This window comes from Amborella trichopoda, chromosome 4 (assembly GCF_054954075.1).
Source record: "Amborella trichopoda isolate Santa Cruz 75 chromosome 4, AtrichopodaSantaCruz75HAP2 v2.0, whole genome shotgun sequence".
Taxonomy (NCBI): Eukaryota; Viridiplantae; Streptophyta; class Magnoliopsida; order Amborellales; family Amborellaceae; genus Amborella; species Amborella trichopoda.
The window spans coordinates 57,982,820-58,126,998 of record NC_142339.1 but is presented as its reverse complement, the minus strand read 5'-3'; the positions used below and the strand labels follow the sequence as shown (position 1 = coordinate 58,126,998).

General features: G+C 35.3%; 9 protein-coding genes and 1 non-coding gene across 83 annotated transcripts in view; 6 read left to right on the top strand and 4 right to left on the bottom strand.

Moving 5' to 3' along the window:
- Positions 1–1,140, bottom strand: part of LOC18421931 (ARM repeat superfamily protein) — a 5,778-nt gene extending 4,638 nt beyond the window's left edge. For 8 of the 12 annotated variants that reach the window (XM_088866099.1, XM_006827141.4, XM_088866098.1 and 5 more), the window contains exons 1-2: positions 993–1,140; positions 287–409 (exon numbers count right to left, since the gene is read on the bottom strand). Coding sequence is in view for 8 of the 12 variants with exons in the window: in XM_006827141.4 (XP_006827204.1) it covers positions 287–409; positions 993–1,046 (177 nt within the window). In the remaining 4 variants the exon portion in view is untranslated. Of the gene's footprint in view, positions 1–286; positions 418–992 lie in introns of all 12 variants that reach the window. The other 4 variants (XM_020667065.2, XM_088866095.1, XM_088866093.1 and 1 more) reach the window with 1 other exon arrangement.
- Positions 1,141–1,234: 94 nt separating this feature from the next.
- TRNAE-UUC (transfer RNA glutamic acid (anticodon UUC)) lies at positions 1,235–1,308 on the top strand. The gene has a single exon. It is a non-coding gene; the product is annotated as a tRNA-Glu (tRNA).
- Positions 1,309–8,070: 6,762 nt separating this feature from the next.
- On the top strand, positions 8,071–13,941 carry LOC18421929 (transcription elongation factor B polypeptide). 4 transcript variants are annotated; one of them, XM_020663254.2, is made up of 9 exons: positions 8,071–8,099; positions 8,621–8,705; positions 10,003–10,265; positions 10,744–10,881; positions 11,038–11,116; positions 11,237–11,308; positions 11,990–12,065; positions 12,251–12,313; positions 13,640–13,941. In XM_020663254.2, the coding sequence occupies exons 3-9, from the start codon at positions 10,107–10,109 to the stop codon at positions 13,728–13,730; spliced, it is 678 nt and encodes a 225-aa protein (XP_020518913.1). In that variant the 5' UTR covers positions 8,071–8,099; positions 8,621–8,705; positions 10,003–10,106; the 3' UTR covers positions 13,731–13,941. The 4 variants fall into 4 exon arrangements, with proteins under 4 accessions (XP_020518913.1, XP_088722215.1, XP_006827203.1 ...); XM_088866089.1 differs by having other exon boundaries at positions 8,071–8,273; XM_006827140.4 differs by lacking the exon at positions 8,621–8,705.
- A 5,759-nt stretch (positions 13,942–19,700) lies between these two features.
- LOC18421928 (antimicrobial ginkbilobin-2-like protein) lies at positions 19,701–20,987 on the bottom strand. Its single transcript, XM_006827139.4, has one exon. It carries the CDS (start codon positions 20,863–20,865, stop codon positions 19,822–19,824), a length of 1,044 nt encoding a protein of 347 aa, XP_006827202.2. The 5' UTR covers positions 20,866–20,987; the 3' UTR covers positions 19,701–19,821.
- A 7,445-nt stretch (positions 20,988–28,432) lies between these two features.
- Positions 28,433–42,384, bottom strand: LOC18421927 (thyroid adenoma-associated-like protein). 3 transcript variants are annotated; one of them, XR_016055067.1, is made up of 4 exons: positions 38,495–42,384; positions 32,415–32,705; positions 31,677–32,291; positions 28,433–31,267 (listed from the first exon to the last, which is right to left on the bottom strand). XR_016055067.1 is itself a non-coding variant. In XM_020664930.2 (4 exons), exons 1-4 carry the CDS (start codon positions 41,978–41,980, stop codon positions 28,801–28,803), a joined length of 6,864 nt encoding a protein of 2,287 aa, XP_020520589.1. In that variant the 5' UTR covers positions 41,981–42,384; the 3' UTR covers positions 28,433–28,800. The 3 variants fall into 3 exon arrangements, 2 of the variants coding, with proteins under 2 accessions (XP_020520589.1, XP_088722214.1); XM_020664930.2 differs by having other exon boundaries at positions 32,415–32,710; XM_088866088.1 differs by lacking the exons at positions 28,433–31,267; positions 31,677–32,291; positions 32,415–32,705 and adding an exon at positions 37,144–37,225.
- A 14,308-nt stretch (positions 42,385–56,692) lies between these two features.
- LOC18422300 (putative hexosyltransferase MUCI70) lies at positions 56,693–82,576 on the top strand. 31 transcript variants are annotated; one of them, XM_088866065.1, is made up of 16 exons: positions 56,781–56,956; positions 58,040–58,256; positions 61,618–61,665; positions 63,187–63,230; positions 63,374–63,437; positions 63,746–64,030; positions 65,534–65,818; positions 67,710–68,039; positions 69,002–69,045; positions 69,190–69,256; positions 77,995–78,356; positions 78,577–78,788; positions 79,979–80,235; positions 80,568–80,746; positions 81,663–81,828; positions 82,291–82,576. In XM_088866065.1, the coding sequence occupies exons 6-15, from the start codon at positions 63,931–63,933 to the stop codon at positions 81,735–81,737; spliced, it is 1,911 nt and encodes a 636-aa protein (XP_088722191.1). In that variant the 5' UTR covers positions 56,781–56,956; positions 58,040–58,256; positions 61,618–61,665; positions 63,187–63,230; positions 63,374–63,437; positions 63,746–63,930; the 3' UTR covers positions 81,738–81,828; positions 82,291–82,576. The 31 variants fall into 31 exon arrangements, with proteins under 31 accessions (XP_020520961.1, XP_020520953.1, XP_088722213.1 ...); XM_088866067.1 differs by having other exon boundaries at positions 56,903–56,956; positions 63,757–64,030; XM_088866066.1 differs by lacking the exon at positions 61,618–61,665 and adding an exon at positions 62,896–63,017 and having other exon boundaries at positions 56,904–56,956.
- Positions 82,577–84,752: 2,176 nt separating this feature from the next.
- On the top strand, positions 84,753–94,443 carry LOC18422299 (Haloacid dehalogenase-like hydrolase (HAD) superfamily protein). Of its 26 annotated transcripts, XM_088866048.1 has the most exons (11): positions 85,085–85,241; positions 86,093–86,215; positions 86,436–86,640; positions 86,717–86,840; positions 88,306–88,388; positions 88,876–88,959; positions 91,617–91,692; positions 91,839–91,911; positions 92,375–92,448; positions 93,527–93,620; positions 93,965–94,443. In XM_088866048.1, exons 4-11 carry the CDS (start codon positions 86,741–86,743, stop codon positions 94,029–94,031), a joined length of 651 nt encoding a protein of 216 aa, XP_088722174.1. In that variant the 5' UTR covers positions 85,085–85,241; positions 86,093–86,215; positions 86,436–86,640; positions 86,717–86,740; the 3' UTR covers positions 94,032–94,443. The 26 variants fall into 26 exon arrangements, 20 of the variants coding, with proteins under 20 accessions (XP_006827196.1, XP_020522179.1, XP_020522181.1 ...); XR_016055057.1 differs by lacking the exon at positions 86,093–86,215 and having other exon boundaries at positions 84,817–85,241; positions 86,571–86,640; positions 86,731–86,840; positions 91,844–91,911; XR_016055058.1 differs by lacking the exon at positions 86,093–86,215 and having other exon boundaries at positions 84,817–85,241; positions 86,571–86,640; positions 86,731–86,840; positions 91,844–91,911; positions 93,942–94,443.
- Positions 94,444–101,791: 7,348 nt separating this feature from the next.
- Positions 101,792–107,915, top strand: LOC18422297 (ran guanine nucleotide release factor, putative (Mog1/PsbP/DUF1795-like photosystem II reaction center PsbP family protein)). The gene is made up of 8 exons (XM_006827132.4): positions 101,792–101,959; positions 103,104–103,333; positions 103,423–103,458; positions 103,700–103,837; positions 104,906–104,992; positions 105,415–105,462; positions 105,571–105,647; positions 107,472–107,915. The coding sequence occupies exons 2-8, from the start codon at positions 103,259–103,261 to the stop codon at positions 107,611–107,613; spliced, it is 603 nt and encodes a 200-aa protein (XP_006827195.1). The 5' UTR covers positions 101,792–101,959; positions 103,104–103,258; the 3' UTR covers positions 107,614–107,915.
- Positions 107,916–118,818: 10,903 nt separating this feature from the next.
- LOC18422295 (transcription factor TCP15) lies at positions 118,819–119,880 on the top strand. Its single transcript, XM_006827131.4, has one exon. It carries the CDS (start codon positions 118,819–118,821, stop codon positions 119,878–119,880), a length of 1,062 nt encoding a protein of 353 aa, XP_006827194.1.
- A 12,777-nt stretch (positions 119,881–132,657) lies between these two features.
- Positions 132,658–137,854, bottom strand: LOC18421942 (uncharacterized). Of its 3 annotated transcripts, none has more exons than XR_016055056.1 (10): positions 137,654–137,854; positions 136,926–137,092; positions 136,552–136,616; positions 136,154–136,194; positions 135,886–135,974; positions 135,640–135,753; positions 134,534–134,616; positions 134,274–134,339; positions 133,549–133,629; positions 132,658–133,069 (listed from the first exon to the last, which is right to left on the bottom strand). XR_016055056.1 is itself a non-coding variant. In XM_088866043.1 (10 exons), exons 1-10 carry the CDS (start codon positions 137,799–137,801, stop codon positions 132,962–132,964), a joined length of 957 nt encoding a protein of 318 aa, XP_088722169.1. In that variant the 5' UTR covers positions 137,802–137,854; the 3' UTR covers positions 132,658–132,961. The 3 variants fall into 3 exon arrangements, 2 of the variants coding, with proteins under 2 accessions (XP_088722169.1, XP_088722170.1); XM_088866043.1 differs by having other exon boundaries at positions 134,534–134,611; XM_088866044.1 differs by lacking the exons at positions 134,274–134,339; positions 134,534–134,616.
- Positions 137,855–144,179: the final 6,325 nt, after the last annotated feature.

Here is a 144,179-nt window from a genome sequence, read left to right as displayed (position 1 = left end):
ACTCATCAATATAATGCTACAAAAATAAATCATTGATGAACATCAAATCATAATTATTCTTCAAAAAGTAATCAAGAGGGAGACAGAAGTGATGAAGGGGTTGAAAAGAGAAAACCTACAACCTTTTAAGCTTCACCCAGATTTGGATGTCAAAATACGAATAAGAACTTGGTAACTGAATTTCACTACCACATTATCCAATCCGGTAACATGATAACAAAACACCAATAAAAAAACAAGTAAACACCATGATTTCTTTTTGCACAGGTTAAAGCAAATACCGTACCTTTTTCTCTCCTAATAGCTTTGAAAGCGAGCCCAAGAGTGTATCAGAGTGGTGAGATAGAGTGGATAATCCATCTTCAGAACCAGTCAGTCCTCGAACAATGTCTATAGCTGCTTTCTTCACCTGCATGGCTTTGAATTTGATTGTTGTTTCTTTTAAGAATTAAGCATTACTTTCAATATATGTGAAAGGAGTAGGTGATGATATACAAACAAATGGCATTCGATTAAGGAAATTTACACATAATGGTTGCCAATTTATCGAACTTTTTGCCACTTTCTGCATATATTTTTCCTCGTCAATTTAAAACAATGGAAATTGTTCGAATTATTTGGAAATAAGAAAATTCGCTCTATAAAATCTACTCAATTTTCCATAGAGTACAAGAATGAAATTGATATAAAAAATTGTTCCTTTTGTACTTCAAACGAGAAAACGTCAGAGTTCAGGCATGTTGGTATCTATAACTATCCAAAATTACAAAAATAAGATCTAATGATCATAAACACTTACAGTCTCCCATTACACTCCGAAAAATTACCCCAAAAAAAAAGAAGAGAAAATTCATCCCTCCAAACTCAAACTGAATTTCAAATTCTGCCAATTCTTCAAAACACTTTTCACAGAGTGAAAATCCAATAGAAAGCAATGAATTTTAAAAAACTGAGATACAAACTGATCAATTAATAGATACTCATAATCTTACTTGCGGAGAAGGCGAGGTCAGAAACCCTATAAGTTCATCCAGTTCGCTTGCCATGTTTAAAATGAGCTAAAATACAAGAGAATTGTGAACTAGGTCTTCTTGTCAAACACACTAATGCATGAAACTGCACACTTCTTCTCTGTTCAATAAAACCCTAACTCACTGCAAGGGAAAAACAGAAACGGTTTTAACTTTTTATTTTTCAGTATAAATAAAATTTTGGTTTAAACGTGTTCATCAGTTCCATTGTCGTCTAGTCCGGTTAGGATACCTGGCTTTCACCCAGGCGACCCGGGTTCAAATCCCGGCAATGGAATTTTTTATCAATAATCCTTTAAAAGATAAATCCTATCCTTTTATCAATAATCCTTTAAAAGATAAATCCTACCCTTTTATCAATAATCCTTTTAAAGATAAATCCTATCCTTTTTCAATAATCATTTTTATCAATAATAAATCCTATTTTCTTACATTGTTCAGATCCCGGCAATGGAATTTTTTTATCATTAATCCTTTTAAAGATAAATCCTATCCTTTTACATTAATCATTTTAAAGATAGGGAGGATTAAAGATAAATCCTATCCTTTTAATTAATCTTTTTAAAGATAGAAAAAATATCTCCATAGATCCATTTTCAACTTTCATTTCTCCATTGACCCAAAGTTGTGAAACCTATCTTACTACATAAAAATTCACTTTATTATATCTCGTAATCCCCTAAACATATTTTATTCATGTTTTATTAATTTTTTTGGCCCAAACAAATTTAGAAAATACATTGTTTATCCTTTTAAAGATAAATCCTATCATTTCATCAATAATCCTTTTAAAGATAAATCTAATCCTTTTAAAGATAAATCCTATCATTTTTCAATAATCCTTTTTATCAATAATAAATCCTATCTTTTTTCATTAATTTTTTTAAAGATAGGGAGGATTAAAGATAAATCCTATCTTTTTTCAATTTCTTTTATCATTAATCCTTTTAAAGATAAATCCTATCCTTTTACATTAATCCTTTTAAAGACAGGGAGAATTTATTCAGATCCCGACAAAGGAATTTTTTTATCATTAATCCTTTTAAAGATAAATCCTATCATTTTTCATTAATTTTTTCAAAGATAGGGAGGATTAAAGATAAATCCTATCCTTTTTCAAATTTTTTTATCATTAATCCTTTTAAAGATAAATCCTATACTTTTACATTAATCTTTTTAAAATAGGGAGGATTAAAGATAAATCCGATCCTTTTTCATTAATCTTTTTAAAGATAGAAAACATATCTCCGTAGATCCCATTTCAAGTTTCATTTCTCCATTGACCTAAGGCTGCAAAACATTTCTTACTACATATATCTCCTAAATCCCTAAGCATATTTTATTCAATTTTTACTAATTTTTGTAGCCCAAACAAATGTAAAAAATACATTGTTTTCCTCCATCGATCTAAGGCTGCAAAGGCTATCTTACTATATAGAAATTCACTTTATTGTATCTCCTAACCCCCTAAACATATATTAAGGCTATCTTACTATATAGAAATTCACTTTATTGTATCTCCTAACCCCCTAAACATATATTGTTCATTTTTTATTAATTTTTTTGGCCTAAACAAATTTATAAAAGATATTGTTTTCTAAACCCCTCCTCTCTTGATACGATTCCCTTTCTCTCTCCCCCCCTATCAACCTCCCAAACCCCTCTCTCTCTCAACCCTTGCCCCCTCCCCCCCCCCCCCCCCACCCAAAATTTACTGCGTTTTCCGGCAAACCTCTGGCTACTTCCAGCCACCGTCGGCTCATTTCCCGGTGACCATAGGAACCCCACCCCACTTTCTTCAACTTAGAATGGGAGGAAGGCTTTGGCTGGAATGCTCATTTTTTCGGCAATTCCCAGCCAAAATTCTGGCCATTCAGGCTTTTAAGGGGAAAAATCTAGGGAAGTAGGGGGAAATTCCAGGGAATTTGGGGTAAATTGCGGCGATATTTATGACGTGACGAGGAGGCTGGTTTTTTTGTTTCTTCTCATTGATGTAAAGCCAAAAGATGACTTTGTGAACTATGAAGAGCTTGAGGAGAACGTGTTGAACCTCCTCCCCTTAATGTTCCTGAGCCTGCATTGTTTGTGCACCATAACCACCATACCCAACTCGAGAAATGGGAGGCCCATTGGCTTGAGGGACCCCAGAGCCTTGAGCACCACCTTGAGAAGAAGCATCGGACTTCCAAAACCCCGCATTCCCATTCAAACACCATATCCACTTACCATATAACCTCCACCACCTTGCTCACCACTAGCTACACCACCTGCACTTCCTCCCGAAACACCAGTCCCACTCGATACACCACCCCGACTACCACCAACAACACCATAGTTTGCTGGCCCACCATACACCCCACCACCCCCACCATAACCACCATACCCACCATAACCCGGCTTCCACTATTGTTGGAAAGCCATTGTTGAGTTGGAAAGAAATGGGTTGCAGAAAGAAAGAGGAAGAACAGTCTAGAGAGAGAAACACGTGAGAAGAGAGATTGAAACACACGACGAGAAAGAGAGTTAGAAAAAAGATGTATTTTTTAATTTTTTTGGGTTAAAAGTTGGAACAAAAATAGATAAAGTTATCTGGGGGTTAAGAGATATGTTTTGAAATTTTGAGTTTAGAATGAAATAAAAGTTGAAAATAAGGTCTATGAAGATATTTTTCCTTAAAGATAAATCTTGTCCTTTTTTATTAATCATTTTAAAGACAAATCCTATCGTTTTTCATTAATCCTTTTAAAGATGGGAGATTTTTTATTATTAATTGTTTTAAACATAAATCATTTTAAAGATTGGAGCTAGGTTTAAATGTAATATCTATTTATTATTATTTTTTATCATTAATCCTTTTAAAGATAAATCCTATCCTTTTTCATTAATCCTTTTAAAGATGGGAAATTTTTTATTATTAATCCTTTTAAAGATGGGAGACGGGTGTCATTAATGCTTTTAAATATGGGTGTAAATGTAATATCTATCTATTACATATTAAGCAAGAGGGATATTTCTTTTAAAGATGTGAAAAGAAATATCTATCTATTATATATTAAGCGAGATGGATACCCCGTCTATGCGAGATGGATACCCCCTCTATTTTTGTGTCATGTCTCATTTTTTCTCTTCCTTAATAAATCATTCCCCCTACCCAATTGATGTAAAAAAATAAAACCAAAAAAAAATGAAAATAAAAAGTTGAGAGAATATACCCTATCGCAAAGTCTGCGAGGGAATTGTGCCATGTCTCATTTTTTCTCTTCTTTAATAAATCATTCCCCTACCCAATTGATGTAAAAAAATAAAACCAAAAAAAATAAAAATAAATAAAACCAGAAAAAAAAAGGTTTGAAAGAGAATTCATCCTAAAGTTGAGATAATATACCATCTCTCAAAGGCGAAGGAATCCACCCCAAAAATTTCTTTACGAAACAAAATTTTATTAACTCATCTACCTTCTTTTTTTTTTCACACTAAAGGGAAATCTCCCTTTAAATAGACTAAAAAATAAGATAAACATTAACAAGAAAAACTTTCTCTACACTTTTCCTATTTTATCTCTTCTTCTCTATTTTCTCTCTTTTCCCTTAACCTCACGTACCATCCCCTTTAATCCAAAGCCTAAAAACTACTTTTTATTTAACCTTATCCTTTTACATTCTTAAACTAGCTCCCTTAATTTAACCTTATCTATTTATATTTCAAACTAAGTAACCCAAATCAATCAATAACTAATTAACCCAAATCCATAAATATCAACTCACACACAAATTCAATGCCCACAAATATACGTGCGCACCTCCTCTCCTATTCCTTAAGAGATAAACTAAATAATAATAAAAAATTAAAATAACCTTAATATTATTTGCATCACTCTCTTGCCAAAGTAGGTTCCTCCCTTCCTTTTGTTTCTATTTCGGACTCTATAATTACATTTTAGTTTAATAAAGTTGTGGAATTTCTATCCAAAAAAACTTTCCTTTTAAAGATGGGTGTAAATACAATATGCTTTGAAAGATGGGTGTAAATATAGTATTCTTTTAAAGATGGGTGTAAATGTAATATCCCGGCAGCGGACCTATTTTTAGAATTAACCCTTTTAACGATGGGTGTCAATGTAGTTTTATTTCATTAGAGCATTAATCCTTTTAAAGATGGGCGTAAATGTATTTTATTTTATTATAGCATTAATCATTTTAAAGATAGATGTAAATGTAATTTTATTTTAGTATAAATGTAATTTTGATATAAAAAATTCCCCTTATAGTATAAAGCATTATCCTTTTAAAGTTGCAACCTTCTAAAGGGTGTGGTTTCCATAACGTTGCAACTTTAAACGAAATTATCCGGGAAACAGGGTTGCAGCCCTATCAATATAAGTAAAACCTCACTTTATAACTCATCAAAAATTACAATTTAAGTGTTGAAAAACCTTTAAATAGGTCATCTCAGCTTAAACATTATAGTCGTAAAAAAAAAATTACGATTTTAAATTTTAAAATAGTGTATATTGCAACAAATCATCTAGACTATTCATTTTTCCCTAAAACTAAGTGGTCACAAATCCGTAAGATTTATACCATTTTTTGAGTTTCAAAATTTGTTGTCAGTGTTGGAAATTAATTTTAGAGCCATCGTAAAGATTTCCAATGTGGAAAGTGCTTTCCAGATGTGGATTTGAGGTGAGGCTTTATTTATTTTGAAAACGCCTATCTAAGCCCCGTAGATACTTCATCCTTTAAAGATGTTGCAACCTTAATCAATCCAATTAAAGTCGCACCTCTAAATTTTAGTATAAATGTAATTTTTTTAAACAATTCAATTAAGGCGCACCTCTAAATTTAGTATAAATGTAATTTTGATATAAAAAAATATCTTTTTAGTATAAATGTAATTTTTTTAAACAATCCAATTAAGGTGCACCTCTAAATTTTAGTATAAATGTAATTTTGATATAAAAAACTCTCTTTTCAAAGATGGGTGTGGTTTCCATAAGGTTGCAACCTTAAACAATCCAATGAAGCACCTCTAAATTTTAGTATAAATATAAATTTGATATAAAGATTCTTAGGATGGCTTCAGAATCTATTTTCATCTTTAATTATAAAATTTCAAACTCTAAAAATGGTTGAAATCAAGTAGATCTACACACACATGAAAATATTGAAAATAGACAGTCTAGATAATATGTTGCAAGATACACTATTTCGCGGCCTCGAAATCTTTTTTTCTTTTTCCAAGATTATCTTTTTATATTTGGGTGCGGTTTCTATAAGGTTGCAACCTTAAACAATCCAATTAAGGTGCACCTCCCGATTTTATTATAATATGTAATTTAGTATAAATAATTCCTAAGATTATCTCAAAATCTATTTTCATATCTAATTATAAAATTTTAAACTCCAAAAATAGTTAAAATCAAATAAATCTATAAACATATGAAAATCTTAAAAATGGATGGCCTAGATAATTGGTTGCAAGATGTACTATTTATGGGGTTCAAAATCATTTTTTTTCCATGTTCATACATCTCAATATCAAGATGATCAATTACAGGATTTTTCAACATTAAAACAACCTTTTTTTATAGAATTTTGATGTGCATGTTTATTTCTACATTTAAGGTTGTAACCTTATATAAACTTTTTCCTTTATCTTTTTAGCATTATCCTTTTAAAGACGACCCGCATATGTAGAAATGTGGGCCTCTTAATAAATATATTTTTGAGATGGATTTTTGGATTTAATTTTTAATGATATGTAATCTCTAACATAGAGATCATGAATATGAAAGAATAAATAAATTTTAAAAACTAGAAATAATAATTATAGATAGTTAGTTTCCATTGTTTTTAGATGGAACACCTACTTGCATCCATCTTGGATACTATACACTTTTTGGACTGCATATGTAGTCATGCAATCGAGCTCGCAACAATTTTCCTTTAAAGATTATCCTTTTATCATATTATTATCCTTTTATCTTTTTAGCATTATCCTTTTATCTTATTGTTTTAATGAAGAGTAAATTATCTCTACTACTTTTATCTTATCGTCTTTATTACTTTTATCTTATTGTGATAAAAAAGTAATTTGTCTTTATTATATGCATTATCTTTTATTTATAGGAAGATAATTCAAAATTTTGAAAGAATTTAAATAGTTTCATGTATTTTATGTTTTAAATTTAAGTTCGAAATCTTAATAAATATTGTATTTTAATTCAATTTACTTTTGTATATATAAGATTAAGATCAAATTTAGGGGAGTGTACATTACAATTGTAAAACAAACACCAAAAAATTACTTATAAAATAAAGAAAATAAACAAAATACCCTTTAGATTTTAGTTATTTTATTTAAATTTTCATAGTGTTAATTATTTTTATATGTGTGTATTGTGAGAAGTACTGACTTCCCAATGTTGGTTTACTTCAGTGTGTAGAAAGTAAAATAACTATAGAAAAGTGGGATTTAATTGTAAAATATAAAATATAAAGGATTATTTTTAAATCCTAAAAAATAAAAAAATATTTTCCTATTGATTTATAACAAAAAAAAACTAATTGCATCAATTTTCTATATAAGTTTCACCTGATGTATTTTGATACTTTTTTTGAAACGTTTATTTAAGTTTTCTGTTTTCTAAAGTTTTTCTATTTAAGTTTCACATTTTATGCATTTTTTATTTTTTTGGACTTTTTCTTGAACGGTATATTATTTCCTTGTGGAATAGCTAGCATAAAATTTCTGTGAAAATTATCTATCTATTCTATAAAACAATACCTATTATCTTAAATTTTTTCTAATTACGTTTCATATTTGATCTACTTTTCAAGTCTTTTGGAAATTTTTTCTAATTAAGTTGCATTGTATATTTTGACGGCCTCCTATTTTATTTGACGCTATATTATTGATTGCACCATACTGTACATTGTTTCATGACATTGGACCACAGTTTACAGATTCCCTTTCCCATTCTTTTGGTCATTTACCATTAAGAAATACTTTAATTACGGGGCATAATGAGACAAACCGTGCTCATGGTTTCCTGCTGTGCTCCTTGAGGTAAGCTTCGTCTTCTCCATCAATCTTAGCGTTTTCAATTTTGTGCTTCCTTGGCTTCAAGTCTAGGTTGATTTGGATTCCTGTCTAGATTAGGGTTTCCGGGTCATTATTCCTTTTTTTTTTTTTACTGAAATTGATTATTTCTCAATTCTCTGCTGGTTCTGAAATTCTCTGGTAAGCTTCCATGGTTATTAAAATTATAATTTTTCTTTTCTATTTGAGTTTTTCTTTTTCTTGTAATATTTAATTTATTTCTATGTGAAATTGAGGATAAAATATCTGATCGTTGATCAATGTTTTTGTCTGTAATTTTTATTTCTAAATTAGGAAATTTTACCCAACCTTTGGATTGTGTCTGGTTTTTTATTCGTTTACCCTTTGTTGATGTAAATCTGAATTATATTGTATAATTCTGATGAATATTGGGAATTCTTGAGAACCTGGACTAAGTTTTTTGATCTGGGCAATCGCCATTTTTTTGTGTTTATTTGCTGATGTTATTTTTTCCAATGCATTCCTAGAATACTGAAGTCCCCTGCAAATATTATGACAAATACTGGAAGTTTGGAGGTTTTATGGTGTGATAGACTTTTTTAATGATTCATGGTAATCTTTGTGTCCTTTAGAAGTTAATCAATGAGTTGATTCGTTGCTTATAAATCAGTAATCTATTTGTTGCACTCTAACTATTTTGGCACGACTGCTTTGCTAGTGTTCTCTACGTTTGATTGTCTCAAGTAGTCATTAATTTTTATGATAGCAAGTTATTCATGAAATCTTAGAAAACAATTCTGTTGTTCTGCATGCGAATCGGTTTCATGGATTTTCAATACCTTTCAGCTAAATAGGAGGAGTGGAGTTTCAGGGTTGCAAATAGGAACTAGTTTATGCTTACACTTAATGCGGATTTCGGAAATTGTTATTGTTGAGTCACTGAACTAGTCTATCAAACAATTGATTAATGGTGGCTTAATTGGAACAATATAATGAATCACACTCACTACTTGACATAAAATCACCTAATCATTTGGGTATTGATTATAAGAATTCTGAACAGAAAACCTTTTTGCTAGTTTCCCTTTTTCCTTGAGTGATAAAGCAGTCAAAAATATATATTCACGAAGTAACAACAAGGAGGGGGAGAACCACACTCTTATTCTTTCTTTTGAGAACCCTATGCCAGCTAAAGAATCCTCATCTACAACATTACCTTCATAGGGAATGTGAATCTCCAAAGAAATGACTAACTCCTTAGTTTTATTATTGGGCACTTCAATTCCCAACGAATGGAGAATGTCCTATGTACCCATGTCAAAGCAATGGAGAACGTCCTACGAATCCCCTTCCACAACCGAAGTACCTGAAGCACAAAATGTCCAATTGCTCTATGACAAGTTCTGGTCTCCATCTTGATAGGATCTGCTAGATTAATAGATCTCATAAATGTCATCACATAAGGCCATCTAGTAATTCTATATGCTAAGATGTGGGAGTTAAGTACGTCACTAACTTTACATCACTCAGTATATTTCTCATGCATATATGTATGCATGTAGTAGTTCTAAGGTTATATATGTGAGATTTTATATGTATTAACACACTGAATCCATCGCAAATAATCTTTTATTTTCCTTTTTTTACACTGTCCTATAACTTTTACCACCTAGGAACTCCCAACACTTGCTTTGAGCACCTGGGAAGGGAGTAAGCTAGTAGATGATACTGGAATTAGTATAGCATTTATAGGATGGCTTAGCTTATCAATAGAATATTTTTGTCGTTAGTTAAGTCAGCCTGGAATATCTTTGGACTTCTGAATTTCACTTGTATTAGTTTGATGCTCTTAGTTTGTATGGTTGTCTAAAAGGACTCATTACTTATAAAGCTGCTCTCTTTGATGTAGCATTATGCAGAGGGCCCATCTCTAATAGAGAAATAGGTTTTGTGCCCTCCTTGTACTAGTCCCTTGCATGCTGGGCTAGTTCAGACCCCTTCCCCTGAAGAAATATGGTGAAGGTTCCCTCTTTGCTTGACCTATGTATCCAGAATGCTATAGACAACATCAAGTATTTGGGGGATGTTGGGGAAACAGATTTGAACATCTTGAAGCTTATTTTGACCCATTGTACAGCTGACCAACTGATGCACATTGAGAAATGCTCAGAAGTAAGCCAGTAGATCTCTTTTGTAATCATATCGCTCAGTTCATTTATACTACATTTTCATTATTGTCCCTATGGAATTCAAGATTGTTCGTTTCTTATTCTTTTTGCTTGGTAAGCAAGTCTACAAGAATTGAAGAGGGGAAAGTATTTGAAGTTGATGGCTTTTCCTGTTCCCAACATTATATTTTTGCTGTGCCCACTACTATGCCTGCTTTTCTGTTAAGAGCTAGTTTGGTTCATTGACTGTCTTGTTTGTAAGTGTTGTTCAGAGGGTAAAACTAGATAACATTTGTTTTGTTTGCTTGGAATGTGTTTTAATACATGTTCCGAGTAGGCATACAATGTTGTCAACTTTCTAAACTATTGGAGAGATGAAAAATTATGCTTGATACATGTCACCAGAACCATCTATACATGAAGTTTTACTTACAGGATAAGTGGCAACAATAGCTTCAATCATTCAAACAAAATTGTTTCAGGGGAGAGATTTGAGCCCAGTAACCGACAGTTTGTGGAAAACGTTTTACGAGCAGCACTTTGGCACAGAGAGTGCCAATATAGTCATCAAAAGGATGAAGCAAAAAGGAAGATATTTTAAGTGGAAATTGCTCTATCAGGCAAGTTTATTGGCACCTACAAATAATTTTTTTGTCCGTTTGAACTTTGCTTATTCTTTCATTTTTGATGCTTTTTTTAATGGCAGGTTAGATGAGTCATTTCTCATGCTTTGGTACATAAAGAGATTTGAATATATGTTAATGATAAATTCTCAGGCAAAACTGAAGGAGAGAGATGAAGCTCAGAAGAAATCAGTGGATAGAATGAAACAACTTTATGCGGAAGAGAGTAATAGTAGGTTCTCATATTTCTTATTTCCTTGATGTCAAAATATGATGCTTAAATCTGGAACCAGATTTTCCCATCTTGCTATTGCTCATTAAATAATTTATAATATAATGGTCTATACTTCAGGAAAACAAAGCCGTCAGATTCAACTATGTTCCAAGGTTCCTCCTGCAAGCAAAAAACGGAGCTTTTGTGGAGGTTCAACTATCTCCCTCTCCCTTTCCCTCATTCATTTCGTCATTGCAAGCACAAGAAACTATGCATATTAAAAGATTTCTTAATCTTCTTTTTACTAGATCAAGAACCTGTATGTTTGACTGGGAGAAAGGCTTAAAAATTTGATGTAAACCATTGACCAGAAGAACTAAAAGTAGAAATGAACATTGAAATAAAAGTACAAATGAACATTATTTAGTATTAAAGAGGAAATATAAAATGAAATTGAAACTACAGTCGAAGAGATCCTTATATGCAAGAAAGAGAACCAGTGCTTCCGTCTTTCTTAGGTATGCTTATTGAGACCTCTGGGGTATTCTAGACATTTTGGTAAAAGTAGGTGGGATTTTTCTTAAGATATTTCGTGAAATGGGAAGTTATGAAATGATTGTAGCTTGTCCAAACAAGAAATAAACAAAAGGAAAACAGGCTATGAGATGATCTTACTGTTGTAACCTTGGAGTAAGCGATGTTGGAACATTAGATCGGTGCATGGAAATTATGTGTTCTATTGATGCCAGAAATTTATTTTTATGAATTCAAACATTTGGAGTATAAACATTTATGAACACATACATACATATTAATAAATAAGTTTATTCGTACGCCTCTCAAATTTTTTATAACAAGGATCTCTAGTTAACTGTTTAATACCTTTTTCAGGAAGTGGTTCATGCAATAGCTTATCCAATGTAAAGGGCAACCTGATGAAGAAAGCAAGGATGGAGTATCTTAATAGGTAATTAGTAGGCTTGAATGCTTGTTGAATTCCCATCTTTGTCGCGGCCATGTGATTGTGAGCTATTCACCCTACAGCAGGATGTACTTCCGGGGTCGAACTTCATTGATTTTATGGACGTTGCTTGCCTGGGAGGATTATTAAACTGTCACTCGACTAATACTTTGTGTTATCTTTGTTGTTAGCCATGAAGTTAAAATGCATACAGTTATGAGGAGACAAGCAACGCAGAGGAGTTCTACATCAAGGTAATCTTTCTTCTCATGTGTTAACATTCATCACTAAATGTATGAACACACGCAAGAGTCCACATAATGGTATTCCTTGCTTCTCTTTATCTTATCTCTCTATTATAAAAACTGGCTCTGTAGAATGAATTTCAATAACATTTTTGCCAAAAACAGAAAATTGACCCCATTAATTGAAAAGTCATTCTATTTCCTATTTGAATGACTAACTGATTTCGTTTTATATGTATTGTGAAGAAAGATTTTGGAGCATTGCAAACCACCTCATCTATTGTGATGAAAGGTCCTCTTTGGTTTTAGAGCGGTTGTGAGAGACATGTTTATGTGAGAGTTTATAGTTTTCAATGTTGAACTTGGTTCTATAAATAAACCACAGTAGCTTCCCTTTTTTTAGTGGAAGTCATGCAGTTGTCTTGTACAACGCTATAAAAGTCGTGTTTATTCTTGCAAACTTGGCCAAAAGATATTGGTGATGAAAAATACTGGTTCGAGCCAACTTCCAATGTAATGGCCAAAGTTAATAGTGAATGATTTTGGAATACTCAAACAAGAGTTCCTTTTGTGAGGAGAAGAAGATGGATCTAGATTTATTCAGTGCATTAAGAGGCGGTGTGATATGAAAGGAAGTTAGTGGTATGGAACTCTTGATATGCAAATATTTCATGAGGCTTACTTCTCTCTATTGGAAGTGTTAAGAGGTAAGAGGAAGAAGTGAGGGCTCAGATAGTATAAAATTGAAGGGTGGAATGGATCTTGTTGAGAGGGCAGGAATTGATGTAGGTAGGAAGTGAGATAGGTCTTTAGGATCACGAGTTGTCATTTGCAAGGTGGTGTGCTTGGAACATAGTAAGTGTATTCTTTTAGGATTAGAGGATGGGCTTCAAATACATTTTCAATGATTTGATGCCGAGAAGATCATCTTTATGGGAGGTATTGTGGTCAATTAGGGTTTCCTAGAGTATATATAGAGCATTTTTGAGAAGCGAGGGCAGTGTGCCCTCCTCGGTTTACAAAGGATGTAGGATCATAGAGGTGAATGGTATGATGACTTTTGAAGAAGTTGAATCCTTTATTCCTCATCTGCTCTTGTATTTGCTTGCTTTCTATGGAAACAATTCCTTGAAAAGAACATGTTGTGGGTTTCTCATGAGAATATTTTCGAAGAAATAACTTTCTACTTTCTTTCCTTCTGATATTCAAATTATCATTTTCTTGTTTGTTATTTTCCTTGTGTCCTTAAAAGATGGTCAATGAAGTTCTAACAATTCATTGAAATTTATGGACATTACCAATACTCATGTGAACCTTTCCTTGTCCTATCTATAGTTTTTTGCGGTCCACGAAAACAAGTGGTTTTATGGGAAGTGGCTCCTCAACATCCAATTCCAAGGTTCCTAAGCTACCCAGAAGAGCATAGTGAGCATGCCCTGCTTTCCGGTTTTACATGGCAGGCGATGTGGAAGTAAGAAATTCTTAGCAACGGCATCAATGATCAGAGATGCCTGCATGTACACCTCTTCATGATTTTTTATCTTCTTCCCATGATGTAGAATGGAGAACGATTGGGCAGATAACACATGTAATATTTCTACTTGATGCTGCAACAATGATTTTCTACGTACCGCAAATCTTTTTTCTTCTCTCTCTTTGATTCATTAGTTCTTTGTTCTTCTTCAGTGTTCCATAGTTTATATTGTCTTTTATCTTCTTTTTTGTTATTTTATTGGGTGGATCGAAGCCGATGCCATATTGGTGTGTAGCCATTAAACCCTGCCAAGAAGCCAAACCCCCTGGATCTACTCTAATGCATCTGCTATGGGAAAGATGAACTGTGTGACTTCCTCATGGAAGTAGCATGTTTGTCGATTTACAGCAGTTGTTTCCAGATTATCTATGTTTTGGCTGAAGCTTCTGATTCAGCTCCGGATTTCCGAATGAAGCAAACAAACCTCGACTGTATTTGGAAGTACGATCAGTGTTTTGATGATATCAGTGTTATTGATTCCAAAAATATATTGGTGTTTTTGAAAATATTGATATTTTCAAATTGTAAGAGAGGTTTTTTATAGGGTGAACCCGTGCTGTAAAAGGAAAATGTTTAATAAGGTTCCTGTCTTATGAAAAACAAAGAAAGAAATGATACCCTTCAAAGCCCACTAGAAAATATTGTTCCAGCATCGGGAGGATCCTCAAATTGATCATCTTGATCTTGACAATTATTGACCAAAAAAGAGATTTGAAGCTAAAAAAGTAGTGCATCTTTTAATATATTTGGACTACAGTTTTTCAAGATCTACACCATTTTTTAATATTTAAATTTTATAATTAGGGATAGAAACAGATTTTCAAGCTATTATTGGGGTTTCTGACACTTAACTAAGCATTGTTGGATGGTGTTTGGAGATGCAGCTCTACTTCTACTCTTTAAGGTGTTAGACAAACTGCACCTTTGTAAAATACACCTAATGATCTATGTGCATTTAATTAAAAATTTTATCAGGTTTGCTCTTAAAAGATTTAAAGCAAGAAGGTAAGTGGCATCTATAATTCATTTGACTAAAATCTTAAGAAATCAGACTGTTTCCTGGTAAAAATTCAATTTAATATAGGGAAAAGTTTATACAAGGTGTTGTGGAAGTGAAATACACCTCAAAACCCCATTGGAAAGCGATTATGATGTTTGAAAACTCTACAATCGATCATGATGATGTGTATAGGAAAAAAAAGTCTTTTAGGTCCTAAAAATAATGCATCTTGGAACAAATTAGCTGCACTGTCAAACTCTCCAATTGATCATCTCGATATGGAGATGTTGGATATGAAAAAAAAAAAACAGCAGGTCTTAACATGTTATTTAGATTGTCCATTATGATAGTGTTCAGCTTACCCCAATTTTGGAGTTTTAAATTTCATAACGGGTGGAAATGAATTTTTAAGCTATCGTAAAAGTTTCTGACAACAAAATTGCATCTTTCAACAGAGTATGAAAGTGCGCGTTTGTTTAAGTTGGATGCCTTGTATAAACAGCACCCATTTTTAGAAGCAAATAATTGAGGATGTCCAAATTTAATTGAAGTTGGCGCATATTTTCTTAGAATTGGTGAAGAAATTCATGATAATAATTTTGATAAATAAAATCTGGAAACATCATAATACATGTCATCCAGTGTTTAGATTTTTTTAAAAGGAAATAGTGTCCGATTGAGGTTATAGGGATTTGTTTGACCCAAAGTTTTGCAAATTACCTCATTATTTCCATACAGAATATTTTTTTGACGAAGGGCTAGATCTATTCCCTGAAATAAATGGTCTATGCTCACGAGCTCATAAAAAATAATTTCAAGAATTTTTATTTTAAAATTTATTTTCGTGAGCTTTTTTGTCTCGGGTTTAGTAGGGATGGGCTCAAGGTTAGGTGCTTAGAGTGATGGGGCACTACAACATGATGTCTGGTACTCCATTCCTGCTGCAAGTGAAAAAGACCTTGTTGACTTAACCTAAAAAAAATTCTTAGCTGGGCAAAAAGCTTGTGGGTGTGAAATTTGAGGCGATAAACATGGGCAAAGGCAAACTGTTGTAGCACTACACCCTTAAGCCGCCTTAGATATTTTACATCTTTCTTTTGGGGGTCAGGTTTGTATAATGCGTCGATTTTATATTATTTTACATCTTTCTTTTGGGGGTCAGGTTTGTATAATGTGTCAACTTTATATTAATGAGATAAGATGCACCTCTAAACTATGCTGAAAATGCAGTTTTGGTATTGCAAAGCATATGAAAATCTATTGTTAACCCCAATTAATGCTGAAAATGCAGTTTCGGTACTGTAAAGCTTTGTGATGATATGAAAATCTATTGTTATCCTCAATTATGAAATTTAAAGTTTTAGAAATGCTGATGATCAAGCAGATCTATATACACTTAAAAATGATCGGTCCGTATAATGTATCAAAAGATGGACTATTTTTAGGACTAAATTTTTATTTTTTTTATATCTATGAATCTCGAGGTCGAGAAGATCGATTTGAAGGTTTTTCAGTATAAAAATCACTAGTGGTTTTTTTCAATGTAACTTACTCGTGCAGTATAAAGTTGACACCTTATAAAAGGTTAGCTATTCCAAACCCACGTACCATTAACTTTTTAACTTTTTGCAGCGGTTCATGAACAGTGAACACCCAATATTTCCTTTTTAAAAAAAAAATTGAACACCCAATATTTCCATGCACATTTGAGGTCTATATGACCTGCAACGATAACTACACCCTACAACGTCAGAAACAAACAAAATAAACTAGGGTGTATTTTATATAAGGCGTCCACGTTAAAAAATTACACTAGAAAATTGTCAGAAAATATAATTTTGCTATCAATAAATTGTTAGAAAATATAATTTTGCTATCAATAAATTTTACGATGACCAGAAAATCCATATCCGCCCGTAATCATGAAACCTAAAGCTCTAAAACTATTGTAGATCAAATAGATACACACACACTTAGAAATTCTGAAAATGGATAGACCCTAATGTATTTACAAAAAGATGCATTATTTTTAGGGTGCAGTTTGTATAGAACCGACGCTCTACACAATCAAAGTAAAGCACGTCTTCAAATAGTGTCGAGAAATGTTGTTTTAATACTGAAAATCTTTGTGATAGCCTTAAAATATATTTTCATCTTTAATGATAAAATTCAAAAATAGTGTCAATTGAGCGGATCTGTGAAACTTAAAAATCTTAAAAATTGACGGTCCAAAAATGTGTTACAAAATGCATTATTTTCAAAACTTGAAATCTATTTTTTTCATGTCCGTGCATCTTGATGCCAAATCAATTTGAGGATATTTGGGCATCAAAACAACCTTTTCGAGTAAAATTTTTGAGGCAGGCTCTAATTTGATTGTTTAGAACCTCGGGCTCTATATAAACTTTTTCCTTATTTTGATGACATGATTTTTTTTTTTTTTTTTCTTGTGCATATCAGTTTTCTAATATCCGAACAACCTTTTCACATGAGCTTTTGAGGTGCACCTCAATCCTTTATTATATGGTTGATGCCATATATAATCTTTTTCTAATAAATTAACTTATTATTTAAAAAAAAAATTATATAAGGTGACAACTTTACTTAAACTGACACTAATTACTTTAAATGGATGGTGTAGATTTAGTAGTGTCTTAGGAGTGTCATCGCCTAAGGTTGATCTTATTGAAGTTCTCTTAGAAATAAAGTTTGAGAAACTTTCCAACAACACCACTCTTTTTTTGATGATATAAGAAGGTTACAATCATCCTTTATCGTCAAATATGAAATTACATGACTAAGGATCATGCTCAGTGTTCAAGAAATTTTTTTTGAAACTTTGTGATATACTCTTGGCTGCCATATTTTACGGGTGATTGTGACCTTATATCAAAAATAAGTAATCTTATATATACAACCCCATGAAATTTTATTGTTTAGAATTGAAGGTTAAAAAAATTATTGTTCAGGAGTTAGAACTCAGAGCTTCATGTCGGGGTACTTTCCATTTTGAGAGAGTGGAGTCTATAATGGCTAATCAACAAATAATATTCAAACAAAAATATAAAGTTCAAAAAAAATAAATAAATAAACAATAGAAATAAAACTAAGAATATGTTCCCTGTACCTCTAAAAACATAAAGTTTCTATGCTGATAGCTCATTCTTTTTTCTAAGTTCATAACCTGCACTTCTTGTTTTAAACTTACTTCAATGATGTATCCATAGAAAAGTTATTGTGAATATGCATCTGCCCTCTTTTTCAACCTAAGACTCAAAACATATCCCAAAACTGCAAATCAAATTGAGTCTCAAACCTATGAATGTCGAGCTCGAAAAAAAGTGCAGATCTAATTATTTTTTAACCGTTAAAATTAAGGAAAAATTATAAACAACCCTCTAATTTATACTTTCTAAGCATCCTTCCCAACATTTTAGATACGATGCTATTAATCTCAATATTATTTTCTTTGCAACCGTCCCCAAATAATTAGTTTTTTAAACAAAAATACCCCTCATTTTAACCCATATTTCGAAAACATGATGATCAAAAAGTGTTTGTCCAGAACAAAAATTTGCAAGTCCAATACAAAAATGTTTTGATCGGCGTAACATCTCCTACCATATAATTTTACATTCAACGGTCTAAATTAATCGTGATTTCTTTAGCATGATTTCTATTGTATACTTCCAAATTAGTTTCACTATTTTCAATTACTATCATCATTTGTAAATGAAAGTCTCCATTTTCTAGCAACTACCAAGAAATGGAGATAGCAGTCCAAGTAGCAAGTCACACTCAGTTGTTAAGGTCCATACAAATGTAAGAGGACATGTCCTCCACTCGTCAAGAGATTAACACAACCCATGTGGCTTGTCATCAAAATGTAGCTTTGGATTCGTCCTATTTTTTTCGATTTGGGTTGCCATCAAAGATATGATTCGATGTTCTTATTGGCCATTTTCGAATTTTCAAACCTCGTGGCTTAAGTAAACAATAATATTTTATTCTCTATCCCAATCACTATCCTGATCACATGATAGACTTCTCAACGGTGGGCACACAGGCAAATGACCAAAGACTTGCTTCCATGGATTAGAGTGCGTTGATTTAGGTGGGCCGGTTATGTGTGGTGCAGACCCAATACAACATCAATTAAAAGGTACGAGTTAATTCAAGTGGAAGACTAAAAAAAGACAAGAATAGATCCAAAAAGACAATGGTTGGAAGTAGTGAAAAAATATATAGGGACTTCTGTGCTCACTGAAGGTATGGCTCTTAATAGAATAAAATGGCGGACTCATATAATCGATCCTAATTAGTTGGAAAACGGCTTTGATTATGATGATACTTTCATAGACAAAGGACCAAGACCTACTTCCATGAAGCACACTAAAAACTTCTAAGCAAAAGACCGGACCTAGATCTGGAATCACCATATGAGCATTTATTTGAAAAAAAACGGATTTATGATGATCATTTGAGCCCTATTTCAACTATTTGGGGTGGTCAAATAAATCATGTTATACCATTTTGCTCTATCAAGGACGATGCCCTCACTTAGAAAATATATTTATGGTCTCAAACTCTTAGATGTGCCTATCAAAAAATAGGTTAGTTTAGCTTTAGGAAATTATTTTTTGCGAGTTAATATAAGTGCTTCACTCTCTCTCTGCGCCCAAAAATTCGTTTCAATAGAAGGCCCAACTCTAAGTAAATAGTCCAATGCCTTGGAACAAAACCAAAATTCCTTTATAGAAGAAAGCACATGGAATTTTGGTTGTTTTCTTCTTTTTTTGCTTGGAAAATATTATATTAACAAGAAAGACCATGAATTTAGTTGATCCTTTCAACTGCTAAGGTTTTAGACTAAAATGACTTGATCTTGCTTAGTAACATATTCGATTGAAAATTGGATTTATAATACAATCACAAGGCTAACTTGGGCCAGCGTGAACCGTCGATCCAGCTTCTGAAACGAATCTAGGCCGTCGAAGGGGGACCATGCATCATATGTGCTTTATCTTCAAGTTGAGAACTTGCCACCTTAGAAACCCTCCTCTTCATCAAACAAAAACAGAATGCAATCCCAATTAAGGAAGCAATGGCAACAATCCAAAGCACCTTCATCAAATTATCCTTACAACCAAACAGTCCCTTGCACGAGCCCCCACCCTTGCTATATACAACAACCACTCCGCTCTCCTCACCTTTTCTCTCTCTAAAAACTGAATCATCATAGAAAAGATAGCTCTCAAACCGAACCCTGCAACTTCCATTGATAATTTCTCCTCCAACCTCATCCCCATGATACTCATGGAGATGGTCAACCACCCATATCACACATCTCTCACATTCAAGGCTTGGGATGTTTCTCAGGCACTCAGCCATGGCGTAAACCTTGTTTGTCTCTCTAAAACTAGTCATTCCCACCGCAAATCCATGGTGCAACTCAATTGCAACTTGTGAAGAAAGTTTGTAGAGCAACCCATACAAAGCTTCTGAGAAGGCAGCCCTGTTTTCGGAGTGGGATCCATTGGATTTCACTCCAAAAAGCTTCAATTCACGGTCTAACCTGTTTGAGTAGGTGTAGAGTACGACACAGTCATCAAACCAGGCTGCAGCTTCAGTGGAATTCGGGCATCGATGGGCGATCGAAAGTCCTGCATTTTTGACGCAGGCGAAGCATCGCTGCATCGACAGATCGAGCCTACACTGGATCAAGCCATGAAGAATATTGGGCCCTTGGCCTAGTGAAAGAGCTGTAAACTTTGAGTTGTTTTGGCCCATTTTCTCTCTCATGGTGTCTATTAGTGAGGAGAGGTTGTTACTCCTATTGATAGGAGTGGTAGTATTGATTGGGCCACACCTAAAGGCTATAGGAGCATCAGTGCCTGTGAGAATATCTGCCATGGCTTTGGAGAAAAGTAGAACAGAAGCTAGAGAGAGAAAACAATGCATGGTTGGGTTTGGCTTTGAGGGGGGAATAGATGGGAGAAAGAAAGCTAGAAAGAGAAGCAAGGCCATTTTTGGGATGGGTATTGAGAATAAATTAGGGTTTGTTAGAGCTAGAGAGAGAAGAAGGCACACAATGGTTAGGTTTGGTTTTTTTGTTTTATTATGACTAAAATGGCCCCCGCCTGCAACTTTTCCATGGCTAACTACTTGTACACTCCTCCAGACAAATTGTTTGCACCTCCTGATAGGATTAAAGACCAAACTACCCCTTCAGCTTCTTCAATCAAAAGCTTGGACGCTTTAACTTCTTCACTTAAAACCTGTACTATGATGGGAAATGGTTTACTGGTGGAGGACCTAATTTTTATCAGAAGAATCATGGGCATTTTTGTCATTTCATAAGCACCTAACCCTGTTAAGGATTGAGATGGACAGACACCTTTTTCCTTTGTTGCATGGAAAAGACAAAAGGAAAGAGGAGAGACAAAGATGGACCCCGACATGTGAAATCTCTGAATAAATCAGGTCACGAGGTTGCCATATAATATCTCTCTATTAGGGGTTGCAAGGGATCCTGACCCGACCTGAACCTGACGGGTACTCCCGAATGGGTCTGGCTATGTGTCCAACATTTGGACCCGTAGGTCGGGTCTGGGTCCAAAAAGTGGCCATGAACCCTATTTAGGTCTACGTCCGGATCCGATTGGCCCAGACCCGTACCCGTAAACTTTTGGAGATAAAATACTTCAAGTTCTATTTGTTTGGGTGTATTAAAGATATACCTTGTTGCCAATAATACAGGTATATGATAGTGAAAAATAAAAATAAAAAGGAAAAATAAAAGAAGAAGCTCATATCTTGTTGCCAATAATATAGGTATACAATAGTGACAAAAAAAAAACAAAAATGAAAAATAAAAAAAGAAGCTCATAGTCATTGTTGCAATAGACCCAACCAAAACCAGAACCTGACGGGATAGACCCAGGACCCAACGAGATAGACCCGACACCCGACGGGTATGAGTATGGGTCCAAAACCTGGACCCAAATATATTCAGGTCTGGATCCGAATCCAGTTGGACCTGACCTATACCCGACCTGTTGCCACCCCTACTCTGCCTCTTTCAGGGTTAAAAGACACGACCACATAACGGGACGCAACCATGGTAACATGGAACTGGTCTAGATACCCCGCCCTAATTCCTTGTGTTAATGTTACAAAAAAAAAAAAAAAAAGTTCCCGACTCTAATCGGGATAGTCTTGATGGGTCTAAACAATTATTTTAAAAAATTTAAAAAAAACTCAAAAAAATGAAAAATATGTTTAGAATATAATTAAACAAAATATATCCACATGAGATTAAAAAAAAAAGCAAAAAATTAGATTTTTGAACAATGAATTTGGGCCCAAGGTATTGTAGAAATAAATATTTATAGTTAAAATACTTCCCAATCTTTCCAAAACAATAGACAACATTAAAAAAAAAAAAAAAAACTAGAACAACGAATTTCTTATGTTTTTTAGTTTTTTATAATTTTTTGAATTTTTTTCTCTTAAGTTCCTGAGTTGGCAACCCAACCGCCCAGGGCAATGGCCGTTTCAAGAAAACCCAGCTGGTTCCAGTCTCTCTGTCTCGGTTCAACAGTACAGAACTATATAGGACTCTCTCTCCATTGCTATTCAATATAAAAATGAATAGATCTCTCTCCATCTGTGTTTCTGTTGCCATTCCACAATTCTAATGTATTCTTGGAACAATAAAAAACACTTTCCAAACAATAAAAAACAATATTAGAGTCTCTCTCCCTCTCAATCTCATGATTCAATAAAAGGCATCTGTCTTTTCTGGGATGACAATGATCTACTATTGAAAACCGACGTGTTATAGGCTGTTCTCAGTGAGGACAAATAAATAAAGGAACAAACAGATGGCATATGATCCCACAGAGATTCACCACTCACTCAGATACCATACACACACAGCACCACACCTCCTGTGTTTTTACCGGGTGCGGTTTGTATGAAGCATAGGCTCTAACCAATCAAATTAGAGCCAACCTTCCAATAGTGTTTAACCAATCAAATTAGAGCCAATCTTCCAATAGTGTTTAGAAATGTGGTTTTAATAGCCTCGGCTCAAGTAAAACATAAGCTAGGGACATTTTTTAGATTTCAAATTTTCAGGATGCAATTTCTACAACCTATACGATAATCTCAACTCAAAAAAATTTCTAAATGAACTCCGTATATACTAGGAAAACTAGCGCCTCAAGATTGAATTAAGGCGGTCCAATTTTTTAAGAGCTAGATTTAAGTGTCACAAAATTCAAAATTTAATTTTTTCTTTGAAAATAATATCTAGTAATTCTTAGATGATTCCCAAAATTTTAAACCAAAAAAATCTTCCTAATAGGTGTTTTGGGCGAGGGAGTAGATGTATAGACGGTAGGGTAAAAATTTTTAACCAAAAAAATCTTTCTAATAGGTGTTTTGGGCGACGGAGTAGATGTATACACCACAGGGTTATAATATATGTGCTCGGGACTCAGTCTCATTGAAGGCATAGCCCTTGATAGAGCAGAACGGTAGATCGTGATTCATGTAGCCGACCCCAAATAATCGGAAAAAAACTATAATGATGATGATGACGATCCTGTGAGAACCCAAATCCTAACTGTTTGATCCCGTGGGCCCTCTGATCATATGAGATGCCACCTGCTGACCCGAGAGGGAAAGCCCAAGCACACTCTCCAAAAAAAGGTAATCCCTTAATTATCCCAATTTCCCACTTTCACAATTTCAGTCTCTCTCCATGGACAGATCTGTCCCGATCTGGGGTTGCTATTGTTAATCCAATTCCAAAAGCTTTATATTTGGTAATCCACATGAAAGAAAGGTTTGTGCAAATAAAGTTGTGGAGTCAATAATGGTGGAGAGAGAGTCTATGACAGGTACATAGCTAAGGTTGTCTATGGAGATTGAAGAGAAAGGACGGGTAGGGGATAGGTGATAGGGAGATATGGACTTAAAAGGGCTTCAAAATAGGGATACAGGGTCTTTCCATTTAGTGAGAAACACAGCAAAACATTTGCAGCAATAGAGAAGAGGGCGGTCAAGAAAGAGTGTCATTTTAGAGTGAGAAACAATGTAAACCGATTTATTTTAGAGTGAGAAACAGGGAAGACCAATTTGCTGGCAATAGAGATGGGTTATTTTTTATTTGACGGGGTACTAGGTTTTTTGTTTTTTTTGACAAATATTAAGTATTTTTATTGAATGGGTGCTTGGAAAGCATCCATTACATATTTGGAATCAAAGAATCAAAAGTCAACAAAGAAGATAAAGAAAGTCCATATTCAACAAGTCGATCCACTAAATCATTAGCTTCGCGAAAGATTCGAGAGAAAGAAACTCGAAGCCCAGCAAAGAAACAAAGATGGACGTTTTTCAACCAAAAAGATGAAGAGTCCAAAGCATTTGCTGACAATTCACAGGGCACGTTATTGCCACCGCTTGGTCTTTTTTTGAGTTATGGGGTTTTGGTGGTACTGACGACTCCGAAAATCTCTAGCATAGAAAGAAGGGCAAGCAAGTGGTCATGAATTATTGAAATCATTCTCTCTCTTAATGTTTCTTCCCATGCCTGCTATATGCTCCCTCCTTAATCTAGAATCATGTCTCTTGATCATATCAAGAATGGAAGAAGATTTCCTTTTTCATTCTTAAATGCCCTTGATTCCCTTTCAACCAGAAACAAAATACCTTGCAGCTTTTTCCTGAGAAACTTTCATAATTTTATAAAGAGAAAGATGCGGTTGGAGACAGAAGAAAATGGGAGTTGTTTGAGAAACTTCCATAAGAGTGGCTAGAAAAGATGATGGTAACCAGGAAAAGGAAGTTCCAACAAGAAAGCAACCCCACGCTCTCTCTAACTCATTAGGGCCTCTTTTGAAGCATCAAAGTCACTAGTTTCCTTGGGAGCAGCGCCCAGAGTTAAGAAAAGGGCTCGCTCATGGTCATGGCCAGTAGAAATTAGAGACCTAAAATGGGATTGGAAAATGAAAGAGAAACAGAATAGAAAAAAAAAAAAAGCAAAAAAATCAGGAGCTGAAGAGGGTTTTGATTTTATTGTATTCTACGACTTACCTAGTGAGCGGGTCACTCGGTAATATTGTTATTAACTCGAAATCCCATTGAGATATAACGGCTACTGATTGAGGTCTCATGCTATTGGTAAGGGGGATGGTCCTGTTGGTATGGGGGATGGTCCTACAGGACCATTAGAATGCCCCACTAACCGCTGCTAAGCAAAAGATCCAAAAAGTCATCATGATGTAATCTAGAGAGAGAAAGAGAGAAATATAAAGCTCCCAAAAGTCATCATAATGTAATCAAGAGAGAGAGTGTGTAATCTAGAAAGAGAGAAAGATCTCCAAAACGTCGTCATAACATAATCTACATAACATAATCTACAGAGAGAGTGTAATCTAGAGAGAGAGAGAGAGAGAGATTGAGCTGATAATAGAAGGCTTTCGAGGTTATCGCCATGTTTTCAAGCATCAAAAAGTCATCATCATATACTCTTTTAAATAGAGTTGCAAAGGCCGGTTGTGAATAGTATTCCACGAATGGATAAACATCATATATAGATAGTAACTAAGGCATGGTATTAGATTCACCATTATTTTAAGTTAAAGATAGGGAGTGTCTATAAAGTAATCGTTAAAGTTCCAAGGTAAGAAGAGACATGGGGTCCCTTCTGATTCTTTTTCAGGAGAAGACGGTAGTAGTTGTTCTTTTTTTGTCTTTTTTTTCACTTTTAAAATGGTGGAATCTACGGTGTTCACCAGATTGGTTTGGCTTTATTGCCAGCCATTCAGGTTTACATGGGGGAGATATATAGACAATCGTGCATTTGTTTTCCAAAAGAAAAGGAAACTATAGTAAATCACAACCTGCTGACAGTAAAGGCTAATAATTATCTCTCTAGGGATTAATAATAAAACCCAATGAAAAATTGATAAAAACCTCTAAAAATATTTTTTTTCGACACTCTACCCCCACCTTAAACTTTCCTCTCACTTATTTTTCTCAAAAACCATATTTTATAACTAATACCCCCAACTCAAAAAGTTACATCTTTTTAACGAAAATACCCTCCCTTTACATGACAAATCATTTTGAGACCATATTTTATAACTAATACCCCATCTCAAGAAGTTGCATCTTTTTTAACGAAAATACCCTCCTTCACATGACAAATCATTTCGGGATCCCAATAAAAGGAAACGCCGGAACGCATTTGTACAACGCCGGACTACTCAGTCTAGTGTACTTTAAAAAACATCGGACTGCTCCTACAAAATTCTGGACTGTCATATCAAAACACCGGACTACCCCTTCGAAATGCCAGACCGCAACTTCAAAATCTCGTACCATAACTTCCAAATACCGGACCGCCCATTCCAGCAAAAAAATAATAACCGAACCGCCACCATGAAACACCGGACTGCCACCATGAAACGCCGAACCACCCATTCTAGCAAAAAATTGCCAAACGGCTTGTTCAAAATGCCGGACCGGCCTCTCTAACAAAAATAATTTGTTATATGAGCGAAGGGTATTTTCATCCAAAATAAGTGAACTTTTTTTGTGTCGGGGGTATTAGCTAGAAAACATCATTTTTTTGGGGGGGGGGTAGTTGCTGGGAAAAGCTTTTGTGTAAGGGGTATCAGCTAGAAACATCATTTTCTGAGGGGAGTTGCTGGGAAAAGTTAGGTGGGGTATAAAGTGGGTAAAAAATCCATCTTCGGGGGTTTTAACAATTTTCCCTAAAATCAATCTCTCTCTCTAAAAAAAGGGCTAAATGAGAACTAATATTAAAATCTCTCTCCCTCTCTCTCTCTCACACACACAATACATTCCTATACACCCAAAATACAATGAAACAAATTCATTGGATTGGGAAGAAAGGCCAACCTAAGCAGTGAACCTTTAAAGAACAATGTGGCCTCTCTCCATCCCTCAAGGTATAACTAGTTTTCAAGGGAAAAGGGTGGATATATACAAGATGTAGAGAGAAGACCAAGAGCTCTCCTTCAAAGCTGAGAGACAGGGCAGAAGTGCGCCTCACTTATTCTATTAAAAGAACCAAAGTAACATATGCGATACCAGTGGTCAATGGTATATATGCTACACGACTGGGACATCCACCTATGCTGCCAATGTTGGATGATGGGAATCAGTCATATCTGATTGAATGCCCATAACCGATTGACATTGACCTTGTCTAACTCGCAAAACTTGTCTCAATAGTACCACAAAAGCTTTCCGATGTCGAAATCAATAGGGTACGAATGGTTAGAATGCCAAAATTGCATGTTAATTAGTCTTCCTCTTATACGAAAAATTTTACCTTGCAGATTTCTCAGAAGCCCTTTAGTAGAAGGCCAAACAAATTTTCTCAATATTCTACATCTGTTGAATCCCATTGCAAGGTTTTATCATGGTACTCGTTCATATCCTTCATTTCAATGGACTCACATATTCAAGTCGTCCAACATCTCAACCGTGACTGCACCATACATGCCTCAGTTACTGGATCTTATACATAGGCGATGATTGAAAAATGGGACATCGGCTCGAACTCTCCTGAGTCACTTGGACCCAGCCAGGTGCCAGGTCTGGATATCTTATTCTAAAAATCAGACGAGCTAGTCAGACCCAAGTCCTAAAAGTTCTTTGAATTTTAAAATTGAGACCCGGCACGGTTGGCAGTCGAACTTAGCCGAGTCAGTCTCTAACTTGAGCTCAGGACCTTGGCAGGAAAGAACACACTTCCAGGTTTTTTATCTCTGGTCACAGCTGACGCAGCTCATTACTTTGTTGTCGTTAAACATTTTTCCCAAGACAAACAAAGTATTACTGAAATAATTCTGTATGATTCCTTACAGGGTGCGGTTTATATAGAGCTGAGGCTCTAAACAATCAAAGTAAAGCGCACCTTCAAATAATGTCGAGAAATGTAGTTTCAATATTGGAGATCTTTGTGATAGCCTTAAAATATATTTTCATCCTTAATTATAAAATTTAAAGCTTCAAAAATAGTGTAGATCGAGCAAATCTATGAAAACTTGAAAATGTTGAAAATTGACGGTCCAAAAATATGTTACAAGATGCACTATTTCCAAAACTTGAAATCCATTTTTTTCTCACGTCCATGCATATTGATGTCGAGATGATCAATTTGAGGATATTTGGGCATCAAAACAACCCCTTCTAGCGAAATTTTTGAGGTGGGCTCTAATTTGATTGTTTAGAGCCTAGGCTCTATATAAACTTTTTCCTTACATAAATGCTTATTCAACCAAATAATGAAAATCAAAAGACTAGCATAGTGACACCATGCAAACCGCATACTTTATGGATCTGAAAGAGCAGTGAGTCTCAATAAATTCTTTCATGAGCAATAGAAGAAAAATTTACACAATCATGGTTAATTTATGATTAACTGCTCTGCCAAACAATTTGACAGGTTGCAGTTCAGCAAGGATGTTAAAGCTAGCCTAAAAACGTTTATGACAGCTGATAGTCCATTTCAATCTCGGGAAATAGGAATAGAACGAAACACAAAATCTGTCAACGGCCAATATTTAAAATCAATATTTCTACTTTCAAGAACACAATGAATAGATACATGGATGGCCTAAATGCTCCAAGTATTCTTACTAAACCATAAAACTTCATGTTATACATCAAAACACTATCCAGTTTAATATTAACTAATGCATCAGATTTTGCTCAGGCATCCAAAATTACTAAAGGTACATCTGACTGAAATTTTAAACAAAGAAAAGGTATCTGGAACTGACCTTTCTGCACTGGTTCAAATCACCGGCTTCCAGAATCAATAGAGAATCCAAGAATTGCCTCATCTGGACTATGTACAATTCCGCAGTTACAAAACCAACATGAAACTAATAATGTGGGCATTAGAGCCTATCCTCATCTCAGCAAGAAATATGGGTCGAAACCTTGACAACAAGAAAGGTCCCTGTTTTTATTTTGTTCTGAAGAGCACAACTTAACACCAGACAATTTCTCATACACCTTAAGAACTAAGAAATACAGGTTTGAAATCAGTGGGTTCCTCAGTAGTGGTGTCATGATTCCTCCAAGTCCAACAAGACCAGGATACAGAGGCACACCAGAAACAATTTCAAATGGTGGGTGGTTCTCATCACCAGGACAATGGGAGAAGGCATAAAGGCCTAATAAATTAGCATACAATGATATGAATGCATCTTGATGGTTTGCTATACCAGCAATCCAAACAATGCTATCATCTGAATTAATATAGTTCTCAGAAAATGATAATATCTGTCCCAGATATTTCATTCTCCACTTCTCCACCATGCTCTTGATATCCTTCCCCCATATCTCATGAATATTTTTCCTAGATAGAAGCTTCTGTATATGGAAACAACTAATCTGACAAACTAAAAGTCTTTCCTCATGGTGGTTATCAATCTCCTTATCAAAGACTCTACGGATCAAATCCCATTTATTTGTCACATAATTACCTGCATTGAATACTTGCCCAGAAAGATAATTGAGATAACCCAACCAGTTGCCAAAGACTGAAGACTGGCACTCAAATGTAGACTCCAGAACTCTTTCTACTTGAACTGGAACATCACCGTTTTCATAGATTTTAGTGAATCCCATGGTATTTATACACCTTTGCATGGCTATAGAAAGTTTGCACCTTAGGCCAACATCCTCATCCTCTAATAACTTGATGCAAGTGAACCACAGATCTAATATGTCGATGGCATACCTATTTATGGTTTCCAACCAGTTACAAGAAATTGAACCTCTCCTTTCCTCTTCATCGAAACAGAAGACTCGCTCATTAGACACCAATGTACCAACAAATGTTGCCTCTTCCAATAAACCAGATGCGACCATGGCTTCTGCAGCTGCCTTCCGCATAGTAACTGGTTCAGATGATGAAGCGCAATGCCTGATTTCGAGCACAAAAGAGTATATGCAGCTATAAATGTCATGCAATCTTTCTAGAGAGTATTCCTTGGTAAAAGCTGCCATTTGCTCATTTCTCCTGAAAAATTTTGTGAGCTGCTTTACACATATTCCCATGCAGCATAGAAGTGTTTCCTTGGTCTTACTATGCCTTACATCCTTCCTCAAGGAAATAAGTTTTTCCCAAAAACGCAATACAGAATCACGATCCATTTTGCTAACATCCATTCTTTCTTTGAAGAGCAGATCCTCACGGTTTTGGGATTGAATTGAGTTCCAAGAGAAGAGAATTCTCAGAACATAATAAATGCATTTTGGGTTGTCCTCCATGTCTAAGAGCCTCATCAGGATGGGTTGCAAATTGAATCTAGCCCACCCATACATGCAATCAAAGTAATGACCTCCCATTGTGAAGCCAGGCCCATCAGACTCAATCAAATTTACAAATTTATGAATAACCTTTAATGTTGCAAGTCGAACTTCATAGCAAGCATCTCTTATGCAACTTATTATTTTATCATCGAGCTTAACAGAACTCTCTATTTCAGGAAGCCTTGATGAATTAGAAGATGCCACCTCACTATTGGCTTGGGAGTGAGAGCCATCTTTGTACATATCAAGATCCCCTCCAATCATACAGCTGAAATAAATTAGAGTTGAAATACGGCGAAGCTCCACTTTCGTGGGATCAAATAAATCAGATGCAACAGGAGCACCAAGCTCTAAGCACTCAGAAGTCAACTCCAAAAGCAAGCTTTGGATCACCAGGACATATTTGCTCGTCGAGGAATCTTTTGCAACACTAAGCAAGTGGTCCAATACCTGTAAATATGATCCATTCAAAGTGGGGCAAGGGCAAAGCTTGGTGCTCCCAATCCACGAGCAGGTCATAAGCACCGGCATCATTTGGCTAATAATTTGTTCTTTCTTAGAGATATCGGCCAAATTACGGCAGTTTATGTTAACAAGAGAACTCAACTGCAATAGCATCCCATGAATAGAATTGAAAGAACAAAACCTGGGTTTTCCTTCCAATGCCCCATTATTTATGTTGCCATCTGAACCAGTAGAAGTCGAACCGAGAACATCCATGCATGGTAATTCATATGCTATACTCTGTAAGGTAGCGTGCAGTTTCTCATTAGATACCAAGCCTGTTAGGGCTTTTGATGCAAGAAGGCGGACTTTTAGACTACTTTGTGTTGCACATAGTCTGACAAATGGCAAAAATAAGAACGGGTCCAAGGAATGTGCAGACTCAGAACTGATTGTAGAAGGCTTGAGCCTTGACAAGAGAATTAGAATGGGGCACAAGCTTGGGTGCACTATTTTTGCAATACTGGATTCTGACTTTTGCGAGTTGCCATCACCAAGCATCTCAGTCGCAACCTTCAGCTCCTCATACAGGAAAGGATGCAATGATGGATACCTTCGATACAGACACATTAGTCATATAAGCAAACTAATATCTAAGGCGATAATCGACAAATCCAAGACATATATATATAGGCATTCTCAAATACAGAGAAGAAAAGACATTTGCATACAGGAACAAGCATTTAGATAATAGATATTAGAAAAGAATGTACACCCTATACATTATTTTAAATATGGCAGAAATGCTATCAAAAGATGCATTCAATAACATAGCAGAAAATTCTAAATTGCTTCATCAAGAACTGAAATCATGAAATGTTTCCAACCTTTAATAAGATCCAAAATGTATCCAAATAAGATCCACATTTCAAATAGAAGTGTTCAAAATTTAGAATTTATAAAACAGAAATCGATGGATCAGAGAGATTGAGTCCAAAAGACTCCAGAATACTATGTCATACCTATGAAAGAACTCGAGCCCTGTCAATGCACGCCTTGCTGATTCACGCTTGTGTACATTAAGAAACCCTATCATGCGGCGAACTAAGGCAGTGTATGCAAGACATGCACTATTCCGTATTTCCCAATAAGGTGAAGAGAATGAGCGTATTGAAATTATCAGAGCCTCAGCACAAAAACCAGATGTGTCGGTAGCTAAATTTGTGTCATTGAAAGCAGCCCTCAGGGCATTGAACGCGTGCACAGTAGGAATCACGCCTTCATCTCTGACCTTTGAGACCCCACTCGATATGGGGGTATCTGATGTTAAGAGAGATGAGGATAGTGGCTTGTTTTTCATCGTAGTGTCCTCACTAGATGATATGTCACCACACTTATAATTATGAGTGCCAGAAGGGGCACTTAAGATGAGCAGTGATGATTTAGCAACATCAATTAGCCACCTTAGGGCACGTGGTAGAAGCTTTTTTGGTGTTCCTTCTGGCTCAGAAAGGAAAAGGGCAATAAATGCAGAAGGAATTCCTGCGCTCCTCCTTAACAGATCATCCACAGTTTGTCCCTTAGCTACAATTCTTTCCATAAGTTTTTCCATCCAAGACTCTGTCATTCTACAAAGTCTGCCAAAAAAAAAATAGCCACTCTATTTCAAGTCATAAAAGCTGCCATTCTGATATCGCAAATATCAAGAACAATGAGCAGGATGGGTACATCAATGCAAAATACTAAGAAAGAGGTGGTACCTTGAATCATTTGAACAAAGTAGGCGATTGCAGAGAGCTGTAAAGCCAGCCCTGGTCTTATCAATGGCACCATTGTGCTTCATTTTCAAGAGAACTTGCAAGAAGTGGTCCCCTATGGCTTCCAGTTGTTTTAACTCGAGCATTCCATCGAACACAATTGCTTGCTGTTGCATGCAAAGATCCTCTTCTGATCCATTGGCAGAACCAGCATTACATAAATCAGAAGAGGAAGAGGAAGATGAAACATCAGTTGGCAAGGGAATTTTTCGAGTAATGGTTCCCAGCAGAAGGCTAACCTGCAAAGAAAAAGAATTATGCAAAAAGAGGAGAAGAGGGGAAAGGGGGAGAGAGAGAGAGAGAGAGAGAGAGAGAGAGAGAAAGAGAGAGATTGTATGCTGAAGTCAAAATTCGCCAGACGAAAAAGAAGAAAGTGCAAAAGCAAATGATCTTAAAATCTTTCCAACGGCTGATACACCAGGGAGAAATACTAGAGAGAAATCCAATAGGTAACTTGTTTTGCAATATATTAATAGCATAATACATATAAACCAATTGAAAATAACTGGTACTGGTTATCTTTGTCATGCAATGAAGTAAAATATGAACCACCTGAGTTATGTTCCTCCAGGGGTAAATTATTCTCTTATACATAGAGCCTCCTATTGAAATATGGGAAATTTGTTTACACATAAAACTCGACACTACAGATATTTCCATGTCAATAATATACGAGGAGACAATTTAGCATTTCAGTTTACAATATTTTTGGGTTCCTGAAATGAAATTACCAAGGAAATAGTCTTTATACATTTAAAATTAGAGGTAAAGCATATCACTGTGCACCACCAGTATTACCTACAAATAATCAGTCAAGATCTTTACTAATATACTGAAAATGAATTATTAATAGGTTACAGCATCAATTGAGTTCCAAAACTATAGACTATATCCGTAAGCATACTTTCTGTATTTAACCCATTAGTAACTAAATTTAGAAGTCTCATTGACCTCGAAAATTTAGATGACTATAAAATTGTTCTACATAAATTCAGTAACTCAGATCAAAGAGTGTACAATAACCTTGTGCATCAGATATAGTTGCAATCCAGTTACTGAAAATAATAATATTGAAAGTAGAGAACCAGTATATGAATTCAATCATGATTAGATCATTTAATAATACTACTGGATTTTTTGATGCTATGATCCATTGATTAAAATATCCTCTATTATTTCCTTTTGGAAAGTTTTTGGTAGGATATATACTGAGAACTAAATCAGGTAGAGATGGAAATAGACAGCACGCTCTCTAAAAACATTGGACACTCGGGCCCCAAACCCTAGAGTAGGACACCTGGTTTCCTGGATCTCACACCTCTGCCCTCCCAAAACCACCTCTAACCGCTCCCCTATCTTTTTGGATACCTAACCGGCTATTAGGGGACCTAAACTGTTCCGGTTTGAATTGTCTTCATTAGAGGAACCTCACCTCAACTCTCTTATCCCCTCCAAGTGGGACCTCTTTCTCTCCCTCGGTAACGGAAACGGCAGGATTCAGGTTGCAACGTAAACTCCACTTACTCAAGCTAATTCTAAAGGAGTGGAGCTGTCAACTCCTACGGTCCTTCCACTCTCAAAAAGCACCCATACTCCAATCCATTCAGAGCGTCGACCTCGCCGAGGAAGCGAGGCCTCTTTCCACTTCTGAGCAGCAGTAGAGGTTTCAACTAAAGCTCAATTATCAACTTACTTAGAAAATAAGATATTTTTTGGGTCCAAAGGTCAAGGGTGAAGTGGCTTCACTTTGGGAACCTCAATACTTCATTCTTCCACAAAATTGCAAATTGTAGGCGTTGGATAGTACCATTACCCACATCAAAGTTGGAGATCATTTGTTCGACAAACCAGCTGAGGTTGAAGATGCCTTTATCTCTTATTTCAAATAACTTTTTCTGCCCCTTTTGGCCCTAGACCGAGGATGACATATTTTTCTTTCCTCACCCTCTCCCTTAACCAGGCCTCCTACCTGGAACGACCATATTTGGAAGAGGAAATTCTCTCAGCCATCAATAATCTACCTCCTGATCGTGCCCCCGACCCTGAAGGATTTGGCTCCCTTTAAAGCTTTTTGGGACTCCTTCAAAAACGACTTCCTCTCCCTTTTCGAGGAATTCCACACTAGAGGCATCATCCATAGGCCAATGAACGCCACCTTCATTACACTGGTGCCCAAAGTCGAAGGAGCCGACGAGCTCAAGGATTTTTGCCCCATCAGCCCTATCAATACATAATACAAAATTATTTCAGAAGTCCTCGCCACCCATCTTAGGGAGCTTCTCTCTCAGGCCATCTCTCCTTCCCAACGAGCCTTCATTAAAGACTGCCAAATCCTCGACGGTGTTTTGGTGGCTCATGAATGCGTCCATTTCAAGCACCTCTCAAAAGTACTTAATTTGGTCATCAAACTCGATTGAGAGAAAGCCTACAACCATGTGGACTGAGTTATTCTAGACGAGACTCTCTCTTGGATGGGGTTTGGCGATTGCTGGAGGTCCTGGATGAAAGGTTGTTACTCCAACCCCTATTTCTCCATCCTAATCACTGGATCCTCATAAAGGATTCTTCCCCTCTTCTAGGGGTCTCAGACAGGGAGACCAACCGTTTGGAGCAACTTACGAGAAAAATTCTTTGGTCGGGCGAGGCCAATGCACATAAGATCCATCTCATGTCATGGGAGAAAGTTTGCCAGCCTAAGCATCTCGACAACCTTGGCATCCGTTGAGGAAGCACAGTAGAGCTCTACTTGGGAAATGGTGGTGGCGTCTTGCTACCCAAAGAGATCAACTTTGGATGCAGGTCCTCTAGCATAATTACCGCCTTGATCCCTTCGTTTGGGTGCCATAATGTAGGGCCAACAGTAGATCTTTTGGGGCTTGTAAACCATTCTCACTTCTTTTAGCCTCTTCAAAAACCCCATCGCATAGATTCTGGTCTGACCTATGGATTAGGCACACCACCCTTAAAGACCTCTACCCATCCCTCTTCAACCTGGCGCATAACCAATTTCCCCAGTGGTCAACGAAATGCTCACCACGGTACCCTCAAGAACCTGGAAACTGACCTTTAGAAGAACCCTTACTAATTTAGAGAAAGCCAACTTCATTAGTTTTCTTCCACCCTTCACCCTACCTTCCTTGTCCCTTAGGTTCAGCACCTTATTATTTGGTGCTCATCCCCCTTAGGGGTCTTCCCGGTTTCATCCTTTTATCACAAGCTTCTACAACTGCCGACCTTCCCTCTATCCTCCACATCCATTGTAGCCCAAACATGGTCCTCCATCGCCCCATCAAAAATACAATTTTTAATTTGATATCCTTGTCTGAAAGGGCCGTCACAGTAGACCAGCATCAAAAGAGGAGCCTAACCATTCCCAATAGGTGTGTGATGTGCTATGCTAACGAAGACAGTAACGCTCACCTTTTCCTACCATGTCCCCTCACCCCAAAACTCTAGGATGCTTTCCTTCAACTCTTCAAGTAATGGGTCACACCTAAGTCCATCCCACTCCTTTTCAACTCCCTCCACCCAAGTGAAGAAAAATTCGACCACCCGGCTGCCTAGGCGAACTGGCCGACAAACCACCTAGGCTGGTTTGAGCGCCCACCTAGTGCCATCCCTAAAATAAACAAATAAAAAAAAAATTCAAATCCACCCAAACAAAAATAAGGCATGGTATTGCACTTCTCTCTCTCTTTATCCCTCTCTCGCGGGTCCATGTGCTCCCTACATAAGAGAAGAAGAAGAAGAAGATGGACTCCAAGTGTTCGATGTGCGGCCTCTCTCTCTCACACACGCATACACAAATATGCACAAAAGATACATATGGACCCATATGCTCCCTCTTTACATGCAAGAAGAAGAAAAATAAGAAGATGACCTCCCTCCAAGTATTTGTTGCGACGTCTCTCTCTCTCTCTCTCTCCATATCCTCCAAGTGTTTGAGACCTCTCTCGCATAAATACAGATGCAAAAGAAAGAAAAAAAGAGGATGATATTTCAGAATTTCATAAGAGACCTCACGCACACACTTACCTGCGCATGCACACACACATTCACAAAACACACACACAAAACAACAAATGGCCCCCACCCCAACCCCTTCCCTTACGGCCGACTTTGTGTCTAGGCGCCTACCTAGGCAGCCCAGACCCTTGGCTGCCTAGGCAACCGCCTTCGCCTTTTTGAACATTGCTCCACCCTTTCCCTGGCACAAAGTTGGCATCCTTTGGACTAAGAGAAATAGTAGGATTTTCCGTGGAGAAAGGTCCTCGCCGGCATCCAAGTGTGACCAGATTATGTTCCTGATTATTTTCTTGGCAACAACCACAAACACCTCAAAGTACTCCCCATTGGGCTTTCTTTCAGGATTGCCAAGCCTTACTCTTTTCAAGATAGGTTAGCATTCCCTTGTCCTCCCTTTGAAGGCCACCAAATCCAGGGCAGACCAAACTAAATTTTGACAGTTGCTCCCTGAGCAACCCTGGCCCCTCAAGGATTGATGACTTTTTGGGATCATGGGGGTCATATACTCGCCGCCTCCTTCAAAAACATTGGACACTCGGACTCCCACACGGCAGAGGCCCTCGCTCTCCTTGAGGGCATCAGATTGTTTAATCCCCCAGTGGAGCCTTTCGTTAGTGGTAGAGGGGGGTTGCAAGAATGACTCGCCTCCTTCTTCAAAAACATTGGACACTCGAACTCTCACATGGCAGAGGCCCTCACTCTCCTTGAGGGCATCAGATTGTTTAATCCTGCAGTGGAGCCTTTCGTTAGTGGTAGAAGGGGGTTGCAAGAATGGTATCAGCTAGACCTCTGGCTTCTCTCTACGCCTTTGGTCACTCGCTCACATATTTTATGAAATTGCGTACATTCGCAAGGATATGGACATCTCATGGAAGCAAATCTGGCATAAGGCCAACCAAGAAGCTGACACTCTCGCTAAGGAGGTTGCTACATCAGCACAGTCTGACCTCCCCTCTCAAATTAGTTCTTATACTGAGGGAGGACTCTTTTTGTACCTAGATCATCTCCTCTCACCTTTTCTTTAGAGCTCCAAACCTGTGGGAAGCTTATTTTTTGTATAGAGCTCCCGGCATGTGGGAAGCCTATTTTTCACCTACTGTACTTCTCTTTGCTTAATAGAACAGAATAGTTAAAACTGTCAAAAAAAAGAAAGATAGTATTGCTATAAAAATACAAAATCGCACTCATGAAATAAATTTGTTATCGAACGGAGAAGACTTCTTCCAACAATATATAATATATATAAGTAAAAATCCAAATAGGAAGATTAAGATATTTAGTGAATAATCAAGAAAAACTCAAGTTGAAGTATATCAAGAAATACATGATCCAGTATTACATGGTGAAATTCACACATGTAATATTGGTCGAAGAAGTACACTACCATACCAAGAGATACGCAAGCACGATACCAGTATGCAATGAATACTGTAAGGGAAACCTAACTTATTTATAACAATCACATGTAATCCCAATAGCAAGAAATCAAAATCCTGATGATAGTAACTATGCTACTTTTAATAGAACAGACCGTGAAAGCATTTAAGATTTAAATTCCAAGACTTAAAACGAACAATTTTAGGTAATAAGTGTTTTTGTACAAGTATTATCCGTATCTGTGATATTGAATTCTAGAAAAGATATTTGCCAATGCACGTATCTTGTTAATTATGGAAAATGAAAACAGTATATATGTGTATGTGTGTGTGTACTTGCAGCAGTAATGGGGATAAATACAAATTTTTCAAACTATGAGAAGAGTTACATTTTTTTTTTTTTTTCAGACTGGTAATCACCAAAGTTTTAGTAATTGGCACGGAAAATCATCTGCTACCAGTGTTTCTTGTATTTAGAGAGACAAAATAAAGACTTTAAGAATTTCATGTAGAAATATAGTAATATTTGTAGCAAACAGTGAATAGAAAACACTGAATAGAGTTTACCTACAGAAAATCGCAGATAATGAACAAGCATTTGGAGAGTAGTTCAATACTGACCTCTTTCATAGCAAGCCAGCAACCAACCATGACAACTTGTTCCACAGGCTGTTCTTCCGGTATTACATTGTCCAGGGCCTTCAAGTCATTCTCAGAAATGTCAATCTCAACCGTTACATCAGGAAGAAAACCACCATCTTCAACTATATCACCTGACTCCTCAGGCATAAACCAGGCATCTGCAGAAACCACCCACAATGCCAAAGAAGTAATGCGCATGACCACTTCAAGGAGTTTCTCTAAGGCACCTTTCAATTGAAGCCTGCTTTCCATGACCACTTCAGAGTTCCAGTCCAGTTCCTCAAATGTGTACCTCAAAGTTAGCAATATTCCATGAACAAAGCTCTTCTCACAAGCCTCTTTTAGGTCTTTCTCTCCCTTCTCAGCTGCAGCTCGCAACCATTCAACCAGTGATAGCACATAGTCAGACACTGGGCTTCTAAATCTATGAGTTTGGAGATTTTCACTCATCTGAACTTGAACCCCTCCCAGCTGAGGATGTTCATAGACAACATTTGAAGAAAGTCTGATGATCCAACCATGCTCCAAAACATATTTTCGAAAAAGAAGTCGAAGAATTAGAGCTCCAGCATCGCTTTCTCTAACCCTTGGGCTGCATACTAGACCCTTTGCCCACACAATTATTTCCTTTACTGCATCTCCATTTGATAATCCAGGAAGCGGGGTGGGGTAATTCAGAAGTATACGGAAAGAACTCTCTCTCAATTTATCCCAACTATCTACTATACACCCCAATAGCAATAAAGTAACATATGGTGAAGTTATTACTTCATCATATGGAGGGACGGAGCTACCACTTTGTCCTTCATCTAAGAACATGGTTGGATTTATTGGCCAAACACTGATCATGGTCAAGATGAGTTCCATGGATATCGTCTTCCTTTCATAGGGAGCAGAAGGATAACAAGAGAAGAAAAGGAAACAGCTCAACCACTTCATAAAATGGAAGAGTTCTAAACCCCTCTTAGTATCATCATCAAAAGAACTGAAGCAAGAATTCAAAGGCCCCTGAAACATTGATTCTTGTGAACCTTGTTTTACTTGTCTATCCAATGCAGTTCGGACCCGAGAAAAGAACTTCCTAAACAGACTTCTCCACTTCATCTGGAAAGCAGTCGAGCAACAACGCATGTTCAAGGGGATCGCTTTTCTCAACAAACTGAGTTCCAAACTGGAAGGTAAGCTAGAAGTTTTAGGGTTTAGGAACAAGAGCTCAGCAGCATCTATTCTTAGACTATCGTCAACATGGGTAAGCGCCAGTTTTAGCCATTCCACGGGTATTTTTACAACAACACCCTTTAAATAAACAATGGCTAAACAATTTGAGTTTAGACAGTACTGTTCAGTCTTCTCTAGCCAATCAATGTCACCTTCTACCAAAGCAAGTGAACGCGATACCTTGAGCAAGGACACCAATGAAGCCACACGTTGATCCACAGTTAATGACATTTGAATATCACCAAATGCTGAATCAGGTACGCTCTCTTCGTCACATTGATTACCCGTAATAACAGTAAGCATATCAAATATACCATCAACATCTACTGCAAGAACCACTGAAAGCGCGTAAGTGTTCAAATTAGAGCGAAGCTTGGAGTGCCCAGAAATGAGACCTGACATAATAGGAGGCAAACAGAGCCGCCTAAAAGAAGAATATCCTTTCTCGACACCATCACTGTTCCAGCACTCATCTCTCAAGCACTCAAGAAAACATTTTAGGAATGAAGTGGCAGAGCAACACACGTCATCATCAGAGTATGCCTGAACAGTCTCGAAGAGAAGTCTCTCTCTCATTCCCAAAAGAGTCTTTGCACCCAAACGCTTAGCAAGAGAAGCCAAAGGGATATACCTGCCCTTGCACCGACCCCCCAGACGCAAAAGCTCAGAAGCAATGCTTAACAAATAAGACTTCTTCTTCCCATTCTCTTGTTGTGCCAACTGAGATCCCCCATCACCTTTATTCTTATGCTCTGGAACCAATGATTGAATATCCAACAAAATATCAAATATAAGATGAACTTGTTTGACAGTTTGGTTGAGAGGATCTTCCAAGTTATTCCATATGATCTTCATTATTCGGTTAGCCAATGCCTCAGAAAAGGGAATGTAATTTTCTTTTCTGAGGCAAACAATGTTTGCCAGGAGAGATGCTTTTATCTGTTGTAGTGCTATCTGGGTGACTGTCAGTGAGTGAAAATTAAAATGGCTATCTAAAGGATTTTCACAACAGTCACAAAGCTCTGGTAAAATCCCATCAAAAAGTATTGTCCAAATTGAACTGGAAATATGACTCACATTATATCCATTACATGCCTCAATAGATACTAAATTACTGGACTCTGCACTCTCACTCGATACAGTAAAAGGCATATTGAGTACCTCTCTGGGAATAGCTGTAAGAATCCCTCTTAATAAGCATATTCTACTCAAAGTAGAAAAGCTTTTGACCTCTGAATTCAAATCCCCGTTATAAAACTTTCTGCAATAATCAGAATCATCTAGTACTAAATGATTGAACTTGTGCATATATTGTTCCTTGATATCATTACCCATGGTGAATTTTAAACCTTTCTGAAGAAAAACTCCATACAGTATACACATGGCAAGTTCATGATGCTCAAAAGACACTTGGAGAGCAGCACAAAAGCTTACCCCGGCAGCCACTAAGCAATCCCTCGAAAAAGCAGATGACTTGAGAACATCTACAATGGATTTAACAACAATTCCAAGCACACCCATGTCTTTAAAAACACCCCAATTTGCACCTATGTATTTCTTGTAATCATTTTGACCCCCGAATTCAATATCAGAGGCCGAAAATTTTGTGGGGTATCTCTGAAGCAAGTAATACAAGCAAGACATGGCTTCTTGGCATCGTTCCATTGTGATTGGAGAGGGTCGGGCTCCATCATGAATCTCCATTAGTGTAGAGTGTAACCCAAAGCATATATCCATGGCTATAAGAACTGAAGAATTCTCAACAGTCTCCTTCAAAAACCCCAATTTTGGAGCACTGATGATTGATAGGGCAACACGAGCTGACGCAAATCTCCTCGCTTTCGCACCATTGAAAGCATAGTCCTCACATAACAAACGAAAACAACTTCCAATTAACTCGCTATGAGCTTCTACAGAGTGGCCCTTTGTTAACACAGATATAAGAGCTCGGTGCAAAGGCAGAGAGTTTTCGAGGAAAAGGATTTCAAGATAGAAAGGAATAGCAGAGGAAACAGCGTCACGACCATTAGAAACTAACTCTCCAAAAGATAAAGCTAGCTTCGTGATGCTATTTACCTGTGAGTAAACCGAATTCATGGTGGAGAACTCCTTTAATTTCACAAAGAAACTCAAGCCTGACAGCTCTGGAGCTAGGCTTTGCAAGTTCTCCATGTAAGCTTGGAAAAAAACAACTGAACCATAAGTCCACTTGTGCCGATGTTGCAGAGCTCTCCATTTAGCGGACATTTTTGGGCTTTCTCCAAGGCTGACTCACACTGATGTTGTTTGCATTCTGAAAATTAGGGTTTACAAAGTTTTGGGCATTGAAATTAGATTCAAAACCAGTCTTCCCTTACCGCGTAAAAGTTCTGATAGGGAGCTTGAATAAACACTAAGAAAGGGGGACGTAGGGTTTCATTGTTATGGACAGGATCTCCGCGAAAAGTATACACAGACACCAGTGAACCAGATGAATAAAGGTGATCAGTTGAAATGCATACCCATGCTATCGCAGGAGCAGATTGCGGTCTACTCCCTCAGTCAGAGGCCCTTTGGGAGGAACTTTTCCATGTGAAATTTTGAGAATCGCCTGGGAAACATTAAATAATTATTGTTAAAGAAAAATTATATTTTGAGGTTGTTAACATTTGGATCCTAAAATTAGATTGGTCTGTGCTCAATTTTGAGGAATTATTTTTTCAAGTGTACAGAGAGAACAATTTATAAAAATAAATATAAAATTTTATATTTTATATTTATTTATTTTTTAAATTTTTTTTTGTTATTATGAAAATTTTTAAAACTTTTTATTATTACACCTATGACCGTTTCTTGAACTTCATAATAAATTTTTTATAAAAGATTAAACTGCCCAATTTTAGTTTTTCAAAAACCAAAATTTTTAAAATTTTTTATTTTTAAAAAAGCAAAATTTCAATAGATTGCTGGCCATAAATAGCTGATAAGCTTCCATCTCCAAGTGGTATGCAACACTTTAGAGTGAGCATGGTGCAGAGAAACTGTAATTATCACATGGATGTTTTTAGGTTTGATTTTAAGGTTCATAAATGATGCTTTAGGCAAAGAAGGTGATCACAAAATGATGTTTTAGGCAAAGAAGGTAATCACAAGAGTGCTGATGGTGGTTACGATAATGCCATAAGAGAATTTGGTAGTCCCTAAATTTTGATCCAACATCTGACAACGGAGTTAGTAGCGAAGTTGTTTAAGGAAAGTATAGAATGAGACCATTTACTTTTGATACAAAGTAGTTACAATTAATCTTGACTATTAGATTTGAAATTGGGTGGCTGTATTTGTTTCATTGACCAAGCTCAGACTTCCAAAAAAAAATTTTCAAATTTTGTGTCACATCCAAGCTATTAAATTTAGCATCGAATGGTTGTAAGTAATTGTGACCACTTTATTTCAAAAATAAATTATCTTATTGTGTACAATCCCTAAAATTAATTAGGTTGTAGTTTATTTTTAAGAATAAAATGGCTAGTGATCTTACAATCAACGATCCCAATAAAGAATTGGGTAATCCCCAAATTGTTAAAGATCAACCAGTTGGTAGTGTAGTAATTGGAGTTGCAGATGAAATTGGTAATAATCATTTAGAAATTGATAATTCTCGGTCATTTTTTGGGCATAGTATGATCAATTTCTTGTGGGTGTTTTTTTGGGCGTTAAGGGTGGGGCCATTTTCGATTTTTCAAAAACCGAAAATGGGTAGTTTCATATTTAAAAAAAAAAAAAAATTGTTATGAAGTTCAAAAAACAGACATATATGTAATAACAAAAAGTTTTAAGTATGTTCGTACTAACGAAAAATAAAACGAATATTTATGTAATTTTTCCAACAAATTTTTTAATGAAAATGGTTTATATGAGGTTGCAACTTTGTATTATTGAAGTATGCTGCATATCAAAAATTCTCTAGAAGAGAGTGCTTCAGCGTTAGGGAACCCTCTAATTGGTCATCTCGATCTTGAGATGTATAGATAAAAAAGAAAGAAAAAGAATTTTCAATCTTAAAAATAATGCATTTTGTAACAAATTATCTAGATCATCTACTTTCAAGATTTTCAAATATTCATATATCAACTCAATAAACCATCATAAAGCTTATAATATTAAAACAACATAACTAAATCCCAGACAAATTTTAAAGGTGTATCTTCCTTCTATCATATAAAGATGTACAAACCTCGCTCCTTTTTTTTTCTTTTATTGAGGGCGGAGTCCAAAAAGTATTCTTCCATTGGGTTTTGTGCGAGGGAGTTGATGAACAATATTACCTTATAAAATCTTTTGCCATTTATAATCTAAACTTTTTGTCATGGCTCGAGTTTGTTTATCTTCCTCCTTTAATCCCTAAGGGGAAGCATGAATGGAGGGCTAAGAAATCCTTGCAATATCATCGAGGGTTGCCAATACTTCTTCAAAAGAGATCTTCTAAGGGATTGTATATTACGGGATCATTTATTTTTTTGGTACAAAGAGGGTGCAATTTTTTTAGCCATTGGATGTGGAATTTAATAGATAAAAATATGCAACATTGGAGATGAATAATCTACTTGCGTAGTCAGGTTCGACAGCTACTAAAGCTGTCGAAATTAGTTCTGCATCACAACTCTTGAGTAAGATGGAAGCTCACTAATACTCTCACAAATGTAATATGAGTAGCAATACGAGCTCGACTCTCACGCACAACTCTTTGTCACTCAGGGTCGGGTCTCTCCTTGTAACTCAGATAGGAGATTGATTGTACTCTATCTCAAGAGGTGCTCTCAAGTAAAGACCTCCATCCCACCCCTTTTATAGTGAAAAATGACGCTCTCATTCCTGTGGGAGTAACCTCCTCATGAATGGGTATCATTAGAATGCATGATGCATGCCATTCATAAAGAGTAACTCCCTCGTGAAGAGGTGCAACATCTTCCCACTTTCCGTCATGAAGTAATGTAAGTTATGAAAAAAGTGTAGTCTACATAGGTGTGCCCTCACACTAGGGACGCATTCTTCTGTCTACAATTTCAATAAATGAAACCCCATTTAATGGAAGAAAAAAGGTTTAAATAGGCATAGGACTTATAGTAAAAGGTAAAGCCTCACCACAAAAGTTTAAAAAACTTGCAGTTTTGATGTTTAAAAACCTTCAAATCGATCATCTAGACCTTGACCATTATGGTCGCATACAAAATTAGGATTTTAAGCTCTAAAAATAATGTATATTTTAACATATTATCCAGACTGTCTATTTTCAAGTGTTCACAATCCACAAGATTTGTACCATTTTGTGAGCTTCAAATTTGACAGCCAGTATTAAAAATTGATTATAGAGCCATTCTAGATATTTCTAATGCCCAAAGTGCTTTCCGAATATGGATTTGAAGTGAGACTTAACTTTATTTTTATAAAGCCTAAGCTTTATAGAAACTGTAAAATGAGTTAACTCTAAATTATTTGAGATAATCTCTAATATTTCATTTCCTTAGCAGGAGGTAGGAGGGGATTGTAAATCACGGAAAAATATCACTATGCGTTTTATGGAATTCCACATAGTTTATTTGTTTTTTCAGTGATTTACTGTAGATCTCAAAAATAAGAGATTTATTATGGATTTTTTGGAATGGGTTCATTTAATGTTATTATAATATCATTTTTTTAGGGGAATGAAAATCACAAAAATAAAAAAAATAAAAAAATCACTATGGAATATACTGAAATTCCACATAATTTCATTGTTTTTTCAGTGATTTATTGAGGATAACAAAAATAAGAGATTTCTTACAGATTTTCTGAAATGGGTTCATTGAAGACAATGTTCTTGTAATCGCATTGAGCGAGGAACTGAGCATTGGCCCGTGGTGAGTTATTCGTGTCAAAAAATAAAAAGGGTAAAAATTAGTTAAGAATAGTTAGAACAAAAGAAGGAAAAAGTAAATATAAGGTTGTAGAATTAAATATGTACTTCAAAAATCCATCGGAAGAGGTTGTTTTAATGTTGAAAAACCCTCTAATTGATCATCTCGATATCAAGATGTATGAATATTAAAAAAAGGGGACTTTGAGTCTCAGAAATAGTGCATCTTGCAACACATTATCTAGACCGTCTATTTTCAAGATTTTCATATATTTACAAATCTACTTGATTTTAACCATTTTTGGAGTTTTAAATTTTATAATTTGATATAAAAATAGATTTTCAAATAATTTCAATAATGTTTTATACCAAAATTACATATTATGATAAAATTTGGAGGTGCGCCTTAATTGGATTGTTTAACGTTGCAACCTTATAGAAACCACACCCGTGAAAGAAAAGGTGTGGTTTGTATAGAGCCTAGGCTCTAAACAATTAAATTAGAGCCTACCTTCAAATAGTGTCGAGAAATGTGGCTTAAATACTCAAAATATTTGTGATAGCCTTAAAATACATTTTAATCTTTATTTATAAAGTTTAAAGCTTAAAAAATAGTGTAAATCGACATATCTATGAAAACTTGAAAATTGATGATAAAAAAATGTGTTACAAAATAGACTATTTTCAAAACTTGAAATCTATTTTTTTTTCTCATGTCCATGTATCTTGACTTCGAGATAATCAATTTGAGGATATTTGGGGATTAAAATAACTTTGAGGATATTTGGGCATTAAAACAACCTCTTCTAGTGAAATTTTTTAGGTAGGCTCCAATTTGATGGTTTAGAGCCTCGGCTCTATATAAACTTTTCCCTACTCATAGACATTAAAAGATTTCTATACAAATATATATATATATATATATATATATATATATATATATATATATATATATATATATATATATATATATATATATATATATATATATATATATATATATAGATAATATGGAGTGGACAATTGAAATTTTTGATATATATCATTAAAATATTTAAAAATAAAAGAAAATAAAAAATATTCTATCTTTTTATTTTTTTGTATATCCATCTAGCTAGACTGAGAGTCTCAGTGGGCTCGAACGGGACATAAGTCATGAAAACCTAGGAAAAGAAAAGGTGGCGTGCCTTTTAACATGAAAAGTTGGAATATTTTTTAGGTATTGGAAGGCTTGATGCTTGGTTTGCCACAAAACAATCAATTGCTTTTGATTATTGATTATGAGCCATGCTATAATTTGTAGTTCGAGGCAAAGATCTCTTGGTTTCAGAGGTTTATGAGTGATTATTTAATGGGTGTGGTTTGTATAAAGCCGGGGCTTTAAAAATCGATCCTTTAAATAGAGTTGAGAAATGTGGATTTAATATTGAAAATTTTTGTGATAGCCTTAAAATATATTTTAATCTCAAATTATAAAATTTAAAGCTTAAAAAATAATGTAGATTGAGTAGATAAAATTTAAAGCTTAAAAAAAATTACCCTCGACCCAACTTATTCTCTCATATTTTTCCCAAAATGATACTTTCTATGCAAATAGCCCCCCAACCAAAAAAGTTCATTTTTTTTTTATAATGCCCTTCTTGTACAAAAATAATCAATTTCACCACTTACAATCCTTTACGTGCGGTACTGCTGGAGCGTGCATTGAAATTGTTGGAGCTGCAGTACTTCGAGAACATGTACTGCCGGAGCGCTGTCACTAACAAAACCTTATCTGCCGAAGCGCTCTTTGCAACTGCCGGAGCGACCACTGTTGGATCGTGCTTTCAAATTGCCAGAGCGATGTAGTACTGCTGGAGCATGCATTGAAACTGTCGGAGCGGCAATACTTCCAGAACATGTTCTGCTGGACCACGCTTTGAAACTGCCGGAGCTGCATAACTGACATAACCTTTTCTGCCGGAGCACTCTTTCTAACTGCCGGAGCGACTACTGTCGGACCGCACTTTTAAACCGCCGAAGCTATGTGGTACTGTTGGAGCGTGCATTGAAACTGTCGGAGCAACAGTACTTCCACAACGTGTACTGCAGGATCGAGTTTTGAAACTGTCCAATTGCGCTTCGAAGTACTGTTGCTTCGGCAGTTTCAATGCACGCTGCGGGAGTACCACACAAGGCCCTTGTAAGTAGCAAAATTGATTATTTTTGTATAGGAAGGGCATTTCCGTAAAAAAAATGAACTTTTTTGGTTGGGGTTATTTGCATAGAAATTATACTTTTGGGGAAAAAAGTAAGAGAATAAGTTGGGTTGGGGGTTAAGTTGCATGGTAAGTGTAGTCTTGGGTTTTTCTTGTAATTTTTCCAATAATAAATGCATTCATCCAATTTTACATCCAATAGTCAATATTAACTGAGACCACCTTATAGGCTTATACTAAAGGTAAATGGTCTCATTGTATATTTTTCCTTGATGTAATGGTTTTTTATTAAATTCTCGGGTATTCAATCAAGAGAGAGAGTATGTTTGAGAGAGAAAATGTTAAAAAAAAGGAGTTTCATGAGAAGAGAGAGTAATGCTAAAATAAATAAATAAAAATAAAAAACATAGGAGTTATTTATAGCATACATAAAATAATTTTTCCACAAAAAATTGAGAAAAAAAAGGTGTAATAACGTGGAAGGGGTTGATGAAGATAAACTACGCGAAGGAATAAAGGCAAAGTTTCTTTTTGAAATATATTGATTTTTGATAAATATGAATTTAAGATAAAGGAAAAGTTACACATATATCCGTTGTATTTTGCATTATTGCAGATGTATCGAATAGTTTCCGTTATTATATGTCTGTTTGTTTTTTACCTTTCATAACGTATTTTTTTTAAAAAAAATACTACTTTACCCTTTTTCAGGTATTCAACAACCGAAATTTATCGATTTATGATTTTTGATTAACTGAAAATTTTTGCTCTAAAATTTTCCGCTTCTTAGCTAAATGTCTTTTTTATAAAGTTGGGAGAAAACGAACAAAATACAGTATCATATGCCCATCCTACCCTTTTTATTATACCCCCAATACAGCATCCCACAAAGTTGAAAAGATTGACTCACTATTTGGTCGTGATTGGTACCGTTATTACTATTGCCTTATATTGTTGATTAAGTTATGTTTATTTTGTTACAATTAATATAATATTATATTTTTTATTAGTATTTGTTGTGTATTGTTGATTAATAAATAAAACTTGTTTAATATTGTTGAACTTGTTTGTTTGTATAATTATTTGTTATTTGTATTAATATTTGTTGTTTGTATTATGTTGATACATTGTATTTCTTGTTTTGGCTAAATATTATTCAACTTGTTTGTTTGTATTAATATTTATTATTTATTTTGTGTTTATTTGAGTATTTGTTGTTTTTATTTATTTATTGTTTACTTGACTTTTTTTAGCAGTACACTCTTTCAATCTATTATGTAATACTCACATTTTATGAACCCTAAAGTAGTTAGAAATATCCAAATTTTTTGTATTCCTTATTATATTGATTTTTTGTGACACAAAATTTGCTATTCATTTAATACAGTATCATTGACGATGATTACTGAGGAAGTGTAACTGGTACTTCGATATGGGGGGTCATTTGAGACGAATGCAGATGACGGACGTGTTATTTATAAAAGGGAAAATTAAAGGTAATGAAGTATAATGGAAATAGCTCATTGGAAGAACTAAATAGTCATTTTGGTAATTTAACCATGTGTGATCCAAACAAATAAGCTATTATGTACCACAACGTAAGTCTATCTAATGGGCTCGATTTGATTGATGCAAGTGATGATATAGATGTATCTTTTATGTTGGGAGGGAAATCTTCGAGAATTGTTGTATATATTGCCGTCACAATGGAGCTAGGACGGGAATCTGTTGCTGATGACCCATCTTTAACAAATAGATATATCTACAATTTACTTTTTCGTATGTAAATTTTTTTATTTTAATCTTTTATGTGCATAAATTGTTGATTCATCTTACACTATATCTTTTGTCAACAGTCGACGTAACACTTTACCTAATCAAGATCAAAACATTCAAGTGGCGCGCCCGACCCTGAGCTTCTACCAGAACGTGATATGAATGATATTTAACTACTAGAGAGACCATGTAGAGGAGTTGGTAACGAGGTTCAATTGAATACTGGGCAATTTTTTGAAAATGTCAATGAATGTCGACATCATCTAGTTGATTTTGCAATCTACAATAATTTTGTTTTGAAGTTTGACAAAAGTGAATTAGGACGGGTGTAGGCAAGTTGTAAGGCAGGGGGATCCACATGACAAGTGTGGTGCTTACGAGTTAGCAGTACCGCATACTTCAAAATGAAATCTATGGTTAAGGAGCACACATGTAGTGGTCTAATGGATACGGTCCATCAGCTACCAGCTCATAGTGATTGGGTGGCAAAAAAGATTAATGACCGCTTTATTGACCAATCAAAAATTAGAGTGAAAGACATCGTAAAGGACCCCCAACGCGATCACGGTGTCAGGTTTTCCTACATGCAAGCTTGGCGGGGAAAAGATGTTGCTAAAGAGATGATAGATGGATCACATGAACGACAATATCATGACCTCCCCCTGTATATGGACAGGATCCAAAGAACCAACTCAGGAATCGAAATTCGCATCCACATAGATGAAGGCAAATTCAAATGACTATTTATTGCTTATTGTTCAGGCATTATGGGTTTTGTTAATGGATACATGCCACTAATTGGTATCGATGGGATATTCTTAAAAAGAAAGTATTAAGGCATATTATTGTGTGTTATCGACCTAGATGCAAATTATGAGCTCTTCCCATTGGCATTTGCAGTGGTCGAGAAGGAGAACTACCAGAGTTGGTATTGGTTCTTAAGTATATTGAGTGAGCTATTGAATGAGTATACTAATTTGTTTGCTTTAACAATTATACCAGATCGACAGAAAAGCTTGCCAGAAGCAATAGAGAAATGTTTTCCCACATATTTTCCATCATTTTGTATGCGACATATAAGAGAGAACTTCAAGGGCTTTATGAAGAAGCAAACAAATACTAAAGTATTACTGATGCTGTTTTGAAAGGCTGCCCGTAAAGTGACCATTAGTGGGTTTGAAAAAATAATGATTAATATACAGTGTATCGACCCAGAAGCATATAAGATTAAGAATATCCCTCCCAAATTTTGGGCAGATGCCTATTTTCCAAGGGATACAATCATCTTACCTCTAACATGGCCGAGTCTTTCAATGCTTGGATTTTATCTACTCGAGAGAAGCCAAACATTACAATTTGTGAAGAAATAAGGGTACAGTTGATGACCAGATTTGAAGAGAAGAGGGAGTTAAGTAATACTTGGAGTGGTATGCTAGTACCAAAAGCTGAAGAATTACTCGACTTGCGAAAGATGAAGGCTATATTTTTGCACACAGTTATATATGTCATGGACACGCAGTTTGAGATCCACTAAATTGAGAAGAAGTACGATGTCTATTTAATGCATTGGACGTGTAGTTGTAGAAAATGGCAACTCAGTGGCATTCCGTGTGGTCATGCCATTGCAGTTATTAACCATATGCATTTCAATCCTACTGCGTACTGCCTTCAGTATTTCACAATGGAATACTTTAAAAAGGCCTTTCAAACTCCCTTTGGAATTGTCCCGGATGATATCAAGTTGACATGTATATTCAATCGGACAGTGTTGCCACCAAGGACCACACGCCTTCCTGTAGGCTGAAAAAGCAATATCCGAGACCGAACAGCCCATCACCAGGCCTTTGAAGTGCAAACAATGCGGCGCAATGGGTCATAATTGGAGGACATGCAGAGAACTGATAGAGTGAATTACGTGTTGTCAATCTTGTGCTTTTTTATCGAATTATCAATTTCATGAATTAATAAATAGAGTGAATTCGGTGTTGTCAATATTGTGTTGTTGTACTTGGTGTTAGTGTGATTGGAATTCGGTGTTGTCAAAAATCTTCAAATTGATCATCTTGACAATATTCTAGAACACATATTGCGAGATGTTTTTAGATGATATGTTGTTATGGAGTGTAATTTAATACCATAAAGATATGCCAGTCTGCTTTACCATGGCATAGAATAGCTTACAGAAGTAAGAACAAAGTTTTATTTAAAGTAATAATAGTTTACGTAAGTAAGAACAGAATTACAGAAGCATAATTTAATACCATAAAGATCTATCAGCATGATTCACAATATCAGTCACATTTCAAAAAGCTTGCATTGCCAAGGATGTTGAACATCCGAAACCATTAATGTGACATTTTCGGATGTCCAATATCCGAAAAACCTTATGGAATTTCGCACTCACATTTTCGGATGTTGGATGTTGAACATCTGAAAATATGACTCTAAAATTTTAGAAATCTATTGGAAAATGTGACATTTTCGAATGTCTAACATTTGAAAATGTGACAAAATTATGAAAATGTTACGGTAGTTATAAAACATTTTGAAATCATTTGGATAGTTTGGTTCGAATTTTACCACACACACTTATATACATCTATGTGTCACTTCAAATGCAAATGCATATATATATATATATTCAACATCCGAAAATGTTAGGATAGTTATAAAACATTTTGAAATCATTTGGATAGTTTGGTTCGAATTTTACCACACACACTTATATACATCTATGTGTCACTTCAAATGCAAATGCATATATATATATATATATATATATATATATATATATATATATATATATATATATATATATATATATATATATATATATGATTTATGCATTTGTATGTATTCTATTCAATTATGTGGGAAAAAATATGCACACGAATGTTGAAAAGTACAATGAAATCATTGAGTATTGTGTTTGGCGTTTGACATTTCACAATTGTGATGGATCAATTGGTTAATAGTTTAAAATGGGTCACCTAAAACCTCCTTCCATTGATTGCTTTAAATGAAACTACGGGGGCGGGGGGGGGGGGGGGGGGGGGTGAACATATAAACGGAGAGCTAGGGTGTGGTGTTATATGATTTGTCAAGACATCTATTTTTTTTCAACACAAAAATTTGAAAAATCCTCTGTTCTTAGAATTTCTTTGCTGTAGAACAATTTTGGGGGTAAACATATCCATATCCCCTTTTCCCTTTTAGTTAGGGCAATAAAGATCCGAAATACCTTTTGTTGGTGATGTATCATTGACAAGTAACCACTGAAAGTGAATGTGACCAACTATTCAAATCCATTAACCCATTAAAGTGAATGTGAGCAACTATTCAAACCCATTAGAGTGAATGTGAGCAACTATTCAAACCCATTAAAGTGAAGAAAGTAGAAAGACTTGACAAAATTCATTGAACGAATTCGGTGGGTCAAAATGACTAATACATTACAAGAGTCAAAATGACCACTACATTGGGTGGGTCAAAATGATCAATATATTACAAGGGCCAAAAGACCATTACACTGGCCGCCTTCTCTTGGGCTGATACTATTTCTTTCGTGTGTTATATCTTCTAGGCTCCTCAACTGCAAGTTGTGTTGATGGAGCTAGGTCTTCTGCAGCCCGATTACTTTCACCCACTACATCATATCCGGCCTTGTCAGGTACACCTTCGTCATTATATTCACGTTGTAAATTTTCCATCCTGGCTTCTATATCATCCATATCAACAGGCACAAACTTCTACCGCATTTCAAACGCGTTGTTAACGTGATTATAAACTTCAGGATACTACTTATGTCTAAGTGTAAGTACCTCTGCTAGCATGATTGTAGATGTCTAAACTGCACTGACCTACAAAAACAATATAGGTAATTAATATATTTAAACAATTTCATTGAACTAATAGCTAAGTACAAGACTAAAATAATTTGTAGGTCAATATAAACATACCGATTGGTTCTCACAACCTCGAGGTCTCATTATATACTGTGGTTCATGAGCAGGAACCGCATATTTTTCTTCCCGGTTATGAGGTTACAATATGTATTTGGGTGGGTTAGCAACATTATGTATTGTAGGATGGGACACTAAGTTGTACTAGGCCTTGTACTCCTCTGAGGGCAACCCATCGACAATATCTTCTTCAATATCAGGCATCATGCGGTCATGGCAAGTCAACTAGTGTTGGATTTTGTCTGCATTTATAATTTGCCAATCTCACTGTCCACCTTGTTCGCTAGATCTCTTACCAACAGACAAGGGATTTCTTGGACTGGCAGGTTTAGCTCCAAATTGTCGACGAACACGATCTGACATGTATGGCTCGACAATATCGTCAAATATGAGTGTCGTTATGCACATGGCAGTTTCAAATGTCTGCTGCCTATCATCTAAAATGATCTCATCAGGCTTGAAATAGGGATTCCATATTACCTATTATAGGATATACACTCAGTTAATAAGAAAAATTACAAATACTTAAACACACTAACCTCATTAGGTTAGAGGTTATCCAATTCTTGTCTAATGGGAGGCATTAGGTAATGTGGATTGCCATAATAATTTTTCGGTGGCTCCCATTTTTTTGCCTTAGGCATATTTGGACAGATACTATGCGGTATGAGTCTCATATGCATAATATACTCATACGATTAACACTGCATTATATCAAAATATGATAAGCAATAAATATTTTTAGAAAGCAGTCTAAACTATTACTCTTATGTCATATACAAAATAATTTACCTGCATAAGAGTGGCTAAACCACTAAAATGTCTTCTCTTGAAAGTACAAGCTTTTTCAAGGGAGCGATAAAGACATGCAAGGGCTGTAGCACCACAAGCAGATTTGCCGGCTTTCTCAATATCTCCAAAGAATTGCAAGTACCTTGTTGGCACTGTTGAAACTGACGCATAAGCGAAAATGGTGACGCTGACGAGGAAGAGCAGATATGCTCTAGTATATCTAACAACTTCGACATGTGTTGTATCACGTGGCAATTCCCTAAAATTGGCCTTCAACCATGTATGCCTTAGGACTGTCAGGTTGCCATCAAGGACTATACCTAAATTGTCTTCTATATACTTTCGCAGGTCACTGATAGGACGACATGTAATTGGGTCGCCATCCATAGCCAGTCCTAATATCTCATACACATCAAATAGAGTTGGTGTCATCTCACCAATTTGAATGTTGTAATGGAATGCATTGGTTTCAGATGCCACCTCTCTACATTGGCTGAGACAAAAGGATGATCAATTCAGCCTGACTAAATAATATATAACGCACCCAACCCAAATGCGTTCACTGATTGAACTTGCTCATCTGTTAGATGCTAATCGTTTAATTGAAAAGTCTTCTCATCAATTTTAATATCTTGTTTCTCTTGAAATACAACAAATAGACAACATATTAGTCCAAATGTATATACATATACTTCTCATATGATATTTAAATGTGACTACAATTTATTGAAAAATAACAAACTAATAAAAAAGGCAGATGAATATATGTATATACTTGTCCTTCCCATATGAAATATGATGCATGTTCTCGATGAAGTTGCATCAAACTAAGGTCCTGAGGACCTCCAGGGTATCCTCCATCAGGATGTACACGATTCATATTCATTGAAACCCCACATGGTCACCATGTTCGTCACAAGGTTACATATGTAAAACTTAACTGAATAACAAAAAAACAATAATGACATGCTATTATTAAACAGAAAAATTGATCAATTTTAGACCATAACTGGTGTTATGGACCTAAACAAACCTATACTACTATATCAAAAGAACCTAAAGTTATTAAACCTAGTGTTATTGACCTAGTGTTATAGACCATAACCTAATACTACTCTATCAAAAGAACATGATAATACAATGGAATAAATATTGAGACAACAATAACTCATAATGCATTTGCATAAATAATCAATGAAACAATGTTAAGTCACAAATCGAATGAGCTCTCAAATAAATCTAGTCATAAATTATTCTATCCAAAATATAATTAACATAGATCATATACGATGTTCAAATGTTCAAAGTAAATATGTACTTGAATCATAAATCTAGTCACAAATTACTTTGCAAAATCTAGTCATTGTTACTTGAATCATAAATCAAATAAATCTACTCACGAATTACTTTGCAAAATGTTCAAAGTAAATATGTACTTGAATCATAAATCACATACAATGTTCAAAGTAATTATGTACTTGAATCATAAATCTAGTCACGAATTACTTTGCAAAATGTAGTCATTGTTACTTGAATCATAAATCATAATTCAAATAAATCTACTCACGAATTACTTTGCAAAATGCTCAAAGTAAATATGTACTTGAATCATAAATCGTAAACAAATTTTCATTGTTAAGCTACTCAATCTGTCAACAACAAAAATCCACCATTTACTGAGACATCATTAAATCTAACACAAATTTGTACTTAAAACTATCTAAGAGTATAAACCCCCAAATTTTTAAAATTTAGAGTTCTACAAAGACCACAAAATTTCAAGTTCTCAAAACCCCCAAATTTTATAAATCTTATACAATCAAAATGGAGCCACAAATTAATTAAAACTAAATCAATTTCACAAGAAAGAACTAGTATGCTTGAGTATAAACCCTAAACAAATATCAGGCAGTAATCTAAATCTCTAAAATCTACCCACATGCCTTCACTCTGTGAAATGCCTTCAAAATCCGAGAAATGCTGTCAAAGATGCGTACTATTGAAAATCTGGGAAATTTGTGAACTTGCTACTTTTTTTTAACACCGAGAGCGCAATTACGCGCACTCACATAGCAGCACATAACAAAACACAGATAACAAAGAAGATGGAATGATAAAAAGCTATCGGGCTCATTTTCGGTTGTTGAACAATCGAATTAAATCTATTTTCGGTTGTTCAACAATCGAAAATGAAAATGTGAATGTTAAACTTTCGAGCTATTTTTGGATGTTGAGCATTCGAAAAACCATTCAATTCGGTTGTTCACATCCAAAATAAAGGTAAAGCCCTTTTTTTTTTTTTAAAAAAAGGCCATTACAAAAGTTTATATATATATATATATATAAAATAACAGAAATCGTAAATCCGCGATAATGCAAAGTGTAACGGATGTGTATGTCATTTTCCCAAAGATAAAATTTAGTTGGAGAGATTAGAGGAGGAGATTGAGCTAAAAAGAAGTTAGAGATCAGTACATGCAATAATAATGAAATAATTATCTTAAACCAGTTAAAAAAATCAATCACCGTCATTAACAGGCACTTATACGTGCTCGCTGCTCTCTCTCTCTACACTCTCTGTGAAAGGAAGGCCTGCTCTCCCTCTCCTCTCTCTCAAAGGAAGGTATTTTCTATTTTTTTTGTATATTAAACTAGTGGGTTTTTCTTGAAAATAGCTCCCTCTCTATATGTTATCATTTGTTTGTAAATTAAATTAGAGTTTTTTTTTTTTGGAAAATAGTTACTCAACCTGTTGCTCAAAGTGTTCACTATTTTTTTGTTTCATCTTTCAAGCATTTCAACCTAGTTTTTTGCTTTATCTTAGAGGCATTTCAAATGGTTCAGTATGTAATTTGGAAAAATATTAGAGAAATTCCAAGTGATGGTATGTAACTTGGAAAAATATTAGAGAAATTTCAAATGGTGGTATGTGACATGGAAATATGTTTAAGAGAAATTTCTAGCTTCAAGCCTTTCTGCTATCATTTTTTTTTTCCCTTTTTGATTATTTGTTTGTAGCTTCAATTTTTTCAACAAGTTTCAAAATCGAATTTTAGGTAATAAATGCATTATTAGGATTTTTTAGTCAATGTTCCTTTTTCTGTTATATATATTTTTATTTTTTATTTACAAAATCTCTTTTTACTCGTTTCTATTTTCTTCTTCTTCTTCTTCTTTCTTTTTTTTTTTTTTTTTTTAATTTCTTATTGCCGTATGGGTTTTTTCTCGGATAATTTTTTTGCTCAATGCTATTTATTGGCTTATTTTTTATTTGTTATTTATGGCTTTCTTGCATCTCTAAAAAATCTTACAGGGATGTAGTCCAGAAGTCTATGATTTATACTATTTATAACCTTTTTTTGGTGATTCATAGTTTTATTGCAGCAATAGTTCTTAGAAAACTGTACATGGATATGGTCTAGAGTTGATGATTTATGTTATTTATTAGTTTTTTTTTTTTGTTTTATGAGTTTATTGCAGCACTGGTTCATAGAAAATTTTAGAGGGATATAGTCCAGAAGATGATGATTTATGCCATTTATTAGTCTTTTTGTGTTATTTATTATTTTATTGCAGCACTGGTTCGTAGAAAATTTTAGAGGGATATAGTCTAGAAGTTGATGATTTATTATTTATTAGCCCTTTTTTGTTATTTATTGATTTTATTGCAACATTGATTCATAGAAAATTTGTGATAATTTTATAGGGGTATTGTCAAGAAGCCGATGATTCTACCATGGCTATTCATACCTCCAGTTATGAATCCTTCTCTGCACATGGTTCTCACAAGCAAGATTATTTTGATCCAAGGTTTCGCAGAGGCCGCATAGTAAAGAGCATGATGTTTCCCATTGTGGCATTCATGATTGTGGTGCTCCTTTTGACTTATATGTCTTTTATAAGCAAACGATTTCACATTCATGGTAAGATACTAGCAATTGATAATGATTTTGTTAATTTTACCATTATTAGTGGCTAGTAATCATTTAGTTTAGGGATATTTGAGTTTGTCATGTATCAATTTTGTTGTTATCATTTTCAATTGATTGGTAATTTAAGTTCACTATACAAATTTTCATGCATACAATTGTGACAGTCATACCTTCAATTACCTCATCGAAGATGGCTTCAGTGAGATAAATTTCCCTTAAAAAATGAATCTTATTTATTGGATTTTTTGAAATATCTGATAATCTTCTTATCACTAGATGATCATAGTTTTTGGATGCTAGATATCCCTAGAAAACCATTTTCTTATGCATGTTATGGAGGATCTTTGTTTGCAAATGAAGAAGTTGAGTTGTAGATGTATCCTTCGTTTGTATAAGCATCATATTATGGCACATAGAGTACTGAAACTTGATTGCCTGTAAAAAAATATTTTATTTGTGGGATTTATTATTAGTTTGCAATTGCAGTGCTTTGTTTATCAATAATTAGGGGTTTTTGAATGTATACATTTCATGATATTTAGGTGTACGATCTGTATGTTTTACGTGCTTCATTTTTTTGTTTAATAATATTCTAATTTTCATTATTTAGTGGCTGGGTTTTGAAGAATGTTATAGATTAAATTTTGTTATTTTGACTTAGATGTATATTGTATGAGTTTTGAGGATCATACTTATTTTATTGTTTTTGGATTCATTGTTTTTGGCTGGATTGTTGACTGATTGTTTTGCTGCTTTTATTATTATTGATGTGATCTTAGTGTTGTGAATCTCAATGATGAGGTGTTGGTTTCTGATGTCTCACAATTATTTGGAGGTTTCTGATTTTTGAATGACAAGATATCATCACAAAAATTTACCCATTTAACTTCTTCTAGGTTGTTCAGTTTGACAATGAAATGAAAATCACCTCCTAGGTGGTCTAGAAGCTCATCACATACAATTAATCCTTGTAGTTTCTCTTTGTTAACATTTTGCCATTTTTATTATTGATTTTATAATTATTCTTTGTATCCAATTCTTATTATCCTTTTCATGTGTCACATTGCTCAGTTTGTGATGTGGATTCTGAACTGGATTTTGAAAGGTTACGATATTTCAAAGTGGCTTTGAGATATCGTTTTCATGTGTCACATTGCTCAGTTTGTGATGTGGATTCTTATTATCCTTTTCATGTGTCACATTGCTCAGTTTAGAAGCATGGTTGATGTTTTGTCGTTGGGACTTGATTCCTTTAATGATCATTTGTTCGAAGCAGGAATTGTAGAAGCCATCGTGCAAGAATGTAATAGTCAAGACTAAAAAGAAAAAAACAATGTACATGGTTACTATTGCTACTTATTGGGTATTTGTTTGCTTTGTGGACATGAATGCTTGCAATTTTAGGGCATCCACGGATTCTCTTCCCTCCATCTCTGCAAAAAAAAAAAAAAAGATCGTAGAAATGAACTAACATGGATATTTGCATACAAACCCCTTTTGATATGATAACATAAAAACTTCTATTTTATGTTAAAAACTGAAAAGGAAATTACAAGGAAGTCTGTAATACCAGTTTGTCACAGAGGCACAAACACATGCTTCAAATATCCAATTTGGTTTTGCAAATGTCAAAAGGTAATTTGAAGGAGCAATTGGATTGGACTGATATATCCCAATAACATGTTTACTATGTGTCGCAAAGTTCTCTCTCTCTCCGGCCCCAATCTCTCACTCTTTTTTTTAATGCTTATAAGGTTGAATTTATCTGCAACTGCAAGACATTCTTTTGGGGTATAATAAGATGTGGTTTTCCTTTTAATTTTGACCATGGTAACTAGTTCCCTTGGAAATTTAAGTATTCACTCGCAGTCATGCAATTAATTTTTTTCAATGATGTGCTACACCTTCCCACTCTCTTGCATCATGGAGTTGTAAGGCTTTCCAGTTATCTCACGGATTTTTTTTAGTAATTAATCCATTTTCAGGATCACATGCATCTTTTTATTTGCTGATGCATGTTTAGTTCACCTAGTGTAGATGAGTTTGAGGGGTTTTTCGGCTATTTATTAGAAAAAGTGGCTATGATTGTTATTGCATGGGCACCCAATAATGGTTTCTCAGTAGGAGACATTTTGTCATTTTATATTTTCTAAACGATAGAAATTTTGATGAATTGTTGATGATGATACTCGAGAGTTACTCAGTTCAGGCTCATCGTTAATGGTTGCCCAATGAAGAAAATAAGCCACAATAGATATTTAGAGAATAATTGCAATACGTGAAATTCAGTAAATGTCCAAGATGTGTGAGTCCCTTCATTGCAGCTCTAACTAGATATGGTTCTTTATGTGGAGAATGGTTTGAGTTCATGCCATTGGGTATCCTCCGACCCCTATCCATTACCAGCTGTTAAGAGTTAACATATGACGAATTGGTCTAAGGTGCTTGTCTATCTTAGTGACAACTTATTTTAAATTGCCAATTGACGCATGCAATTGTTTGAGACCATGTATTGTCTTACTGGGACTTCCTTTCTTTCGTAACCTTCTTGGAATATATTTTTGACCTGTTCATTGGATTTTGTCCTGAACTGACAATTGAGTTGCAACCAGCTGTATATCCTGAGAGGACGCATGGTCGGGACATTCGATCCTAAGGCAGACTAGAACTCTTATTTTGTTGCCTTTTGCCAGTAATTTTGAAGAGCAGCTTCTGTAAGTCGGGTGCTTGAATTGGTGAAAACACTAAAATTAAACTTTTTGGAGTGGTTAGGTGTGGGATGAAACAAAAAAATGGAACAAGGTGGATGATTACCTTTCAGTTAGTTACTTGGTTGAGATGAGGTGTGGCTCTTGACAACTTTATTTGTCTCTTAAGTTGGCACTGCTACTTTGGAGAAGTGAATGGAAAAATTTATGTGTAATGTTTTGTTCTCCCTGTTTTCCTCGCTAGATGAAGTGTGATAAGTCGCCATTCTGATATAACTTGGATGTGTAATTGGTAATGTTAAATATTTTAACTTTTCAGAAGATTGACTTTGTCCTAGTATCATATTATTGTGTATAAGCCCTCATGTGCACTTATGATAAATTTTAATTTGAGGATTCATGAATGAGATTGAAATTGTCTGTTTATAGACAGTTATACGGTATATTGATTTGACTATCTAAGATTACAAATGTTACTAGATTTAAAGTTTTTTGATGTCTTTTTTATGTGTTATGGGAATTAGGGATTCACAGAATGTAATATTCTATGTGTTTTACATTAAATTCTAGACTCAGCCATGTGAGTGCCGATCAGATTGCAAGCCCTTTTCTTACATTTACCATTTTTCTTTGCTCTTCAACAGGGGGTAAATAAAGGCATGGGGCATGGTCGAGCGGCCTCCTTAGTTAGAGTTAAGCAATCAATTGATTTGATTAGTAGCGATTAGGAAATGCCGAAATTTGCTGAATATCTGGCACAGGTCGGAGTCATTTAAATGTGGTCATACGAATTACAGCAATGTGATTGAAATGGATTTGTAGTCATCTGTGCACCTTAAGATTTTTTTAGCCTCCATATCTAGGCAAAGAGCTATATGGGATGCTACCCCAATGATGATCTATATAAGATGCAACCCCAGTGATGATGTTGCCTATTTGTCGAGGCTGGGGTTCAATTTATCCTCCAATCCTCTATTTATGCCTACTTGCTTCCAATTGGAGTTTTAATTGTGTATTGGTGCTTCTAGATTCTAGAAGCAGAAATGTATTCTTTTCATGTTTGAAGCATGTGTATACGACATGGATAATACTTGTCCAGCAAGCTGAGATGGTCTTCGGCTCCTGCAGTTCAGGGTTTCTGTAAACTGTTTGTGACATCCATTAAGTGACTTTTCTAAGTTCTCAATTTTACATATGTACAAATGAGACGTATAATGACCTTATTGAGTTGCATTTGTTGCATGCTTTTGTTTGATAGCATGGTATTTGTAACAGTTTGTCAGTTAAGCATGTATATTTTTTTTCCTGTCCTCTGAAAGAGAGAGTCATTATTTATGTGTGATTTTGTCTTGCATTTGGGAGTCCGAAATATATCGAGGTAAATTCTTAGAAGCTAATAGTTTGATGAAAATCACAAGATGTGAAGTAATTCTCTCTGTTTTTTTATTTAGTTGTATGTCACTAAAGTAGTTACTTATATATTAAAAGAAAGAATAACTGGAGTAATTCACGCATTTGAGATAATGTAGCTGGTGACAATGTTTCATTTATTTTTCCCTAAATATGTTGGTTTTTCAGCCATTGCCAGTCCCAAACCCGAATGAGAAAAAGAGGAGGGCTGTGTTAGGTTGGTAGCCAACATAAAACTTTTGCCACATCCCTATCGTGAGCTGATCCCAAATAGTTGGGATATGGCTTGAATGATGATGATACAAAATTTCATGCATGTATTTTTTCATTAGGTTAACACAATCAATTTTAAGATGTAATTTCTGTAGAAGATTTGAAAGAGAGAAGATCATGTGTTCTCAATCCGTATCCTTTCCATAACTATTGTTTGATAATCATTTTTTTATACTTTAATGCTTATTATATCATTATAACCAGTGATTCGAAATTGGAATTGACTACTGACTTTGTAGGGGTTTGATTTTGAGTACTGCCTTTCGTCGTCATCATCATTATCATCATCATCATCATCAAAGTCTTTTCCCAACTATTGGGGATCGCTAAGAAAATTTAAAACATAAAACTAGAAAACCAGGTGACGTGGGCGCGATTCCAGCCTCCATATCTTGTTTTACTTGGAAATTATTGCTTGTAACTGTTTTATTTTCATTTAAATATTCAGTAATATTTTTATTTATTTCTTTATGAAATGGACTTTTATGTGTGTTTTTAAGCATTCATATTTTATGACATTTAACTTACAGGTAATCAAAATTTCGATAATAGTAACAAGATTTCGAACTCTTTGGTATGTTCTCATCTATAATGGTGTTTTTATCTCGAGCCTGTTGTTCTATATATTGTTAATAAATTTATTGAAAGTTAATTTCCTTTTTGATTCCATATCACATTTTTATTCAAATAATTGTACCTGACTTATGGACCAAGCAGGGACGCTCTTTGCCCATTGATTCAAACATCCGTGACTTTTCGTTGCTAAGGAGGTTTGGAAGAGGTTGTTTTATCTTATTCTTGCAATTGATTTAAGTTTGCAGTTTTAACGTTGTAGTTTTAGTTTTCTAATAACTTTCTACTTTTATAACATTTGTATTGCTTTCTCTCTAGAGAAACTTTGGTCGGAACAATGATGCATTTGTTTTTTAATAAAAAAGGAATGAAAGACAATGATTGTGTAGGTTTTTAATGTTTTTGCTATTTTTACTGCTAGTTTATTGGAGTCTTTGGATTTGACTTTTTTGCTCTTCATAGTAGAAGAAAATAATTAAGAGTGTGATTTATTATTTTTGATCTTGTTCAAATAAGATCATAATCAGGTCTCTCAATTGAAGGAGCATAAAAGAGATTCAGAAGTGCATTTTGGTTCGGACACTATAAGCTCTAGTCAACAATCAAGAGACTGGGATAAGGATAATAGGAATGACAATGAGGATGACTGGGAAGATAATGTTGAATTCGAGGACGATAATCTACTTGCTTCTAGGGAACCTATGGGAAAGGTGACAGATGACTTTTTAAGGCCAAATGTTAGTGTAAACCAAGGTGGTTTTGACGAAGGAAATGCAAAGCACAAGCTTGAGAAGCAAACACGTAAGAACTGCTTTTATTATTGTTGCTCTTTCTATTTTTTTTGTTGGTTATTTTGTGTCTTTCAAAAGTAATAAAAGTTCTCTAGTTTATTCTTTTATAGGTCCCCTTGTTATTTATACTTGATTTGGATTCTTTTCATGTCTCTTCATGTAATCTCCATTCTAGCTATTTCGAAAAGAATTTGAAATTTTTTTATGGGATTTTATAGGCGGTGATTCTTAGTATGTTGTTTAATTGTCTTTGGCATACTTGAGAATGCATTGAGTATAATAGCTTTTGTTATGATACATGTGAGTTCTGATAGATTTCATATATACCAGTTAATGACTTAGGATAAGATGGTGAAATTTGTTAACACCATAATTTTAGTTTTATAATAACTTTTTATTTTTGGTAACATTTGTGTTGCTTTTTCTCTGGAGAAACTTAGGTGGGAACAATGATTTATTTGTTTTTTACTACATAAAAAGAATAAAAGATAATTGTTGTGTAGATTTGTAATGCTTTTCTGGTAGTTTATTAGAGTCATTGGATTGACTATTTTGCTCTTTATAATAGAAGAAAATGTATCGAGTGTGACTATGTTATTTGTGATCTTGTTCAAATAAGTTCATAATCAGGTCTCTCCATTGAAGGAGTATAAAAGAGATTTAGAAGTGCATTATGGTTTGGATACTACAAGCTCTAATCAGCAATCAAGAGATTGGGATAAGGATAATACGAATGGCAATGAGCATGATAGGGAAAATAATGTTGAATTCGAGGAAGGTGGTCTACCTTCTTCTAAGGAACCCATGGAAAAGGTGAAAGTGACTTTTTAGGGCTCAATGTTAGTGTGAACCAAGATGGTTTTGGTGTAGGAAGCCCAAAGCAGAAGCCTGGGAGGCAAACATGTAAGAATTACTTTTATGATTGTTGTTTGTCTGTATTTGTGTATTGGTTGCTTTTATGTCTTTCAAAAGTAATAGAAGTTGTCTAGTTTATTCTATTTGTGGCTGCGTTTGTTATTTATACTTGATTTAAATGCTTTTCATGTCTCTCCGTGTAATCTCTACTCTAGCTGTTTCAAAATGATTTTGAAATATTTTAATGGGATTATATATGGTGCTTCTTGGTATGTTGTTGTTTAATTGTCTTTGGCGTACTTGAGAGAACTCTTTGAGTATAATAGCTTTTGTCATGCTACATGAGTTTCAATATATTTCTTGTATATTATAATGATTTAGGATAAGATAATAGCATTTTCTAACACCATAGTTTTAGTTTTATAATGGCTGTATTTTTTTGTAACATTTGTGTTTCTTTATCTCTAGGGAAACTTAGGTGGGAACAATGATGCACTTGTTTTTTATTATAAAAAAAGATTGAAAGATAATGGTTATGTAGATTTGTAATGTTTTTGCTACTAGCTTATTTTGGTCATTGGATTGACTTTTTTGCTCTTCATAATAGAAGAAAATACATAGTGTTTGACTCAGCTATTTGTGATGTTGTTCACCTAAGATCATAATAAGGTCTCTCAATTGAAAGAGCGTAAAAGAAATTTAGAAGTGCATTTTGGTTTGGACACTATAAGCTCTAGTCAATTATCAAGAGATTGGGATGAGGATGATAAGAATGGCAATGAGGATGATGGGGAAAATAATGTTGAATTCGAGGAAGGTAGTCTACTTTCTTCTGAAGAAGCCATGGGAAAGGTGACAAATGACTTTTTAAGGACAAATATTAGTGTGAATCAAGATGATTCTAGCGAAGGAACCCCAAAGCACAAGTCTGGGCGACAAACACGTAAGAATTGCTTTTATGGTTGCTATTCTTTCTGTTTTTATTTGTTGGTTATTTTGTGTCTTTCAAAAGTAATAAAATTTGCGTGGTTTATTCTTTTCTGGTCCCTCTGTTATTTATACTTGATTTGGATGCTTTTCATGTCTCTTTGTGATCTCCACTGTAGTTGTTTCAAAAGATCTTGAAATATTTTTATGGGAGGATTTTGTAGGTGTGCTTCTTAGTATAATTTTCTTTGGCATACTTTGGGACAATTCCAATATGTTTCATGTATAACAGTTAATGACTTAGGATAAGACAATTGCTTTGTTAAAATTGCCAAACTGGTTAACAAGCTGAAATTGAAATGAAATCTAACAGATTTCCATAATTCATTAGGTTAACTAACCTAATGAATTCTCATTAGGTTAACTAACCTAATGAATTCTCATTAGGTTAACACACTCAATTTTAGGATGTAATTCATTTTTGTGGAAAACTACAAAGTGAGGTTCTATGTTCTCAATCTCTATCCATTCCATAACAGTTGTCCCATAGTGCTTGCTTTAAACTTCCATGCTTCTTGTTCTATTGTATCCGGTATATGAAAAATAGGAATTGGGTACCGACTTTGTAGGGATTTGATTATGATTTCTTGGTCCAAGTAAAGAAATACCGAGTTAGGCAATGCTACATTAATGGAAAATAAAAAACCAGGAGACTCGGATGATTAATGGTTGTTGCCGCCTGGAATTGCCAGCCCCCTAATTTAGTTAATGACTTAGGATAAGATAATGGACTTCGTTAAAATTGCACAACTGGGTACCAAGCTGAAATTGAAACTAAATCTAACATGTCTCCATAACTCATTAGGTCAACTAATCAAATGAATCGCAATAGGTTAACACTCAATTTTAGGATGTAATTCATTTTTGTGGAAAGCTAGAAAGTGAGGTTCTATGTTCTCAATCTCTATCCATTCCATAACTATTGTCCAATGTGCTTTCTTTAAACTTCTATGCTTCTTCTTGTGCTTTGGTATCTAGTGTTTGAAAAATAAGAATTGTGTACCAACTCTGTGGGGATCTGATTCTGATTCTTGGTCCAAGTCAAGCAATCCCGACATAGACAATGCTATTATTATTCATAGAAAAATAATTCGGTAGACTCGGGCGATTCACGGTGGTTGCGGCTCGAAATTGCCAGTCCCTTACTCCAGTCCTACTTAGTAATCATTGGTTGTATCTTTCCCTATTCATTTAGTTTATCTAGTTATAAATTGATTCTTCTATGTAGGATTTTGAGTATTCATGATTTATGAATTTTAACTTGTAGGTAATCAGAATTTTGATAATAACAACAAGGTTTTGGATTCTTTGGTATATGTTCTCATCTACAATGATGCTTTTGACTCTAGCCTTTTGTTCTATAATGTGGCCATGAAGTTTAATGTGAGCTAATTTTCTCTTTGTTGTGTATTATTAATTTTTTATTTGAATAAATGCGCATGACTTATGGATCAAGTAGAGAAGCTCTTTGCCCATTGCTTTAGAGGATTGCAACTTTTTGTTGCCATGTAGATCTCGAAGAGGTTGTCCACTTGTTCTCTTGTATTCTTGTAATATTTTTCTTTGGCACTAATTTGAGTTTTCATTCTTTAAAACCATAATTTTGATTTTATAATATTTTTGAATTTTCTGCAACATTTGTATTGGTTTGTCTCTTGAGAAAATTTTGGTGCTATCATTGATGCAGTTCCTTATTCTTTAAAAAATAATAAAAGATAATGGGAATGTGCATTTGTAATGTTTTTGTTGCTACTTCCTTTGAGTAATTGTATCGACATTTTTTTTCTTCAAAATGCAAGAAGTTAGAGTGTGACTCTATTTATTATTGGCGACCTTGTTCAAATAAGATCATATTCAGGCCACTCAACCTAAGGAGCATGAAAGAGATTCAGAAGTGCATTCTGGTTTAGACTCCACAGGCTCTAGTCAACAGTCAAGAGACTCAGATAAGCATAACATGAAGAGGGACAAGGATAATAGGGAAATCAATAAAATGGTCAAGGAAGGCAGTCCACTTGTTTCTGGGAAACCAATGAAAAAGGTTACAAAGGACTTTGCATGCAGCTGTTTATGTAATGAAAAGGCGCCTAAGGTAAAACATTCAAGGCCAATTGTTAGGGTGCACCGAGATAGCTTTGGTAAACGACTCCCAAAGCACAAACCCAGGAGGCAAACACGTAAGAATTGCTTTTATGATTCTTGCTCTTCCTGTTTTTACCTGTTGGTTATCTTTTGTGTTTCAAAAGTAATAATAGTTGTACAACCTATTCTTTTAGCTCCCTTTCGTATTTATTCTTGATTTTGGAGGGTTAAATTTTTTATTTTCATTTCTCTTTGTGCAATCTCCAGTCTAGTTCTTGTAGAAAAAAATAGAAGTATTTTAATGGGAATTGTATAGTTGGTGCTTCTTTGTATGTTTGTTGTTTAATTTTATCTTTAGCATACTTGAGAGCATTCTTTGAGTACAAGAGCTTTTGTTATGCTGCATGTGAGTTCAATATATTTCATATATACTAGTTAATGATTTAGGATAAAATTATGGCCTCTGCTAAAATTGCAGAATTGGTTAACTAGCTGAAATTGAAACTAAATGCATTTCCTTGTTCTTTAGGTTAACTAAAATCTGATGAATTCTCATTGGTTTAACACAGTAAAATCTTAGGATGTAATTCATTATGTAGAAAACTAGAAAGAGAAAGGTCCTATATTCTCTATCTCCATCCATTCCATAACTATTGTCCCATAGTGCTTTCTTTAAACTTCAATGCTTCTTGTGTTGTATCAAGTATTTGAAAATTTGGGACCACGTACTGAATCTGCAAAGGTTTGATTCTGATTTCTCTGTCCAACTCAGATGATCCAACGTAAGACAAGGCTATATTACTAAAAAAAATTTAAAAATAAAAAACTTGGAGGTTTAGGCGATTCAGGATTTTTCCATTCTAGAATCATAAGCCTCCTAATCCAGTCCAACTTGGGAATGACATGTTGTATCTGTCCATATTCATTTTGTTTATTTATTTCTTTATCAATATATTCTTTTATTTAGCCGACCCCAAATAGTTGGGATAAGGCTTGGATGATGATGATGAATTGATTCTTTTATTTGGGATTTTAAGCCATGAATCTTAACTTACAGGTAATCAGAATTTTGAGTATAACAACAAGGTTTCGAACTCTTTGGTATGTTCTCATCTAGAATAGTGCTTTTGACTCTAGCCTTTTGTTCTGTATATGGTCACCAAGTTTAATGAGAGCTAATTTTCTCTTTGATTCTATATCGTTAATTTTTTTGTTTGATCAAATGCGCTTGACTTATGGATCAAGCAAGGAAGCTCTATGCCCATTGATTCAGAGGACCATGAATTTTTGTTCCCAAGGAGGTCTCAAAGAGGTTATCCTCCTATATTTTTTCAATTCTTTTCTTTGGTTTGAGTTTTCATTCGTTAAAACCATAATTTAGTTTTATACTATTTTTATATTTTCTATAACATTGTATTGGTTTATCCTTCGAGAAAATCTTGGGCTTAACAATGATGCACTTGTTTATTCTTTAGAAAGGAATAAGAGATAGTGGGTATGTAGATTTGTAATAATTGTTGCTGTTAAAATACAACACTCTAGTTGGTTGAGAATTAAGACAGTGTAGAGAAGATCAAGAATTATGTGTGTGTGTGTGTGTGTGTGTGAGAGAGAGAGAGAGAGAGAGAGAGAGAGAGAGAGAGAGAGAGAGAGAGAGAGAGAGATATGTGATGAACAGAGAAAGAAAAGAGGGGGTGATGTGACATCCCTTTGACCCCCACACCCTTCTTTGATGTATTCTTATTACTATTAAAAAGTAAAATTACAAAAATAAAAATAAGAAAACTGTCTACAAGGACTTAAAATAAAAACTATAGAGAAAAAACTTAATTATTCACAACACTCCCTCTCAAGCTGGTGCATAGATAGTTGTCATGCCCAGCTTGCTTAACATAAGTTTTAGTCAAGGCTTCCCTACAATTTTGGTAAGTATGTCTACTCGCTGGTCTTCAGTTTTAACATATAGAAGACAAATTTCCTTAGTAACCCTTCTCGAATGAAATGGCGATCCACTTCTAGATGCTTCATTCTATCATGCTGGACCAGATATGGGCTATACTAATGGCTGCTTTGTTGTCACAGTACAAAGACAATAACCCTTCCATGGGAAAACCAAGTTTTCGTAAGAGAATTTTTAGCCAGATTGATTCACATGCACCACGAGCCATGGATCGATACTCAGCTGCTGCACTTCATCTTGTTACTACTGATTGCTTGTTGCTCCTTCAAGTCACAAGATTCCCTCCAACAAAAGTATAGTACCCTGAAGTCGACCTTCGATCTATAATAGAACCAGGGTTGTCTGTATCTATGTAGGCCTCAACGCATAAATGCCCATGATTAGCAAACAATAGTACTCTCCTGAGTGATGATTTTAGGTACCTGAGTATTGAAATGGCAGCCTCAAGGTGCATAGTTTGTGGGGAATGTATAAACTGACTAATCACACTAACAACATATGCAATGTCTGGATGTGTAAGCGAAAGGTATATTGGTCGACCCACTAATCTTTGAAACATACCCCCATCCTTGAGAGCTTCTCCCCTTTTGTCATCAAGCTTGTGATTTTGTTCTATGCATCTGTCTGCAGGTTTCGCCCCAAGTTTTTCAGTTTCCTTAAGTAGATCCAATATATACTTCCTTTGAGAGCTGAAAATTCCTCTTTGACCTGGCTACTTCTATTCAAAGAAAAACTTCTGTGGGCAGGTCTTTGATTTCAAATTCTCTCGCCAAAAAACCTTAAGCTGCTGAATTTCCTTAGGACGAATACCAGTTACAACAATATCATCAACATATATATTAGGATTGTGGTGCTGGTCTTAGTATACTTAATAAATAAGATATGGTCAGCATGACTTCGAGTGTACCCGATTCTTTGGACATGCCCTCTGAACCTCTCAAACCAAGCTCGAGGAGATTGCTTTAGTCCATAAATGGCCTTTCTCAGTCTACACATTTTCCCTTAGCATCCAGGTGCACAAAACCTGAGTCGAGGTACTATATACACCTCTTCTTGTAATTCCCCATAAAGGAATGCCCTCTTGACATCCAACTGATGCAAGGGCCACGCCAAGTTTGCCGCTAAAGTTAGAAGTACTCAAATGGAATTCATTTTAGCTACAGGCACAAATGTTTCTTGGTAGTCTATTCCATAAGTCCGAGTAAACCCCTTGGCAATGGTACCATCAGCTTTGTGCTTTACAATGTAAACCCATTGGCAACCAACGAACGTCTTTCCTTTGGGAAGGTTCACCATCTCCCAAGTACTATTCTTAAGTAATGCCCTCATCTCCTCACACATAGCCTCCTTCCACTTAGGATGAGCTAAAGCTTTTGTAGCATAGGAAGGGATAGAAATAGAAAATAGAGGACACAAAAGCACGGTAGGAAGGAGACAAGGACTCATAAGACACAAAATTGCTAATAAGTGAGCAGTACAACTACATTTATGTTTCCATTCAGCAATGGGTAGATCCAGTTGTTCACTGAGAATCGATGAAAGTAGAATCAGGATTACCCGGATTAGACGTATGAGACTGACTCCGAAGATGTCTGCAACAGTGGTCTCCACTTCTTTTTGTTCTGCCGAGTATAAGCCTTTAATTCCCTTTTTTCTGTTCTGATGTCACAAGCCTGCCCTTCACTGGTCTCCTGTGTCCTTGAGTTAGAAAAAGTTTACATCCATTGAAACAAATTTCTTCCCAGATACTGGATCATAGCATTTATAACCTTTTTGAGATGAAGGATAACTGAGAAAAATACATTTTATGGATTTAGGGTTCAACTTTGTATGATTTGAACCAAGGACGTGAGAAGCGAACGCAACCAAAGATCTTAGGAGGAATATTAGAATGTGGACAATCAGGATGGAGAGGTTTATAAAGCGATCCATACTCTAGAACACGAGAGGGCATTTGATTGATGAGATAGGATGCAGTAAGCACAACTTCAAACCAATACTTCTTGGGTGCATTCATATTCGAGAGAAGAGCACGACTCGCTTCTCAGATGTGTCTATTCTTTCTTTCTGCCACCCCATGTTGTTCTGGGGTATATGAGCAAGAATTCTGATGTTCTATGCCCTGTTCTTCTATATTTGACAATAGCTCTCCATTGCAATACTCTCTACCTTGATCTGACTTGAGTGCCTTAATTTTAGTGTCAAACTGAGTATGAGCCATCTTATGAAAGACCTTTAAGATTTTAGAAACTGTCTTTGGTCTTCATAAGATAGATCCATGTACACCAAGAGTAGTCATCCACAATAAGCAAAAATCGATAACCAAAAATAGAAGTCACAAGAGATGTACCCCATACCTCAGAATGTACAATGGCAAAAGGAACAATACTTTTATTATTACTGGGTAAAAAGAGTTTCTACAATGTTTTGAAAGTTTACGAACTTCACATTGAAGCTCTGACACACGTGCAGAAGTAAACAACTTAGGAAATAGAACTTTTAATGACTGAAGAGACAAATAACTAAGTCAGAGATGCCATTGCCAAATCCGATCTTTATTAACAATACTACGAGACTGAAGAGCTTGAGTAGTAGTAGTAGGCGGGTCAAGAATGTAGAGACCACCAGCTTCATAACCACTGCCAATTGTTTTCCTCGTATCCAAGTCCTGAAAAATACAATGAGAAGGAAAATAGGTCACACTACAATTTAGACTCTTGATAATACTATTAACAGACATTAGTTTTTGTATGAAAGCTAGGAACATGAAGAATGTTGAATCTTTGATAAAGACAATTGAGGTGAAATATTTATAGTTCCTTTACTAGCCATGGACGAGAAAGAACCATCAGCAATTCCTGTCTCTTCCAAAACAAAGAGAATAAGAAGAAAACAAAAGAGACATTGTTGTACGTCATTTATGACATACTTATATCCCTGGTACAAATAAGGAGAGCCAGTGACGACCTTGAAAAACCCCCAGGGACCAAATTTGTGCTTAATCGGACCTTTCAGGAACATTGTGGGCCCAAATTACCAAAAAACAATTAGGTTGTACACTATTCCAGCATGGCCTCACCAAACCAGTCCTTAATCATGGTGGGTGCGATTCTTCACATCTCGGGATGACCTTCAAATGCCCACACAACACTCGTTTGGAGTCGGAACAAGCTCAAATTTGGACACAAGTTAGGTCTCGACGACCCGGTCATTTTGACATATGGCACACGTCGTGACATGACCCAGAATCAAAGCTTTTCTTGAGAGAAGATGAGCCCGAAACCATGAAAATCAGAGTTTTTGAAGAAAAGGCATATCGGACTTCGTGAAGCAATAACTCGAGAGATCTGTACATCGGATCTTCACATAGTCAGGTTCGATGCGACCGTATCACAAAGGGTTACAAGCTGGTATAACTGTTGCGCTCAATCTAAGGTCGGATAAATCACGAATTCCAAGGTTGAAGAAAGCAAGATCGCTCGGTTGCCGGAATCCCTTTTTCCGGCGATCTCCCAAATTTAGAAAGTACTTCAAACAAGAACCAAAATGGACAAAAATTGGTGCAAAACGACTGTGGAAGTCTCCTCTTTAATTTGCAGCCAAAATAAAAACTTGGAACACCGTGCATCGCATTGCATTGACGACCAAAGTTCACGATCTAGCAGGATTTCTACCCCTCAAAAAAAGTCCGTTTCAAGACGATCTAAAGACATCAAAGTCTTCAGAATCAAGTAAGCATCAAGACTACGATGATGGATCGTTTGAACTACCACCATAAGCATCTGAAAAAGCTTCCAAGATCTGGCAATGGCAAAGGCCCCCTCAGATTGGGATGGTTTCGTCATTAGAACAAAAGGTTTAAAGGGCATTTTGGTCACTATTCTTAAATTCAAGAATTTATTTTAATTGTTTTTAAGCTTAGTTTTGAGCATCCACCCCTATTCGATGGGTCCTCTATATAAGCAAGCTTAGGTTAATTGTAAAGGGTCGGATCATTCATTAACGAATAGAGGCATTAAGCTCGTTTCTACTTTTCTTTTGCTCCTAACCCTTGGATCTAACGCCAAAGAGAGAGAAAACTTTTCAGAGAGAGAAACTACCCCTAGTCAACCCTAATCGTGCGACTTTGTTCTCTCTCTCTCTCTCTTCTTTCTTTTCTCTCTTCACTCATTGCTTGCCCTGCGCAGTAACCCGTGCTCGTGGTAAACACGTGGTCCCATCTCTTTCTCCTTGCATCTTTAGCGTAAACGCCACAAACCTACGGCACCGTATAGCATCCTACTATCCGACATACGCTCGACTCAATACCTTTCAGAGTCAGCCCAAGACTTCCAACCCTCAGACCATCGCTCTAACTTCCTCTCCGTATAATCGAATTGAGTTGTGAGAGACGCATACGCTCTCTCCCTCAGTCACTCGGGAGGAGTCTTCCTGAGCCAATAGTCAGGAGAGTTTTAACCCCTCGGCCCTTGATCGCCCGAGCGCGTAGTATTTGCTCGTATAGGGGAATCTTGTCACCATTTCTCTCCCCATTCTATTTCTTGCTAGCCAGCCTCTCGTTTGAGTGAACTTTTATAGAGGAGTATCGACGAATCCGCATTGCAGTTTCCAGCGAAAGAGAGCGAAGTGACGTTTTAAAGCCCGAGGAGAATTCGTATCCAAACCGTGCCGGCAGACAGTCGGAGGGCTTCGTGATTGTTCTAAGGGGGCAAACTGCTCGGGTATGTCCCGAACCCCAAAACAACGAGGTAAGCGCCTAAACCGCACCCCCGTCGTAAATCTCTCTCTTTGTTGGTTCTTATCCGTGCATAGGAGAGCACGCGTGGGCATACTCACAAACATACAGTGTGCGCGGACCCTCTGCGGTTGTTTGAGAGAGGAATTTCTCCCGCCGTCCGCATGAGGAAAAATCAGGCCCCGACTAGACATACCAATCATACGATCTGAAGTGCCAGAATCAATGATCTAAGACTATCCAGAAGGATAAATAGAGACATGGTTAGCAAAAGCATGATACCTGAGTGGGCAAAGGATAATGTAGAGGTAGTGGATGTGCCATTTAACTGTGCAAACAACCGATGAAGGCTCTCAATTTCCTCCTTAAGAAATGATATCATTTCCCTTTGGACAAAAGGTAAGGGAGTAACTGCATTGGATTGTACCTTATCTGTATTAATAGTTGTTGAACTATCAGTGGATGAAGCATTATGTGTATGGAATTGCCTAGGGCGATTGAATTTTGCAGGTCGACCAACTAAATCCCAACAGTTCTCCTTAATGTGACTAATCCTACCACAATGATCACACTTTAAGTTACTTTTATCCCCTTGATTTGGACCCCTTTTTCCAAATTTTCGTGATCCACTCCCCTGATTGTTTTTAGGAGGCAATGGGGAAGAGACGAACAAAACGATCTGGTGGTTGTGTAGGTAGCATGAGACTCTTTCTACTTTCTTCACTCTAGATAAGGGATTATACTTGATTGAGAGATGGAACAGTATCTTGACTAAGGATTTGAACCCTAGCTAACTCAAACTCAGGGTTCAATCCATCCAAAAACACAAAAATACAATTTTGTTCCACAAACTGTGTATTTATCCCATAGACAGCGAAGTAAAGCAAAATATGAAGCTAGAGATATCTCCCCCTATTGAAGATGTGATATCTCCTGTCTCAATTGGTACTTTCGGGATGCATTCTTGCTTTGGGATTATGTTTGGTGTACCGAGTCCTAGATTTCTTTTGCAGTCCGAAGAAACAGAAAATCCCTACTAATTGAGGGTTGTATTGAGTGCAATAACCATGGCATTACAATTAAGTTTTCAGTCTCCCACATTTCATTTTAAGGACTTGTTTCTTCAGGTTCCACAATTTTATGAGTTATGTATCCCAACTTCCCTCTACCAACAATAACCATTTTAGCAGATTGTGACCATTCTAAATAATTGGTTCCATCAAGTGTAAGAGTAGTTATTTTCAGTCCAGGATTTTCTCCATGGATACCCAAGTGGGAGTGTACACCCTGACTATTGGTGGTGGTAGAAGAGTGCTCTGGATCACTTGTCTTTGACATCCAGCCACTACATAGCCAAAAAACACCCAAAAAACCCTCACTGGTTATCACGAAGAGAAAAAAAAAATTGATTATCACAAACAACCGCTTGATTTCACTCCAGTCAAAGATCTGAGACAATCCATTCTAGAGATCTCGATAAAATATCTTATAACTCAAAATAGAGGTGCAATATATTAAAAAGGTCAAACAACCAATTTTGACACATCAAAAAATCCCAATCAGTAGTAGAGTTTTTTGTTTGACATCACAAACTTGACCCAAATAAGGAATATCGATAAAATTAGGGTTTGATTCCCTATCTCATTTTTTCAGATCTTTGTTTTATTGATTCACACAAATCAAAGGAAATTCACAGGAAAAATATCCTTTAGCGTTTAGGGTTTTTTTTGTCCATACCGGAATTTTACATATTTAGGGTTTCAAAAGCATCACCTAAAGCTCCCCGCTCTAATACCATGTTAAAATACAACGCTTTAGTTGGTTGAGAATCAAGAAATTGTAGAGAAGATCAAGAATTAGGAGAAGGTGGGGGGGGGGAGAGAGAGAGAGAGAGAGATGTGGTGAAGAGAGAAAGAAAAGAAAGGGTGACATGATGTCCCCTTGACCCCCATACCCCCCTTTTATGTATTCTTATTACTATTAAAAAATGAAACTACAAAACTATCTCTCAAGGAAAATGATAAAGTTGTCCACAAGGACGTAAAATAAAAAAGCATAAAGGAAAAACTTAATTATTCACAACAGTTCCTACTTTATTTGAGTCCTTGTTTGACTTTTTTGCTCTTCAAAATACGAGAAATTTCATTAGAGTATGACTCGATTTGTTATTTGTGATCTTGTTCAAATAAGATCATAATCAGATCTCTCAACCTAAGGTGCATGAAAGAGATTCAAAAGTCAATTCTGGTTTAGGCTCTATAAGGTCTGGTCAACAGTCAAAAGACTGGCATAAAGATAATAGGAAAAGCAATAAGGATAATAGGGAAAGCAACAATGAATTCAAGGAAGGTCGTCTACTTATTTTTGGGAAATTCATGAAAAATGTGACAAAGGACATTGGAAGCAGCAGTTTATATAATGAAAAGGGGCTTGAGGTAAAACATTCAAGGCTGAATGTTACTGTGCACCAAGACAGTTCTGGCAAAGGACAACCAAAGCACAAGGCCAGGAGGCAAATGCATAAGAATTGCTTTCAGAATTGTTGCTATTCATGTTTTTATTTGTTGGTTGTTTTGTGTTTTCAAAAGTAATAAAAGTTGTATATTTTTTTATGGGACCCCTTCTTATTTGTGCTTGATATTCAGGTGGTAGAATGTTTTGCATCTCATATTGCTTCATATAATCTCCACTCTAGCTATTTCATAAAAATTTTGAAGAATTTTGATGGTTTACAGTTGCTGTTTCCTCATGTTTATTGCTTAATTGTCGTTGGCAAACCTGAGAGCATGCTTTGAGTGTAAGAGCTTTTGTTATGCTCCATGTGGGTTGAATATGTTTCATGTATACCAGTTAATGACTTAAATAATGGCCTCTGCTAAGATTGCAGAACTGGTTAACTAGCTGAAATTCAAAGTAAACACATTTCCATGAATTTGGGAAGCAGACTAGCAATAGTTTCTGACTTCACTATAATTTTTGGGAAAACATTGTTGTAACAATTGTCTTGTGGAGCAACTTTACGAGTTTATTCCTTGGGTTACTCAAAGAAAATAGACGATATTGAAGTGAACTAATATATTACCTTTTTGGTATTGCTTCACTGCTTTTGAGAATGAGGCTTCCTTCTACACAAGGGAGTTATAATATAAATGCTGGAATTATAAAATTTTGGAATGGATTTTTTGTTTTCATATTTCAAAATAGTTTTGTTTTATACAATTGTGAGTGAATTTAATCATAGTCCATACCTGTGAATATCATTTATCAGAATTTACTAATTATATTATGCAAGTTTTCTTTTTCTTTTTCTTTCATGGAACTAATCGTTATATGCGCATGTTGTCAAACCTTTCAGGTGGTCCTTGTGAGATTGATTTCCTAAACATGAATGACTCTACTGCCATGCCAAATAATTTACTTAATTTCTCAAAGTTTCCCCTCGAATATACTGGCAAAGAGGAAAAGCCCTATGGACTTGAATTTGATACATGGGCACCAAGATTTGCTGGACATCAGAGTGTTGAAGAAAGAGAGAACTCATTTTTTGCTGGAGAGCAAGAAGTTCATTGTGGTTTTGTCAAGGGCCCAATAGGTTCACCAAGTACCGGATTTGATTTGTCTGAGAAAGACAAACAGTACATGTCTAGCTGCTCAATTGTGGTAACATCTTGTATTTTTGGAAACTTGGATGTCGTAAGAAATCCAATAGAAGATAAGGTAGACCATCTTTGATTATTTCATGTTCTTTTATTCACTAAAGAGATAAACTTCAATACCTTGTGGTTACTCAATTTGTTATTTGATCATTAATAATAATTTTGGAACCCGAAGAAGCATTGCGTTCCTTATACATACACAAGAAGACTAGTGATACTATAGATATTATTCTGTATTGATCAATTATTCTGATTGTGTTGTCATTTTCTCCTTATTGCAGATCAGTAAGGCATCTAAGAAGAATGTTTGCTTTGTTATGTTTGTGGATGAGGAAACATTTGAGGAACTTTATTTGGAGGGAGACGTTGTCAATGATGAAGGCTATCTTGGCTTATGGAAGGTAGTAGTTGTCAAGAATTTACCATACACTGACAAGCGGAAAGCAGGAAAGGTGGCAAAACTTTTACAGCATCGAATTTTTCCAAATTCTAGGTAATATAATCAGATGATTACATTTAGTTTTGCTCATCAGTTGTCTTGAATTATGATCATCATTGAAGCATTTTCCCAACTAAGTTGTCTTGAATTATGATATCAGTTCTAAGCATGAAGGACTGCATCAATCCATTAATTAACTTCTTCCATTAAAATGGTATTATTTCTTATTGACTTTGTATTTATGCTTTAAAACATTTTTTTCTACAAAAAAGGAAAATTCGTTTGCCTACAATTCCCTTGAATTTTTCTTGAAAATGTCAAACATGTCTTTATTTTTGTAATGGATTGAGTTTTGAATTTGTTGATGAAAGTTAATGATTCTGGTTTGCATGAAATTTTCAAACGAATATATATTTCACCCTTTCGGTTCTTATTTTCGTTGTCATTTGTATTTTTGTTTATGATTTGTATTTCACCTATCCAGTCTTATATTCTCTCTTTGAAGCTCCAGTCCCCTCTCAGTAACTTACTGTAATTGATTATTAACATTAGAGCAATGTTTGAAAACATGGTCTTGAGCTTGGACTTGCCAGGGTCCTGTGCTTCAGAGAGTCTGACTCGGGCAAGTCTCATCGAGACTTGGCGGAGTCTCTGTGAACATAACAATTAAGGTCTACACCCTGTGAGACCAAGGCAAGTCCTGAGGTTTTTGAACCTCTACAGGCACCCTACCAGATCTTTATTTTTGTAATGGATTGAGTTTTGAATTTGTTGATGAAAGTTAATGATTCTGGTTTGCATGAAATTTTCAAACGAATATATATTTTAGCCTTTCGGCTCTTATTTTCGTTGTCATTTGTATTTTTTTTTATGATTTGTATTTCACCTATCCAGTCTTATATTCCCTCTTTGAAGCGCCAATCCCCTCTCAGTAACTGACTGTAATTGATTATTAACATTAGAGCAATGTTTGAAAACATGGTCTTGGGCTTGGACTCGCCAGGGTCCTGTGCTTGAGAGAGCCAGTCTGACTCTGTGAATATAACAGTTAAGGTCTACACCCTATGAGACCAAGGCAAGTCCTGAGGTTTTTGAACCTGTACAGGCACTCTACCAGATCTGAGTGGCTTGGGCGAGTCTGAGCCTGAATCACTGAGTTTTAAGACTGTATTTAAAGTATCAGATTTGGACCACACAGTAGTTTTAGCTAGTGCTAGAGTTGTTGACATGTGCCTTCTTTTCAGGTATTCTATATGGATCGATGGCAAACTGCAGCTTCAAGCCGATCCTTTGCTTATTCTTGAGCATTTTTTATGGAGAGAAGAACATGAATATGCTATTTCAAATCACTATGATCGCCATTGTGTCTGGGAGGAGGTGCTCCAGAATAAGCGCCTGAATAAATACAATCACATGGTCATTGATGAGCAGTTCCTCTTTTATCAGTCTGACGGTCTCACAAAGTTCAATAAGTCAGACCCAAACAATCTTCTTCCAAGTTGTGCGTATCATATGCAAGCCTAGCCTCCAAAATGCTTATGGATTTTTATGACAAGTATCTGTAATCTAGTGGACTGTTATGTGCACAATCTGTTGGGTCATCATCATCATGAAAGAATGGACTGTGATAAAGAATGGGACCTACCAGAACAGGAAATCGCCCTTATGGTGGTTGTCTCTCTATTGCCGTTCATTTTAGTTGATAGATGATCCAATGTCATATCATGGTCCATCAGACCATGGTATATGGTTTTCTTTTCATTTTTTCTTTTATTGTATTTGAGCATTATCTGAAGTCGATTTTGATTGTTCTAAAGTTGGTTCTTTTTGCAGATGTACCAGAGGGATCATTCATTGTTAGGGCTCACACACCAATGTCCAATTTATTTTCTTGCCTCTGGTTCAATGAAGTCGATCAGTTTACCTCTCGTGATCAACTGAGCTTTGCATACACTTACTTGAAGCTAAGGAGAATGAATCCAGATAAACCATTTTCCCTAAACATGTTTAAGGTATCACCAAGTTTTTGTCTCTTATCTTTCCATTCCTTCTTCTTTTGATAAGTGACTTTTTCTTTGTGTATTTCCATTACATTGGAGTATATTGATTGTCAGTCCCATTACTGTTACTAGTCTCATTTTATTATTTTTCCTGCAATCGTATCAATATTCATGTTCATGTGCTTTTGGTTGCTGGAAGTATCAGTTTTTCAAATGCTTTTTCCTTGTTTTCTTTGTCATCACCTTGTGTTATGGTGAAAGAGTATTAAAATACACCAACCTCCAACTTAAAATTTTAATTGATTGTTTATGTCATCTCAAAGTTTGGTTCCAAGAACTTTAGGGAGGTATTTTGGGTATTGGAACACCAAAATTGGCTAATAGCATTTATTAAACAATAACAGGAAAAGAGTAAAACAGCTAGGAACCTTGTCCACTATCTAGGTTTATCTGCATGTGTCCAACTTACAGTCTTGGATGCCCCTGGTTGTCCTTGTGGAAGATTCAGTTGGGATTTGATTCTACCTGTTTTATTCTTGTTCTTGTGCTTGTTCTTCATCTTTCTTTGAAACAGAGGATCCATGTTGGTTCAAAGAACGTCAAAGAAACAACCATATCAATCAAGAATTGAAATTGGCTGATTCTTATAGTCTTTCACATGTCGTTCTCAATTTTTTCTATAGATATACCATTTTGAATGATATGTCATAATACAGAGTAATGTGAAAAAGTTGCTGAAAAAATCTGGCTCTAACTTTTTGCATGTCAAGCCTTGTTCCAGATACGTTAATATGCAGTGACTCTCTCCAAACTGCTGCTGTTATTTGTATAGTTTGAAGGATATAAAACTTCTCTCTCTCTCTCTCTCTCTCTCTCTCTCTCTCTCTGAGCTTCTGTAATTAAGTTTCTTTGTTGATGAGTGGTGCAGGATTGTGAAAGGAAAGCCATAGTAAAACTCTTTCCTCATAGAGGAGTCAATCCACCTCCAGCTACTGCTGTTTGAGAATTTAGGTGAATGAGTAGTCAAAGCTGGATTGCTGTCTCCTGCTGTTAGAGGGATTTCAAAGCTGGATTGCTGTCTCCTGATAACTTAGGTAACCATTTGACTTCATGTGTTATTCAACTGCCAAGTAATATTTTTGTTGTTTTAGTTCTCTCTCTCTCTCTCTCTCTATCACGCCAACACAAACGTACACAAAATTTTGTGCAAATCATTTTCGGTTAGGTTTAAATTTGGCTATTTGCCAAGAGTGAGCTTAAAAATAGTATCCAATGCAGTTTCATATGCTGGGATTTCATGCAAATGTAACCTCTATAGGTTCATAAATGTGCTAGGTACAAAAAAGCCATTTGTAGTGGTATTTTCAAATTCTCTTGGCAAATGACCAAATGATCCCACCAACAAAGAAAACAAGTGTTTGTTTTTTTTTTAAGGTTAGAAAACCCTCTGAGAGAGAGAGAGAGACGGCTAATATGAAACTTAAAAAGTAAGAAATGAAGTTACATATCTTTTAAATTTAAAATTTCTTACTGATTTAATGTTTTCTGATGAACAGGCAAACTGTACATAGGAGAAGTTCAACCCCAAAGTGGGGAGGTTAGCCAAGCCATCATGGATCTATAGATAAGTGTCATTAGTTTTTCAAAAGAATAAAATAACCTTGATTTGTTTCAATTGTATTCTTTGAATTTTTTCTGTCACAGGGAAAAATCCAGTTCTCATTTGACGGAATGAAACATCGATCACATAAATATGTTCTTTATTGATCCTTTACTTATAAATCCAGTTTTAATACTTTACTGATACTTGCATTGAATAAAATGTATATTCTTTGCGGTTTATTTGATTGGAGCAAAACACTTACGTGTTGTTTCATGTTGTGTATGAAGATTCCTCATGTGTGCATGGGAGAGAGAGAGAGAGGTTTAAATTCAGAACCAAGGTTGAAAGTTTGAGTTTGGAAAGTTTAGTTTTTTTAAGCTACATTTTGGCCTGGATTCTATTCTAGTTGGAAGTTCCGATGATTAGATGTTGGATGAGCTTTTGGTGAGATCGTGGCATTATGGAATTTTGAATTTTTTTAAGGCTGCACCTCAATACTGTGTCAGAAAAAATCTAGAAAACGTAGGTGAATTTGAAATGCCAAAAATAGTGCAGATTTGGGTTCGTGAATACTTGAAATAGACTGTGGAGAAAAAGTATTTCAAGATTGACCAATTTAAGCCTTGAAATCTCTTTTATGAAATTTTTGTAGCATGGGTTGGGGGTTGGGACCTGGAGTCGCGTTTTGGAAAGCTAGTCTGTGGTAAAAGCTGCAGCTGAAGGTCGGTCTTCGGACCACCATAAAGTGTCTTTTGTTTTCAGCATAGCATTCTTTCCATAATGAAATCCAGGGTTAGGAAAGAAAGGAACTCAAAATCAGGTTTTGGAAAGAAAATAATGGGAAATATGTGATTATGGTGATTTTTTTTATTTTTTATTTTTACATGTGATTAGAGTGAGTTTGGGAGAGCCATTGGTTAAGCTGGGGCCCAAATGATAATAGTTGACTTTTGCAATCTATATCTCAAGCTCAATTTCTACCACAACTACTTAAAAAGAACAAAAAAAAAAAAAGAAAAAAAAAAGAAGAATTCACATGCAATGGATTTTGCATTTCCTTACAATGTGGGATTAACTGTCTTGTCCAGATTCATTGGAAAATTAAAAAGAGTTGAATGTTAAGTTAAAAAGAGAGAGAGAGCCCTGAAGTTGAGCTCTAAATTATTTGGTGATTTGGGGGCATGAATTAGTGATAGAGATAGAGAGGCAAGTTTCTTGTGAAAGAGACGGAGAGAGACCACACCCATGTTGAGCTCTAAACTATGCGGTGCTTATGAGAATTAAATAATAAAAAATTTGCATAGGTTCGATCGACACTCTTTACCACTGTAAATAAATAAAGCTAATTTGATACCATCTCAATGAAAATGTCGTTTTTTTTACATTATTTTAAAAAACGTGTTGAATCTATATTGTCAAATTAAAATAGATGATGTAATTTGATTTTGACAAATAAAATTACCCTTATATAAACTATCCCCGTCAAATAACGAAAATGTTTATATAAAGTATCTAACTATCCCCGTCAAATAACGAAAATGTTTATATAAAGTATCAACCTTGTAGGCACATATTTATTGAAGTGATGTGTACTTCAAAAAAGCTTTAAAAGAGAGGATGGTTCACGCTTCTCTTTAGTCTTGTAAAACTCGAAGTAGGATTTTGGATCGCACCAACTTGGATTAGTTCGACCAATGATTCAGATTGGCTGAGTCGATCAAACATTGATAAAATATTAATATCAAGTAATTCGGCTTGGGAAATATTGAGATCGCTTTGGCACACAATCTCATCCGTTTGGCTGGCAATTGGGTTGGTTGATCCGACATAGGTTTTGGACCAAAATGTGGGATAGTCCAAATGACTAGATCCGACTTTAGTTGGGTCTGGACTTGGGTACATCCTGGACGTCATTGGATTGCGTCAGGCCTAGGAGATCCACCCAATGCGATCCAAGCCAATAAATAAATTAAAATATGGTAGTATTTATGAGAAAAAGTTTATATAATGCCGCAATCTTAAAATATAGAATTAAGCTGCATATTAAAAATCCATCAGAAATAACTATTTTGATGTTGAAAACCTTTTAATTGATCACCTCAACATCGAGATGTAGGAATATGAAAAAAAACGATTTTGAGCCTTCCAAAAATAATGCATCTTACAACACATTATTTAGACTGTCTATTTTCAAGATTTGCATATGTTTATAAACGTACTTGATTTGATTTATTTTTAAAGTTTAAATTTTTATAATTAAAAATAAAAATGGTTTCTCATTTCATCCCAAGAATTTTTTATACCGAAATTATATCTTATGATAGAATTCGGAGATAAGCCTGAATTTGATTGTTTAGGGTTGCAACCCTATACAAATTATACTCTTATTTATTTATTTATACGTTATAAAATATTTATAATAAAATATATTTTATATTATGTAGACATGGAACCTAACCCAACCCAGTGGATCGGTTCCGCATCTTATATCTTGAACCCAAATATGGGTCAGGATCGGATCTAGGTCAACTAAAACCTAATCGGGTTGGGCCCATGAGGTCGACCTGGACATTGGCCGAGCTATGAGGACCCTGGCTTTTCGGGTCGGAGATTTCTAATCCGAAGACTGGGTTTCAAAGCAATTCTCGGCTTCTCGCTCTTCGTTCTCTCTACTTCTCTCTCTGGCATTGGTTGTTTTTACCTCCCATTATTTATTTATAAGTTCATAATCGTCCCAATTTCCCACCACATTATTCGCTATGGAAACATTGTGAAAACCAACTACGCTCTTTCTCTTAGTACAATACTCCATGGATGTCCTTTCCATGAGGGCCTCTGCAACATCTCTCCTCAAAGCCAGGAGCTTCAGGCTTTCTCCCTCTTTTTCCATGGCCATTAGTTCAGGTTTCCCCTCGCCCTTGATCTTTTCATCAATTGTTGTTAACTTGAAGCTTGCATAATGCTTTATTCGTCGTGGCAAAAAGGCAAAAAAAATGGTGAAATTGATGAGGTTGTAGTTGCTTGATATGCTCATAATCTATTTTATTCCCCAATTCATAACTAGAAGACCATTAAAGTAGAAGAAAATTGTGTAATCCATCTGGTTGCTTGAAGTGCTAACATTTGATTATTTGGTTTAATTTTATGAATAATTTGTGATGCAATAAATCGATTGTATCATCAACAATTTTGGGTTTTTTTTTTTTTGAGCGATGACTAATTTTGGGTTATTGTTGCGACGATTTTGGCTACTCTTTCAATCAACAATTAACAATGATTACCAGAAATTTTTTATGTGAAATAGTTTTGTATTGAGACATTTGTACACATTGAAACATGTTAGTTACAGTGTTCAGAAACTGGTACATTTGTATGTTTAGGACTCGGCCCCTTGCGGAGCGATACTTGGGTAAAACTCCGGGTATTTGAAAATTAAAGAAGAAAAAAAATAAAAATAAAAATAAAAATAAATTGTGCAATAAATGCACAAATATTGTGAAATCAATGTATAAATATCTTATATTAATTTGGATGGACAATGATTTGTGAGTTTTTCTTGTTCTATACCCCATTTTCATATTGTCCATTTATTTAGATTTCTTTTGAACTGTCTCCAATTGTAAATTTATTTATTTCTAAATCCATGTTTCATATATTTTTTTGAGCTTATTTGGACTGTTTATGTTGTTTTTGGTTTAGTTTGACTATTTTATTTTATTTTTAACAAAAAATTTATTCGTTTTTAAATATATTAGGGCTTGTTTGACCATGTACATTACTCGGACGAGTTCAATCGGACTTGACAGAGTACTTGGCTTCACCAAGGCTGAGTCTGAGGCGCGAGCTGAGTTCCAGAACATTATATAATTGTGATTTTGGTGCATGATGCTTCCTTTATAATTTCAAATTAACACTTCCTATTCTTTTATGGTCTTACCAAAGCTGCTTTTTTATTTCCCCTACCAGTAACCAATGTTTTCTTCATGGATTAATCATTTTATTTTAAATTTTGAGTTCCCATGTCCTATTATTTCGAGAAGTCCTATAGAGTACTATTGAAGGTTTTTTTATTCTTAGATCTCTCTTTGTTGATACCAGTGTTTTAAAAGCTAGTGACTCAGGCTCGAACTTGCTGAGTCACCTGGACCTAGCATCCTTCCAGGCCAGGATGCGAAAGTCCAAAAATTGGGCAATTCTTACCAAGCCCTGGCCCCTCTTCGTTTTTTTACCCAGGACTCGGCCTAGTTGGACCGATTCAGTTGCTTACTCGGGATCAGTACCCTGAGAAGTCTGAGCCCGAGTGGTAAGTCCCAGCCCCAGCCCAAGCCCTTTTTTCTCAATCACTGTTTGTTACTCATCTTTTTTGTTTTCTAATGCAGTGAGTGTTGCCCAGGAAAAAGCGTATGATGCTTTATTACTGGATGCTGGCGGTACACTCTTGCAAACAGCCAAGCCTGTTGAGGAGACATATGCAGCTATTGGAGCCAAATATGGTTAGTCAAGGTTTGGTTATTTTGTCTTGTTCATCTTTAGTGGTTGGAAATCCTTCTACTATAAGTTGCAACTCATGGGAACTGCCTTAGCAAGTGGTGTTCATGTCATATCTGATAATTTTTATTTTATTCACCTATTTATCTACAATTTGGTCCAATGTGGTGCTTGTATACTGCTTGCTTCTTCTTTCTCTCTTTTTTTGAGATTATAGTTGAGGTTGGAACATGATAGCAAGAAAATTTGGCCTTAACGTGGTCAGCTTGGTTTGTGTTTTCGATGACTAGTTGACTAGGTCCTAGTCTAGATATATGCATTTTAATTCTTTAAAACAATACAGTTAACTTTTGGATGAATTATTCTCATAATTCCAACATTGTACAAATGTAAAATCTCCTGAAGAAATTCGAAAGTTCTCTTTCTTGAAACTTATTGTTTATGTTCTATTTCTTGATCGAACATGTTTTGTTGTGTAACTATAGACATTGAAATAGCTACCATATGGGTTCGAGCTGATGCGTCATTTTTAATCTACAAGGTGGTTAGGTGAGTTAAATCAAAGTAACATATTCATATCTATGGCACTATCCTCCAGTGTTTGTTTGGCTGAAGCAAACCGATGGTGGTGGTATGCATGGGGCAAAGAAAGATAATGCTCTAGTTATCAAGACATCTAGAGCCTTTTCAAACTGAAAATAAATATTAATATGCATTCTTATGCTGGTGATCTTTCTCTTAGTTGTTCCCATAATTTGGGACCAGGCAATGGCATGTTTTGTCACTGTTCAAAAGCACAGGCTGAGGACCTCGGGTGGGTCCCAAGTCGGGTTGGAGATTTTCAAAATAAAAATTGCTAATTTACTTAAAGAATCGTTGATTCGCGGCAAGTCTGATGTTTTATGGTATAGGTGGTTTTGTGAACTGCATCTTCCAGATGGTATAACGTTTTGCGTCTTGACGTGATTTTCGCATACGACCACTCATTTAAAAGCTATAAAAAAAAATCTACAATGCAAAGCTGGCTATGCTGATTTTTGCCACCTGGATTTGCCAAAAAATGCCTCTAAACTCCCCAAGTCAGTCTCACAAGTTTCTAGTGCCAGTTTCAAAGGAAGAATTGTCTTTTCTTGTCAAGGTTAGAGTTGTCATTTGGTGGTACGGTTGCTTTCTTTTGTTTAATAGTCCAGATTGGATCTGGGTTGGGGTTTTGATCTATAAATACAGAATAGCAAAAAAATCTAAGAAATTTATGCATTGACATCCCTGATTATAAAAGCAACAGCCATAGAAGTTTGGCTTGTACGCTTTCTTGTCTTTCAATCAATAATTGAGATCTTTGTTCTTGCTCCCTCGATCATTTTACCTCCGGACTTGCCAGTTCCCCCATTTGTGCTGACTTAGGGGATTCCCAAGCCGAGTTTTAAATACTGATTTTTAATAAGATAGGTAACCTTTCTTGTACTCGTTCTTTCTGCAGGGTTGGATGCAACTTTAAGTGAGATAAAACAAGGATTTCGGAGAGCTTTTGCAGCCCCATGGACTGAAAAGCTTCGGTATCAGGTGCTTTATGAGTTTTTGTTCTCTCACTCATGATGAAACCCAATGCTTTTGTAATAGACAATTTTACTGGAAATTGTTTGGAGCTTTCTTCTGCAAATCTGGTAATTTTCTGCTTAACTATGTCTATTGAACTATATTATTCTTTTGTATCAAGTATCAAATATTTTAACAATTGATGTTGCTACTTGACAGTTGTTTTGTGCCTGAGAGATCCATTTTTGACTTATTTGAGTTATTATCATGCATGCAGCTTCTACATAGTCTTACTGTCAATGAAACTTACATTTTCCTGCATTATGTCGAAATTTCACATGCATGTGTATCTATTTATACAAATAAAATGTGGTAGGCATGCATGTATATGCAGGCAGATGGGCATTTGTTTGAAGGAACCATTATTTATGAGGTGAATTGGGGTACAATGGACTGCATTGAATTCTTCTTTTCGTTTGTATTGAGAAGATTCCATGAATTTTTGAATGGACAGGGTGATGGGCGGCCCTTCTGGAAACATGTCGTGGCTGAAGCAACTGGTCTTACAAACAATGAATATTTTGAAGAAGTATATGAGGTGAAGCTTTTCTGTGCCATCTATTCCACTTGAAGTTTTTGGGTCTTGACTTGCTTTTATGAGATTTTACGGTAGGACTTCGTGTACTTGTCCCAAAAAAAGAGAAAAAAAATATGGATAGAGGTATATGATCATATTACCAGTGTTCAACTACTCGGGCTTGCCACCGTGGCGAGCCTGAGTATCCTTGTCCAACTCGGGGATTTAAAAAAATAAAATAAAATAAATAAATAAATAAATAAATAAAAAAAATAAAAATAAAAAATAAAAATAAAAAATAATATATATATAAAATAAAAAAAATTATTTGTAACATTTTTCTTTATGTGATCTATCATTTTGGCAAAGATTAGAAAGTACTTTGGCTATGGATACTTATTTTGACATTTTCCCATCTTTTTTAGATTATTTCGAAAATACCCCCTGTCACAAAATCTATCTATATAGATATATATATAGAAATTTTGTTTTTTTGAGAATGTCAAAATCTACTTTTTTTCTACTTTTTTAACCTCATTTAGATGTGTTTTGTTTAATCTTACTCATACATGTTCTATTTTTTGGATATTTTTATATATTTAAATTCTTTTAACATTATTTAGCTTGAATAGTACTCGGCCCAAGTCGGGCTGAGTTATTTGGACTCGTGCCGAGTAGTAATATAATAAAACAATATTAAAAAACCATGTTAAGGCCATTTGTTTGACCCAAATTTTAAAATATACACTCTTTTCATTTTAATGAACAATCACAAAAAAAACAAAACTTTGAAAACACAATCTAGAAAGTAATTTTTAGCCCAGTTAACATAAGCTGTCCATTTTGGTGAGATACTTAGATCTAGGCCTTAGAAGAATTTTTCTTTTCCTTTTCAAATTTTTTAAATAACTTCATTATCATTAGATTAACAATGTTAAAAAAGAAAAAGTATATTTTGATTTCATAAAGGCCTAGATCTTGAAATTCACCAAATGGATGGTCTAGATTCATTATTGGAGGGGACTCATTTTGACCATATATAGGGTACAAATTAATTTTTTTAATTTTTTTTAAGATTGATTATTGAGATGAAGAGAGTTTATGTACAAAATTTTGGGTCATACAAATACCAAAAACATGGTTATTTAGAAGTGTTGTTTCATTATATTATAATGGCATGGTGACGTGATATCATTTCCCATATATATATATATATATATATATATATATATATATATATATATATACACATATAAATAAGACTACTTTTCTTGTGCACACACACATATTTGTATACATATATGTGGTGTGATTTAATGTCACCATGTCATTGTAATATAATGAAACCGTTCTTATGAAAGATCATGTTTGTGACTTTTATATGACCCCAAAAATTTCACACACCCTCTCTTCATCCCAATAGTCGATCCCCAAGAAAATAAAATTCAATTTGGATCCTAGATATGGTCAAAACGAGGCTCCAACAATGACTCTAGGCCATCCATTTGATGAATTTCAAGATCTAGGCTTTTACGATCTTAAAATCTTTTTTTTTTTTTTTTTTTAACATTGTAATGGTAAAAAAACATTTTAAAAATTTGATTTCACGATCTAGGCTAGATCTAAGTGCCTCACCAAAATAGATGGCCTATGTTAATTGGGCTTAAACAACACTTTTTGGGGTGTGTTTTCAATTTTTGTTTAAATTATTGTACATTAGAATGAAAAGAGTGTATATTTAGAAATTGGGGTCAAAGAAATGGGTATTAACATGGTTTTTAGCGATTGTTTCATTATATTACTATAAAACTGTCACATGAAATCACTATATATATATATATGGAAAAAGCTCTTGTCAACCCATGGGCTGATAGAATAGTGTAAGCCCAACGGCCCAGATTGAATTTTAATTTTCTTTCTACAAATCCAAATCACTTGAAATTTGGAGTGTCTATTCTTCACGAAAAGTGGAATCTAATAAAAATATCAAAAAAATAATTCGCATAAAATAAATTGACCAAAATACCCTTGAAAAGTTCAAAGGTATTTTGGTCAATTTATTTTATGCCAATTATTTTTTTAATATTTTTATTAGATGAGCCTTGCTGAGAAGAGTTTATGATCCAAATGTCATGCTATTTGGATTTATATAAAAAATATTAAAATGATATTACCGAAATACAGTCCTGACAGTCAGATTGGCCCCAGATTCAATCTGGGCCATTAGGCTTATTCTATTCCATCAGCTAGTGGGCTGACTCTAGCCTCTTCCAATATGTGTGTGTGTGTGTGTGTTTGTTTATGAGTGCTAACGTGTCCTCAGTACTGTATTTTGATAGGAATCCATCGCAATAATGAGGTATGGTTTAGCACTTGAGGTCTTTCATATCTTGTAACATCTTTTTGGTGTAAGAATTATTGGTTATCTGTGATCTTCCTTCTTATCTGTGTCGTGCTAAATTTTTTAACTTTAGTTCTTGTTCTAAACATTCTACTCGGTCAGGACCATAGCATGAGAATGGGGATTTGGTGCTTAAGACCTTGACTGTGCATATCTATCTCATAGTCACCCCTCTATTAAACATTAGCCTCCTATGCATCTCATGAAGTTATGTGCCAGAGTTTAATCTTGGCTTAAATTTTGTGGCTTACTTGTGCTTATTGATCTTTCCTTTCAGCACTTTGCAACTGGAGATGCCTGGCGTTTACCTGCTGGAGCTTATGAATGCATGTGCTGTTTGAAAAAAGCTAGAGGTTGCATGCACTAAGATTTTTTATTTTATAGATGCATATATTCTTCAATTGATGAGATATTTTTTTGTGATTTTTTGTTTTTTTTTTTTGTTGGGAAAATATGAGATTAGAACTTACTCATTTGATTGGGCTGTTCTACTGTCTAGTAAAGTTGGCTGTCGTTTCGAATTTTGATACACGCTTGAGGAGACTGCTGAAGGACCTTAATATTGAAAATCTGTTAAGTGCTACTTCTTGTCTCTCCCTCGTTGAATTTCATTGTATACTTCTTGTTCATATTTGTGCAATTAATTGATGTTATACTTCCGCTAGTACCTGTTTGTTTTTATTTTTGTCATCAATAATCTTATTATTATTTCCTTGTTTTACCCTTAGGTAGCAACATTGGGATGACTGCTATACAAATTTCTTTTGACAGATGTAATCATGTCACACATATAAATATGTATTTATCATAAGGATAAAAGTGCCAAGCTTAAAAATATAACAGAAAAGGAAAAAATATTTACTGATGTACATGTATGGGCTGCCTTATCTATCAGATAAGCTTAAGTGTATTCCACTGTGAATGATTTATAAGAAATTTTTTAACTAATAATACTTAAAAAGGATATTGCACTATATAAAGAAGCTGCATAAATGAAATTGGTGGTTAACTATATATGTTTGCATTCTTATTCAGGTTTGATGCAATTATTGTATCTGCTGAAGTTGGATATGAAAAGCCATCAGAACAGATCTTCAAAGCTGCTCTAGGTATGATACTTTGTCATGGAATGCAGAAATGAAACATTTCTGGACCCTGAAAGAATCTTCTTTTACCCCATTTCCCCTAAAACTCCTTTTATTTCTCTTATGGGAATCCAGTCGAAAGTGGCAACAAACACTCTCATCTTCTTGCCTCTTCAATTCAAGTCCTCCATCTACTTTCTGCACTCCAGGACTTGAAACAATCACCAACCATGATAAAGGACTAATTATTGAATTACTTTGCATGGAAAATTTGCATGGAAAATATAAATTTCTTAAAAGATTTGGCAGTGTTGGAATGATTTTTAAGTTGTTTTTATTGTCCTCATTCACTAAGGACTGGAGGCGTGAAAGTGCTTGCTCCTGCAACATTTGACCCTTTCGAAGAAGGGACACCTTCTCTCTCTCTCACACACACACATGTGCACATGCAGACTCTCTCTCTCTCACACATGTAGAAACACCTCTCTCTCTCACACACACACGCTTATGCAGGGCTCTCACACGCACAGAGACACACTCTCTGTGAGGATGCATGCTTGAATAGGGTAGTTGCAAGGGACCCTTCGGCATTCTCATACAAATGCCCTTGTGTTTCCGAAATACAGGAAACCCCGAATCCATCCTTGCCCTTGCTTTAAGACCCACCGCCACCCCACCTCCAAACCCACCCACCCCACACACACCTTCCTTGTTGCTCAGACCTTCCACCACCATCATCGAGATGAAAGCCACCCATTACCCAAATGATATAGCAGGTTTGCAGGGCTCCAGGCAGGTAGTTTCTCCATTACTTTGAGAGAGTGGGTATGAAACTACCATGCTGGATAACTTGGATATCATTAGTGTTAATTGTATCTTTCCTAAACCACTCACATTCTTATTTTCATGGTTTTCCCTGTTATAGGTTAGTATTCTCAATAGTCACTACTACTGACCACATAATTTTGATACTTCAATAGAGTTTCTTTTTGTATTCAAGGAATTGTACTGATCTGTTTTAAATTTCTTGATAGAAATCTAAATGTTTTATCTTGATTATACTTTTAAATAAAGTCTAATGTAGAGCTTGGTAAGCTTGCAGAAAAACTTTGTGTGAGTGCTGATAAAGCAGTGCATGTTGGGGATGATCCAAAGGCTGATAAAATGGGTGCCAATGCTGTTGGAATAGAATGCTGGTATGCTTTGTCCTTTCTCTCATTTACTTGATATGATTCTGAAGAAACCTTTCTATGGGTCTCCATGTACATAATTTATTCGTGGAATGGTTGGTAGTGAGCTAACATGTGTCACATACTAGCTCCAGTTATTACTATTAGCCCACAATCAGCCCACAACTAATGTGTGATATTGTTGTTGGTTTAGTGCCAGCTATCAGATGACAAATATCAATCCATACAAAATTATATGTGTATTGGGAACCATAGATGGCTCGCTCTTCTTTTAAGTGGTTTGTTTCTTTTTTCTAAATGATTGTGTTATGATTTTCCCTTTTGAAGGACATAGTGAACTGGTATTACAGGTTGTGGGGGACAGAATTGAAGACTTTCCATGAGATATGTGATCGTATCGTTGTGTCTGTGCGGTAATCTATTTAGCTCTTGCAGATATTTATGCATGTCTTGCAAGGTTTTATGATGTTGCTGTGGGAGCTGCCCAGATGACAAGGAGGAAAATAATCTACTGTGGAGGGAGATGAATCACTTGTATGGTGAATGGCCCGAGACACAAGGATACTAGTTTGAGCATTGATTCTCAAATTCTGGTTGAGTTTTGATTTATTTTGGCTCAAACCATCAGAGAGTATCAAGGTTATATTGATGTCAACAAAGAAATATTGAAGTTCAAATGAGATGGGTGATTTACAAGACCATAAAAATAATGTGAAGATGGCTTGAGTCACTCGACGTATGAAATACAATTTGATTGTACAAGGGCCAATAGTTAATGTGGGCCATTCGGTGTATTCCCTCTTATACGTAATTGAGATTTCTACATAAATCCGAGTGTTTTTTAGAATATATTATACTAATGGTGAACTTAGAATTTCTTATTCAAAAATTTTTAATTATAAATAGCCTTACAAATATAAAACAATACATCATACTAATGGTGAGCTTAGAATTTTTTATTTTGAAATTTTTGACAATAAATGCCTTTACAAATATAAAAATTATATTAGCATTAACTTGAAAATTTTGAGGGTACGTCTTTTTTTAGATCTAAGCTTTTTTCTTAGATCTGAGCTCTTGTTTGCTTTTCTCTCTTCTTTCGGCTTCTTCTCCCTCTTTTGCTTCCTTCTTTGTCCCCTCTCGTTTTTTCTGTTTTAGGTTATCCTCTTCGTCCTTCCTCTTTCCACAGTGAGTATTTTACACAGAGAGGGATCTCTCTCTCTTCCCATTTTGGCTTTTCTCCCACTCTCCCACTCACTTTCTTCATTTTCTCTTCTTTGACTCCCTTACACAGAGAGGGATCTCTCTCTCTTCCCATTTCCTCTCTGCTTTCATCTTTGGCTTTTCTCCCACTCTCCCACTCACTTTCTTCATTTTCTCTTCTTTGACTCCCCACACGTTATGACTAGTGTTTAAGATAGGATCCACCCTTGTTGTTGGGGCTGGATATTTTGTTGTAGGGTCGTTTTAATGACCTTGGCATCTGGCTTGTTAGGTTATTGCTTTAGATGGGATCTAGCCCATTAGTGGATTCCGTCATGATTTTTTCAAGCTCTTGTAGAGAGCTTGGAATTACTGTTGTTGGATGCCATTTTGTTGGTGGGAGCTCGGAACTGATTTCCTTCTCTTTTCTTTTCTTTGGCTCCTTTTTCCTCCCCTCTGTCTGCTCTCTTGTCTTTCCCACTTTTTTTTTTCCCACCCTCTTTGGCTCTCTTTGGACCGTCTTTTGTTCCATCTTTGGGGCCATGGGGGTGCGCCGCCACCTTCCTGTACGCCGCCATGTTCTGCAGGCTTTTCATATGGGCGCCATCTCAGTGTACGTTGCATGCCGCTTCAACCCCCACCAATAACGTGATCGCTGAAGGAAAGGTGCTGAATTTCCTTCGAGTTGTTTTGACTTTGGCGTGGAATTCTTGGGTGGATGTATTTAAGAATGCTTAGTGGGGGTGTTTTGAGGACCTCAGGTAGTGGGTGGAGTTGGATTTTGAAGTTTGAGTTTTTAGTTTTGTTTGGATGTTTGAGATGCTTTGTCTCTTAAAGCGAGGAGTATATCGCTCATCCTATCCTTTCTTTTATGAAAATTCAATTAAGATGTAGCCCCCTTCTCTCTCTCAATAAGATGTAGGAATACAGAGGCTAGAATGGTGTGGTTTCTACGGAGGCATCAATTTTAGACAAAGCAAGTTGGACCTCTCGATCTTGTTGGAAGATGCAGTTTTGGTCCAAAATTTTTTGATGATGGTATGAAGACCTATTTCCACTTTTAACTATGAAATTGGAAGTCCCAAAACCGGTCTAGATTGCGCAACCTATATATATCCGATCGGGTGTTTCTAATTGCATGGAGTCAAATTGAACCTTTGCATGTTGTCGATGCCTTGCCACTTGGCTGTACTCCATACATTCAGGTTCAGGTCGGCGCCTGGGGGAGGGGAGAAGCAGGTCTCGAAGAACAAGCCATGCAATTAGGGATATAGCAAGCAAGGTTCTCCCCTACTACAACAAGCTCCCAACTCTACTCTAATAGAAAGAAATGGTAAGCTCCCAGCTCTATTTGCTCGCCAGCTTTTCTTTGGAAACTCAATAGAGTGAAGAGTTCTCACAGGGAAACATCAAGTTCCCTGCCCGCTTATAGCAGAGAGAGTTCCGCTTGTTTTGTTTCTTTTGAACTTTAAGCTTGGTCAATGAAATAAATGCAATCACTCGATTTTACATTCAATAATGGTCAAGATTAATTATGATCACCTTGTACCAAAAGTAAATGGTTTCATTATATACTTTCCGTATATATATATATATATATGGAAAAAACTGGGATTAGCCCACTAGCTCATATGAACATATGAGCCCAACGGCTCAGATTGAATTTGAGTCTATTTGACTATCACGGATGTCTGGTAGTGTTTGAATTTTAATTTTTTTTTTACAAATCCAAATCACTTGAAATTTTAGGAGTGTGTTCATCAAAACTATTTGAATCTTCAAAAAATATCAAAAAAATATTTTCCATGAAATAAATTGAACAAAATACCCCCAATCATTTTTTTTTGCGAATAATTATATACATATATATATTTATTTATTAGGTGCGTTTTGATGAAAAGAACACGCGCCTAAAATTTCAAGTGATTTAGATTTGTAGAGAAAAAATTAAAATTCAAACACTACCAGACGTCTGTGTTCGTCAGATCGGCCCAAATTCAATATGAACCGTTGGACTTATACTATTCCATGAGCTAATGGACTCACGTAAGCTTTTTTTTTTTTTCTCTATATATATATATATATATATATATATATATATATATATATATATATATATATATATTGAACAGAAGCCATTGTTGTCACAAAATAAACACAACAAAAAATGGGGCAATTCCTAAACACTCTACACCCTCATGTAGGGTTGTGAATGGGTTGGGTTGACCCCGACTTGACTAGATCTAAGTTAGACTCGGAATACAATCAGGTCCCTGTACAAAAATAAAATTGATAAAAAATTAACTTATATTTCATAACTATAGTTGAAATATATTTACATGCATTTCATAATTGTATATATCCGTGTCGGGTTAACCTTGACCCTAGCCCGACATGATAGGGTCAAAGTTGAACCCAGTCAGGGCAACGCCAAGTTAGGTCCATTGCCTGAGTCCAGACCTAAACCCTCGCGTCGACATGTTGATTCGACCCCATTCCCAAACCTAGCTGCATGCTCCACTAAACTGGCTTATTGTAGATGGAGGCAAAATAGGTTGAGCCACCAAATTACCTATCGTGAATATGTCCATCTAAAATTTAGGGTCAAGTCTCTTTGATGCTTCTTAATTCGAATTCCCAAAACGGAAAAAAGGACAAGGTATTAGTGGTCTTTATTTCATTTGGATTTCCAAACCAAAATGTATTCGTCCCTCATAGGTTTGTTAATTAGGAAATTCTAAAAGGAAAACCAAATGACTTTGTTAATTACAAAATCTTAATTCGAATTCCCGAAAAAGAAAAAGGACAAGGTATTAGTGGTCTTTATTTCATTTGGATTTCCAAACCACAATGTATTCGTCCCTCACAGGTTTGTTAATTAGGAAATTCTAAATAAATAAAAAAAAAAACAGATGACTTTGTTAATTAGAACGTTCTAAAAAGAAAACAAAATGACAAAAAGCAAGGTATTTTGGAATACCTTTTTTAAACATGGTTTTCTCTCTCTCTCTCTTGTGCTCGATCCTAGGACACATTGGAGCTAAACGGTAAGAGCTACCATTGCACCATGAGAATCAGCAATGTTAATGTGCAACCATTAAATTATTTGAAGCAAAGGCCGTTGATCACCAAACCAACAAATGCAAAATATTTTTCACTCAATCCTTTTTATTATGGAAATTTAACTAAGATGTAGTCGCTTTCTCTCTCTCAATAAGATGTAGGAATAGATAGGATGGATGGGTGTGGTTTCTAAAAGGCATCAATTTTAAACAAAGCACGGTGGACCTCCTGATCTTGTTGGAAGATGCAGTTTGGTCAAGAAAAGTTTGATTATGGTATGAAGGCCTATTTCTACTTTTAACTATGAAATTGGAAGCTTCAAAACTAGTGTGAATTGAACGGATCTATAAATATTAGAAAATTTTGAAAATGAAATGTCCAGAATATTATATAACAAAATGTATTGTTTTTAGGACTTGAAATCCTTTTTTATCGTATGTATACATATGGAATTCGACATAATTAGTTGGATGGATTTTCACCATTAAAACAGCCCTTTTTTAGTGGTACTTCGTTATGCCTCTACCCTTATAATATAAAGTTGACTCGTAATATAAAACTTTTTCCCTATTTATTTGATCAATAATGTGGAATCGAACGGTTGGAGTAGTTGGAAATTTCAAGAAATTTGCATTAGTGAAGCCATTTTTTGTGAAGCTTACTTCATTCGATCAATTTTTATCCAATTCTAAATTCGTTCCCACGTACCCCACAAAATCCAAAAAATATGAAATCCGATGTGTTAAAAGGAGCAAATTAAAAAGGACTAGTTATTTTTTTTTTCTTTTGTGGACTTTATTTCATTTTGGATTTCCTAACTACAAATAGTATTTTCTTTGAGATTTTCTAATTAGAAATTAAGAAAAGGTTTTATAATTAGAATTTTCAAAAAATAACCTGCAAAATCCTAAAATATGAAAACCGAAAAGGACAAGTTTTATTTTTAATTTATCTTGCGGACTTTAATTGGTTTGGATTCCCTAACTACGATAGAGTATTCTCTGGGAGGTTTTCTAGTTAGAAATTTCAAAAAATAGGAGGTCTTCTAATTAAAAATTTCAAAAAACAGAAAATAAACAAAGAAGCAAATGACAAATAGCAAGGTATTTTAGAATACCTTTTTTTGGCCTTCTTTCCTCTCTTGCTCTTGCTCGATCCTGGGCCACACTGGGACCTTCAATGTAAGCACTACCAATGGGCAACACATATCAGCAAATGCAAAAGTGCGCCCTTAAATACTTATGGGTGCGGTTTCTATAAGGTTGAAACCTTAAATAATTCAATTAAGGCGTACCTCCAAATTGTATCATAACATGTAATTTTGTTGTAAAATATTCTTAGGATTATCTTAAAATCTATTTTAATATCTAATTAGAAAATTCTAAACTCCAAAAATGGTTAAAATCAAGGAGATCTATAAACATAAGGAACTCTTCAAAAAGGACGATCAAACGGTGAGTGGCTCTCTTGATCAAAATTGGACGGCTAGATGGTAGGGGAAACATAGATCTTCTATACTTTAGGGAAGTATGGAAACCTTTCCCAAAACTAAATAGCATGCTTTATGTGCTTGAAAAAGAATAACGTCACAGGAACGCAGCCGTCTAATTTTTTAGTACAAGATATGAGAATAAAAAATCCAGAAATCCAATTTTTTCTTTTTGAAAATATTCATCTAGTAATTCTTAGGTGGATCCTAAAAATTCAGATAAAAAAAATTCCCCTAACTAACTCTTTTGCTCAAAGGAGTTAATATAACACGACAATATTTTTTTGGGAAAATTCTGTTTATATTCGTTATATTTACTGTTATTACGAAAGTACCTTTTAGTTTCCGTTATTACGCATACATTCGTCTTTTCAATTTTATAACTATTTTTTTTTTAAAAAGACGTAACTGACCATTTTCGAATTTTCAAAAATAAACAAGGAGCTGAATTCGGTTTTTTAAAAATCGAAGTATTCAAACCATTGGAATATAAGTCGAAAAAATGGATATTGTAGAAAGGGGCAAGTTCTTTTCGAAAACCAAAACGAATATTCAAACCATTTCAATATGTGAGCTGGCCACATTGAAAAACCGAAAATAAGTAGTTCCATCTTTTTTAAAAACATTGTTAAATAATAACGGAAATTAAAAAGTATTTTCGTAATAACAATAAATATAACGAATATATACATCATTTTTCTTTTTTTTTTTTATGAGTTTTATTAAAAAAAAACCAAACAAACCAAGCGATTAGACGGGAAAAATTTGAAGGAGAAATTTTTTTTTAAAATATAGTATGAAAAAGCCGGTATTAGCGACAAATGTCAAAAGCTCGGATATTTTAAAATATCCGACAAATGTGAAAAGCGAGGTTATTTTAGAATACCTCATATTCATCTGCTTTCTCTCTTCCCCTCCCTGCTCGATCCTAGGACGCAATGGAAGCACATGTTTGTGACAACCGATAGGCCACAAGGATAAGCAATGTGCATTTGCACCCTTAAATTATTTAACGTTAAGATTATTTCCTAGCCAAAGTCCAACAAATGTAAAATATTTCTCATCGTCCTTAAGTGAAATTCAAATAAGATGGTGCACCCTCTCTCTGGTAAGAAATAGGAAAGATAAAAATAGTAAGATGGGATTTTTTCGGTTCTTTTTTTATGTAATAAAGAAGAAAAGGAAGCGGAAAAGAGGAAAGATTTTTTAAAATGAAAAAGTAGTCAAGGTTATATTATTATATGTAAGAGGATAGGTTGGGAGTGTGCTATTGATGTGTGATCATGTAACTTTTTTTTCAATTAATTAAGGTTGACTACAGGAATCTTGATTTTCAATTCAGATACATGAATCTAGGTTTCCAATTAATTGGGGTGTGCTATTGATGTGTCCGAAGTTCAAAAGAAATTTCTTAAACTTCTAAAATATGTTTGAAAACTATGAATTGGATTTTAGTTGCATTTTGATAATTTCCTCAATATTTTAATTTTCTTTTTCATATTTCACCCAATATACGGGTGGAGAAAAGCGCCAACTCATAATACCTCACCCATCTTTTGGGAGGTAAAATAAATTCCAACTAGTTCAAGTATTTATTATATCTTGCAACTTCTAGATTAATATGACGTAAATTTTTTGCAAATTAAATTAAAAAGAAATTATCGTAAACATATTTTAATTTAAGTTTAATTGAAAAAAGATCCTAAATTTTTGTTTATCTCGTTTACACTCTTTTTCTTTATTTTCGGATTTTTTTTATCAAAATGATATTCACGGTAGTCTGTAATAGTTAGTACATATTATATTATCATAATACTGAGGGTATTTTATACGGTATTTAAGTATGTAAACGTAAACTAACTATTATTCGTCATTTGAAGTACCGTAAATACTAACTCATATTATACGGTACTTAAAATGCTATAAACCCTTTTCTTATTATGCTTATATTTATCTCTTTCATTTTTAATTTTTTTTATGTTTATCTATTCTTTCTCTCTTTTTATTTTATTTTAATATTTATCTTTTCTTTCTTTCTCTAATTGTTTTTATCTCTTATTTCTCCCTACAATTTCATTATCATTTCTTTAGATAGATCATGTCATATGTTTGGCATAGCTGGAGTCAGTGTTTGATTACTAAGACGAACCAATTTGGATACGGTGAAATATCCCAGTTAGAAAGAGAAAAGATTTAGAAAGAGAAAGAAGAGATAAAAAAGATTTAGAAAAAAATTAGAGATAAATATTAAAAAAATTAAATCGAGAAATAAGAGATAAATATAAAAAGAAATAGAAATGAAATAGATGAATACGAGAAAAACGTTTACGCAATTTTAAGTGAAAAAAAAAAAAAAAAGAAACAAAAGAAAAGAAAAGAAGAGGGAGTATAAACGAGATAAACAAAAATTCGGCGTTTCCTTAAATTAAGGTATCCCTAAATTAAACTCAGCTCCATTTATAAGCAACTTTCAAACATATTGCTTTATTCCAACGATCTTTTATGTCTCCTCCGTCAATAAAGTATGTGCAGTTTGGGCACGTTCTCTCTTTAAATTTATCTTTTTTGTCGCAAAATTTGAACACCAAAGGTGAGTTCCTTGACTGTGATTCATTTTCTCTGCAATTTTTTTTTATGTATTCTCTCTGCAAAAATTTCAGATTATATTTTCATTGCAGCACTTTAAGATCTCTGCAAAGTATAATCTTGAAGCTCTGTTGCAGTCTATGTAGTTTGCTCCGTTATTTAGGATTTCAATAAGGGTTTTGTGCGATTCTGTTTTCTGCAAATGCTAAATGGTGAAGCTAAGTAGTAACTTGTGATGGATTTTGTTTTCTCGGACGGTCAAGAATTAAATTTGTAATTTGGTTGAATTCATGGATAAGTGTCTTTTATTTAATGACTGTTTATAAATGCTGAAAGTGAATGCCTTTGGCTTCATTTTGTTTGTCTGCAAAATTTGTTGGTGAGGCTTTCTTGTTGGTTTTATTTGTGGATCGCCATCTTTTATTTGTGGAGTGCTTAAGTTGGGGTGTTGCTTTTCAGCTTGGGCTTTCTTTGCTCGCACGGACCACTAACTTGTATTCGGTGGAGTAGTTCAATTAGGTCTTGTATGAATCCATGGATCATCAAGAAGAGAGAAAATTCAAAACGAATACATTAAGGAGAATTTAGCTATTGCTTAAATAGGCGATAAGATGAGAAAAAATAGTCTTAATTGGGCTGGCCATCTGCCAGACCCAATACAACACCGTCAAGTGGAAGGCTCAAAAAGGAGTTGGAAGTAGTGAGAAAAAGATACAAAGACTTATTACCTCAGGGACCCTTGATAGAACAAAATGAAGGACTAGGATCGTTCAGCTGGACCATAAATAGTTGTGAAAAGGCTTGATGATGATGATGATAATGAATTCATGGATCATTATCTTCTTCTTTGGAGGAATCCAATTGGGTTTTTTTTTTGTCACGGGTTAGCATCTTCAATGGTTGTAGGCATTCAAATAGGTATTTCTAAACAAGATTTGTGCTTTCTCATAGGTTTGCTACTCATTATAAAAGCATGTTATTGATCATGTAAAATTAAGATTTTCTTTGATTTTATGTTTTGCTTAACACAATGTTCTGCTCTTTCCATTATGGTTTCCTTGGTAGAGTTCCCATTTTTAATGTGAAATATTCTCTGAAATGTATTTTAGACGCCACTTTGTTAAGTTTGCTTTGAATTTGTTATGCAGTCATCTGTAATGGATTCATAAACAGTATTGCCAAGTTCATTTAATTACTTTATTCTCGATGAGGATAACTAAGTTCACAAAGTTGGGGATCTCCTTCCGAAAAGACCCTGTATAAGCTAGATATCGTGTTGTTTAATTTTGTGGAAGCACGTAGTATGTCGAACGATCCGTGCTTCGAACGTCCTCTCTTTGGTGGTGCCATTTCAAGTGCCTTCCCCAATAGGTTCCAGGTTAGTGCCTCCTCATTCCATGCAACTTATTAAGTTTTCTTAGTTGTTGTCTACACTGAAAATGGATTATGATTTCTTTGACATTGAAGGATGTAAGCAACATTCGTCAAGTTCCAGATCATCAGGTGAGGTTCAAATTCTGTTGTATGTTTCTCCTTGATCATGACATCCCGTTGTGTTGATGTCTTTATTTTTGGGGTTGGGAGGCTGGAAGGGAGGGAGGTGGGGGCGGGGATTTTTTGCATTTTTGGGGGCGGGGGGAATGGGGCGCATGTGGGGAGGAGGCAAGAGAGAGGGTGCTGAGAGTAGTTTGAATTTGTTGAAGCTATTAGCTGATAAATTGATGACTTTGTGTTAATTTTTAAGGAGGTGTTTGTGGACCCTAACCGCGATGAGAGTATAATATTTGAGCTTTTAGACCTGAAAAGAGATGTGGAGGACAGTGGAAGCGCTCTTTGGTTTCTTCAGGACCTTGCCACCGAGCAAGATGCAGAAGGAAGCCTGGTAACTAATATAATTCTCTCCATATATAACTTGATGCTGCTGAGAGAAAGTATACTATAATTCAATGAACTACGGAGCATAGTAATTTAAAACCTAGACTGTGGTCGGGACTCGCTAGGGCCCCGAGCAGGCTGGTCGACCCAGCCAAGTCTTAAAAAAATTAACGAATAAACCTTGGGATTCGTGACTCGCTCGAGTCCGAGTAGGACACAGTGAGTTCTAAAACACCAATGGAGAACTATATTCCATTAAGGTCATTGGTGTCCAATAAAATGATGGATGGTAATAGACAGGGTCTCACAGCATGACACATGACCCAACACTGGGCTCACTCTCTCTTCATCCGGTCCATGATGACTCCACTGCCATATGGTTTTCCATATCCCATCAGGTTTTAGCATGTTATTCCTCCAGCTTATATACTCTTCGGTTAGAATTGGTCTTTTGGTTCACTTGGACTCATGCGGTATATCTATTGTGTAATTTGCAGCTTTAAGTATCATCACATCTTTCAGGAATATGTTATTCTGTGGATTAGTCAATATATTAGACTTCTAGTTACTCGACATGAACAATTTTCTTTAACATGATTTCCATATGAACCCAAAGAAGGAAAAGAAAAAAATTGAATTTGTCTGTGGTATCTTTAGTTCTTGCTTCTATCACCAGTATTTTGTCCATAGTTTATTATTGGGTTTTTGATTGATATGTGCAAATAAGTATAATTTTTTTTAAGTGAGCATAGCATAATGTAAAAATTTATGCTTTGTCTGGTCATGAAATAAATAAATTACTTTCTTCTATTCATTCACATTCCCCTCTCTTACACTTTATTCGGGAAAGATGGTTAACTGATGTTGCGTTCATTCTCTTTACAAATATAGCTTCCATTTATATACAAGCTGACTAAGTGCCTGTTCAGATCCTAGATTTTGCACCACTCTATACTGATTACATGGCTTAATTGATGGAGATATCTGTGCTTCTAAATAACATCGCTGGAGTGCTATTTTCTAACTTCATTTTATGTTTAAGCTGCATTCTAACTTTATTTGAATTATGCACTAGGTGATAGAGCATACTGGTACCGTGGAACCTCGAGAGCTGCAGCATAATGATTTGCAAGCAGTTATCACTACTGCTGTTGGTCAAATGGTAACACTCTTAGATCTACCTTTTCATTTTTCGTCACATTTTCATTTATCGCCAATCACTCGTAAAAAAGCATCGTTTCCTCTATGACTCTATGTGTGATGTCAACTTGCATACTTTTAAATGAATATATACTTATCTGTCCCTCTAAATCCAGCTTATATGCTTAGCACATCATGTTGTTTAACATGTATGAGCTAATCAATTAGCTTCCTTTTCATCCTTCTTTGTGCTTTTTCATTATTTGACTTGGTTTCTCTTGTGAGTTTTTCTGCTTTTTGTATAATGTCTGTGAGGTTTGAATTTTTTTTTTGTTTTTTTTTGTTTTTTCAATTTTATCATACTTAATATTTGCCTGCTGTGTGTGTATACATTTCATGAGTTCACATTTCCTTAGTCTATCTTTGTGGGATTGATTTGCACAGGCCATTTCCAAAGGACGACAAGGAAGAGAAGCACAAAATTTAGTGAGGGTAAGTGTGCCACCTTTTTGTATCCCTTGTAGTTTTATCTCCCTTTATTTTTTTTCTTGAGAGAGTTGATGTAGTGCTATTTCCATGATCAGCTATACAATTGTGCAGGTTTATCTGGCAAATTTGCGCCTTAAGCAAGTGGCTACTGATGTTCTCATCACTGCATATGAACCTATTATAATCAAGTAAGATGGTGGATTTGCTCATAGGAGCAATCTTGAAGCTTATGATTCGTGCTTGTTCTGTTTGTGGTACACTGCATCTGCTATTCTTTTAAAAAATTTACCTACTGATAGCTCCAAATGCACATTTTTTTTGAGTTTCAGTTATATAGGAATCAGTGAAAAAATATGTAAATATAGGCATACTCAAGTTTATATAATAAGGAGTGAAATAATTTGAAAATTTAATGCTTCTGTTAGATTAATGAAGTCTTTGTGGGTTACAGTTCTGTTTGAGAATTGTGGTTAACAATGACTAGAATAAAGAAATGAAATTCTGATGCCCTGACACAACCATGGATGTGACTATGCCATTGATTTTCTTTTATGACTCTACACATGTTCTCGAAGTATTAAACATTTAGAACCGAGTTTTATGTATATATGTATCATGGTCGGGTACACTGTCTTGGCTGTGCTGATACAAGGTGATTAGGATACAACGAGAAATCCATTGTGGAGATTTTGAGTTATAGAACCTGGGTTTGCACTCTATGCACAATTCTATCGCTTGTTTGGGGAGATATGAAATTGTACTCTGCATTAGGATATTATCAAATGCACTAACCAGCAGATAAATTAGTAATAGTTACAATCAGGGTTTTAAAACCTGTAATCGGGTCCCCGTTGCCCCTCCGGTGGGCTGGTTCAGAATTGCCAGCTCGCACCAATCCGGCGGCCAAAAATAAAAATAAAAACGCAAAAAAGAAAGTACAAAAAATAGAAAGCTATGCATTTTTTTTTCAGATATATATTTATTTATGGCCTCTTTTTCCTCTTTGTCTTTCAGAACAAATTATTTAAATTTGGGGCCATGCCTCTAAGGCCAACTGGTCAGTCCGGCCTGTTTGCACCCCTAGTGGAATCAAAATCAAAATCGTTAAATGAAAATCAAACTTCAGAGTAGCATTTGTATAAAAAATACTGAAAAAATCAGTTTTTTCATAAGTTTGAGCTGCTGATTTATGAGATAGGGGGTTTGATGCAAAACTCTTTGCTAGGGATATTATAGATCTTCGAGAGAAAAATGCGATAGTACAAATTTAAGAGAAATCAGAGGAAGAACTAGACAGCAATATCAATAATGGCAGATTAGATGTAAAAATGGTGGCAAACCCACCAAATCTGATCTTGATATTTTGACATTTCCAGTTTTGATACCAAAATTTTGTTAGTAGATGAATGAGAGGAACAGTTTGATACAAATGTGAAAGAAATGGTGAAAAGACAAGAGAAATGGAAAATTATCAATTTCAGTATAAAATCAGGGATGATTCTTGATTTCATAAGGGACTCGGCCCATTAATCTAGATTGGGTGATTCCGATATGGATAAGTGATTTTCAAAATGCTGGTTACAATGCATTCTCTTGCATAATTGTGCCGTGTTGATTGATTAATTTTGTCGTGGACTCATGGATTGAAACTCGAGATTTGCTAAATCTTGAGTTTGTGAATTATTGGGATTCTTCTGTGGGCTCTCCCTCTCCTGAAATCTTCAAGAGAGATTTCTCATGAGATGGGAAATCGGCGTCATTACCTTCCAAGATATGAAGCCCATTTCCATGAGAGGCTGCTACTTTGTATAGCCATGTGAACCTCGGGTACTTTCTTACCTGCCGCTTTCCCACACGAATATGGGAGAGTGATGCTCCGGCAAGAAATCTTTCTCCCAGGGAAATTTAATCTGCCCATGTTCTCCCTCTCTCCGTCAATTTGATTTCCTTTGGCAATATTCAAATATCTCGTTCTTGGTTGGTTAATTTTCTCGCGCGTGTTTATTTATCAGCCCGCTCAGTGAAAGTGCGAGAACAGTTGGAGCTGGTCCTGCTGCATCAGCTGCACAATTCGGGTGCATGCCTGCATTCGACGTCTTCAAACTTGCAGTTCCAAGCTTTAAGGTCCACGACTGGAATCTCTTTAAGGGTTAACTCAGTATGGAAAAATGGCCCATGCTAAGTGATCTGCGTTTGGAGAAGACGATACAATCTGATAAATGGTTAACTCAGTCAGTCATTCATTTTTTAGGTCATGTGTCTTTTTATTTTTTCCCAGACATGAGTTGGAAATATGGCAGTCAGTCACTCATTTTTAGGTTTTCTTTTTATTTTTTTCCTCTCAGATGAGTTTGTAAATATCGTTGGTGATGCACATTTTCAGTTGAATCTTATTTTATGTCTACATTGAATTCCTAGTGAAAACTGGAAAAGGACTAAACGTCAAATTTTGTTTACTTTCTATGGTTTTGATCGTGTCATTATTTTTTCCTGTATTTGATTACTTTTTCCTTGTTGATTGGTTATTTTTGTCTACTACTAGATGCGTATCATACAAACATCGCCTTTCACAAAGAAAAAAAAAATCATAAAAAAACATGCTAGATGTAACTGAAGAGAGAGGGAGAGAGATTCTAGGAAGAAAAAAATAACATAAATTATGGAGAAATGAGTGAAATATATAGAGATGAGAGAGGTACAGGGGGAGTGAAGGTACTTGGTCTGACTGGGTTGTACCATAGAGTTGAAATATAGAGAGGGAGAGAGAAGCAAGCTAAACTACCATTTGGTTGTGAACCAATTTGAGAGAGAGAGAGAGAGAGAGAGAGAGAGAGAGAGAGAGGGGCTACCAATTTTCAAAAGGGTAAGGTATGTATAGGGTTCCCACTTTGGACTGAATATGTTAGGTGCACCTCTAAATTTCGGCAGATGTGGTTTCCATGTCGGAAATTTTAAGATGGTTTGAAAAATCCATGCTTTAATTAAATAATTTAAGAATTCAAAAACAGTATAGATCAGGTAAAATTTATAAAATATTTGAAAATCGTAAAATTAGATGGTTCAGGTAACTTGTTATAAAATATATTATTTTTAAAATATTTTTTATTTATTTTAATACATGTCGAGGTTGAAATGATCAATCGAAAAGTTTTCCAATTTAAAAGAATGCTTTTCTACTTATTTTTTACATCCGCCTTAGTTGTCGCATGAGGTCTTAATCTTATCTAAACTTTTCCTTTCTGAAAAAGTCCAGGTGGTCCAACATTTCCAACTCAAAAAGATTACTTTGACTTGGCCAAGAAGGGAACAATGATTTGAACACCTCACCTTTCCTTGACAATAATAAATTAACTCCTAATTAACTCAAGAAAATCTTGTTCCTTAATGCACACCGGTTTCCAAAACTGCCCCTGATTCTGTGAAAGTGACCAGTCCTCTCTAAGGACAAGATGATGTCCTCCTCTACAATTCGTCACATTTTCATAGTACCCGTACAAAAAAACCCAGAGTTCATGTTCTAGAGAGAGAGTGGATTTCCAAAAATGGAGGATTTTGAGGGGGCCACTAATTCCCTCTCAAAACACAAATAGGCAAACAAGCTCTTGAGGAATCATGTTCTCTCACATGTGTGTATGTCTTAGTGTTGAGTGAAAATTGGTACTCTTTCTTTGTCAATGTAGAAATTGCATTTAATTCATTCAAAAATTGAGGAAAATGATGTTCGTTTCCCAATGTAGAGACTTCTTTTAATTTATAAACTGAGGCTTTTTTTTTCTAATGTAGAAATCGCATTTAGTTTAAAAAAACTGCATTCAATTCATCCACCCAAAAAAATTTGCCTTTCATCCACCCCAAACAAATAAATGTGCATTTAACCTTAAAAAAACCCCTCTCTTTGTTTCTACTCTTGTTATGAGTTATGACAACCCTGCTTGCCTTTAGTTCTTGGTATAAAAGCAATAAGGATTTCTCCATGGATTTAAACACGTTAATATATGGATACAAGTGCATCAAGTGTCTTAAGAAAACGGTCTAGGCTCTCCAGAAAATTCTAACTGCATGAATGAGTGATTAAAATATTGGTGAACCGACTAAAAATCACCCGAGTTAATTTAGTTTTTGGGAATCTTCAATTTTTGTCAAGGAATAACCTGAGTTGTCTAGTACGATAGAGACTAAGGTAATTTTCACATTTTAAGTAATTGTTTTTGTATCTCTTATGTTTTTTCCTTTTAGAGCCGACACATTTGAATAAACAAGCTTGACTCGCCTTGGGGAGTGCCTGAGTCGGCAACTCGATTCAGGGTTTTTAAAGACTTGTATGGAAGGTGAGGATAAATGTTATGATAAGTACAAATGAAATGAAAGGGAGAAGATACTTACCAAAAACAGAGAGGGAAAAGATCTTTGTGAATTGTGGGGCTAAGAAAATTCAATCGCATAGACTTGTCTTTAAGATTTTATTTTAATTAAGTTGCCAAGATTTTCAAAACACGAGGTCATGTCAAACTTTGAAATTTCAATGAGATGGCTAAAATACCCACAATATCCTCCAAATCCAACTCATAACACTATATGGAATATGATAGGGCCCATATTACAATAGGAAATATGTAGTCCTTATATCCCTCCAAGAAATGGAAGGGCCATTGAAAGGAATTTAGAACCAGCCATTTTGTTCACGTCACTTCCGTGAGGGTCTCACTCTCCCTCCATTACCATTCATCAACTGGCAAGACAACTAGACGTAATAACAAGTCCATTTTATAATAAAAATTCTAGGGCTGACAACGGGTCAGGCTTGGCTGGGCCAGCTTTAGCCTGAGCCCGGCCCTAGCGCCCATGGGGTTGGCCCAAGCCCAGCTTTGCCTCTATGTCGGCTGGGCTAGGCGGGTTTAAGCCAAAATTTATATTGTACAAATAAGGTGCATTTGAAAGTTCCATCGGAAAGTATTGTTTCAATGTTGAAAAACCCTATAGTTGATCCATGCGGGCCACGATAATATACATATATAATAACCTATCGAGACTATGTATTTTCAAAAAATTTAAGTGTATATAGATCTACTTGATTTACACATTTTTTAACTTTAAATTTCACAATTCGGTATGAAAATAGATTTTTAGACCATTGTAAGTACTTCTAACACCTGAACTCCATCCTCCAGCAAGATTTATTGGTGCATTCTACTTTGATTATTTAAGGTTGATACCTTATACAATTTGCACCCTTCTTAGAACCCTAAATATTGAGTATGTGACCTATTTAACTTAGAAACCAACCTAAAGCAAAAAAATTCTAAATACACACCTCATGTCCGCTAGAAAAAAAAATACCTTAGAACCAAACACTAAAAACCAATTTTAAGAAATTCAAATCTAAGTATTCATGTGCACAAAATCCTTTTTGTTCTCTTAAAACACTCATCTTCTAACCCTAAAGTGGACACAAAATCATCCTGATTTTCTCTTAAAATACACAATTGTTAATCCCATAGCAGACCCCAAAAGTTCACTTACCTAAGTAATTAGATCAATTATTTGCTTCCTAGGGACCATAACATTCGCTCAATCCTATCCATGATGAGGTGGATTATAATGTACCTATCAATTTCCCCACACCATGCTATTCTCCAAGTCTTTCCAATATATGTTAGGGGTATAATTTGGAATTGCATGGAGAATCGTTATCTTTTTACCCCGACAAGCCCAACCGTGTTAGGGTTTTTCTATGTTATCCGACATACAATTGGTCAGCCCACCCACGATATGACATGACATCCCCATTTTAATTTGATGACGTCAGCCCTAGATGGAGTAGTGGTCTGCTAAGGGTTCGTGACGTCGGCCCTAAGAATCGCCGGCCTGAGAGATACCAACTGTAAAGATGACGTGGCAAATGTCGATGACGTGGCACTGTCGAGCCACCAACCGCCAGATGTCCACCGAAGTTGAGACGGACATTCCCCTGACAACTGGCCTATGGGACCCACGCGTAGGATAAAATTACCTAATTACCCTTTCATTTTTTTCATTCTGAAAAGTTTGTATCCACTTTTTACATGAAATTAATGGAAGCCGATGGGTGACGGCTTGTGTCGTGCTAGTGGTATATGAAATGGATTCTCCAGGCTATATAAGCCATTGTTTCTGGTTTTCGAGCTGTAGTTTATTGGTATATTTGTTGTAATAAAAAATTACATATGTTAGAACCTACATCGGCTTTCGAGTTAACGAAAACAAGCAAAAAAAAAAAGATGCACGTAAACACAACAGCTTTTGCGCTAGCTGTTGTTTGTTGCAAAAAAAAATGAATGGTGCAATCCAAGCCTACAAGGGACGGTTGAAAAATACTATTGAAAATATATTATTAAGGCTTTTTGTCAAATAGGTGGTGACAATTATCTTTTATCTTTAGCTGTCGACATGAATCAGGCAGGAATTGGGATGTCACTTCTTGTTCTCATAAATTTGTTGCCTCAGATTACATTTGACACAGGAATGAAACACTCCAAGCTCCTTGAATTCACGTGTGATGATAAAGGGCATTACAACTTTCCTAAATTAAAGATAAACCATCTTCTTATAAAGAGTCCTAGTACTTTTTTTTTTTTTTTTTTTGAGCTCAAGCTCGTGAAATTTGGTTTCATGAGATATTGGGTTTTTGTAACAACTTGAAATCGAACCTGTAACAGTTACCTACAGCTGATTCCATAATAGATTGAAAGTGCCCTAGAATGCTCTTTAGGTTTTTTTTTTTTTTTTGGTCTTTAAATTAAGAAAAAAGAACCCATGAGAACCAATGGGAATTAGTTATATTTGCATCTGCTCCGCGATTTTTAAAACATTGAGTAAAATATATTGGAATACTTAGTACACACTATTTTGTATGAATCTATAACATATAATACCCAAGAAAAAAAGTACTTGAACTTTGGGTGCTAGAAGATGGTGCATGTAAGGTGCGATGATTTGCTGACATATGGTTGAGATGGCATGTTCTTTCTCTAAAATCTAGCCTTCCCTTTAGGGGAGTGGTTCATCTCAACCGTGTGGTGTTAAAACAGGACGATCAAAGATGCATTCTGTAGTATGGTATCTAATATAAAAACAACTAATTTCCAAATGAGACTTTTTGACATTTTGTCTTGTCATTCGCCAAAGTTTGATGGAAATATGGCAACAGAAATAGGGAAATAGCATCATTTTCAAGGAGGAAGTTCATTTTTTTAACAAGGAAATAAAATAGAGGAGTTTATGCTTCGTAGCATAGCAATGATAATGGTATTCTCTACTTTTTCGTGAGTAGTATTGATAATGGTTGAAGCATCCCAAAAATAGGAATCGGGTGCAGACACAGGAACTGCCAAACCGAGTTTGGTATTCGTTTCTTCGATCTGAAAATCTCAGAACTCCTGTTGAAAAAAACAGAAAAAAAACGGAAGAAGATAATATAGAAGAACAACCCGAGGCTGAAGAGTCTTTGAACTAGGTGGTTCACTATAGTAAACGCCTAATCCTAGATAAATTAGAGTGACTCCCAGGTTCGGGAGTATCCACAATCAAGGTTAGTTCCGAACTGAGGCAATTCCGAATTGAGACGGCAATTATTTTGGTCCCTAATTGGAAGTTCAAACGCTGAGAGAGTGAGTTGCCTGGGCTAGGCCAGCTCTAGCACTGCCTAGCCCAATGTAGACTGACGTGGTTTCGGGTTAGGCCTGGCCTTTGGGCCTATCATGGCAAGAACAGGGTAGGTCTAGCCAAATACGATGACAGTCAAAAAACAAAAAAGAAAAAAGGGTCGGGCTTGCCGAACTAGTCCAAGCTTGGCCCTAGCCTAGGTAGGGGTGCAATGAGTTGGGGACCCAGACCAGAGTTGTCGGGTCCCAAGTCTAATCGGGTCCATTGCCACCCCTAAGTTTATGTGAGACATGTGGGCTATAATTATGAGTTCTTATTTTTTTATTTTTTTTGCCCTTTTTGTTTTTTTAGCATCATATACCCATATTATTGATAACATTTACAGCCTTGCACAACGTTTATGAATACCCACATATATCCTTACTATTTTACGTAATAACTAGAAATTCCCAAGAAACAAACATATTAGCAACATTTATGAATACCCACATACACTCGTATTATTCGGGTTAGGTGTGGCTGGACTCAGACTTGAACCCAGACCCTAATAGTATTTGGGTCCAGGTTTTACACCCTGACCCGACCTTTCAGGGGTTCCACTTGTCAGGTCCCGAGGGTCTGATCTGGTCCATTGCCGCCCCTAGGCCTAGGCCCCAACCAGCCTGGCTGGTTGCCCAACCCTTGGGTCACATTTTGTGGCTCATGCCATTGTTTAAAACTGGGCCAGATGCAGCCCCAACCCGGGTGAACGCATACCTCTCCTTTCTCTCTCTCTCTCTCTTTCTCTCAGTTTTGACAAGGTAAAATAACTCAAATGTAAAAGCATTCCCCACCCAAGAAAAGTTAGGAATTTGGGGTCGGACACAAGGACGATCTACGGTCTATGGTTCTAATCCCACCATACCCATAAAGAAGAAAGTTGGAAAGCCAAAGCAAAATATATGTCCTGAAGGGGGGTTAAAGATACCTTAATGGTTTTTCTGGTCCCATTTATCTCTGAGATTTAAAGGGGCTTCTGACCCAACATTCGTTTGTGGAGGTCTGAAAATTCCAGTTCAATTTGTCAAAGGGAGTCTATGATAATTAAAGCTGCATAACAGAAGGGGGCCACATGTGATATTTCAAAGTTCATGTCTGGCATGTTCCTCAGGGTGCATACAATATTTGTAGTCCCTCACGAAAATAAAAAACTTACTTGGGAGGACTTTTTTTATCTTAGATTTTGGGATCCACATTATAATCACCGATTGAGAAATTTTTAAATAAAAGAAGCAAAAAGTTTATGTAAGGTTCACACTTTAAAATGTAGAATTAAAGTGCACTTGTAAAATCCAACAAAAAATGTTGTTTTAAAGTTGGAAAAATATCTAATTGATCGTGTCCACATGGAGATGTATAATATGGAAAAAAATAGAGATTTCAAGTAATAAAAATAGTATATATTAAAATATAATATTTAGATTGTATATGTTTAATGCTATTATAGATATGCTTGATTTGTAACATTTTTGAAGTTTAAACATTTATATTTACAAATAAAAATAGATTGGCATGCCTTCCTAATAATTTTTTAAACCAGAATTGCATTCAGGACAAAATTTGGAGGTGTAACTTAATTAGATTATTTAAGTTTACCGCACCCAAAAGCAAAAAAGGGAATTTGAGGCGGATCCATCACCAGTAATTCGATCTCGATTGTTTGGGAAGAGAGTAGAGAGAGGCGCAACGGTCTTTCTTCAATGTCAAGATGCTATTATTTTATGGCATATAATGAGTGCCAATGAATTTTTTGGCTGAGTTTAGGAAGTTACATGGCCAACATTTAGGCTACTAAAAGTACTCGTAAATAGGGTTTTTTGAGGGAGTGAATGTATGATAACCTTTAGGCAATTTTATTAAGGTTGAACCGACTACCAACCTAGTCAGACATCCAGTTCATTCAAAACTGATTCAATTAGAAGACGTTTAAAATAAATAAGAAATAAGAATAATAACTTAAAAATATAAAATATATTGAAAAAATGCCCCACTTATGTTTTACTAGTCCGATCTATAAAAATCAATATGTTCAATTGGCCAAAACTAATTAAATATTAATTTTAACTGATTTTCAATGAAACCTAGTTTTTAGTTTGGACCCAAACTAGGTGCTTCTCAAACAATTTGGACCGGGCAATCCATTCTCATCTTGATAATATGCTTGCACACGTACGTACTTTTACATGTCTACCTACGAATGTGTACTTATATCGATACTACTACATGCCTTAGCATGCACTTCTTAGTTCTTACATTCTTAAATTATCTACATTTACATGTATAAAATAAGAGAAGTCACCTTTTTGCAGTTCTTTTTATCATGTAATATGATTTTCCATTATTTTAAATTAAATATATTTACATTTGGAGGATGGGTTGATTCTAACTTGGATATCTTGTAGGTAATCTCAAAAAGCAATTATTTGCCAGTTGCTTTGAAAAAGGCAAAAGTGCACCATTCACCTTTGCATGACTAACAATCAAAAGCAGATGGAATATTTGAGAAGTCAAGATATATCAATCCTCTAAAGTATATCATACTTTAGAGTTACTTTAGAATTGATGGAAATATATATCAATTTACTTTCGGAAAAAGTTACTTTAAAAAATTCATTAAAATAAAAATCTCATGATTGGTATGGTTTTAAGCAAAACATAACATTTTTCCATGGATGAAATAGATAGGAAAACATAGATTGAAAAATCCCATGATGTATGCTTTAAAATATCAATTAAAGTGAGTGTTGGCTGAGTATATATAAACTCTAGATAAATAGGTAAATAATCTGATTTTGAATATTTATATACTCAAAACCATAGTATGCATATGGGCCCGCGCAGGCCTTAAAGGCCAGGTTCGGGCATTATAGGGCTTGAATTTAAGGCCCGTTAGCTTAAGGGGCCAGGTATGGGCTGTGGTATTATGGCCTGTCAAAGCTCTATCTTATGCGTCCTTTAAATTAAAAGGTGAGGTTTTTATAAGGTGCCCATCATATACTGTACATATCTCTAAATTTTGTTGGTTGGAACATGCAGTTCTGGTCTCATAAACCTTTGATTGTTTGAAAATTCATGTTCAACTCAAATTATGAACTTTAAAAATCTAAAAACTATACATATATGAGTACATTTATAAACATTTGAAAATCTTGAAAATAACCACTCCAGATACCTTGTTACAAAATTCTCTACTTCTAGGAGAAATAGAGAAATTTTTTGTTGCATTTGATTTGAAATTTGCAATTAAAGCAAAAAAAAAAAAAACACTCAATATAGAATATGTGGGTGTAAACATAGATGGTTGTGCAAATTTCAAGGTGGAAATAATTGCTAAATTTCACAAAAATTGGCGGTGATCGTGGTAGTGAAATTACATGATGTCAAGTGTTCTAATCCCACCTTTTTTATTGATTGAAAACAACAAGAAAAAAAATAAACTCATAGGCCTGGCAAGCGATTGTGCAATCCTTTGCATGAATAATTGCATAAAACTGGTGTTAAAATACTGCTTAGCTATAAATATTCTATATTATTTTAGCTATTTATTGTGATCCTTAGGAGTATTTCATTTCCCTAAATACAATAATGGATTACAAGTAAAGATTGCACAAAAATTGAGTGTAACCCTTTTGTATACAGAATTGAAGCAATTTGGTGGTAAAAAATTACTTAGCCATTGATACTCTATATTCTTTTAGTTATTTACCCTGGTTTTTGAAGTTTTTTCATTTTAATAGATACTAAATTGATTTAAACATGGTTGCACAAAAGTTGTATATATTTCTTGCTACATTTCTTGCAAAATTTCCACAAAACTAAGGAGAAATCCATATACTTTGGATTATTACTCAAGATAATGTAACGCAAATTCAATATTCATAAATAAATAAATAATGATTGGAAAAAATGGAGAGAAGGTTTATATCAGATGTCAACTTTATATTATAGAAATATGCCGCTCACGGGGAAAGAAATGTTGTTATGATGCCCAAAAATCATATAATTGATCATCTTGATCTCGACATTGATGGATATAAAAAAGAGAATCTCAAATCTTTAAAATAGTGCATCTTGTAATGTATTATATGGACCATCCATATTTTCAAGCATTCTAAATTTTGCCAACTACACTATTTTTTAACTATTTCGTAACTATAGATGAAAATAGATTTGCAGACCACACAAGAATTTCAGAAACTAAAACAACGGTATCATTTGCAGTGCCCCTTATTTCGATTGTTTAAGGCACCAACCTTATACAAACCTCACCCCCAAAAAAAAAATAATTATCCCATAAATATGTATACTGAGAAATGAGGAAATTTGTAGGGGCATATCCGACCTTATCTCTTGCCATTGATTCTTGAATTTATTTCGATGTACAAAGGACAACTGAGAGGCAACGGTAAGTGTCGGCCAAGGGGTTAGGTCTTAGTTGGACAAACCACATGGTGTGGTTCAAAACTAACCATAGTTAACTAAAAAGGCAATGATTATACAAGAGAGGATGGCCCATTTAATTTTCTTTTTTTCTCAAATTTTCCTTATTTATATTCTCTCTTTTTTCGTTTAATATTTTTGACTTGGTGAAAAAGGGGTCACCTCTGGCCACCACTGTCTTTACGGATTGAATGATAAAAGAGCACCGCACGTGGAGTCTGAGCCACTCCACAGAAAAAGGAAAAAAAGGAAATTTAATTATAAAAGTAATATCAAAATTTTCAGGAAAATTCACTTCAGTTCTCAATAAACTTAGGATTCCAAAAAAATGTGGAAAGAGCTCCGGGGATTCTTTCCGATCCACCCCCTCGTATACTTGATTCCCGATTTTGATCGAATCTATTTTGCAAAAAAATAAAGGTAAACAAAAAGGATCGTATACTATAGCATCATTTATTTTTGGTATAAAGACATCGCACTCACTCTAGAAAAATCTAATAACATGGGGTATTGTAAAAGTCAAAAAAATTTCATTTAGACTTTGAACGAGGTGAATTGGACTCCCTAACCCGCCCAATAGCATCCAACTTCAATCATGATTGCGACTTTGTATTAAAAGTAAATAATTCATATATATATTTTTTTAAAATTAAAAGCTGAAAGCTGGAGAACCGAGACGATTTTGGATGTCCTCAAACCAAAATCGCCTGGGTCCTGATCTTATCGGACCCTCGACTTGATTCGGCCTTTTTTAAAATCGTTAGTGTTTTTCTCAAATAAATCTCTTATTTAAAATCGTTACTGTTTTTCTCAAATAAATCTCTTACTTACCCCCTCCATTTGATTGCATTCCACTAACGGGCCCTCTATTTATGACGAGATGCTGGGAAAATTTGTTATCCAGGGGAAAAGTGACCGTACATGCACTGCCCCAATTTCTAGATTGATGGACCACCTGATCTAGTTTTGGAGGTGGTTCAGGCACTATTCCGACATTTTACTTTTTTCACATACAAAGAAGAAGTCGAAATAGAAAAAGGAGAGAAAATTTGTTGAAGTGTAGAAGGAGAGAGAAAATTTCTATATATTTATTGCTTTTGAAGGCCGCATATAATTCCCACTCATTGTTTTTGTTGCTTAAAGCTTTTGCCGAGTTTCTGTTCTCTCTCTCACCCCATTTCCTGGCCGGAGATGTGGCCGGAGTCCGGCGAGGTTAACCGGAGTTGAGCTTTTCCGACTATGGAAACCTCTGAAGATGGAAATAACAGGCGCCCCAACTTCCCCTTACAACTCCTCGAAAGAAAAGAAGATGATACAGGTCAAGTTTCTGGGTTCTTTTCCGGCAGGTCCGGGCAAAATTCGGGCTACTTCTCGGGTGAGGTCTCGACCTCGGTTGCTGCGAGCCAGTCGGAATCGCAGGAAACTGTGAAGAAACCGCCGGCAAAACGGGCATCAAACAAGGATAGACACACCAAGGTCGAAGGGAGAGGACGCCGGATCCGCATGCCGGCTACATGCGCAGCGAGGGTCTTTCAGCTTACTCGAGAACTAGGGCACAAATCGGACGGCGAGACAATTGAGTGGTTGCTGCAGCAGGCGGAGCCTGCGGTGATCGCAGCAACGGGGACTGGAACGATTCCTGCAAACTTCTCCAGTCTCAATATATCTCTACGGAGCTCCGCCGCTTCCTTGGCGGCGCCAGTGCTGAAATCCTCGTATTTCCACCCCTCCATAACACAACAGCTGATTGCTCGGCCCGAGCCATGGGATCATGACCCGAGCCGCAGACTCATGCTCGGAAGCAGCATTCCAAATTTGTCGCAGCAGACTGCGACTAACTCTTCGCATTTGGGGTTGAGTGCACAGCAGTTATTCTCGAAGCCGGCGTTCCATGACTCCGATATCGATGAAACGGACTCGAAGAAGAGGCGGGCCGACTTATCCGAGCAATCCTCGATAGGAGGTTATGCGTTACAGGCTCCCACTGTCAGTGCTGGCTCAGGACAGCTTCCCGCGACATTCTGGATGCTTGCGAGCCAGGCATCAAGCCAGGTGGGTCATAGTGGGCTCATGCAGACTGAGCCCACATGGACCTATCCGTCCGGCCCTGGTACGCTGTATCGAGCAGGAGGAGGGCTGCATTTCATGAACTTTCCCGGACCTGTGGCTCTACCTATCGGCTCCGGCGAGGTGCTCCAAGCCCTCAATTCCTATGCACCCGCTAGGCACCACGGTCCAGACCCCGACCCTCCGCCACAGAGCCGCGGACACGAGCCCACTGGTCAAGACCGGTCCGAGTAGGCGGCTACCGACTCGTACGGACCATTCACACGCGTGTCCAAGATGATCACAAGTGTGAGTGAATTGTTTGACAGCTAATCATGAGTGGGACTCTCAAGGGTTACACTCGTGCAATGCTCAAAGGGCATTGGTACGCTGACTGGTGGGTGCGGGACCCGCATACGTTTTTACCCTTTTGCTTTTGTTGATTTGAAGGAACGGTCTGGATTTGGAGACGAGACCGAGCCAGGAGATCTGGGCCGTCCATCGCGATTGTGGGTGGTGATTTGAATGTGGATTACTATTCTTACACGTGTGATTTGTGCAGGTGACCATGATTGAGTTTGAGAAAATATAGCCTCATTTTTTGCTTGGGCTAGATTCTGTTTCCCATACTCCTCCCCTTTTACTATTGTTTTTACTTACTATGTTTCTTCAAATTCCCTATAATTTTGATATTGGTTGCTCTTCATCTTGATCTAGGTTTCAATTAAAAATCTATAATACAACGACGAGGATTCAAAGTTTTCAAATTTATATTGCATTCACGGTGTTCTTTACATCGCCCTATCTTCCATTTTCCAGCTTATTTTTATTGTTTTTACTGTTTTAATGTTAACATGCATATTCTACTACTACTCTTTAACGTTTTTCATTTATTAGTAAAGTCACGCATTTAAAGGTTTAATATACTTATTCATTATTTTCGTAAGTACAAAAGAGGTTACAACAATCATTCGTATCAATTAATTTGAAATCGTAGGACGGGGTGGGGTAGAGTGTGCTTCATTAACCATGATCATGGTTCAAAGACAAAATTTCTTAAATTTTGTGATACCTTCCGAGCTATTGCAGTTGACATCTGACGGTTGAGGGTAATTGTACCCATATTCTCTCTTTTCTTTTCTTTTTAAGGTAGCTTAATGTTTACATACAACACTGGTTTATGATGTATCAGTCCAAAGGGCTTATCATTGTCCATTTTAGATGATGATGGTGGAGATTGGCCATTCCTGGATAAATGTCCCCCAGTTGCTTCAATTAATCTTCCCTTTCTGTCGCGTCGCGGATGGTGGATGCTCTGTGGTGTATCATATACAATGCTACCCGCGATATATCTATAAATTTTCTTCTTTTTTTTTTTTTTTTCTTTCCTTCTTGCTTAGCAAAAGAAAAGCCCTTGGGCCAAACCCAAGTTCAGCTACAGCAAAGCTCAACCTCCATACAGATTAAAAAAGCCAAAAATCTCCAAATCCAAGTAATATAGGAGCATCCACTGTCTGACCTATTCTCAATGAAGGATGATTAAGGATGGAACAATTGTAGAGATACATGTTATTCACTATCGTCCAACACAGGGAATGGACGGTTGGTGACCCGTGATGTACATTGCCTATATCTATAACACCTTTGGGTGCGGTTTGTATAGAGCCGAGGCTCTACACAATCAAAATAAAGCGCACAGTCAAATAATATCGAGAAATTTAGTTTCAATAATGGAAATCTTTGTGATAGCCTTAAAATATATTTTCATCCTCAATTATAAAATTTATAGCTTCAAAATAGTGTAAATCGAGCATATCTATAAAAACTTGAAGATCTTGAAAATTGACGGTAAAAAAAAACGATGCAAGATGCACTATTTCCAAAACTTGAAATTTATTTATTTTTCATGTCCATGCATCTTGATGTCGAGATAATCAATTTCCAAAACTTGAAATTTATTTATTTTTCATGTCCATGCATCTTGATGTCGAGATAATCAATTTGAGGATATTTGATAATCAAGACAACCTTTTCTAGTGAAAATTTTGAGGTGGGCCCTAATTTGATTGTTTAGAGCCTCGGTTCTATATAAACTTTTTCTTTAGTTTATAGCAAGGACTCACCAGGGTCTCTACCCCAAGTCCGAAAGTTCGACACAGCCAAACTCGTCTCAGACTCGAACAATTCATTAAAAGAATTATGAAATAATGTCTGAGTACATTGGTTGAGTATGAGTTTGGATTCACTTCATCACAATAGTGATGAGAAGGGTGTGGTTTATACAAGGTGTCAACCTTAAACAATCCAGTTAAGGTGCACGTTTAAAAGGTCATCGACGGATGCGGTTTTGGCGTTAGAATTTTTAATATTGACCTAAAAAACTACTTTACATCTAATTATGAAATTTAAAACTAAAAAAATCGTATAGATCAAGTAGATCTATAAATACATGAAAAATTTGGTAATCGACGGTCTAGATAATGTATTACAAAATGAACTTTTTTTGCTATGTTAAAATCTTATTTTCTTCACATCCACACATCTCAAGGTCGCGATAATCAATTAAAGGGTCTTTTTCCCATCAAAACAATTTTTTTTTTTTCTACAATTTCAGGTTGCAACCTTATATAAACTTTTTGCCTTTGAAGAGATACTAAACATTTCCTTTTTTTTTGGTTTTTTTTCCTTCAAGAAATAAGAATATACCCAGTTACGTTTGCCATTTTGCCTATAAGCATTAGGTAAAAGTGGTCTCAACATTTTCTTCTAAGTCATAGGTGAAAAGCTTTAGAGGGTGAGGCTTCGAAGAGAACTCACAGCCATGTTGCCCATATATATGATTTTTGTGGGGACAAAATTTCAACAAAAAACATTATAGTTAGATGGTCTAGGGAGATTTTTTATCTGAAATTTTGAATTTTCAGGTCATCTTTGTAAACAATTCAAAAACTCCTCGGATGTATTGTCGATGTTCAGAGTCAATATTTGGGGCTCAACCATTTTGTTGGTGCTTGGCTTGACCACCTAATGTACACCCACATCTTGAATATTGATGAAGATGAGCATTCTATTTTTCTAAGAAAAAAAGTTCATATAAGGTTGCAACCCTAAAATGTAGAATTATTTTTCGAAGGAAAAAGTTTATATAAGGTTGCAAGCCTAAAATGTAGAATTAAAGTGCACCCAAAAAATATATCATAAAATGCCCGTTTTGATGTTAGAAAACCCTCTAATTGATCATCTTGACATCAAGATGTATGAATATGAAAAGAAAAAAAGATTCCAAGTCCTAAAAATAGTGTATCTTACAACACATCATCTATAGCATCAATTTTCAAGATTTTGCATCGTTCATAGATCTATTGGATTTGAACCATTTTTGGAGTTTAAGATTTTATAATTAGAGAAGAAAATAGATTCTCAAGCCATCTTAATAATGTTTGACACTAAAGTTATATTTATGATCAAATTTGGTGGTACGCCTTAATTTGATTGTTTAAAGGTGCAACTGTGAAAGGAAAGTGTATGTTATGTATCGAGTTAATATAGAAAGTATATCTTGCAATTAATACATATGGGAAGGGTAGGTAGAGTATCTGTATTTTATTATAAAATTTGGGTATGGTTCAGGTACCTATGATATAGTTTCTATTATTGTCATTTGTAAACATTCCATATGAGGGTTAGATCATTGAACAGACCATTAATCATGATTAACTTAATTTTTTCTTTTTCAATGCACTAGTCATAAAACACATTTGGAACATGTTTGGTTGGCTGGACTTCTGGTTCTGGACCTTTTGACTTGAAAAATGGCGCAAAACATGATTAAAGTTTCCCCCAAGAAAAAAAGAATGTTTTGCCTTACTTCTCGATTTTAACTTTTATAGACAAAACTACACTTCCTTGGTGTGTCTAAACGCGCCCTCTAAGTAAGATGCTTCTCATTCTTTATACTTTAAGGTGCACTTGTAAAATCCTTGAAAAGAGGTTGTTCTAATGTTGAAAAGATATCTAACTGATCATCTAAACATCAAAATATATATATATGGAGGAGAAGATCGATTTAAGTCCCAAAAACATTACATATTTCAATGTATTATTTAGACTGTTCATTTTTAATATCATGTGTTTATAGATCTGTTGGATTTGAACCATTTTTGAAGTTTAAAATTTATAATTGGCGATGAAAATGCATTCTCGAGCCATTAGAAGAATTTTCAGTACCAAAATTGTATTTTATAACAAAGTTTGGAGGTATGCTTTAATTTGATTGTTTAAGATTGTGATTTTATGTAAACCATACCTATATATAATCAGGTTATATCCCGGTTTGACGCAAGGGTGTCCCGGCTCTAAAATTCTAAATGCTTGTCCCAAAAAATTGACACGAGGGCCTGGCCATGGCCATGGCCAGGCCACCCCCGCTTGAGGAGAGTGCCTATGCTAGGGCGTGATAGCGATGGCTATCTTAGGCCTGGCCCGGTCCCTTTTTATTTATTTATCTTTCTTGTTTTGGCCTGGCCCAGCCCTATAGAACTTAAGGATGTCTAGGGCGAAGAATGGCCCGACCCGTTGCCAAATCACATCATAATGGTCTTTCAAAAAGAAATCTTGCCTGCCGATAGCTATAAGAAATAAATAAACGAACATGGAGTGTTTTTGGAGTTCCCTAAATTGTGGGTTCCGATCCCACGCTTCCACTAAAAAAAAGAAAGCTCCCAATTCTCTTTTGGATCTAAAAAAGAAAGAATGATTCGAAAAATAAGGTCACATAAAAAATTAATTGAGAGCTTCATCTCTCAAGTTGGATAGTTTGCCCCCCAAACAAAAGGAGACCATCTAAAAGAATCCATTCCTTCTCCTCTTTAAATCGGTTTGTCCCCCTCAATCCCCACAAAGAGGGAGTGGACACTTCCTTTCTGCCTTGCTCTCTCTCACCAACCCCCTCTCTCTCTCTTTTCTTTTTTTTTTTCTATAAATATATAGAGCATTGGGTTGAATAGTACATATATAACCTTACAACAGCTAGGCAGCTATAATGAATATTACATAGGTGGAATAGAAGCCGTCAGATTTTCATCATGTGGTTCAAAGTGCATATCAGTATTTAAATTTTAAGTTTTTTTATATAAATCTGATGAAATTTTGGGTTTATATACCTAACACTATTTCACGCCATATAAATATATAAAATAATTATTTTCAATAATTTAAAATAAACAAAATACCCCCGTCATTTTTCAAGGGTATTTCGTTCATTTTATATTTTGAGAAATATTTTTTATTTGTGCACCCTATTTTTTAGTACACATGTACAAAATTTCATTATGATTCGATTTATAGAAAAATAATTAAAATTAAAACAGTAATATGCATTTTGAACCGTATAATGAAGATCTGATGGCTCGCATTCCATCTATAGTATTATTCATTATAGCTGGCCAGCTATTGTTAGCTTTTTCCTATATATATATATATATATAAATTTTAGAAGAGGGGATACTATTTTTCTTATAGAAAAAAGTTTATATAAGGATGCAACCTTATAATGTAGAACTACGGATGCACCTCAAAAATTCAAAAAAGGTAGTTTTAATGTTGAAAAACCCTTTGATTGATCATCCCGATATCGAGATGTAGGACCATGAAAAATGAAAAGATTTTAAGTCTTAGAAATAGTGTATTTTTTAAGATATTATCTATACTGTCCATTTTCAAGATTTTCATATGTTTATAAGTCTACTTGATTTTAACCATTTTTTAAATTTAAAATTTTATAATTAGACATAAAAATAGATTTTGAGATAATCCTAAGAACATTTTACATCAAAATTATATACAATGATATAATTTGAAGGTGCACCTTACCTCTATAGCTACGGATGCATCTGTATGCCAACTGCACCGTTTTCTTACATAAGTCTAGAAGGGGGTACTATTTTTTCCTAACTCTCCACTTTTTCTAACTCTCATAGAGAAAAGTTTATGCCAAATGACTGCGAGAGGAATCAGCCCCTAGGCCGGAGCAGAGTAACTTGTCTGATTCCGAGTGAATCTAGCTAAGTCTAGAAACACCAGTTTTTTTGTATAGGAATATAATGAAACGATGATAAAAAAATCATGTTATGGCTATTTGTTTGACCCCTGTTTTTAAATATACATTCTTTTCATTCCAACAAATAATCACAACAAAAAAAAAAACAACATTTGAAATCACAGCATACAAAATGTTTTTTTTTGCCCAATTAATGTAGGTTGTTCATTTTGGTTAGATGCTCTAGGCTTTAGAATGATTTTTCTATTTTCGATTTTTGTTAGATGGCTTTATTATAATTAGATTAACAATTAAAAAAAAAAATGATTTGGAATTGGTCAACATCTAGATATTGGAATTCACCAAATAGGTGGTCTAGATTCATTATAATACTTACAAACACTCATGAGGATCATACCATCCAAAGTCTATTTATACAGTAATGGTTGTCTGATTGTGTTTAAATTTTAATGAGTTTTCTACAAAATAACTTCATTTAAAAATTGGAAAGTGTATACATCTAAACCTAAATAAATTATTAGAAAATAATTCTCAAAAAATAAAATGGTAAAAATGCCTCTTAAATATTTATAGGGTTAATTTGTTTATTTTATTATTTGGATTATTTTTTGTATATTTTATGTAGGTGTACCTCATTAAGATGTACATACCCACAAAATTTCAGGTTAATATGATTTGGAAAAAAAATGATTAAAATTCATACTCTATTAAACAATCATAACTGTATGATGGATAGATAGAGTCTATTTTTTTATTCCAGACTCAAATCCAAGTTGCCATCCTAGTCAATCCATGCGGAACCTTGCATTTTTCTTTTATTCATGAATTACAAAATTTAACGACTAGATTGCTATCAATCTCATGTCCTCTTTGGTGATGAAATGATGTATGAAAAAAGTTTATATAAGGTGTCAAGTAAGAGGCTCCTTAAAAACCTACCGTAAAAGGTTGTTCCAACCCTTGATGGCCATCCAATATATCATTTCAACTTCAAGATGCATGCATATGTATTTAAAAAAAAAAAAGAAGATTAGAAGTCTTAAAAATAGTGCATCTTGTAATGCATAATTTGATATATTGGGACCATGATGGTGCATCACGGACCAAAGGAAGCACCGGTAGAAGTCCCTCTAACATCACGACCCATTTAGGACCATGAAGGTTACTCTGAGTAGACAAAAAGTTATAAGGTATGGATTATTTAAAAAAAAAAAATTAAGTATGGATGTAAATTTTAAAAAGTTTATAGTACTTTTTGTATTTCTAAAAAAAATACAAGAATATTTTTTTTATAATTTCTCTAGTTTTTATATATTTATATTCTATAATCAAGTCCCCAGTTCTAACTAGGAATTGCCACTATATGGAATGATTACCCATCCAGATGAACAAGGACTTTCCCACCACACTTACAGAATACATAAAGAAAATTTTTTTTTTTCTCACTATTATAGAAAGCCTTTATTTGGAGAGGCTTTCTACACAAATGAGATGCAAATAGTGAGAAAGATAAATCCGGTAGTAGTAAAAAAAAAAAGGGATAGCACATATAAAAGTGTGTCACAGCATTTTAGAAATTTTATTTTGGATTTTATGGCAAAACAATGACATTGTCAAACACCCCATTTCAAATTTAGCGGTCAATGATAATTGTGGCTTCTTTGTATAAAAAATAAATAGTCACTTTATGTATAAGTTTAAAAATAGAAAAAAAAAGGCAGAGAGAAGAAGAGAGAGAGAGCACTCTAACTAGCTACCAAAAAAATAAAAATACTATTGTGTTTGTATTTTGAATTGGGAATTTAAGAGAGAATCAGCAGGGCTTTAATATTGAATTAATTTATTATTTTTTAAATATAACTGACATATTAATATGTTGATTTTGAATAGGATCTCCCACTAAAATCTTTTTACATTGTTTTCTTTGAATACCTTCCAAGTGACACAAATACCCTCACGTTGGTTCGGCAGTTGCAGCTGGTTTGGCCCATGAACCCAATTCATTTTTTTCTCAACCCAACGTTCAGTGCCAAACCGATTTGAATTTATTTTTTCTTTTTTTCTCTCTCTCCTTTATTTTTTTTTAACCCAATTTCAATTAAGCACTCCAGGACTCGCCCCCACATTACAAACTTGTTTTTACTTATTTGATGTGAATTTAGTTGATCTTACAATTTACATAATGGGGTTTATTTAAAGGTGTGGTTTGTATAAGGCTGAGGCAGTGAACAATCAAAGTAAAGTGTACCTCCAAGTAATGTTGAAAGATGATTTCTCAATGGAAAAAATCTATGTGATGGTCTGAAAATTTATTTTAATCTCTAATCATAAAATTTAAATCTTCAAAAATAGTATAGATCAAATGGATTTATAAACACTTGAAAACATTGAAAGTTGATGGCCTAGATAATGCATTCTCAGATGCAGTATTTTCTAGACTTGAAATCCCTTTTTTTTTTTTTTTTTTGCATCTATACATCTCATGGTCGATATGATTGATTTGAGGGTTTTGTGACATCAAAACAACCTCTTCTAAATATTTTTTGAGGTGTACCTTAATTATACTGTTTAAGGCCTCAACCTTATAAACTATTTTTCCTAATTTAAAAGGTAGGGTTTTATTTAAAAGGTAGGGTTTATATATCTATACACGCTATGAGTCCACTCTCCCAAAATTCACCTTGCAAATCAATTTTGGACCAAAATTTTGCAGGTGGATCATCTCAAACACCACAACCAAGAAACTAACAAAGAAAAAGAACTTTTTGTATTTTTTTTCTAGATTTCATTTTTATTCTCTCCAAATTTATCGATTATGTAAGTACTTTATAATAGTTTATGTATTCGGATGGTCTATAAAAAGATCATTTATTTCTTGTACATGGGAGTCACAATCATTCCTACTCATTAGATATCAAATTTGATGGTTTGGGATGAGTCATGAAGTATGAGAAATTTTTTTTTGGAATTTTGTATCTATTCAATAACACTCTTACAACCACACATTTTAAAATTTAATGGACAAGAATGGTTGTGGTTTCCATATACAAAAGATAAATGATATCTCTGTAGACAATCCTTATGTATTTTGGGTCTTAAATCTTTCAAAAACTAGGGGAACATGTTTGTAGACTGATTGACCAAATACTTTTCTGTAATCCATATTGGAAATGGGATAATACATGGAGGTATCAAAACAAAGGTTGTCTCATCATATGCATTTCTATTTTTAAATATATATTGTAAAAACATTGGATGATCCAAAACAAGGATCATCACCATCCAATAAATGAGTTATAAGGACCATCACCATCCAATTTTTGGGATGAGTTGCGATGATGAAGAGGAAACCATGTAATTGAATGAATGACACATTTGGTGGGACCCTCATGGGTCCATCACTGTCAACCTATTTGATGAAGGGTGTGGTTTGCATAATGTTGCATCTTTAAACAATCAAATTACGTCGGAGTACCAAATTTTATCAAAGATGTGATTTTGGTGTCAACAATTTTTAGGATAGCTTGATAATCTATTTTTACCTGTATGATAAAGTTCTAAACTCAAAAAATGGTTCGAAATAAGTAGATCTATAAACACTTGAAAATCTTGAAAATGGATGGTCCAAGTAATTTGTTGCAAGAAACCTTTTCTTTTTTTGCATTTCCATACATCTTGATTTCGAGATATCAATCATAGTCTTCCGACATCAAGACAACCTTTTCCAATGTATTTCTGAGTACACCTTAATTCTACATTTAAGGTTGCAACCTTATACAAACTTTTTCCTTGATGAAATGTCATTGTAGGGATAACCTTCCTTTTCCTTTTTTTTTTTTTTTGGTAATTCAGCAGTAAGAATCGACTTTAAGATTATTTGTTTTTGATAATTCAACAGTAAGAATCAAATTTAAAATATGGTGTTGCTAATGTTAATTGCTAACTCAAGCACAACCATGGTTACTCGTATGACCCTACTACTCTATTTTTACAAGTACATTTACCTTCATTGAAGCAGATTTATAACCACACATTCTGCCCCATCTGCACCCACCAATAACTAGTAAGATTGTCATATAAGATATTTTAGCATCCCAACCTCACCAAAACCCTGTAAAGCCTTCACCTAAATCTATATAAAAACATGTTTGGGGGATCCAAACAATCAGGGGTTCCATCCCCTTGAATTCTATTCTTAAAAAAATAATTGGACTTGGAGACTGCTATCTCAAGACTTGATTTTGCTCTACTGAATGGCCACTAAATCTATTAGATTTGCAGCATTTTGAGAGCTTCAAATTCAATTTTTAAGTATTTACAGTTGTTAAGTTTCTAACTATTTACATTGGGGTTTCTGAATTTATCAAAAAACATGGTTTGTGTGTTTTTTTTTGAGGAGGGGGGAGGGAGGGAGGGAGGGGTTTGGTGAGTGCAAAAAAGGGGCCCTTAAATGAGAAAGATAAACATGAGGTTTTGCTGAGGCTGAGGCCTAGGCCGTGCAATAAATGGACCAATGAGACATGAGGGAGGGAGGGAGGGAGGGAGGGAGGGGGTGGGGGACCCGATCCAAGCCAAGCATAAATCTTTGGGAAAATTACAAAAACCCCCATTTGGCTCAACTTTCTTGAAAACCCCAACCACCCCCCCTAAAACCAACTCTTTTATTGCAACTTTTAACCCAAAACAAATTCTTATAGCAAATACCCCCAAGTCAAAAAGCTATAGTTTTTTGGATCAAAATGCCCTCCCCTTGGTCATTGAATGTCGTCGCTTCGACACTTGTAAATGCAATCTGGCAGATAGTTGTTGTGGTCCGGCAGTTATGATTCCTCGATTCAACACTTATAAATGCGGTCCGGCATATCGTTGCTGTAGTCCGACAGTTTTGCCTGTGCGACGCTATGAAGCCTCAGTCCGGCAGTTAATGTGATATAGGTTCCAATCAGACAGTAATATGTGTCGGACCGTCTTTGATGATTGAGCGCCTTCATGTAGTGGAAAAGGGATTTTTGGAAAAAACTTAGTTAGGGGAAGGTTGTAAGGAAAGTTGAATCAAGGGGGTTTTTGTAATTTTCCGTAAATCTTTTCTGGCATGCTAAGATCCAACTCACCCCAAAAACTATGTAGTACGGGTCGGCCCTTGAGACATCCCAGCCCAAATATGAAACAGGTGGGGCTCAAGACCAGGCCTAGCTTGTTGAGGCAGCATATGAGAGAGATGGGGAGAGTGGGTGAAGAATTTGTGGCTTTATTACATGAACTTTGCAATGTGTACATTGCTAGGGAGTTAGAATATGAGGTGATTTGGGAGACTGAGAATGATGAGATTCTCTATTCGGTCTGCTTACATGTTGTTGTGCAATGATAGGCACAGAGAGATGATCCGGCCGTGGAAAATATTCATCGTACGGTTCAAGCTTTCCTATGGGTGTGACAAATTGCCAAAAAAAGAGGCATATAAGGTGGTGAACGTGTTTATTCTTTGTAAGGAGAAGGAGGAAACTTGTGAGCACCTCTTTTTGCATTGTTTCTTTGCCAGAGATATTTGAGAGGGCTTCGGCTTTTGGCAAGTTGGGTATTAATATGGCGTTGTCTAGGAGCTATAGGGTCTTACTGCTTCAAATGGACCCTCCAGGGTTACCTAAATGTGGGCGTATATTAATAGAACTTTTAAAGCTACAAGTCGAAGTCCGACAGAGATGAAAGAGGCTACGCTTTTTGGAGTACGGAGCTGGTTCTCGATTTCAAAAGCAGGGAAGGGAGGGGTACTTTAGAGATTGACATTTGGATCAATCTGAAAAATGTGGCATGGAAATTAAGACCAAAGGGAAGATGGTGCCGTGCCGACGTCAAGAAGGTTGTTTGAAGCTTAACTTTGATAGCACTTCTTTTGAAAATCCGGGGCCAACAGGGGTTTAGAGGGATTCTAAAAGATACAAGTGAAGTGATTCTTCTTCTTTCTTACGTATGGCCTCGGGGGGTTGGGTTGCAACTTCAAATAAAGAGGAATTACAAGGCCTGAGATGTATCAAAGGTTAATTTCAAGGGGTAGGTTTTTGTGGCGGAAGGGAACTTGCAAAACATTATAAATTGGTGCAACAAAGTATCGAAGCCTGCTAGAGATTTTAATGTATTTGGGCAGAGAGAGTTTATTTATGCTGCCATCTCTTTTACCCATGTATCCCAGGGAAGCAAATGATATTGCGGACCGTTTGGCTAAGCATGGGGTTTTTTTAATTCTTTGGCAGAAAGAAACAGTTGTTGCAGATGACCTTATTATTGTCTCAGTTCCATATAATTCATTTTTAAGCAATAAAAGTTTGTAACATCGTCAAAGAGAGAGAGAGAGGGGTCACGTTTAGGTTTTGCAACTGTAGGAGATGATTGGGGATTTTTATCCTCGACTACAATACTTTTTCAGACAGTATTTTATATGTTCCCCCTACAACATAGAAGTTTTATCCTCCTCCTTACCATCCAACCGTCCAATTTTGATCAAGAGAGCCACTTACCGTTTGATCTTAGATCCCACGTCTTAAAGTATTTTATTTTTTGTTTTTTTTTTATACGAATTATATGAATATAAAATTTGATATATACCATTTGCTCATTGGAGCACACCTATAAAAAATATTAAAAATAAATTTTAGATAAAATATAATGACCAAAATAAATTTTCAAGGGTATTTTGGTTATTTTATTTTATTGAAATTTTTATTTTTATTTTTTTTGCTAGTGCAAGTTTAATAGAGTAATAGACGTCCAAAATTTTGTATCAAAATAGTTTATAGAAAAAAAATTAAAAATAAAATAGTGTAGAGATGTGACATTGTTATTGGGGTAATCTTAACCCTCCATTCAGAATGAACGGTTGGATAAAGGGGAGGATAGAACTTCTGTGTTGTAGGGGAAGCATATAAAGCTTGCCCGTAAGTATAACCCATAAAGAGCAGACAATAGTAAGTACTACATAGTTTTATATGCAGTATCATATATGGTATACGGATAACAGAAAGTACAGTGCGTACAGTGCCTATTGAGAAATTACAATGTATGGACTATAGAAATGTCGATTTTTGGGCCAGGCCAGGGCTATCCCGTGGGTGGTGGGGGGGGGGGGGGGGGGGGGGGGGGGGACCTGCGCTGTCTTGAAAATGATTGGGCCTACTACGCATAGCCCATGCTCGGCCCAAGGACCTTAAAGTCTAGCCCGAAATATCAGAGTTCAGGACTCACAAGCACCCCCACCAGCTGCAGAAAGATTTCATAGTAATTATATCAGCCATTTGAGCAAATTAGATCAAACTTGCGCACCTTCATTCTGCCATTCAGCGCAAGGGCTAGGACATCAAATTCTTCAACAAACCAAAGCTCTGAAATTGTGGCCTGATCATTCAACATTAAGAGTTCAAGCGTTAAAATCCAAGAGATAATCGGAATCTTTTTCATTTTTTGGCAAAAAGTTTTTCTTTAATGCTCTGAGAAGCCAAAGTTTCGCTATTTGAGATGAACACTGCGCCATATGATGACTCAGGCAAATGTATGAGAGAAAATTTTACACAAAATAAAATATCGTAAAGAAAGGGACTGAGAGACACTGAACTTGTGAATCTTCACAGACATGCATGAAGAAAGCCACAATCTAAAAACTAGTGCAAATTCATGCAACACATATCTTCACTTTGATGAATCGGAACAAGTGAAAGGTTCATCCATCAAGTTAAAACACAACAATATCTCGCCATCATTGAATCTGACAATATCATTTATCTTGATTTTGACCAACAAATAGTAATGATCCAGTAAAGGTATCTTCAAGGTAATTCAAAGGGAAAAAAATGGAGTTATGTGTAATTTGATTCTACCTCAAATCCCTTAAGTTTTTGATTCGCGCGTTCAACTAGATCCTGGAAAAGTTTGAGTTGATCACTATGCATGTGCTTCTCCTAAATGAGAAGAAAAGAAATTGAAATCATCAGTAAGTACATCTAATACCAATAATATTTATCAGTACACATGCTTAAAAAACTATCACATCCACATTCGATCTTAAGTGAAGAAGAGATCAATAAGAAGTTGATCCAAAGTTGTGATATTGAAAGATAGAAAAGAATACAAAAGAAATAACTATGGTAATTGTTTCGAAATTACAATTTCACTCAGCATTGTATGCTGACATGGCTAAGTTCACTTGGTTCTATGACAATTCGGATTTTAAAAAGACCTTTGAAAAAATTTGTAATTCTCTTACTGATACAATTGAGACATTGTTGGCCATTAATGCCTAATATGATAGATATGTTTGAGGTTAATCAAATATTATTTACTAAAAACATAATGAATTCCAATTTTGCATCAATCCATCAAGTCATGATCTATCGATTCCTGTGTTTCATGCTGAAAACTTTGTCATTCAGAATATGATGGTAATATACTCGCCAGTACGAAAATTTACGCTACAGCCAAAGCACTGCCAAGCGCCAATGGATAAGAAACTAAGACTCCTTCAAAGCAATCAACACATGGCTACATCCTCCAAATTTATCAAAAGAGTATAATTTTAAAACTAGAAGAGAAGTTTGTACGACACCTGTGAGGACATTTGAGGGGGTCCAAGAAGCCTTGCAAGGGAAGTATGGAGCATAACAGGATTATACTGTAGATCAAACGAGAAAATGTACACTTATGTAAGATGGGAGTACAACTACAACCCATAATTAGTCATAATTGGGATTTATCTTTACTTAGGCTTACTTAAGTAGGCATAAAGTGCAAGTATATTGCCTAATCTATTGACCAAACTGCTGTTTGAATAAGATGGTGCAAAAATAATAATAACTGGTGTCTTACAAGCTGCTTTTGGGGAGCATGTGGAAGGGCATTTCTTAGTTTTGCCCGAATGTCTACTGGATCAGTACCAGAGGTCACCTGCACTACAGAAATATAAAGGAGTTCTTCAGGAATTGATGAAACTTCTACAATCATAAAAAATAATCCAACTCCCCACATTTTTTTCCTTTTGACACATTAATGGGGTAGAGTTGGAAATCTTGACATCACATTGTGGCTCTACCACCCTGACCACCATGCCAAGAGCCCCATTCCTAATCCAACTCTCCACATATCTATCATTACTATATAAAAATATAGAATTAAAATATAATTAACCAAAAAATTGTTTGAAGATTACTCCAAGCCATAGACAAGAAGAGCAGTATGTCTATGGACTTCATCAAGGTTCTCCACAAACTCAGTCATACCTATGAGGAGGTTACATTTTTGAAGGACTCAGATCAAGCCTGTATGCAGTTAAAATGATTGAATCAGACCTCAATTCTAGTACTGTTCATGGAAACCTATGGGATATATATACTATGGCCCCGTTTGGACGTCCTGGTAGGCATATCGAAGCCTTAAGTTCCGTTCCCTTTATGGGTGATCATGAAAGAGTTCTTTACTGACTATAATCAAGTGGAACAATATCCAAGTTTTTTGGGGATAAAGGAAAATTAGAGTTTTTCTTTTACCCATAAAATCAAATGGGCTTTATTGATGATGTTTAGTAGATAAGAATGGTTCCAACCCTTAAGTTGCACTGTGAATAGTAGCGCGCTAAGCTGGCATGCACCCACTTAACATAAGGCAGTCTTATCACTACAAATAGGATCATCCAAATAGGCAGTGCACCTAGTCCTGCATTTCCTAGTGATAACCAAAAACGGAATAAACACCATGAAGTGGACCATCAAAACCACTATGCTGTTGTGGAAGCAGTGCCAATGGATTGCAATGCAACAAACTTCTTAACAAGTTTTTTATCCAACACTACAAGTTACAACTTACAACGGAGATGAGATAACAACACATTTCAACTGACACAAATGAACATAGAATACTCCAACTAGTCGTGGAAAGCAAGGAAAACCATTAAAAAAATGGAAATATTGTATGTATACCTGCCAACAACCCAAAAGCACACCAGTTGAAGTTAAAACGACCCTATCCAAGATGATTTTCAGTGGACAAATAACCTCAGCGACAGCTTTAATCGCATTCCCTTCAGCCTCGATCTTTTGAGAAAGGGAAAATATGCAACCAATGGAGCAGAATATCAAAATTGAGAAACTCTTGTATTAGTGATATTTATTCCTTGCTACAAATGAGAAGTCTCCACATGAGAATCTAAAAGAAATATGGGGTACCTCATCAGGAGTCGCAGTCACAGGTTCTAGATGATGAGATGCATGAAACATACTGAAGTGATATAGACTTGCATTTTGGAACCAAATTGCTGGTCAACACAAAATGAGGTATATAAGCATGTAAAAGAAGAAAGCTAAGGATAAATAAGCAAAAAAATTTGGTTATTTTGATAATTCCCATATTAGATAGGAACCAATAATCTTCCTCATCAAATTGTGAAAAAACCTTGAGATTCCTAGTCTTAATAACTAAAAATTGGACTATTACCTCTGCCAAAGTATTGCATAAATATACTCTTTACAGTATCACTGCAACAACCCATTAAAAAAGGTGCATGTCAGACCACTGCAGGTCACTTGAAAGAAGAAAACCATTTGCAAATTGGCTTCTCATATATAGTGCTATAAACAATACAAATGCAAAGGGGATTATATTAGATAATTAGTTCAACAGATTTTCACTTTTTTCTGACTTTCAACCTTTGTTCCGGATGTAGGTATTTCATCAGAACTATGGCAAATCTCCATCGTCCATCATTGACAACGGAAGCTGGATATCCAAGCTGTGTATGGATGGTATAGCATACACAGGATATATAAGGTATACTTTCTTTTTGAACTAATCTGTACGGCACACTTTTCCTTGGAAAACAAACAAGAACTTACGATATGGGCTTTGCAGATTCCGGATACAAGTATAGAACAGTAGCACGAACTGGAGGGTCTGCAGCCTGCATCATACCACCAATAGAACATTGTTCCCCTGAATCACATCTACTACAGTGCTCCAGAGTGAAAACATAACCACCATTGTTGATACATAAAGAAATGCAACATAAAATTGATGCCAAGACATCGGAATCCAAACTTCAGTCCAACATGTGCTTAGCATAAAATTTATGCCAAAGCATAGAAAATTAGAAATCGTACATGGGTTTTCATAAAATGCAGCCCATAAGCTAGTGTCCAAACCGCAAACAAAATATTAAACAACACAAAATAAGGACGACGAACTAAATTTCATAGAACCAAGCCTTCACCTTGAGTATAGGAATAACTGAATCATCCTTAAAAGAGAAAATGTCAGAGATAGATAGTGACTGAGAAGTAGCTCCGCCTTGAAGAAAGCTTGCACCATGCTCATCTAGATCCCTTGCCATTTTCTCATACAATGCCGAACGCTGCTTAGCACTTGTACTAGCATAGCCTGAATGATGTATATATTCAATATAAGTTGCATTGCACTGCAATAATTTTTTTATTTAAACAAATGCAATTATCAGAAATCACAGAACCACGTCAAGTACAGGAAACTGAAAGAATTTCTGCAAAAACGCTCAGCTGTAGTACCCAAGTCAACAAAATATCATGTAACACAGTTCAAGTTTTTTTTTTTTTTTTTTTTTCTTTTTTTTTTTAAAATGAGATCAATGCCATTGTAAATCTATCGCCAAGAGAAATCACAACATCCGTGAGTTTTCCTTATTCAAGAAAAAAAAAATCCGTATCAAACAATGATGGAAAAAACCCAGAAAATTGAGCCAAAAAATAGAGACAAAACCAGAGGCCAAATTTAAGATTTCAAATTTCACAAAGGGCACACTTCGATCGAAATCTAGGGTTCAAATGGTTTCCTCCTAAAACCAGACCGAGGGTTTCAAAATTTGCAGAGGCCTCAAGCACGTAATTACCTCAGAATTCGCGATGACTCCAAACTTCATTGCCAGCGTAAAAACTACTGAAAAAATATTATGGCAAAAAGCCATACCTGGATCACTTGATTGATTGAGACGAGAAGAAGAGAGAGAATTATCAAGCGCCATGTGAAAGACCAGGAAAAAGATAATTGCAGAAGAGACCCAGAACAAAACGACCGTGTTTGAATAGCTCCAGCGACAAAAGGATGTCCTAGTCATTGCTAATCACTGGTATTAGGGCAACACCATGATGCCCTAGCCAAGGTTGATTACTGGTGGAAAAAAAATCCGTATCAAACAATGATGGAAAAAACCCAGAAAATTGAGCCAAAAAATAGAGACAAAACCAGAGGCCAAATTTAAGATTTCAAATTTCACAAAGGGCACACTTCGATCAAAATCTAGGGTTCAAATGATTTCCTCCTAAAACGAGACCGAGGGTTTCAAAATTTGCAGAGGCCTCAAGCACGTAATTGCCTCAGAATTCGCGATGACTCCAAACTTCATTGTCAGCGTAAAAACTACTGAAAAAATATTATGGCAAAAAAGCCATACCTGGATCACTTGATTGATTGAGACGAGAAGAAGAGAGAGAATTATCAAGCGCCATGTGAAAGACCAGGAAAAAGATAATTGCAGAAGAGACCCAGATCAAAACGACCGTGTTTGAATGGCTCCAGCGACAAAAGGATGTCCTAGTCATTGTTAATCACTGGTATTAGGGAAACACCATGATGCCCTAGCCATGGTTGATTACTGGTTTTTGAGCAACACAATGATGCCGCAGCCGTGCCGTTGGTACTTGTTTTGTTGATATACGGTTTAGCGTAACACCGCGGATCCACAATACTTAGTCGCAGCACCACTAATAAATCTCATTTCTTTAACTTCTAGCAGCCAGTAGTACCACTATTACGTAAGCTCGGTTCCGACCGCTGAAACACCCAAAAAATATAAAAAATTGGAAGCGGTTAGCATGCGGTCAAGCCCGCTCGTGTAGAAAAGCGGGCACCTTAAGAAATTTATTTTTAAAATAGAATTTGATCCTAATTTTTAAAGAATATATAATCTTTATCATGAATATGAATAAATAAATAAATTTTAAAAATTAAAAATATTAATTCTATTAAAAAAATGGACTGTTAATTTCAATTGATTTTAGATAGACCACCTAATTGCATTTGCATGCATAGATGATTACTTTATAGCTCCGGATTGCATATTGTACAAATACGGTCCAGCCCGCATAAAATAGTTGTTCAAATTTTTTTTTTATTTCTATGCCACATCGAAAAAATTAGTGCAACAAGGCCACATTTACCCATGGGTTGTGAAATTATATGGCTGCGAGTGTGTTATCGACTTAGCTAAAAGATGAGAAAAATTAGTCAAGCTTTATGATACACTCCAACCATCAGAGTTCGTATATAACTGCTTGGGATAATTGTAACATCCTTGTAGATGGTATTATAATATGCAAGTTCTTTAAGAATAATTGAGTGAAAATGGACGTTTTAAATAAGGAAAAAGTTTATATAGAGCCGCGGCTCTAGACAATCAAATAAGAGCTTACCTTAAAATTTTCACTAGAAGATGTTGTTTTGATGCTCAAATATCCTCAACTTGATAATCTCGACATCAAGATGCATGGACATGAGAAAAAAAATGGATTTCAAGTTTTGGAAATAGTGTATTTTATAACGCTTTTTTGGATCATCAATTTTTAATATTTTCAATTTTTTATAGATCTGTTTATCTACAGTATTTTTTGAAGCTTTAAACTTTATAAATAAAGATGAAAATGTATTTTAAGGCTATCACAAAGATTTCTAGTATTGAAACCACATTTCCCGACAATATTTGAAGGTAGGCTCTAATTTGATTGTTTAGAGCCTAGGCTCTATACAAACCGCACCCTTTAAATAATGTATTATATGATGGATGATTTCTATAAAGCCTAGGGCTTATGAAAAAAAAGTAATGCTTCACCTCAAAACCTCGCCTATAAAACACTCTGGGTATGAAAAATCCTTATAATAGCTCTAAAATCTATTTCCACCGCCTATTATAAATTTGTAGCTCCAAAAGTGATACAGATCTTGTGAATCAGTGAACACTTGAAAATGGACTGTCAAGATAATGCATTACAATATACACTATCTTTTCACAACTACAATAGTCAAAGTCAAGTTATCAAATTTGGAATTTTTTTGATGCTAATTTTCATTCAGTTTTGAGGTGAGGATTTACTCTTTTCCATAAGACCACGCTTTATATTAACATTTTCCTTATATGCTATAAAAGTTTTGAAACTTAAAATCATATTTTTCTTTTTTTTGTACTCATGAAGTGAGGTTTTTATGAGATATAAATAATAATAGGAAAAAGGCATAGATCCCCTCTCCACATAGAGCCCGCTTGCTCTCCTTACTTTAAAAACTCCGATATTCTAAGAAAGCATGTGATAGGATTGAGTGGTACCTACACAAAATTATGAGGCTAATGAGTTTTGAGAACAGGTGGAGAATGTGGATAATGGGTTGTACGTCTTCAGCCCACTTGATGAATGGCAAAGCTTGTGGTTATTTTAAAGCCACTAGAGGCTTGAGACAAAGCGATCATTTGTCTCCTTTCATGTACACTTTGCTAGGTGAATCCTTAAGTCAAGTACTTAATGTTATATACCTTTGATTCAAAGCGCACTTATAGAACACTGAAGATACTTTAGTCCTTACTGAAGAGAGTCAAATATGTATCCAAAATCTTTGGTTATTCCATAAATGTTATGAACTAGTTTCAAGGGCCAAGATAAATATGGGAAAGACGAAGATCATGGGGATTAATTGTGCAAATGAGGAGTTAAGCGTTTGGGCCGAGCGTTTAAATTGTAGTGCGGTTAAGTACTTAGGTGTCCCTCTTAGTCTCTTACTAATGTCAGGTTATCACAATCAGCTTGGGATCCCATAATTGAGCAGTTTCTAATATAAATTGGAAGGTTGGAAGAGTAGATATTTGTCCATGAGGTATAGAATCACACTCATCAAAGCTAAGTCTCCCATATTCCCATAAACTATTTCTCCCTAAACAGAGCTCCAGCTTGTTTAATCAAAAGTTTGGAGGCCTTGATGCGAAATTCTTGTGAAGTGGATCAGTAGAAGGGAGAAAATTCAATTTGGTAAAATGGGACAAGGTATGCATTCTAAAGCATCGAGGAGGACTGGGAATTCACAAGCTTAAACCCATGAATGAATACCTTTTAACCAAATGTTAGTGGAGATTAAGCCAAAACACCACCCAAATTTGGCAGGACGTTATTATTGGAAAATATGGCCTAGCTGAGGGATTTATTCCTAAAAGACTTTCCTCTGGCTCCTCAGCATCGACTGTTTCGAAAGGCATCAATTTTTTTAGATATTTATTTTTAACAAACTCTAGAATTCTGGTGGGCACAAGGATGAGAACCAGTTTTTGTTCCACAAAAGGTGAAGGGTATCAGACTCTCTGGAATATCACTTTGGGCAACAGAAAGGTCAATGTTGTCACAGAAGGATTGTTCATTACCTCAATGCAGCCCTACACTCTTTTCTCTATTCCTCTACCAAAGATAACAGGTAATCTAGAAATTGACTCCTGGGGAATTTTCAGAGTTAAATCTCTCTATGCCCTCCTAACAAGAGAGAGATATATTAATAGTAGACCTTCCATAGCAAAAGTGCGGTCCATCAATGCTCCTGAGGGTGAAGGCCAACCTGTGGCTATTGGCACAAGACCGTACCCCGTCTGTTGAAAAATTGAGAAAGAGAGGAATGAACATCACCAACATATGCTTAATGTGTAAGCAGGACACAGATGCTAATTCTCATTTATTCTTACTTCGAGGGATGAATAATGCACATTAGGTGGTGTTGCTAGAGAGAGAGGGGTTCCTTTTGGGGTTCAGTGGTTAGAGTTCTATTTTACTTTCAAAATAGAATTTCAATTGATTCGGGGTTGCGTTTTATGTGATGAACTTTGAGCCTAATCAATCACACACTATCAGCTTTCAAATTTCAAATATAACAACAAAAAATGACTGTGATCTCCTTGTAAAAAAGATAGATAGTTCAAAACTAAGGATTATGGTATGCCTCATGATCACATAGATTAGTTGCATCCTGGTGAATGCACCACCAGTTATTGCAATGCTTTCTCATTTGCAAAATTAGGAAGATCATGGCAGTTCCACGGAGGGCATGCATATTGTACAGGGTGCATAAGGCATACTCTTGTTGGAGCATGATGTGTACTTCCTCCATCCATTTGAAGGATGTTAGAAGGTTTAATTAGGAGGGTTTTTTCGATCTGAAATTTGGGCATTTTCGATCTGAAATTTGGGAATTTACTTTAGATCATCAATCACCAGATGAATATTTTCAATAAAAAAGAAAAAGATATGAGTTCTTGAGCATTTGGATTTAACTGACCATGTAATTGGATTATCTTTGTTTAAGCTTACGAAGTTTTTTTTTTTTTTTTTTGCCATATATAAAATGCTTATGATTTTATTTTGTTTTTAGGTGGAGGAAGTCATGCATGGGTGCCGAAAAATAATCCTATATAGTATGCTCCTGGGGAGTATATAATGTTTGGCTACCATATATGAACGGCCCATAAACTAATAAGTAGGTGCTAGCCGACCAACTTTCATGACCTATTTTGCCCTAAACCGGCCATCTTATTTGCTACTTGCAAGAAGATGCTCTGGATGAAGGCATAAATGGTAATCACTAATCCAACACACATACACATAGCCCTTATTGTTAATTTACACAAAAAGAAAAAGGGATTATCTACAAATAGACTATTTACTAGATCACAATCATTATTGTCCTCTTTAGATTTCAAAATGGATGGTTGAAACAATATCATTGATTAGATACAATGTTCAAAAAAAAAAATTTTCGGATTTCGTGATTCACCCCGAAGCCGTCCAATTTGACATTTAATGAGTGGAAATAGTTGTGACCTCCTTGTAAAAAAGATAAATAGTTTCTTTGTAGACAATCTCAAAGAAAAAAAAAAAAAAAAAGATATTAGATTGAGCAAGACCAACAACACCCGACACTACTGAAGATTCTACCAATATTGGTCTTACAAGTACTATTTCTATTACCATTTCTGCTATGGATCATGGCAGGGCTGCTAGATATGTAGTGCTGCACATGGGGGTTCTATGCACCTTCAGTCTATAACTCTCATTGCTAAAGTCATGAGAAGGATTATATATTACGGCAGGGCTAAAACCTTATTTAGGAGTACATTTTGGTTCACAAATTTTAGGATATAACCTCTTCAACCTAGCAACACGTCTTTTTCTTTTTATGGCAATTACTAAGTTTTATTAAGAAAGAGTGATCATAAATAAAATGTCAAAGAGAAAATAAAAACCATATACACCACAAGAAAAAATATATATAAGAGATTTTAAAATGAATCTCAAAATTTTAGAACTGAGGAAATACTTCTAATTTTAAAATAAGTCCCAAAATTTTGGAATAGAAGAATACTAGTTAAAAGAGTTTCTCGATCTAGAATGCTTTAAGAATAGTAACAGATATTCCAAAAGGATGAAGTTTCTATAAAGCCTATGCTTTATTAGGCTTTATAGAAACTTTATTAGGCTTTATAGAAACATAATAAAGCCTCACCTTAAATACTCATCCCGAAAGCAGTTTCGGCAATAAAAATCTCTACGATGGCTCTAAAATCAATTTTTAACACCGACAATAAAATGTACAGATTTTGCAAACATTTATTTTGATGGTGAAATAGACGATCTAGATAATTTGTTACAACATACACTATTTTTAGAGTTTGAAATCCTAATTTTTCTTCACAACCATAATGTTCAAGCTGATATGATGCATGTAAAGGTTTTCCAATGCTTGAATTATACTTTTCGCTGAGTTTGAAGGGGCTTTACTTATTGGACACGGTTTTTATGAGCTCATTTAGAAATGAGTCACCTCTTAAAAATCTATATTTGAGATGGATTTTTTGACCTAATTTTTAAGGACATGTAATCTCTAACATAGAGGTCATGAGTATAAAAAATAAATAATTTTGAAAATTAAGAACTATAACTCTATTAAAAAAACATTTGGGTTAATTTCAAATGTTTTTAGATGGACCACCTATTTGTATCCATCTTTAAAATGGATGCTTTATACCTCAGGAATTGCACATGTAGAAATACGGTCCCCACAGTATAAAATAATCTTATTTATTTATTGGAATGGAACTACAGGCCTATCAAACTATTTTCCATTTCAAAAAGCCCGCAAGGAAATGGCGGCTTACTCTATTATTTATCCACCCAACCCCACAACATAGGGTGGCAACATTGATCGCACACATTTAAACAGTCAAAATAAAGTGCGCATTCAAAATCTATTGAAAGATAGAGTTCGGGTATCGAATCTATTTCTACCTTTAATTATAAAATTTAAATTTTTTAAATGATGCCAACAAAGAACATCTATAAACACTTAAAAATCTTGATAATAGTCGGTCCAAATAACATATTACAAGATTAACTACTTGTAAGACTCAATTTAT

Bases quoted from the DNA above. Each gene is read 5' to 3' on its own strand.
- LOC18422297 (XM_006827132.4), top strand. From the start codon at position 103,259: ATGTCGAACGATCCGTGCTTCGAACGTCCTCTCTTTGGTGGTGCCATT. The intron at 103,838-104,905 runs GTAACTAATATA...ATTATGCACTAG, and splicing joins AAGATGCAGAAGGAAGCCTG to GTGATAGAGCATACTGGTAC. The intron at 105,463-105,570 runs GTAAGTGTGCCA...ACAATTGTGCAG, and splicing joins AAGCACAAAATTTAGTGAGG to GTTTATCTGGCAAATTTGCG.
- LOC18421942 (XM_088866043.1), bottom strand. From the start codon at position 137,801: ATGACTAGGACATCCTTTTGTCGCTGGAGCTATTCAAACACGGTCGTT. The intron at 137,093-137,653 runs GTATGGCTTTTT...TACATCATTCAG, and splicing joins CAATCAATCAAGTGATCCAG to GCTATGCTAGTACAAGTGCT. The intron at 133,070-133,548 runs GTAGAATCAAAT...TTGAATGATCAG, and splicing joins AAAAACTTAAGGGATTTGAG to GCCACAATTTCAGAGCTTTG.
- LOC18422295 (XM_006827131.4), top strand. From the start codon at position 118,819: ATGGAAACCTCTGAAGATGGAAATAACAGGCGCCCCAACTTCCCCTTA.
- LOC18422299 (XM_088866046.1), top strand. From the start codon at position 85,148: ATGGATGTCCTTTCCATGAGGGCCTCTGCAACATCTCTCCTCAAAGCC. The intron at 86,641-86,730 runs GTAAGTCCCAGC...AGTGTTGCCCAG, and splicing joins GAGAAGTCTGAGCCCGAGTG to GAAAAAGCGTATGATGCTTT. The intron at 91,912-92,374 runs GTTAAGTGCTAC...ATTCTTATTCAG, and splicing joins GACCTTAATATTGAAAATCT to GTTTGATGCAATTATTGTAT.
- LOC18421928 (XM_006827139.4), bottom strand. From the start codon at position 20,865: ATGGCCTTGCTTCTCTTTCTAGCTTTCTTTCTCCCATCTATTCCCCCC.
- LOC18422300 (XM_020665302.2), top strand. From the start codon at position 58,070: ATGGCTATTCATACCTCCAGTTATGAATCCTTCTCTGCACATGGTTCT. The intron at 63,438-63,745 runs GTTGTTTTATCT...TGTTCAAATAAG, and splicing joins GCTAAGGAGGTTTGGAAGAG to ATCATAATCAGGTCTCTCAA. The intron at 80,236-80,567 runs GTGCGTATCATA...TTCTTTTTGCAG, and splicing joins AAACAATCTTCTTCCAAGTT to ATGTACCAGAGGGATCATTC.
- LOC18421927 (XM_020664930.2), bottom strand. From the start codon at position 41,980: ATGTCCGCTAAATGGAGAGCTCTGCAACATCGGCACAAGTGGACTTAT. The intron at 32,711-38,494 runs GTCAGTATTGAA...TTTTCTTTGCAG, and splicing joins GCTGGCTTGCTATGAAAGAG to GTTAGCCTTCTGCTGGGAAC. The intron at 32,292-32,414 runs GTACCACCTCTT...TTTTTTTGGCAG, and splicing joins CTTTGTTCAAATGATTCAAG to ACTTTGTAGAATGACAGAGT.
- LOC18421929 (XM_006827140.4), top strand. From the start codon at position 10,107: ATGGTGAAGGTTCCCTCTTTGCTTGACCTATGTATCCAGAATGCTATA. The intron at 10,882-11,037 runs GCAAGTTTATTG...ATAAATTCTCAG, and splicing joins AGTGGAAATTGCTCTATCAG to GCAAAACTGAAGGAGAGAGA. The intron at 12,066-12,250 runs GTAATTAGTAGG...CTTTGTTGTTAG, and splicing joins AGGATGGAGTATCTTAATAG to CCATGAAGTTAAAATGCATA.